The sequence below is a fragment of the Heteronotia binoei genome, chromosome 5 (assembly GCF_032191835.1).
Source record: "Heteronotia binoei isolate CCM8104 ecotype False Entrance Well chromosome 5, APGP_CSIRO_Hbin_v1, whole genome shotgun sequence".
NCBI classification, from domain to species: domain Eukaryota; kingdom Metazoa; phylum Chordata; class Lepidosauria; order Squamata; family Gekkonidae; genus Heteronotia; species Heteronotia binoei.
In genome coordinates, this window is record NC_083227.1 from 139,317,719 (window position 1) to 139,439,614 (window position 121,896).

The window sequence follows — 121,896 nt, forward strand, 5'->3', positions numbered from 1 at the left end:
ATCAGCTACATTTCATGGATGTGTATTCTCATCCATCCATGGAGACATTATTTTGCACCCCACAACATGGCTGGAAAGAGAGAGAGAGAACCACATGCGGTGGAGTGGGCAGCAGCAGGCCCAGCTACATTACATCATATGGCTGTTGCCAAAAACTAACCTTGTAGTAATATGTTGTAAAACTTATGTATGTTTTGATAACATGAAATAGACCCAGAGTTGGTGCAGTCTGTTAAATGCTGGGTTCAGCGGAAAGAATGAGGAGTTTCAGAGTAGTGATCAGCATCTTTTACTCATGGTGATTTCAGAACTATTTACAGCATGCAAACCCCAGGCTTTGGCCTGGTTATATACAGGGAGACTCCACCCCGCTCCCGATCCATAGCTCACAATGCCCAGCCATTTTGTGTTTTCCTCTGGGTCTTAGTATCAAAGCACTGATCATGAGATTTCTCTGATGAATGTCAATAAATCAAAAGTTTGTAACTTAAAGACAAACCTGAACACCTGAACACCTGAACACCATACTCAAGATTGCTACAGCACAAACATTATCTCCAGATTTTGATGCAATAATTTAGAGCAAGTGGTGTCAGTTATCAGAAACTGTTAAATAAACAAAATATTGCAAGAGTGCTAATCTTTTAAGCATATTTTATTTTTAATTTTTTTTAAAAAAAATTGTGCTTATCGGTGTAGTTTATAAAGTATATATTTCTGTTACCTGGCATTACATTTTATGACACACCTGGCTTGGCCCGGCCCAACAACGTCTCATTTATGTCAGATCCGGCCCTCATAACAAATGAGTTTGACACCCCTGATTAAATGGAATAAAATGGCATGTGCATGGAAATGGTATGCAAACAGAGCATTGAAATAGTGTAAAAATGCTAAAGAGGTTTCAAAAAGGACAACAGAATCATCATTGAAATAACAAAAATGATGTGAAGCAAAACAAATGATGGTGACTTGTTCAAGGCAGGGGTTACCAACCTTTTTCAGCCTGTAGGCACCTTTGGAATTCTATCATTGCATGAAGAGTGCTGCTACAAAATGGCTATCACAATATGACTTCCCCAATAGGTAGAGCCAGCCACAAAATTGTTGCTGCAGATTACCTTCAGTCACACAGTGAAGATTCATGTACTGTGGTAGCAGTTGGTGGGGGGCCAGCAGAGGTTCTGGGGACTCATCCTGGACTTGTCAATACTGAATAGCTTGGGAAGCATCTCAGCTCCAAAACTGAGCTCAGCACCTTTCATTTACTTCCAGAAAGGTGAGCCTTGAATATACATACTTCCAGGGCTTTTTTTGGTAGGTAGGAAAAACCCAGCAGAAGCTCATTTGCATATTAGGCCACATCCCTTGATGCCACCATTGTTTCACATAATGCTTTTCTTGTAGAAAAAGCCCAGCAGTAATTATTTACATATTAGGCCACACCCCTGACACCAAGCCAGCTGGAACTGCATTCCTGTGTGTTCTTGCTTAAAAAAATGCCCTGCATACTTTCCAGTACTTTGGCTGGCAATTCCAGGGAGAATGGGTGGGACAGGATTTACCCAAATATCTGTTGATGCCATAATATCAGTTCCAGCTGCACAACTGGAAGTGACCTCACTATTTCACTGTATTCTCTAAGATTCACTCAGAACTCTGTGGTAAAAACTGTAGAATTTCAGGTGAATCCTAGTATCCTGTGACATGCTGATGTAACTTGTGGTTATGCATCCAGAATTGACATTGCAGCATCGACCAACACCATTTCACACACCCCATATCTCTCACCGCCCTATGGAGCTGTACTAGGGCAGCACAGCAATCAGTATGAGGTTGCCCACCAAAGAGAGCACCTAACTAGGCTGTAACACTCTCAGTTATCCTCTGACTTTCACTGGAACAGCTTTTGCTTGTTTATATCCAGCCTATGGGCTCTTTGCCACAGACTTGGCAGTCCGTGGAGGCTTTTTCTTTCTTTCCAATGCACCTTAGTGTACAGCAGGGAAAAATATATATAAATCTTGAGTCTTTATGAGAAATGCAAACTAGAAATGAAGTAATGAATAAGTAAGTAAAATAAAAGTACGATGTTACGTTATACTGCCTTAAACCACTGGACTATCTTTCCTGGTGTCATTTACTTCTTCTTATGTTCTCATGCATATACTGTAGAAGCCACCTTGTGGTTTAGACCTGCCAGCCTAGTAGTTTTGTATTCATAGAAAATAATTAATACGAAAGCAGAGTGGCCATGGAATGGAGGGAATATGGAAATTTGTCAGGCATTAATCTTTTGCACTTTCTCTTCATAGAGGGAAAACAGTTAACTATGAAACAGATTTCTCACTAACCTTATGCTGCTTTCATGCTCCTCTTCTCTGCAAGGCTTCGGTTGGATTTCACACTATCTGCCCTGAGGCAGATAGTGTGAAATCCAACCGAAGCCCCGCAGAGAAGAGGAGAGTGAAAGCAGCATAAAGCTAGTGGGATGTTGGTGAAAGTCTTTCACCGTTCTAAGCTGAGACTGGCAGAAAGTAGACAGGAGTTAGTCCAATATCAAATGCAAATTTGAATTTGCTATTTTTCTAGCTGGAAGAGAATATTCCTGTTTCTCTCAGAATAACAGACAATTCATCATAACCAAAAATGTTTACTGATATGGGAAATTTGGACCTAGTTATACTTTCAGTGAGGTTCTTGTGTATGCAAAATACATTAAAATCTGCTAGAAACAAAACACTAATGTAAACCTGTGGAAAAGTGCATTCCATTATCTTCATTTTAAGAGGTTTCTCTATCAACACAAGGTCAAAGACAGCCCAGTACTTAAGGCTTGGATATGTTTCTAGGTAGCACAGAGCAATCAAGGGGCCATCTCATGCCCCGGCAGGAATGTGACGCTTTAGAGAGGACAGAGACTGGGATATGTCAAAAGCAAAATATTATTTTCCCTGGGAAAGACAGGGAGAGAAAAAATGGCCAAGGGGGTAGAGATTTTTAATACATCATCTGAACATGAGGGGCACAGTGTCCATTTTGTGTAGCCCATTTCACAAGATCCATTTCACTAGGACCTTTTCCCAGGATCCATTAAATCAGAGCCCCATCATGATGGCCACCATCACCACATAGAGCTAACAAAGGACTGCTAGCCTGGAAAACTCCAGGGTAATGGGAATAAAGGTAATGGAAGTAGAGTCTTTATTTCCTGGGAGCTAGCATGACTGGCAGACCAGGCATAGTTGAGGAGAAAAAAGGCACTCAAGGTCATGACTACCACCTGAGTACCAAGGTGAAATGAGGGACCCAATAGGGGGCTTCAGAAATTATGCTCCTCCTTTCTGCACAAGCAGCCCACCCACTCAAAATCTAATTGATCTTTTAACAGCAATTGTTGTCTTCTTTGTACTGAGCTTCTATTTGTTAGCTCTCATTCAGAAAGTGTCTTAGATGGGCCCATATTCAAGGCGTCTGCCATTCAAAGAGAAGACGAATAATTGGGTGTCATTTGCATATTTATAATGCTGGATTCCAAAACCATGAATGATATACACTAGCTATTTTATGTATTTCCATGGGTGGAACATTCCTCTTCTGTAAAGAGAGAAATGGAGCCATCACAAAGCGGTGCCGATAATGCTGACATGCAAACTATGACTGAAGGCACCCAATGCTGTGAAAAGTCCAGGAAACTGACACACACCTGCCTATTTCTTAGTCATGGTCATCAAGGCTGCTCAAGTCCAAAAATGAGGCCTGAAGCCAGTTGGAAATGTGTCTGAATAATCAGTTTTACCTAAGAATTCTTTAGAACGGATCCAGCCCAGAATACTGAACAGATTTTCTGCTTCTATCAATACAGTCACTTCACTGCAAAACTGATCTAACGGCAACTCCCAGCTGCTCTTCTGGAATAATGAAAGCTAACTATTGGGCAGTTCTAAATAAAAAGGTTATAGACTTGTGTGTGTGGTTCCTTTTCCATCTCTTGATGTTAGATACGTTAATCACTACTTTTAAATAGGTGCTATTTGACAACTTTCCCCCCTTGTAACTGGGTTGTTAGATAAAAATCCTTGTGTTGTCAGCATTTTTTGAAAAAAAATGTATCATTTAGCATAAGATATACTTGCATTTTGTACAGCAGAAATAACATTTTGGTTGCAGATTGATAGAATCTGTTTCCAGACATTGGTCTAACACTTAGGCTTAAGAAACAGTGTTTTGGAAATATTAACACACATTTCCACACATTGCACAAAATGAGCAAGTTTCCACTCCCCAGGAATTTGGAAGCTAGCAATGGCAAGGGTTTTTTTTGTTTTGTTTTAATGTTCACATGAAATGCATATGTTTTTCTGGCTACAAATAAGAGTACCTTTGCAAAATTCATGTGTCATACATTTGTGTATACCGCATTCTACTTTGCTTATTAAATACTAAAACTTTTTTAATTTCAGCAATCAATATGCATTGCCGTAAAGTAAAATCCAACCCCTCAGGCAACATTTTACCAGCCCAAATGTTGTATTAGCAAGCTGTAAAACAGAGTACAAATTTAGTGAGCATCTGTATTTTGTACACACAGTGAGCTATAGCTGGAAGGTCCCACAGAACCTTATTGCTCACTCAGATGAAGAAGAAGATATTGGATTTATGTCCCACCCTCCACTCTGAAGAGTCTCAGAGCAGCTCACAATCTCCTTTACCTTCCTCCCCCACAACAGACACCCTGTGAGGTGGGTGGGGCTGGAGAGGTCTCTCACAGCAGCTGCCCTTTCAAGGACAACCTCTGCCAGAGCTATGGCTGACCCAAGGCCATTCCAGCAGGTGCAAGTGGAGGAGTGGGGAATCAAACCCGGTTCTCCCAGATAAGAGTTCACACACTTAACCATTACACCAAACCGGCTCTCCATGTAGAGATACGGTGAATTAAATACAGCAGAAACTGGATAAAACCACCAACGTATCTCTACATATCAGCAGTGTAACGCAAATCTTTCCAGGTCTGTCACGTAGAGCAGGAGTAGCCAACGGTAGCTCTCCAGATGTTTTTTGCCTACAACTCTCATCAGCCCCAGCCAGCGAACAAACATTTGGAGAGCTTCCGTTGGCCACCCCTGACATAGAGAGTATCCCCTCCATGTGAAAACCTGGTAGGGAAGGCATTGGGAAGAGCCTGCTTGTTAGGAGCAGCTGAATGACATATTGCTGCATTTATTTTCCTCTCTGAACACATGTAGGTAGGTAGATAAGCACAGCAGCCAAAGGAAATAAGGGTCAGGAACTCAGGCTGCGATCAAACACACTAAATAATGCACTTTCAATCAACTTCCAGTGCATTTTTAATCTGGATTTTGCCAGTTCATACAGTAAAATCCAGTTGGAAAGTGCACTGAAAATGGATTGGAAGTGCATTATTTAGTGTGTGTAATCGCAGCCTCAGAGCTGTGCATAAGATCAATCAGTGAAGACCTGCTCCATCATTGGAATCATTCCCCTTCCATTTCTTTGTTGTTTTTTAAACTTATTTATTAATTTATAACCCACCCTCCCCACCAAAGCAGGTTCAGAGTGGCTTACATATCAATAAGGCAATTACATAAAACCAATGAAAATATATATAAGTAGTAACACGATAAAATGTTAAAAGAATGTCAGGTGCTATATCAACAGTCTAGAAATCGTAATACATTTAATGATGGTGGAAGCAGCATGTCTATTTCATATTTTCAACTGTTTCATCCAGATATATAGGATCAAGTCTGTGCATCAACGGGTCAGTTCACCTTCTTTAATGTGGCAGTCAAAGGCTTGGTGGAAGAGCACGGTCTTACAGGCCCTGCAGAATTGGGAGAGATCCCACAGGGCCCTTACATTCTCAGGGAGCTCATTCCACCAGCATGGAGCTGCATCAGAGAAGGTCCTGGCTCTTGTAATCTTTAGCCTGGTCTCCTTAGGGCTGGGGACCAAAAGATGGTTTTGCAACCTTGACTATAGTACTCTCTGGGGAACCTGCTGTGTATTAGTAACAGCTTTGGGTCCCTTCAGGGAGAAAAGCTGAATGAATGAGGAAGCCTCGAAAAACAAGTTTAGAAGCGAAGTATCTTAGATACTATTTCTATATCATCTTCAGAACTGTATTCTTTCTTTGTTGCTCTAGAGAGCCAGTTTGGTGTAGTGGTTAAGTGTGTGGACTCTTATCTGGGAGAACCGGGTTTGATTCCCCACTCCTCCACTTGCATCTGCTAGCATGGCCTTGGGTCAGCCATAGCTCTGGCAGAGGTTGTCCTTGAAAGGGCAGCTGCTGTGAGAGCCCTCTCCAGCTCCACCCACCTCACAGGGTGTCTGTTGTGGGAGAGGAAGGTAAAGGAGATTGTGAGCTGCTCTGAGACTCTTCGGAGTGGAGGGCGGGATATAAATCCCATATCTTCTTCTTCTTCTTCTACCTGTTGCCATTCGCTTAATTTCTTTAATTTTTTTCTCTGCTTAAATGCGCTATACAATTTTTCCATATAACCATGTGATCATAAACCATAACACCATACAGGTTAATATTTTATATAAATAAATTCTAACTTAATTTTCTATAAACAACTACTACCTTTGATATAAACTTTGTAATTAATATAAATTGATATTTACTGTTATTAGACCCTGTTACTACTGTTACTACTGTTATTAGTCCCTGTTATACTGACCTGGTTTTGTTCTGAATATCTTTGTTCCAGATATTATCGATCAGACTACCATACTGCAATTCAAATCACTCCTCAGTGAAACCGTCTTCTGCTATCCACACAACGGCACCATGCAGGTTTTTTTCTTCCACTATTATGCGCATAAGTTAAAACATTATGTGGTTATGCGCTTATCACGAAGTAGTAAAAAAAAAAATGACTACCGTAAACTGGATATCTGAGGCTCCTTTTGCTCTGGGACAGCCTTCAGACATCCGGAAGTTGGTTAATATCACAGCAGAACTATCCAGACGGAGAAAACTATGAGGTGAAACCGGAGAACTCAAAAAACACCGCAAAGGAGAAAGTAACAAAATAATCCGGTTCTGAGAAGGATTGGTGGGGGGGCTATCACGAGCTAATACCAGGAGGCAGATGTTGCTGCCTGATCAGCCACTTTAAATCCAGAAAGAAACAGCAGCGACATCTGATTATACTGTGCATCTGAACAGGGCCTTTTTGTGTCATTATCTAAGCCTCTCAACCTCTATAATACAAAACTTAAATATAGAGAATATAATCAATATAAAATGGAAAATATAATGTGATTGCTGGTGAAAGAGCAAAGTTTGGAATTGGGAGATGCTACTACCTTCTCCCATCTTGGGCGGTGAGGTAAGGAGGCAATATCCATGGGGCCAAATATACACCAGAACCATCAGTACTCAGTGCAACCCTCCCAGCATACAAATCGCAACTAATGCCAAAGCACATTAAGATCTGTGTGATTTTATTATTTGACTGTTGACTCCATGCCTCATCTGCGCATTAGACATTTATCATTTCCTTAATAGTTACTTTAAAAAATCAGTATATTTTTTGTACTTATTCATATATCTCTGTGCAATATTTTCTTGCGTTCTTAAATGTCCACATGTGATAGAATGAACATTTCCAACACTTCACAATATAGTCTTTGTTTTTTCTTTATCTTTAGGGGTAATATACCATCTAAAGAACGTTTTATGCCAGTTCGCCTTTAATGTTTGACATTCAGTAAACTTACAGAGCAATTCCAAGCAGGTTTACTCTGAATTCTACTAAGGTCTATTGCATGGGGCTCACTCCCAGGAAAGTGCTTTTAGGATTACACTGCTAATGTCTTTAGTCCATAGACTTTCCCACTGACTCATGTGTATGTTTTGCATCCATTTTGTCATAGTTTTTTACTTGCTCTGTTCCAGTATCATATTGTAATAATATTTTTTTTCAAAAACAAAAACAGCTTTCTAAGCTGCCCCATGCTGATTTCAGAAAGTTTGAACATTCCAAACATGCACTCCATTCTCTAAATACTAACAATAAACATACTGTGTTAGCAAAAAATGCAAAATATATTAAAACTGAAGTTTACAATGAATCTGAAAAATGTTATTTAATATCTTACCAAACAATATTGCAAAAACACACAGTAAATTATTTAAGTGTATGTTAGCAAAAGTGCTATTTGCAGCAAAATGGAAGGCACAGAAATGCCGAGACTCCAGATTGAAGGAATGGAAGAATAAACTATATGAATATGCAATGATGGGAAAATTAACATCCTTTATATAAAAAGGCTGCCATGAAAACATTATGAAAGCAACATCACCCCAGAGTCAAAAACAACTGGTGCTTGCACAGGGGACTACCTTTACCTTTTTATAAATAACAAACTGATTTCAGAATTTCAAGAAAAACAAAGTTTTTTTCAATAATACAGCTGAAAATCAAGAACAAAATTAAATTGGAGAATGGTAGAAGGTAACTTGTGCCCATAATAAAAAACATTAGATATGAAGATAGATGGAAAAAAACAGAATAAAGATGTTTAAATATAAGTGAAGTATTAAATGTAAAATTAAGTAAGTTCTGTATTAATATATGATCTTGAATACAATCATAGTTTGTTTTATGTTATATGTTAGTAAGTTGAAAGAAAATTAAAATACTGTTTTAAAAAAGAATGTAAGCAACCAACTCTCAGAATGTTCCCCTTAGAACAGATGACCAGTGTACAGGGAGATTTATAGTCACACTAGTTGTAGACAACATTGGCTCCCCACATCTGGCACACTCTCGGGCAGGCACAGTCTCTGTTAGGCTTCCCAATCCCCAGGTCCCAGTGGGGGATCCCCTAGTTTTACAGGCTTCCCCCCTCCCCCAGCCAGCTGGCCGGCGGGAGAAGCTCCACCCCCATAGCCATTATGCACCTTCAGGAACGATTCCCATAGGGAATGATGGGGAATTGATCCGCGGCTGTCAGGGGCTCTGGGGGGGCTGTTTTTTGAGGTAGAGGCGCCAAATTTTCAGTATAGCATCTAGCGCCTCTCCCCAAAATACCTCCCAAGTTTCAAAAAGATTGGACCAGGGGGTCCAATTCTATGAGCCCCAAAAGAAGGTGCCCCTATCCTTCATTATTTTCTATGGAAGGAAGGCATTCTAAAAGGTGTGCTGTCCCTTTAAATGTGATGGCCAGAACTCCCTTGGAGTTCAATTATGCTTGTCACACCCTTGCTCCTGGCTCCGCCCCCAAAGTCTCCTGGCTCCGCCCCCAAAGTCCCCAGATATTTCTTGAATTGGACTTGGCAACCCTAGTCTCTGTCACATGTGGCAGTGGGCATTTCAAGGCCAAGTGATGAAACATGAAAGCGTTGTCACCCTCCGAGTCTTCTGAAGAGGATGATGTGGCGGCTTGATGTGTGGCAGCCATGGGTCGCTCCTCCCGAGACTTCTCGTAAGCCATTGCTTCCTTGACTTCCTTCTGTAGATTGGTGTCATCTTTGCCCATGAGCTTCCACTGCAGCTTTTTGTCCCTCAACCCGAAGACAAAACGGTCCCGCAGAGCCTCTTCCAGCTGGGGAAAGTTGCATCAGAGGGCCAGCTTACACAGGGTGGCAATGTAGTCTTCCACGGGCTCAATGGGCTGCTGGTTATGCTCAAAGAAGTTGAAGCAGCAGGCAAGGATTGTGGCGTGAAGTGGGCAGTGAGCGCTGTGATGATCTGATCGAAGGTTGCATTCTTGAGCGTGGTGGGCGCTGGTGGGTGGGCCAACTCCAGGGTGGTGATCCTGCAGAAACTGACCAGAAGTACCTTCTTTTTGGCCCCATCAATTTTGTGGAACTCCATGTAGTACTGAAGACGTTCCAACCATGTCTCCAACAGCTCGGGGTGGGCTGCGTTGAATTCGGGCAGTGTTCCTGGCGCAGCGGCCATTTCGACAGCGATGGTGATGTGATGCACAGATCTGGATGCGGAGGCAGTGATGCACAGTACGGTGCCGGTTGCTTGGGCTCACTCACCAGGATCCCTCTTTTGTTGCCGCTATAATATAGTGGGTTCAATGAAAGGAAGAGACGCTGTTGCTGTGATCAGAGCTCTTTTATTAAGTACAGCATGGTGAAGGCTGAACTCTAAGACTGAAGAACGGGGCCAACAGGGCCAACTATATACACTTCAAGGTTCCCGTGCAAGGGTGCCATTGGTTCATTCAAATCAGCAGGTGGCCTGTGATTGCAGCAGGGATTTGGATCCTGCTGCCCATTGTTCCTGAGTTCCCAAGCTCAGTCCTGAAGGCTCCAATGAGCCAGGCAGGAACACCGTTAATTATACACAACCTTAGTCCACGTACACAACAGATACTGAAGGCTTAGAAGGTGTTTAAGATACTTAGAGTTCAAAAAGAGTATCAATGTGGATTTTAATTTCATGCTAAGACATTCCAAGAACTTTTAGTTTGAAGTTGTGGTTTTGGATTCTACTTCATCCCAAAGTTTACGTGTCCGCCATATGCTGCACAGATTGCTTTAAGTACAAACACTCCACATGTTGTTAGTGGGTGCCAGAGATGGTTGTGAATATAGATATAGCACTAAAAGTAGCAGGGTTAACCAGAAATTACACAAATACCTGGCATCGGCAACTGACGGATGAGAACATTTGGAAACACTGTACAAAACAAGGTAACCAGCTGTAGTCACCATCATATGGAAAGTGAAATGTGTCCTAATTTTGGATTTTAGGGTGGTTTTGCATGTTTACTCAAGACATGAAGAAGACATTGTTTTATACCATCATTCCACCATGCAGGGTATATTCCTGAAGCATATACTTCTGCTTAGTACATTTGCAGAATATATAAGCACTGCCGATGGCTTACAAAAGAAAAAAATGCTGTGCCTGTTTTAATGTTGTTAGTTACGCTATGTAACATACCAAGGTCTTAATCTGCATTGGTTCTCATACACTTTTAAATGAAAAAAAAATTGCATCTATCTTTCCCGATTCTGCTCTGGGTCTGCTGTTCTCACATATGTGTTGTGTGTTTGCCTGCATGTAACAGCATGTTCCCTCTTCTTTGCCCCACGGCAAGATATAAAACACTGCCTCTCAAGTAACCAGTATCTTGGGGTATCATGGTAAGGCTACTTTTGAACAAGAACAAAGGGCAGAGCTTCCAACTACTTTAGCTCCCCCTGGGCGTGCAGGTCCCTTGTGTATAAGGGCAATTTTCAATGTGTAGGTAGGATTTGGGTCTCAGTATGCAGTCTTAAACAGGAAAGAAACTTTATTACTAAATATTAAACTACAGCACATATATGGAAAATAGTACAGATCTAAGGGAAGTAAAATAAAACTGTAAGTCTAGCTAAGTTACAGTACAAGAAAGTTACCTCAGAGGCAAGAAACATATTGCAACCTCCCTACTGCCCCCTTGTCAGAGGAGGACAGATTCCAATTTGAATTTGTTACTGGTTAGTCACACAGACTTCCAGTTGACATAGCGACAGCTTCAGATGCACTCCAGAGGAACTCCATGGAGAGGCACTGAACAGGGCGGCTTTGTGTGGCTTGGTGAACCCGAGCCATGGTGGGACCCTGTGAGGAAGGAACCCCAGCAAGGAGAGCGACTCCAGAACCCTTCCTGAATAAAGGCTGGGGGATAAGGAGCTCTCTTTCACTCCTTGAATATATGAGGTTCTGACACTTCTTTGCCAGAATCACTGTCACCTCCCCAAGTCTGTCATTTGCAGAAGCTACTTCTCTGCTACAGACAGGGCTTAACAGACCCTTTTTCTTCAGAGTCTCACCAGGTATTATCTGTCCACTCTGCTCCCTAGCTCCAACTCCAACTGTTTTCACTCCAACTGGCTAACAGACTCCTTCCCACTTGAATTTTTTAAATAGCTCCCTGTTCCATTCCACAGTAAACTGCTTGCACCTAGTCAGAATGAGCTCTGTGAACTGTCAGTCATTTTCCAACTAGCTCACCCTTTCTCAAGTAGCATTCTATATAAGCTTGCAATTGCTTGCTGTCTGTATGAACATTCTTTAAGCAACAGCATACCTTAAAAGTACATAGTCAGTTCCTTAAAAATTTGCAGAAAGTTGGTCACAATCCAGTTCTAGAGTTCCTTGAACAGACTGATCAGTTTGTTCAATCAACTACCTATAATTTATACCCCACTCTTACTCCAGGCAGTACAAGGTGCAAGACATAGATCTTTTTCACACAGCCTAAGTATTCCGGTATGCCAGCTGGTCAGTTACTGAACAGTAACGGGTTTCTGCTGGCATTTCAGACAGACCCGATTCAGTAACTGGCTGCTACCGGAATACTCTCAGCTTTTCACACAGTCCCGCGGCTGTCCCGGTAGTGAGGCATGCCTGAGTCGTTACTAACAAAGAGCAGCTTCTTCCACTTTTCAACCCCTTCTTCCGGGTTGAAATCGCTATGGGGTGCTGTGTGAAATGTCCAGTATCTAACCCGGGAGCAGTTTTCGCGCCCTTTTTCGCCCACCGGCACGCGCGATCTCCGGCTTTTTTTTTTTGGAACGTCGGGCTAAGATCGCTATAGCGCTATAGCGACATATCACAACAGCATCACCATAGGGATGCCTGGACTCCATTAAGATGCCAGATATCGCCGTCGCTGAAACCTGGTAACTTATCTCAATAGAGCCTAGCCATCTCTATGGTGTTGCTGTTGTGATACGTCGCTATAGCGCTATAGCGATCTTTGCCCGACGTTCCAAAAAAAAAAATAAGCTGGAGATCGCGAGCCGGCAGGCAAAAACGGCTGCCGCTGGTGGAAGCGAGATAAGAGCGGAACAGTGTGAAATGGCTCGCTTCAATCATGGAACCCTATCGGGAAAAAAAACATGTGTCTGAAAACTCCCATCCCTGTCTCAGATTACTGCAAGGCGGCACAATACCGACTCCCTTCTGGCTTCCACTGGTAAGTGTGAAAAGGGCCATAGTTCTTCCTGCCTCTAATTTATCCTAATAATTCCAAGTTATAGATTTGTTTCAGAGGGCTCAACTAACCCAATATCACCCAGTAATTTGTTGGTGGGAATATGAGCACTGGTCTTTTTATTCCTAATTCACCCCCAGTGAAATGACTGTACCACATTGGGTAGGGAAAACTGAATCTTTAATTGCAAGTTAAATAAATAATTATGTTCTGATATAATGTCAAAATCTGTCAGGATCTGTTCTGGAATGGGAAACAGAGAGGAAAGGGAAGAGACTCCATAACTAGAGACTGAAACTACAAGTAACTAACTGAATGTTTGTTTAATCAAATCTAAAGTGTGGATACGAATGGTGTTTCTTGTAACATCTTGCCACAGCATGTCATGCTTTTTTGCAGCTGCCTGCAAAAGCAGACACAGGGTATATTCTGTGGGGGGAACGGGTCCTTCTGCTGTTAAAACTCCAAAGACGGAAGAAGTTCAAAGCTTTTTTCCTACAGGCTGCTTGAGCCACTAAAGTGGAAACAAATCTACACACACAGTAGATTTTGTGCTTTTTAAATAGCACCACATCACTGCACCTTCTTGTTAAAACTGCATTCTACAGAAATTATTCAGAAATAGGTTCTGCTTAACTTTCTCTTTTTGTCTGGAACCACCTTCTGAAACACTTCCTTGATCTCTTAAAAGAGAACTCTAGCTGTGTTTATTGCAAAGACTCAATTCTGTCCAGCATAATTATGCCTCAGGATTATGCAACAGAACATTGCTTAAAACAAAAAACGAGAAACCCCTAGAGAAGAGAAAGCTGGGACTATTAAGACATAGACAAATTTCTGTGGTACACTAGGGACAGATGAAACCAGAGCGGCATTCAAATGTGCTGATTTTATATACCCCAATGGGCCAGCTGCCCACAGGCAGCTGAGTGACTGAACTTGTTGCCTGACAGGAGAATAGGGACTTGCAGTAATCAGGAGGGAATAACAATTGCTCTCACAATTTAGCCAAATGAAGGAATTCCAGAATTTGGGCAGGAGTAACAGCAAAGCTAATTCACACAGCGTATGAGCCCTGACTGAACCACGGTTCCTTATATAATGCATTGGTAGTATAATTCTTTTAGAAAACCAACAGTGCACATGGCTTGCTATACAGGTAGTAAAAGGCAAGTACGTATGGCAAAGGACTCTGAATTAATGGGACCCTGCCCTTAGTATTTTTACAGTTCCTTAGAACGCAAAACCATAGACAAATACAGCTTCCGCTGCCACTGGTTTGTATCTCTGCACTGGCACGAGTGCACCTTATGTCAGTGCTGGAAATCTGCTCAAAGTAGCTAAAAGGGAAGATAACAGATGCATATGTAGTCTATCAGTTGTATTATACGGTCCCAAAAGTATCTCAAGCACCTTGACAGACTAACAGGTAAACCAGTTATGGCTACTCACTTTCAAGGAAGGTCTACTGAGTTAAATGGCAGTTATTCCCAACTAGGCATGCATAAGATTTCAGTTAGAATATCCCCTCATCCAGTAAAACCTTCCCATTTATGTGAATCAAACTTTGCAAATCATGATGCATTGCTTATTAAGGGGCCTACACAGGATCTGAAATCTAGGAATTCCTTCACATGATGCTCCCTTTTTACAAATTCCCTCAATATATAATGTAGATTCAACCTGATTTCTCTGGACCTTTTGCAGTGCAATAGTCTTCCTTCTTTCCTGGTCTACAAAAAAAAAAATGGAACAAAGTTTGAGTCCAGTGTCACCTTTAAGACCCGTCTAAAATCCACCAGGGATCGGGCCTACTCAATAACGGCACCTTATTGGTGGAACCAGCTGCCGGAAGAGGTGCGGGCCCTGCGGGATCTAGGGCAATTCCGCAGGGCCTGCAAGACAGTCCTCTTCCGGCAGGCCTATGACATTAGCTGACAATGTAAAACATCTTGGATGGAACAAAATGTATCTATAGGCCGCCGGTTTTATTCTATCTTGTTTTTTACTAATTTATGGTTTAATTGTATTTTTAAATGTTTTAAACTGAAGTTGTTTTAATTATTATGTTGTAAGCCGCCCTGAGACACTTAGGTGAGAAGGGCGGAGTATAAATCTTAATATAAAAATAAAAATATAAAAAGACCAACAAAGTTTTATTTACTGTATCAATTTCATGTGCAAGCACACTTCTTCAGATCCATTGAAACAGAACTCACCAGCCATTACATATAGGCTGAGATACAACAAATGGGACCATGCAGGGAATAAAGGGTAAGCAAGGCAAGAGACTAAGGGAAAATATGTATAACAAGTGAAAAGCAAGATTTTTTGATCCTTTCCCTTGATTTTGTACTTCCCTCTGGTCTTCTGTGGCTTCCATTATGGAAATAACCAACTGGGAATGGGAATTCCCAGGAAATATGAGAATAATAAAGGCAGGCTTTGCAATGAAAGAAATACGCACCAGACATGCTTTTTTTAAAGAACATTTATTGCACACCCTAAAATTCAATAAAACTGTAAATTTGAAAACTAGATCAATGACCAATTTGTAAAATGCCAAATATTAAGTGTGAGAAGAGCTCTTTTTCATTCACTGACAGACACTGTCTTTTCTTTAAATAAAAAGTGCCATCATTCTTTTATAGTAGTGTAGGAGTCATTTCTCAGAAATGAACTGGACTGTACGTGAAGAAGTGGGCAGAAAGAAAAAAAAAGCAGCAAGTAGGGCAGTTTCAGTCAACTTCTGTTCTCCCACATGGTCTTAAAAATTCATTTCCTCGTTCGTGAAACCACTTGTTTGATACTGTGACAAAACAACAACAACAGCAAAATGAACGTAGTATTGGGCTCCGTGTATCCCTTTCATCGTAGTTGTTCTAAAACACTGCTGTGGCAATGGCAAAAGATAACTGAGATGCATGCCAGCAGTCTCCCCCTCAGACAGCACCAACAAGAAGCCACTGTAAAGATTTAGTGAGTGGCGCATGCCTTCAAATTAGGTTTTAAATAGGAATCAGTCTGCCGCCTCAAAATTAAAATGATTCATTCTCTCCATGGATGCTGCTGTGTGCATAAAAAGGGAACAGTATAAAGACACAGCAGAGCTCCCTTTGCCCACCCCCTTCCCATCTGATCCTTAGTTACACAGTCATACACAGACTGTGGTCTGGGATCCTGAGGAAGAGAGGTAGAGTTCAATGTTCATATATACATTCTGCTGGCTAACTGGACAGGGTGAAAAATGGAAGTGGGTTTACAGGCCAGCATACTCCCCTGAGTACTAACTTTGGCGACAAAAGATGGCAAACCCCTCCCCCCTCCTATTTTAAAGATCTGTCAATTCCAACGTACTCTTGAGATTTCAAATGCACAAAAGCACTACTTTGTTACTTAAATGTGATGCTTACCCTGGCTATCTATGTCTAGCAGTTGCTCTGGAGATGACCACAGTTCATAGCTTAAAAACTACTTACTCTGCTGGACGTCAAAATCATGAAGGTAAATCAAATAGTAAGGGAATCTGAATGGAACATCACCCGAAGCTGTCACAGGATAAAATGACAGACAGCTTGTGATCTTACTTAGGTACTGATAAGAATATATCAGAATCCTAGATCATAAGCTACCCATCATGATCTCCTTTGACAGCTTAGAGAACCTGGTATTTCTACCATTAGAACCAAAGGGAGGATTACTTACCCCATTTACACCCTACTAGCACCGGGCATGCAGCGTGCCTTGTTCGGTAATCACCCTCTCCACTTCTGAAGAGATTGTACCAAAATACTGCTGTCCCCTGGAGAGGAAAACAAGTATTTACTAATTAAAAGTAAATTGTGTGTGAGAGCAAGAGAGACCCAACTTCAAATTATAGCTGGCACCTTTTCAAACATTTTGCCACTGCAAACCCACTTCCTGTCACAAGTCCCTGGAAGTTTCGCTTGAACTGGCTAAGCCAAAAATCCCATTTATTTTTAGGAATTTGCCAGTATCAGAAGCCCCACTTCTTTTGACAGCTCTCAGTAACTTCTTTGAACGTGTTCACTTGTTCATTTACATTGCTCCCTCTATGTCTGAACTAACTTAAAACCCCTCAGTGGAATTCTTAGGAATGCAGATCTTCCTGTAGGTTGTATGGTTTCTGCTTGGTTGGAATTGCCCATAATCAAAGAATTGGTTTTAGTTTTCTTCAAAAATACATAATGTGACACTCACTAATGGATTCCTGAGTGATTGATAAAAATATTGTGACTTATCCAGAGAGGAGAAAGAGGCAGCTACAGGGAGAGGAAAAATGGCACCGGAATTGCAGCAGCAGCAGCTGGGGAAAGCTATAACAAGCACAACTGAGAAAGGGGAACATACAACTGAGACAGTGGGAGGGGGGAATATTTACTCCCCTCCCAACTTCAGTTAAAAATCAAAATGTGAGGATATCTGCCACAATACAAGCTTCAGTGTTTATTACCTGATGAGCGCTTATCAAGCACTGAGTCGAACTAATAATTCCAAAACACTCTTAATCTGTTTGTGCTATTCATGAAGTAAAACAACAGTTATTTCAACACTGAAAGGTAAATTAAACAATCTGTCATTAGATTTATCAACATAAAGCATGTCTTCAGACACACAGTGGATGAGGCCAGACTGACAGAGACAGCTAATACATTCCTTCTCACCCTGCAGCCAGCTCACTATATATGGCCCAAATCTTCATTAATAATATGGTCAGAATCTGTCCACTACTTTTCAACTTCTAGCCTTTTTAGAAACCTTTTTAGAAACAAGCATAGCCACCTTCAAGAGGGGGTTAGATAAAAATATGGAACAGAGGTCCATCAGTGGCTATTAGCCACAGTGTGTATATATATATAATTTATTTATTTATTTGGCCACTGTGTGACACAGAGTGTTGGACTGGATGGGCCATTGGCCTGATCTAACATGGCTTCTCTTATGTTCTTATGTGCACCTATTTTCACACCCATTACGACACTACAGGCAGCTGATGCTACTCACTTGTTACTACTAGAGAAATCTGGACAAATTTAACGAGTACAACTATCCTCCCAAATGTATTCTTTTATATGTGTATAATGTTTGTATGTCAAATTGAATAAGAATTTATTAGGGCTGCAAGGGCTGGCTCTGATACCTCATTAACTCCCCCTCCCCTGAATGGTGCATTGATAATTTTGCAGGTTGTTTTTAATTTGAGAAAAGCATTTGAAATTAAGCTTTTGCTTCCAGTAGGAAGAAAAAGATTATTTGAACAAGTAGCTCACACTATTTAAAGAAAAGGGGGGAGAGGAGAGAGGAAAAGACAGAGAAAATTGACATTCTAGAATATTGGAGCGGGGAGAGAGGAAGGTAGAGAAAGTGTCCTGGAAATGCTCCTGTGGCACAGGTGGTAGCAGCCTTCCTAACATCTGCCAGTAGTTTTCCCTCCAAATTTGAAAGGCTACCATTGGCAGGGCACAAAAGAAGTATTAATCTTAAAATGAGTACATTTAAAATATGTATTTAAAAAAAAAAGATTGGTTTCAAAATGAAGAACCTGTGAAAAACCAAGCTACAGAGAGAACATGTCAGCACCAATGCAAGTCAAGTCAAGTTTATTTTTATATCCCGCCCTCCCCCGCCAAAGGCAGGCTCAGGGCGGCTCACAGACATGGAAACCATGATTTAAGTAAAATACAATGTAAACAAAATTTTAAAATACAATTCAATTACATAAATTAATTAAAATAGATAAAAACAGGTGATATAAGGTGCTATAGTCACAATCATACATAGGATGGCTAGATGGTTACAGATCGGTTCCAATTTCAGTTTAGCCAGGTTCTACCTCAAAAGCAAGCTGGAAGAGAAAAGTTTTGCAAGCCCTGCGGAATTGATTCAGGTCCCGCAGGGCTCGCATCGTCTCTGGAAGTTGGTTCCACCATCGAGGGGCCATTGCTGAGAAAGCTTGCTCCCTGGTTGTCTTCAGTCTAGCTTCTCTTGGCCCAGGGATTTTTAGAAGATTTTGAGAGCTAGATCTCAGTGCTCTCTGGGGGATATATGGGGAGAGGCGGTCCCTAAGGTAGGCAGGTCCTCGGCCATATAGGGCTTTAAAGGTAATAACCAGCACCTTATAGCGAACACGGTACATAAACGGCAGCCAGTGCAGGTCCCGCAGCCCAGGCCGCGCGTGTTCCCACCGAGGTAGTCCCACCAGCAGCCTGGCCGCCGCGTTCTGTACTACCTGGAGTTTCCGTGTTTGGTATAAGGGCAGCCCCATGTAGAGGGCATTGCAGTAGTCTAGTCTCGAGGTGACCGTTGCGTGGATCACAGTTGCTAGGTCTCCGCGTTCCAAGAAGGGAGCCAACTGCCTCACCCTCTTGAGGTGGAAGAAGGCGGCTCTAGCAGTAGCAGCTATCTAGGCCTCCATTGATAAAGAGGATTCCAGTAGCACTCCCAGGCTCTTGACCCTGCCCACTGGTACCAGTGGCGCACCGTCAAAAGCCGTAAGGTGATCTCCCCTCCCAGTCCGCCGCGGCCCACGCAAAGGACCTCAGTCTTCGCCGGATTCAACTTCAGCCCACTCAGCCCGAGCCAGTCAGCCACGGCCTGTAACGCTCGGTCCAAATTTATAGGGACATCACCAGTCCGGCCTCCATCAATAGATAGAGCTGGGTATCATCAGCGTACTGATGACAGCCAAGCCCATACCTCTGTGCAATCTGGGCAAGGGGGCGCATAAAGATGTTGAACAGCATCGGGAGAGAACTGCCCCCTGAGGCACCCCACAGTGAAGTGGGTGTCTCTGGGACAGCTCCCCCCCGATTGCCACCCTTTGTCCCCAACGTTTAAGGAAGGAGGAGAGTCACTGTAAGGCTAGCCCCCGAATTCCTGCGTCGGCGAGGCGGCGGGACAGCAGCCGATGATCGACCATATCGAACACAGCCGATAGGTCTAGCAGCAGCAATACTGCCGAGCCGCCTCGATCCAGTTACCGCCGGAGGTCATCCATGAGGGCGACCAAGACTGTTTCTGTCCCATGGCCCGGGCGAAAGCCGGACTGGCACAGGTCCAGGACGGAAGCGTCCTCCAAAAAATCCTGTAACTGTAACGCCACAGCCCTCTCGATAATTTTGCCCAAAAAGGGCAAATTTGAGACCGGTTGATAATGTGCCAATTCGGCCGGGTCTGATGTAGCTTTTTTCAGGAGAGGGCGGACCATTGCCTCCTTCAGGGGTGTTGGAAAAGTACCCTCTGAAAGGGATCGGTTTATGATGTCCCGTATAGGACACCTTAGTTCCTCCTGGCAGGCCTTAATTAGCCAGGAGGGACATGGGTCCAGATCGCAAGTTGTGGATCGTGCAGTGCCAAGAATTCTGTCGACTTCCTCCAAGCTGAGCAGGTCGAAGCAGTCCAGGGTTAAATCAGAAGACACGCATTGGGCCTCGAGTTCACTTACTGCATCTAAGTTGGCAGGGCAGTCGTGGCGGAGCAATTGGACCTTATCTGCAAAAAATTTCGCAAAAGCCTCACAGCCTATCTCCAATTCCTTAGCCTTTGAATTGCCCTGTGGCAATGTAGTAAGATTCCAAATTATTCTAAATAATTGAGCCAGGCGCGAATTTGCAGATGCAATCTTAGCCGCAAAGTATGTTTTCTTTGCGGCCTTGAATGCCATCTCATAGGACTTCATACACTTGTCAGTGATATTCATGCACATAGCAATTTCTTTATTTAATTTATATCTCTCCCTCCCCGCCAAAGGCAGGCTCAGGGCGGCTCACAAACCAAGGGTCAACACAAACACATTAGTGTGACCGGTACAATAACCAACAATAAAACATAAAAACAATTGATTAAAACATTTTGCAGGTGCTACTATAAGAGCTTCAGGCAGCAACTGAATTCAAGTGGTTAACTATACTCAGAGGTGTCAGGGCCGTCGTAGCATGTTAAGATAGGCCATTGATGGTGTTCTTATGGGCCTGTCCCATTGTTGCAGTTGTTACCATCATGTGAATGCCTGGCAGAAGAGTGCCGTTTTGCAGGCCCTGCGGAACTGTAAAAGCTTTTAACCTTGGCCGCAGTGACTCAGGTACAGAACCTCCTTCTTTGTCAGATTTAATTTCAGTCTACTCAGCCTGAGCCGCCCCGCCACAGCTTGCAATGCTGCGGATAGATCTTCCGGGGTGGAGTTGGACTAGCCGCCCATCAGCAGATAGAGCTGGGTGTCATTCGCATACTGGTGACAACCCAGCCCATACCTCTGGGCAACCTAGGCGAGGGGGCGCATGTAGATGTGAATAACATCGGAGAGAGAGAACCGCTCCCTGTGGCACACCACATATAAGCGGGTGTCGTTGGGATAGTTTGTCTCCTAGCGACACCCTCTGTCCCTGACCTTGGAGGAAGGAGGAAAGCCAGTTCAAGGTCAACCCCTGAATCCCAGCGTCGGCGAGGCAACAGGTCAGTAGCTGATGGCCGACCGTGTTGAACGCTGCCGACAGATCTAACAGCACCAGCACTGCCGAGTCACCTCTGTCCAGGTGCCTCTGGAGGTCATCTGTGAGGGCAATCAGAACCGTCTCCATCCCGTAACCCGGACGAAAGCCGGATTGATGAGGATTAAGCACAGAATGCATTCCAGAAGCCAATGGAAGAAGATATTGGATTTATACCCTGCCCTACACTCTGAATCTCAGAGCGACTTACAATCTCCTTTACCTCCCCCACAACAGACACCCTGTGAGGTAGGTGGGGCTGAGAGCTCTCCCAGAAGCTGCCCTTTCAAGGACAACTCAAGACCTATGGCTGATCCAAGGCCATTCCAGCAAGTGGAGGAGTGGGGAATCAAACCCGGTTCTCCCAGATAACAGTCCGTGCAATTAACCACTACACCAAACTGGAAGTGCTTGCTGGACCAGGAGAAAAAAACACTCCTATTTACTGTTGGGAAAATGTGACTTCCAAACTCATATGGAAGCAACATCAACATTCAAGTTAAGAGATTTAGATTATCCTTAATTATTAGAGTACCAACTGAACATTTATTTATTATGTAATAAACAAGCGCGTAACACCCCTGCCATTGTTCCTTTCTTTCAAGAAGAGATTGTTTTTGAATGCTACATTTATACAGAGAGAAAAACTTCCTGAATACAGTTCAAGAGGGCCTTATTGGAGAAGTATATTTGAATTTGAATAGATGAATTTATTTCAATATATTGCAAAAATAAAAAGTTTGGTTATAAAAAAAAAGAGGGCCTTATTGTATCTTAACAAAGGATGCTTGTCTTTAAAGCCATTTCATTGCATATATAAGCCAGAGATGGTTACCAAGATTTAGACAAAGGCACCTGACCTGCATAGCCCAGGCTAGCCTGATCTCATCAGATCTGAGTAGCTAAGCAGGGTCATTCCTAGCTAGTATCTGGATGGGAGATGTCCATGGAAGTCCAGGGTTGAAAGGTGAAGGCAGGCAATGGCAAACCACCTCTGAATGCCTCTTGCCTTGAAAGCCCTTCAGGGTTACCACAAGCCAGCTGTGACTTGACAGCACTTTCCCACCATGTCAAAGAGCTAATTGGGTAAAAATGGCATAGCACAGAAAGAATGCTTGGGAAGAGTAAAAATGCTGTTTAGCATGATTTAAATGGGAAAACACTAATTACAGAGAAGGTCAGCATTTACCTTTTTGGGCCAAATTGCAGCCCCAAAATCTGGGAAAACTGTTGCCCCTCCGGCTTCTACATCACTCATCTGGGGGAAAAACAAACATTAAAAGAAAACAGTTGATGACAGTCAAGAAGACTCTACACAGACAACAAATAACACATTTCTGAGCTGTTTTAGCTTATACAGATTGAACACTGTTGATTTTGGAGGATTAAAATACAGGAGGAAGTGTACGCTTTTAGAAAAGAGTCTCACACTATCCTGCATTTTTAATTCACTTATATGTATGTAGTTCTAAATCACTGTTTTAGTATAAAAATTAATACAGTACCATTTCTCAAATGAAATGAAATAGTTTTACAGTATATGCCAGACCGGAGGCCGGGGGGAATTACGTAGCCATTTAGCTACATATTTTTCCTTAGCAAACTGAAAGCATATCTTGGCACTGCCTTAATAAATTTTAACCAGGTGCATCTCTGAGTGAAGCATCTGTGCAACTGACATGTGGCGATAAAATTCATATTATTTCCATGCCGAACAATGGGTATTAGAGCAACGAACCACAAATCCCAGTAACCACCTAAATCCTAAACACTTAAGTTGAATATGTTAGACTGTAATCACCAGCACTTACTTCCTGGCAATGCATTTACAGAGATGCCTCAAAGGAGATGCAATTGCTTTAGTGGGCTTTTAGATTTGGTCTTCTGTTTTTTAGAGTTAAAGCTACAATTGTGGCCCACTGCAATAAAAACATTGCCCTTCAAAAAGAGTAAGTCCTTCACTGGCTACTGTATAAACATTTGAGAGCATCATAAAGATTTAATTCTATGCAAAATTATTTATTATTACGTACTTTCCGTTCACCTCAGTGATTATCGCACCATGTAGACGGCAGATAATTTGCCAACCTATATGCATATCTCACTTGCAATATGAAATTGGTAGCCAGCTAACGCTGAGCTGCTGCATTAACTGATTTCACTGAGATGAAAAAACAGGTTTGGTGATTCAGATTTGACTACCCTGCCCCAGATATTGTCAGGTTTTCATATAGTGACCATTCTGATAACTGTACATGTGGACAGAGAGAATACAAAATGGGAATAAAAACACGGCAGCAGTACAGATGTCAGGAGCAGCCAGTACGACGAGAGAATTCAAAAACACCTGTTTCCAATACCAAAGTTTTAGAAACCCATGCCTAATCAATTTTAATGGATGCTACACAAATGTAATGGATGCTACATTCATCCTTAAAATACTCTCTAAGCATCCTGTGTTGATAAAGAATTAAATTGTCAGTTAATATGCAGAGGGATTAATCAAATTATCAATTTTATGGAAAAAAAAGTTTCTACTGGTAATAAATTCACTGCAATTCACACTTGGGTGGGTGTGTGTGGGGCGGTGGGGGGGAGTAAAAGCAAAATATTGAGAGTTTTCCTGAAAGATTCACAACTTCAAATGCTATTGGGTGCTGCCTGATAAAGGTGAGAATATCCACAATATACACTACACAAATAACAATGTTGGAATAAATTTCTCCATTGCTCCCACCAAAAGAATTCTACTTTGCGTCACGCCCCACCTCCACCGGTGGCCCATCCAATGGCCATTGCTCTGCACCATAGGAAACCCTCCTTGTTGAGCAGCCGGAGCTGGAGGCCAGATCTGGCTGCTTCCCCTTATATACCCCCTGGTCTCTCAACTCCCCTCCCAAGGGCAGCTCCCCCTTAGCCCTGTCCCCCTTCATACTCAGGCAGGGCCCGTGGCACAGCCAAGCCTATTGCCTTGTCTACCTCCCCCCCTCCACCTGTGCATTTGTCTCCTTCACTGCAGTCCTGCAGCCTGGGGATGCTGACATGCTTTGCGCTTGGTTGCCACTTGCTTCCAGGGGCTGGTGAAGCTCTCCTGGTGCTGTGCCACTCCGTTATCCTCTGGCAGTGGTGTGCCAAAGGAATGTCAGGATGCCTGGATTCAAGGCCTCACATGGTGACTCTGGGGGGTGGCTCCCAGGCCTCTCAGGGTGGATTTGGGATGGGACTGCGGTAGGTCAGTTGGGCTGGTAAGTGCCGAAGCTGCCCAAGCTTTAGGGATGTTGACTGGTGCTGGAAGGGGAGGCAGTGGGTTAATCCCGGCCAGGACCAGTTGGGATACTTTGAAAATATTTATCTCACCAGTGCTTAACTTTCAGCTCATCCTGAAGCTAGCACAATTTTAACAGTTAACACTGTAGTGGAGGTTGCATTCTTTCCCCTCCATGGATGCTAAAATTGCATCAGATGCTGAGAGTAACAGGAAATCCCCACATTCAGGATCTCTCATCAGTAGTAAATCCCTAAAATCTGTGCAATGGGTTATATTTATGCTGCTGATGTTGAGAACAAATTTCACTCAGCACAGATATACTTACGTAGTTCAAAAAAGTGGCCACTCGATTCCCAGACCCTAAACGCTTGAAAACATCAGGTTCATGTTTCTATAAAAAGAAAGTAAACTGCAAACTTCAAGCACACAGCCAAGGACACAGAGGTACTTACATAGTTAAGAAATGTTGCTAGCCTATTTCCTTCCGTTTTGAGTGTGCTGTCAAAGGGCCGCTGAAACAAACAACAACTTTAACCCAACTTCTGAAGTGGAACACATATCTAGCACTGGAAAGAGAATGTGCAGCCCAATCCCTATGCATCTATACTTGGAATCAAGTCCGAGTGAGTTCAATGGGCCATGCTGCCAAGTACATGGGCATAGGACTGAAGTCTTAAAGTCTTAAGCTAAACAGCTTGATACAAGATGTATTAATGTAGCATTACAATGCCAAAACTTTCTCTAATCAAGCCAGGGTTATTCAAATACATATCACGTACATCCTGGGGAGGTGTTCTTTAGCCACTGAAAGAATATATGTGATCAATTCATGGCAGATATTATATCATATAAATATTATAATTCATTATAGGGAAATTAACTGAGCTGCATTTCTTGCCTACATCACAAGTGACTGAACAGCTGTCCTTGGCTTCATTGTAATTGAAGAAGAAACCAGTTTTAGGATCAACCAGAAACTCAAATGGTTTCCCAACCTTAAAAAAGATATCTTATTCTTCTCCTCCTTCATTATTGTGTCAGGCCACACAAGAGCTCAGATAGAGACAACCATTTTTCCTCACAAAATACCAGAACTGCCGAGTGTGAAGTGGGGGAGAAATAAGACAGCCACCCTGGGCCCCCTTCAGAGGGAAACCGTGGTATAAAAATAATTTAAAAAATGAATCTTAATATATAAAAATCTCAGAAGATGCTAAGAATAAGATGTGTTGTTACTAAACAGCAATCAACAAAGTATTTCATGGTTAGATTGGGCAAAGAGGGGATGAAAACAAAAAAATTAGAATGGAATTTTCAGGCCTTGACTGTAGCTTTCTGGCAAGCTGGATTATAGGTTTTTGGGAGATAAGGTGGGAAGAAGAGAGTGACAGGGATATGGAAACTAAAAGGGAAACAAGTGATGAGGTACAGGGAAAACTGTGAGGGCACTAAGGAGTGCAGACAGAAAAAGGGGAGCAATGAGACTTAAGGAATGGATAGCTGAGGTGCAGAGGGACCTTTGGGATGGGGGAAAGTGAAAATGATAGGTGAAAAAGTCAAACAAAGAAAAACTGAGATAACAGAAATGAGAAACAGAGATTGCTGTAATGGTGCAAGAGCTATAAAAGGTAAAGGTAAAGGCAATCCCCTGTGCAAGCACCAAGTCGTTACCAACCCATGGGGTGACATCGCATCATGACATTTTCTTGGTAGACTTTTAATGGGGTGGTTTGCCATTGCCTTCCCCAGTCATCTGCACTTTACCCCCAGCAAGCTGGGTACTCATTTTACCAACGTCAGAATGATGGACAGCTGAGTCAACTTTGAGCTGGCTACCTGAACCCAGCTTTCGCCAGGATCCAACTCAGGTCACGAGTAGAGCTTGGACTGCAGTACTGCAGCATACTATTTTGTGCTACAGGGCTCATGAAGAAGAGCTATGGGGTGCTCTTAAAGAAAACGAGGGGTTCATTGCAAAATGGGACTGCAGAGAAATAAGAGGTCAAGAAAATAAATAGTAAGCTTGTGGGATATGGGGGGGGGGGGCAGAAAACACCACAGAGTGTAGGAACAAATTACGGCAAGGTTAGTAACACCCCCAGAGAAATCTGCAGCAGCACAGACAGGGAAGAGTGAGTTCCTTGTAGAATACAGAGTGAAAAGGGGCTTAACAGAGGACAAGTTAAAAATGTTAAGTTTAAATTGAAACCAAATTCCTTTCTGTAGTTAACGCAGTGATGTGGCCCTCTTGTGTTTGTAAAAATGTATAATGGCCTAAAGAAGGATTCATACCCCAGCTTTAGAAGAATGTGCATTATGACCAGATATCGAAACAATTCAACTGCCCCCCCCCCAAAAAAAAACAATTCAAGCAGACAGCTGATGAACTGCTGTGGAACTTTTAATTACTGTAAAGGAACAGCTTACAGTAATTCCAGTTTTAATATGTGCTGCATACAGAGCCTGGAGGACCCATCCAAATCTATAATAAATTCAACTTGTTGACTTCCCTTAACCTTGGCAGTTAACCATCAGCTAGATTCCAAGTGCAGCTTTCCCCCAGACTAAGAGGGTGGATCTTGCTGCTTGTTTTTGAATCCTGACTTTGTTATGTTAATCTTCTTGAATACAAAGGCTTTAACTGAAGGCTGATTTGTTTCAAAATACAATTGCTCTGTTTGGATGGTACTCTCCTCTACTTTCCGTTTGTAAAGGAAGGTATGAATGAGCTCCATGAAGGATTACAGAGAAAGAGGAATGGAAAGTGTTGTCTGAACAAGGCCAGCACAGTTGCAGCAACAACAAAAAATAAGAATAACTGGTGCCAATTTTAGAGGGTTAGCTCAAAAATGCTGGATAACAAAATAAGATTTCCTTCAACTGATTTTTTTTTTTAAAATCCCAGTACTAGCTAAAATACTTGCTCATTTTGAGTGAGCTACCATGATCATAAAACCAAACAGTACCTGAGGAGAACAGCAATAACTGCAAAAACTTGGACTGATAGGACTGTTTTTGAAATGAAGAATGTTGCAAGATTACCTTAGGAAATTAAAATATAAGAGATTGGCACCTTCCTAAAACCATGAAGTGCATGGTTTTAGAAGGATGTAACTGTTTATGATTGCACTGCTAGCTGCATGTCCGTGTTCAAGAAATCTCTGTACGTTGGAACGTGTGTTATACTATCTTCATCTTTAACATACTAATGGCTGTGTCCTTCAGCCATGATTCCCTGATATATGGATACAGGACAGTTAAGATTCTCATCTCAAGCACTGTTTCTTGTGCTCTTGCCTATAAAAGGCGAGTGCCAACAATGGATGGGGCATTCTAGGTGGTGGAACCACACCTGTGGAATGTCTCCAACCCCGGAAGTCAAGCTGGTACCTGCAATTGCTGGCTATTAGGTGCCAGGCTAAAATGTTTTTGTTCACTTAAGTTTCAAAATGAATTCTATCCATTTTTATATTGCTGGTTTTATTAGATAATAAAGATTGGCTTTATTGCTGATATTTTAATTTGTTGTAATTGTTCTTTTTGATGTTATATGTATTATTTATTTTATGTAGGTAGCCACTTTGGATAGATTTGGGGGAACTGGATATAACCCTGCATTTTACTGGCCAACTGCATAAAAAGCTGGTGTGCAACAACAGTGACCGCAGTGACCATATCTTTTATGTAAAACCACCTGGATCATTGTTGTAACCTGTCCTGAGCCAGCTTTGGCAGGAAGGGCAGGATAGAAATCACATGAATAAATAAATACATTTAATTGTGGAGCTGCAAAGTGGCCCCACTTGAGTCAAAACGTTTTTGTGCAGTAAGGCCCTTGAATGGCATCTAACCCTTTCCAGGCTCAAATCACACATTACAAAGGACACAAGACTGTTACCAACCCACCTCTGCCTAGGTGATATCATCACACTCTGAAATCACACTTTGTGTTCACTCCACTTCATCAGCTACCACTTGTAAGGGATAGAAAACCTTTGGTAAATGATAAAGTAAGGTAATTACTTTAGAAAGAACTTCTGAGGAGCATTGCAATATGACAGCTAGTGCTTATGTCTGGTCTTTGAAAGGACATGCATTCAGTGCCACCAACAAACAACGGCATTGTGTTTCAGTGGTATAACTTGGCATAATGCTGATATTTGACCATAACTCATAGTATTATCACAATTCACCCAGAGAAATGCAAAAGAGGTTTGATACTGAGGAAACTTACCCTTGAAAAGTCAAAATGTGGCTCATATTGTCCTCCCATGCCATAATTAGCAACCTAATGTGTTGAGAAAATAAGAATGTTTTCAATAAAATAAAACAGATGTAAGTAGAATATTTGTTCTGTAGGTTTAAAAAACTCCAACTAAATCAAGTGAAACAAACTTCAGCACTTTTTGTGGGTGTCTTGGATGGATTTCAACAGCAGCAGTGCAAGAAGACATGACCTCCACCTGTCAGCATACCAGAAGTTCTCAATTATGCACTGTGCCCCAGATTTTCACCACTTCATATCTTGGACCTCTTCTACACTGCCAGATGCTAACAACTTATTTAATAACCAGTACTCACTGAAACGAACTCATCAGATTATGAAGCAAATATGGAAGCTGCTTGTGTTCAAAATCTCTTTGGATTTAGACAGCAGCCTTAATTTAAAAGGACTGTGAGAGAGGCAGCATGACATTAAACTCTACACAGGATTCTGAGGAACTATTTTTAAGGTCAGCTCAAACATTCATGAATATGAAAATCACTCCTGGCAACAGTTTAAATGGTGCATATCTAACTACTCCATTAAGCAAAGCTGGAAGCATTCTAACAACAGAAGAACTCTTTAAATTGTAGAAAGGCTTCCTAGGTTGGAGGAAGTTTCTCCAGTCAAAAGCAGGACACATATTTGAAAAATATTTGACAAATTCTTTCCATGTGGTCTGACAATTATGAGGAGATTCCCTTTGCAGCAGATGCCAGAATTGTGCCAGTTTGAAGATGTGAACAATGGGAAATTATTAGGCCAAACAATACAGAAAGTGGCTTTCAATCACTGCAGCCACTGCATGAAGTACTCTCATATGGAAACTGCTTGCCCATACTCTTAGGCAGCATTAAAACATCACTATCAAACTCTATTTGTCCATGACCAGTAAGTCTGCTGTGATCATATCCTCCTTTTTTCCTTTAATTCCAAATCAGAATCTCAGTTTGAGAGGAGGAAATGAACTCTCATTTGCCCAGGTAAACTGCTTTCAGCTGCAATCGGTCCAACTGAAGTCTTGTTAAATCATGAAGCTTTCAATTTGTTCTCCGAGTGTAAAGCAAGGAAATGTGTGAGCACAGCAAAGAAGTTGCATTTGTGTCTATCGCAGAGATATGCAATATCTGAATATGCACTTAGGCTGTGTATCGATAGATTTCCTTCTCTTTGACATCTTTATATTTTATTCTCAACAAGTTTCCCAAAATTCTGCTTCGCAGACAGAAACATGTAACAAGGCAGCACTTATAGTTTTCCATATCAAGATTTCCACTCGCTTATATTAGAAGAAAACTGAAACCAGGAACAGACTCAACAGGACAGGATACCGATATGGAATTACCCAGATTGTACTACCGGTAATGTGCTTCTGCACTAACCTGCAATAATTCAGCTGTTTTCGTCGTTAACCCTGTGATATATTCCATTCGGTTATTCACCTTGGCAACAACAGGATCATCTTCTTCCTCCAGCCACGAACTTGCAGAAAAGAAAGTTTTCACCCAGGAATTAGAAAATCATATTCGATAATTCTAAAATACAAACTGAGACACTTTGCTGTCAAAAGTTTCCTTATACTATTCCAGAGTCCTTTTACTCGCCAGGAGGATGTTATATATATATAGTACACTGTTCCTCTAAATTTAATTTTTTTAAAAAATAATTGCTCCTTTTTGAACATTGCTTATTTCAAGCAATTTTCATTGCAAAATATAAAAAACACAGAATTTGCAATTAAAGTTTTCAGTCTGAGATCTAAAAAGGCTTCTGGAAATTATGCATTTAAAAGTTTTTATTCTTAGCCACTTTACCTTTTAGATACCCTGTAGCTGGCCACAGTTAGTACACCAGTTTTGGGATCACGTACTGTAGCTCTTGCCAGCTGTAGAAGAAGAAATATCAAGATTTAATAACTGAAGTATTACTGAAAATATGTTACAAAACATGATGTCACATCCTGACCTCCATTTTCAAACATATACTACACAACAACGTCATGGAACAGCAAGAAATTTATTCTGTACACAGTGAAGAGTATTCCACAGGAGTGGCAAACATAGGCTATTTCATATGAACTGAGGTTCCATCAAATGATCTGCATAAATCATATCACCTAAGAACCAGATTTTGAGCAGACTTCGGAGGATGGTGGCATGACTTTGTCCATGGGGTTGCAAAGAGTCGGACTCTACTGTGTGACTAAACAACAACAACAAGAAGAATCAGATTCTAAAACAAAAACAAGTTTCTTGAACTTTCAGCTGTCTAGGAATCTTCTGAACTAATCTTTCTCTGGTGCAATGTAATATGAGTGGTAAATTAGCACATACAATACCTGGCAACACATATTATGCCTGTGCCAGTTCCCCATGCCAACTATCTCTGGTTTGAATGAGATCTTAAACAAGGTAAGCATGGTAGTACAGTGACATCATATCAAACCAACGTGTCTCTTCTAGGCACTTGCATGTTCTGTACCGGTATTCCAGACGTTGTAGGACAGGGGTGCTGAACTCGTTATGAGGGTCAGATCTGACATAAATGTCACTTTGTTGGGCCAGGCCAAGCAAGTCATTAAATGTAACATGAGGTACCAGAGATATAAACTTTATAAAGGTGGATTTCAGATGCCAAACGACAATAGCAGGTGAATAACAATAGCAGGCTTGATTGGATTAGGTGTGATATGCAGAGAGGGAAGTGGAGATATCAGCATTGGTAATGAGAAGAAAACCTAAGTCTCAGTTTGGTGCAGGAGGATTCAATCCAGGAGAATGCAAAGAATAAATGGGCATAAGTCTGCCATTAGAAAACAAAACATTCAAAAACCAGTGGAGGAACATTTAACCCAGGACATTCAGTTGCTGGCCTAAGAGTAGCTGTTCTCTTACAAAAGAATTTCAAAGGGAGATCAGAAATAGAGAGACTGCTGAATTGCAACTGATAGTGAAGCTCAATGTATCCTCCAGGATTAAACTGAGACCTAGGTTTCCTATCTCATTACCAATGCCTGCTATTGTCATTTGGCATCTGAAATCACTCCACTCTCCAAGATATAAGTGTCAGACGAGGAACTTCAAACAGATGCGGATCATAGTATTTCAATATTAATCCATTTATTTGAGAACAATCAGTCTAGCAAAGAGGCAAGTTGAGTTTGATAACTTTCAAGGCCGTGCTGTGCCTTTTTGTACATTTCAAAGGAGAGAAACAATACAGCATTTTCACACTCTCAGAGACAGTCGGCGCATCCCCAGCCTCCCTTATCTTTGCTCCCAGGAAGCTGCCCACTGGTCGCCTTGGGCATAGGGACTTCAAAGGCCCAGATGGCTCCAGGCTGGGTGTGAAATTCCTCCCCCTGCGGTTTGGGATTGCTCTGGGGAAAGCTACAGGTTACTGTTCTCACGGTTAGTAAAAGCAGGGTCACAGCAGAGTACAATATGGCATTAGTCATGTCAAGCAGTACATTACATATATCATGATACTACAGCTAAGTTACACGTCTGACAATAAGGGCAGATGGACTCACATTCTAGCTTTGTCTATAGAAGTGAACAGTGACTCACAAAAGCTCATGCCCTTCCACAAATTTTGTTAGATGCTACTGGACTCTTGCTCCTTTCACTAATAAAGACTGCACGATGTACCGTTAGGTTTCTCCCGCACCCCTTCCATCTGTTTAAACTGGAGAGGGTTATCTCTCCAAGTGAAATAATGTGTTGATTTCAGACTGGGCGAAATCAGTGCTAGTGCATCAGTGCTAGAAAGACAGCCAAGGAGAGAGATCAGTTGAACTGGAAGATACAGAATCATAAACATATTTTTAGATACTTAGCCATCTAGTTCCAGTCATCATTGTCGTCATCACTACTACTACTACTAAGATTTGTGAATTGCCTTATCCTGGCTGATGCTGGGTTCTAGGCAATGCACGTCAACATAAAATACATCTAAAATCAGTAGATCCAATTAATTAAAAACAGTTTACAACCCAACGACATCCTTTGTAGTGTGCAACAATTCAGCTTTCAAGGCATCGGGAGCAGAGAATCCAGCAGGACTGAAAATGTCCTGGCCCTCACTGAGGAAACGACCCACAGCCACCCCTGCGTGTAGGACTTGCTCTGTGGGTTCATCCTCAAGAGCTAGTATATCTCAAATTCCAAAGAGAAATATTCAAATATCGTTCCAAAAATACTTTAATAAATGTTTATACATAAAATATTATATATTTGTTATAATATTGTGCTGTAATATAGGTCCCAGGGGGGGGTCATCTGTTTTATTGGAACAAATTCTATCAAATGAGAATGCATTTCAGTTTTGTACCATGTTTCAGGCCAAACTCAAACGTTTGCACTTGCTCAGGTTCCCGAGCAACATGCAGTAAGTCCAATCAACATGCATGAGGAATATAAACCAAGCAACTAATACACACATCCCCGTCATTTCTTGTTTAAACATAAGATTTGGTATAAGACTAAGCAAAGACAGGCACAATGGTCACAGGAGCAAAATATATCTGCCCAGGGAAAAAAATGTTGCAGTCTGGTAGAAGAACCATAAAAATTGTAGTCAGGTGCTTCTAAAACACATTATGTTAACATAATGAAATACAGCTGCCTTTTGAAGCTCCATTTTGTCTGTTTCTTGTCCAGTATGTAACATACCTTCCCTGCAAAGCTGCTGTTAAGCATGAATTAATCATATCAACTCCTATATCTACACTGCTACATCCATTCAGTCATCCTATCAGTTTCTGATTTGTAAAGGGCTCTTTAAAAACCTCTCTTGGGGCTGTAAAACAGCACATGAGTAGAAATGCTTACTGCAAGATTTGTATAGCTTGATTTGGGTCAGAACATTATCCTAGGAAACTAGGGCGGGGGAGGGGGGTGGGCAGGGAGGACACTTCCATATAATGTAGTTTACTAGTAAAACAGGTTAGAATTTACTGAGAATTTCTGACTAAGTCTCTGGGTCCATTTGTGCCAGTAGCTAACCCAGAAGAAAGAGGAATGCATGGAGGGAACGGTCATCAGTATGACACTTAGAAGCATGTCAAGGGGCTCAGACAGACTGTCGCTGCACTTTCTGTTGCCTTGCTGTGGGTTCTGCTGCCTCTCTTCATCATCTTGGGGAGGCTACCAAAAGACCACAGGCCTGCTACTGGCCCCCAACGAGGCTGCTGCTTGTGACTACAATAGCTGAATTGCTATTTGTGACTATCTGCACGCCCAACAACTTGTAATCTGGACCCTTGCCCCTCCTGGCTTATTAAATCTTGCCAGAGGGAGCTTAGATATCCTATACGGGATATCATAAATAGATCCCTGATGGAAGGGCATTTTCCAACGCCGCTCAAAGAGGCAGTGGTCCGCCCCCTCTTAAAAAAACCAACTTTAGACCCGGCCCAATTGGCGCATTATTGGCCGGTCTCAAACTTGCCCTTTTTGGGCAAGCTTATTGAGAGGGCAGTGGCAGTGCAGTTACAGACTTTCCTGGAGGATGCTTCCGTCCTTGACCCACTCCAGTCCGGCTTCCGCCCGGGTCACGGGACGGAGACGGTGTTGGTTGCCCTGGTGGATGACCTTCAACGGCATCTGGATCGGGGCGGCTCGGCGGTGCTGATGTTGTTGGACCTGTCGGCTGCGTTCGACACGGTCGACCATCGGTTACTGACCTGCCGCCTCGCCAACGCGGGGATTCAGGGGCTGGCTTTACAGTGGCTTTCCTCTTTCCTCGAAGGTCGGGGACAAGGGGTCGCGATTGGGGGCAAACTATCCCAGAGGCGTACGCTTGACTGCGGAGTGCCTCAGGGGGCGGTTCTCTCCCCAATGTTATTCAACATCTATATGCGACCCCTTGCCCAGATTGCTCGAAGGTATGGGCTGGGTTGTCACCAGTATGCTGATGACACCCAGCTCTATCTACTTATGGACGGCCGACCAGTCTCCGCCCCAGAAAACCTAGACCGGGCATTACAGGAAGTGGCTGGGTGGCTCAGACTGAGCGGGCTGAGGCTAAATCCAGCGAAGACAGAGGTCCTTTGCTTGGGTCGTTGGGGCCCGGGGAGGGAAATCCCCCTACCAGCCTTTGAGGGTGCGCCGATGATAGCGGCGGACAAGGTCAAAAGCCTGGGGGTACTATTGGAGTCCTCCTTAACGATGGAGGCTCAGATAGCAGCCACTGCCAAGTCCGCATTTTTTCACCTTAGGCGGGCAAGGCAGCTGGCCCCCTTCCTGGAACGTGACGATCTAGCAACAGTGATCCATGCCACGGTCACCTCGAGGTTGGACTACTGCAATGCTCTCTACATGGGGCTGCCCTTGTGCCAAACCCGAAAGCTACAGCTAGTGCAGAATGCCGCGGCCCGGCTGTTGTTAGGGCTCCCAAGAAGGGAGCACATCCGGCCGGGGCTCCGGGACCTGCACTGGCTGCCGATAGTTTACCGAGTCCGGTACAAGGTGCTGGTTATTACCTTTAAAGCCCTATATGGCCTAGGACCTGCCTACCTGAAGGACCGTCTCTCCCCGCACGTTCCCCAGAGAGTGCTGAGATCAGGAACACAAAATCTCCTAGTCATCCCCGGGCCAAAGGAAGTCCGCTTAAAATCGACAAGGGACCGGGCCTTTTCTACTATGGCCCCCTCCTGGTGGAACCAGCTGCCGGAAGAGGTGAGGGCCCTGCGGGACCTTACCCAGTTCCGCAGGGCCTGTAAAACAACCCTCTTCCGGCTGGCCTATGACTAGCTGGTATAAGAAACTGCGCGCAGTTATATTGGATGTTCGCTGCCTCTAAATGTTTTAAATGTTTTAACTGTTTAAATGTTTTAAATGCTTTAATGTTTTAAATGGTCTAATGTTTGAATTTAAATGTTTTACACTTAATTCCTATTTATGTTAGACTCCTATGTTGTAACCCGCCCTGAGCCACTTGTTGGGAAGGGCGGGATAGAAATCACAAAATAAATAAATAAATAAATAAATAAAATATAGCTGGCATCAGTGAATGGTAGGGTTGCCAATCCCCAGGTGGGGGCAGGGGATCCCCCGGTTTGGAGGCCCTCCCCCCGCTTCAGGGTCGTCAGAAAGCGGGGGGAGGGGAGGGAAATGTCTGCTGGGAACTCTGTTATTCCCTATGGAGATTTATTCCCATAGAAAAAAATGGAGAATTGATCCGTGGGTATCTGGGGTTCTGGAGGGGCTGTTTTTTGGGGTAGAGGCACCAAATTTTCAGTACAGCATCTAGTGTCTCTCCCCAAAATATCCCCCAAGTTTCAAAACGATTGGACCAGGGGGTCCAATTCTATGAGCTCCAAAAAAGATGCCCCTATCCGTCATTATTTCCTATGGAAGAAAGGCATTGAAAAGGTGTGCAGTCCCCTTTAAATGTGATGGCCAGAACTCCCTTTGGAGTTAAGTTATGCTTGTCACAGCCTTGATCTTGGCTCCACCCCTAATGTCTCCTGGCTCCACCCCCAAAGTCCCCAGATATCTCTTAAATTGAACTTGGGAACCCTAGTGAATGGACAGGCAGTGTGTGGGCTATTACACATGGTAGAAAGCATTTGCTACCTAGGGAACTGGTCTGACAGTCCTAATTCCAACTGCCATAGGAAACTTGTAGCAACTTGCCCCCTAACCTACATTTGTAATTGATTGACTGCTCTGATTAGTTTGTAAATTGATTTTTTGGTTGTATTTTATATTGCTAGTAATCAATTTACTGGGATATTTATTAGTAGAGTGGGTTGTAGGGTCAGAGGAAGGGAGGTAGTGGATAATGAATTTCAGTTCCCTAGCCTGCTTAAATGTTTTCTTCCCTGTTGTGTTTAGTTTCAATTACACAATTAATTAATCTGGTCTTTTAATTAATTTAAGTGGGATATTATTTATTTATTCAACTGGTTGAACTGTGGGGCGTGAATGAGTTAGTGGATGAAGGGAGGGTAGGACTGGTAAGGGCTAGTTTTTAGAAGTGGTTAGTTCGGTTCAGGTAAGCTCTGCACTTCGATTTTCCTGCTGGATGCTAGCTGGGTCACTTGGGAACTGATAACATTTAGCAGGAAGATCATGCAGGGTTTGGGGGTATCAGTGGTAGAAGAGCAGGTTATAATGCCATAGAGTCTACCCTTCAAAACACCCATTTTCTCCAGGGGAATGAATCTTGGTTGCCTGGAGATCAATTATAACAGCAGGAGATCTTCAAGCACCACCTGAAGGTTCGCAACTTTACAAGTTATGCAAGTGAGGCCTTTTTTTTTTAACCCAACTACTCAATCTCCCCTTATTTTTTCCTCTGATATTTTGATACTATTTTCCTCCATATTCTCCCTTCTGCCTCTTAATCCTCTTATTAATTTTCTTGTCTCATGCAGCTTTTGGCACGATGAGGGTCCAGAATCCTGTCTCATCTGCTATTCTGTTGCAGACACTTACTCTATAAATCACAGCTGGAAAATTACTCTGTGGAAAACTTTCATTATACAATGAAATATTGCTTACAGTGATATAATTTAGCATTCTGAAGTTCTCATTATGACTGCAATTGTCTTAACCTCACCATATGGTTCCATTTTCTGTGGCCTAAACAAATAAGAAATTGAAATGCACTGGCATATTAATTGGTATTATTTTTGATTGAATGTTACTGTGACAACAATCCCAGCCTACAGCGTAGTGAATGTTAGAGTTGGCAAAAAATAGAAGACCAAATCTGGTGACTTGGAAAATAAAATTCTTTCCCTGTCCAATAACTTATTTCTTTGACAGAGAGACATGTTCGTAGAGCTGATACAATTCACATCCAAGCAGCAAGATTTATTTCATTATGAATCTTCCCCTTAGCTTACTAATACCTAGTAAAACAATACCTTGTAAGCAAAAGTTTCCTTGAATTTAGTGTTTTTCCTGCCTGGGGCTGTATCACCATTGCTTCAAAGTATAGGGGGGTTTTTGTACAATCAAGAGAAGTTGGCATAGCACAATTCTTTTGCTTGTTTTATATCAAATTCTGATATTTTAGATCTGTTGCACACTCTTCAATGTTCCAATCTTAAAAAGCATCTCTTAGCAAACTCTAGAACTACATAACTTCATACCAGCTTGAAACACAACCCTTTGGGGATAGATGTGATAACCCCTACACACTCACAACTGCATAAAGCACTCCTTTCAAATAACATGAACTGAAAGGATGCCTGCTGCTGCTTTCCATATTTTGCTCAAAACAGTTTGAAAACCAAGCACAGCTTTTTTAAAAGTATGAGGTAATTTGTAAAGCATCAGAAAAATGTCTGAATGAATAAGGGTGAAAGCCATGAGGCAAACACAAAAACTTTCAGAAGGAACTGGCCAACAAACAAAGAATTATGACTTTAGAAATATCCCGAACAAACTTCATGTTCTTTTAAAAGTTCCTTTTTCATTCCCAACATTTTTTTTCCATCATTCATTCATTGCAAAATGCAGAAGAATCCTACTGAACCTGAATTACCATATTTCTTTGTATGCAAGCTCCATGAACACTGCAGTCCATGTTATCACATTTTTCAGTCAGAGAAAAAACTAAGGAACATCGCCCAGGCACAGTACAAGGCAGCTTACATGAGGACAAAGCGGCTCATAAGCAGTCTGAATTCAGCTTCTGCCTTTAAAAACTGTATGCAAGTGAACTCAGTAGGCAAAGTAAATAAGCACTGTAGTTGTAATAAAGTTATTTTATAAGAATGACTGGGGAGAAACGAAAAAGGTCAAAATGAAAAGGTTCATTATAATGTAGCCCCATAAAAATATTTTAGTTTCTCACTATGCTGTGCAAATAATAATGAATAAAACACTCAAGTATTCACCATTGGTCAAAGACTTGGCATTACTTTACATAGCCTTAAGAAGGAAATTTGAGATTGACATGTCTAGCAGAGATGCCGTCTGCTAATATCTATGTTTATTTGAGAGTCAGTCTTCCTTGAGAGCCAGTTTGGTGTAGTGGTTAAGTGTGCAGACTCTTATCTGGGAGAACCGGGTTTGATTCCCCACTCCTCCACTTGCACCTGCTAGCATGGCCTTGGGTCAGCCATAGCCCTGGCAGAGGTTGTCCTTGAAAGGGCAGCTGCTGTGAGAGCCCTCTCCAGCCCCACCCACCTCACAGGGTGTCTGTTGTGGGGGAGGAAGGGAAAGGAGATTGTGAGCCGCTCTGAGACTCTTCGGAGTGGAGGGTGGGATATAAATCCAATATCTTCTTCTTCTTCTTCTTCCTATAGTCACTGTGACATTCTAAGAAAGTGTATCTAGGATTGCAGCTGAGACCACAGTTCCTCATTACAGATGGCAGCACTGAGGCTGATACAGAACTTTGTGGTGTGGATCCAAAAAACCAGAGTTTCACAGAAACAAAGAGGAGGATAGAGTTAACAAAGAATGAGGAAGAGGAAATACATCCAGCATGAACACTTCACTCGCAAACAATTTTGCCAATGACTCTGGGAGAGCTAAGTACTCCTAGTATAGTCTGGAGCTCCTGTGCTGACTTTTGAAAGTGGGCTCATGAGCACATACGCCTCTTTTAAACACTATGACTCAGCCTCCCAACTTTTAAAATTTTTTGGATGGATTGTCTCCCCATATAGTTTAGTTGACCCTTGGATACCAAAGCACCAAATTCACTATTTTCATGAATTAACATGTCCTGTTAACCAAATAAAATGCTAACACAGCATCTTCTCTTTGGAGAACTGGAACACTTACTTTTGGTTTTGCCAGATCTTTAATCTTCTCTATTTCTTCATCTGATAAGACACCATAGTATCTGACAATGTGTGGACTGTCCCATTCATCTTCTTCTTTGAATGGTGCTATAATCAGGTTGGGGTTTCCGTTTCCATTGTGGTACCTACAGAACAGCCTCTTTTGTCTTCGAGGAGTCTGAGAACAAATTCAGATAAACAAGTGACAGTTTTAAAACACTGAATACAAAATTATGCTTAAATGCAGAACCATTAAAGCCTTTCTCTGGATGGTCCCCACTATGGCATTGCCCACTACATAGGCCTGCCAATCCCCAGGTCCCAGCGGGGGTTCTCCTGCTTTCCCAGGCTCCTTCCCACCCCCAGTCAGATGGCCGGAGGGGGGAAGCCCTGCCCCCACAGCCAACATGTGCATTTCCACCACCTTCAGTCTCTACCTGAACAGCCTTCCTCTTTGGATGGTGTGTCTGTGTCTTTAAGACTGAAGGGGAGCGGGGGGGGGGTGGAGGAGGCAGAACAACATGGCTGTGAAAGGAGCCCAGACCCTCATTTGTTGCACGAGCCTTGCAGAGGTTGTTTGCATAGTGTGAAGGTAAACTTGAACCTTTGGTTGCCCTGTGTTACTGTGAAAAACTTGCAAGTTCAGCAACTCATGAGTAGAGATGCCAATCCCCAGGTGGGGGAAGGGGATCCCCAGTTTGGAGGCTCTCTGGAGCTTCAGGGTCATTAGAAATGGCAGGGGGGGGGGGAAGGGAGGGAAATGTCTGCTGGGCCATAGGGTATAATGGAGAATTAATCCTGAGGTATCTGGGGCTCTGGAGGGGCGGTTTTTTGAGGTAGAGGTACCAAATTTTCAGTGTAGCATCTGATGAGTCTCCTCAAATTGCTCTCCAAGTTTCAAAAAGATTGGACTAGGGGGTCAAATTCTATGAGCCCTGAAAGAAGGTGCCCCTATCCTTCATTATTTCTAATGTAGGGAAGGCATTAAAAAGGTATGTGGTCCCCTTAGATGTGATGGCCAGAACTCCCTTTGAAGTTCATTTGTGCTTGTCACAACTTTGTTTATGGCTCCACACCCCAAAGTCCCCAGATATTTCTTGAATTGGACTTGGCAACCCTACCACTACAAGATGTGAAGGTGCCTTCCCTGGCTTTCATAAACTGTTCTGTTCCAAAAACCATTTGCTGGCTGAGTTTCAGTTTGCATTTTTTTTTGTTTTTAAGTTCCAGATAATGCTAGATTCAGGTGGGAAGCCATGTTGGTCTGAAACAGAAGAACAAAGTTTGAGTCTAGTATCACCTTTAAGACCAACAAAGTTTTTATTCTGGGCATAAGCTTTCGTGTGCATGCACACTTCTTCAGATGTTTCAGAAGAAGTTTGTGTGTGCTCTGAAAGCTTATACTCGGAATAGAACTTTATCAGTCTTAAAGGTGCTACTGGACTCAAACTTTATTCAGATAGTGCTATTTACTTTTGTGACAGTTAAGATATATGTTGAAAGCTGTTTCAAGGAGAAACAGGATGCCTGTTTTAGAAACAAATCATTTCTGGTAGGCAGTTCTGCTGAATACAGCTTTGCCGAAGCAAAGAGGCCTTGTATCAACTACTTCCTGTAATGCAGTAAAGCTTCTAGGAGCGTATTTCCAAAGTCAGTAGTTAAGATCTTCACCCATCTTTCTCTCTCCCTCACCATTTTCACACCTTCTCCTCTGCAGAGAGCCTCATAGATCTCACGTTCTGGCAAATAGTCCTGAGGCCTCTCGTAGATTCCGCCTTGTGTGCTGGCTTCTGTTGTGCCTGAGGTCTCATTTAACACCTGATGCTCTTTTTCTCTTTCCAGCAGCATCTCAAAATACCGCATGTTACTGCCAGCTCTTTCATGACTGGGATCTTGGTTGGAAAGAAGGACAAAAAGGAAGATGTCCAATTACAGTATCCGAGGAATCTCATCAGAGGGAGACTCCAGCTTTACAATATTACCCCCATTACTTCGCACAAGAAAGAATTCTCCCTTCTATGCTTCACAAAAAAGCTTGAAGTAAATCAAAATAACCATTTAAGAAGTGGCTACAGTTAAGAAATGGAAGAAAGATTCAAATCTACCTGAAAGGGTACATTAACAATACAATCCATGCTTCACTTATATATAGTGTCTTTCTGCCTTAAAAGGAATACCAGTTAAAGAGGAAAATAAATATTCTATTTGTGTTATATACTAGCCAAAAGAACACTCCAACCAAGCAATGAAATAAGAAGTCTTAATTTTGTCACCCCATACAGAAAACAGAGGAAAGTGAGAAGATGGTTAAGAACATTCTGAAAACCACTTCTACAAAAGGCCTCAGACCTGGATTTATTTTTTTAAGTCAGTTTCTCTGTCAGTTCTTTAATCAGAGCTTAGCAACTGCACTACAAAACCTACACTGACAACCATTTTCTGTCTTTAGGGTTGACGTAATTGATTCTTGACACAAATGGAAAGAATTATGATTCCACACTGGGATAAAATGAATTTTAATGTAAGAGATTAACTGTATTGACTGCTGCCAGAATTTAAATAGAAAAAGTACTCTGAATTACTTGGTATAATGGAAGGACTGCCAAGTAATTTAGCCAAGATCAGCCGGCATAGGAATGTTCAGCAGGATGTTTCTCCTATTCTACGAGAAAACTTCAGTTGCTTTTAAATCATAGGCCCAACTTTCTTTAAAAGATTTTCCTTTTCAATGCCCACCTGGACAGCATTTGTTTTCAGAAATACGTTTATACAAATGGTGGAAGAAAGATGAATTGAGAATTATTAATGTGTCTTCCAGAAGCAACAAGTCTTTGAAATTAAGTTAGGAGTGACACATGTGAAAGTACGTATGGACAAGGCTGATATGTACTTTCCCCTCACCCAATGAGCCACTCTCCCTGTCTAGTGAAAGTTACTCATGCTCAGAATGTATGGGGAAAGGAAGGGTGGTTGGAGGTATGAGAAACTCACACAGATACACATTTTCTTTATGTCAGGATGGTGCATAAATTTTTTGCTTTCTCCATTTGACTCCCAGAACAACCCTGTGAGGTAGCTGAAAGAGCCAATGTTTGCCCCCCCCCTCCAAAAAACCTCATTATGCTTCACGTATATGTCATCAAGCATGTGCAGGCATGGCATGAGAGAAGATCTACCCAAAGGGTCACATTACTCACAAATGCTCATCTGATGCTGAGATCCTATTGCATAGAAGCTGTTTCCATGCTGCTTTGTGCACATATAAATTAGGTGTTATTTGTTTTTACAGGTTGATATTCTTGTGTGAAGTTCATAAAGTCTTGGCTCAGATGTCCAAGCTCTCCTCATAACTATACAAGCTATAAATACTGCATCGAGACTTTGCATCACACAGTAAGTCATCTTTGTTTTATATATGAGCAAGCATGCAAGCCATTGACCAAAGGTCACAGTCACCCATATAGTGGATAGGTCTAAAAACAGGGATTCTAATAAGGGCCAAGTACAGGGAGACAAGGATGTTGAGGGGATGAGAGGTCTATGTATCCCTCTCCTATAACCTTTCAGTCTCCTGCTTTTCCTTAAGTCTTACAAGTCACTTTTGCTCTGAACACAAGTAACTTCCACTGAGCAGCAAAGGAGGACTAGATAGAGATAAGCAACAATGGGTCCCTCTGGTCGCTGACAAAGGGTGTGTGGGGGGGGGGGGGTAGGATTGCCAGTTCCAGTTTGGGGAACTCCAGGGGATTTAGGGGGGACAGGAACTTCAGGGGAGTACAGTGCCATGGAGTCGACCCTCCAAAACAGCCATTTTCTCCAAGGGAACTGATCTCTGTAGTCTGGAGATAAGCTGTAATTCTGGGGAATCTCCAGTTCCCACCTGGAGGCTGGCATCCCTATGCAAGGCATTCAGGCCTCACATACTTTCTAGCATGTGACTGAATTCCCAGCATCTGGGCACAGGTAAGGGCAAGACATAGAAAAGGAATGTACTGAGTTTTATCAGGATCTTCCGCACTGCACTGGTGCTCCAAATGGATCGTGCTTTAAATATTTACTGTACTATACAAGATTGAATGTTGTGCTTGTTCAGCTTCTCTGTGAAAACAGCTTTGTCTGAGATGAGGCAAACTTTCCTAAGTACAAGCTTCTTACCAAGAAAAACCAGACGCCTGGTGAGTTCCATAGCCCGGAGTATATCACCAAGCTGAAATACTGCATAACTGAGGTAGTCTAGAATCTCCACTTTAGAGATGGTGGCCTCTTCACCGCTGTCATGCTGTTTCAATGCTTGCTGCATCCACAGCACTGTGTGGTAATAATCTCCATCATTATAAGCTGTTTTCCCCATGCCAAAACAATCATTCACTGTGAGGAAGGATCTGTATTTTGTTCCTAAATTTAGAAATGTAAATAAAATATAAGTATGCATTAAAATCAAGTACTTCCACTATGAAACATTCTGTAAGCTTCCCAAGCACCAAAGTCATTTATAGAGGATGAGAGAAGGAAAGGATGTGTGTCTGAATACAAGGGGAGCATCGAAATAGGCAGGGAAATTGTAGAGGTTTAAAAGGTATTCCCTGCCGCTCCTCCCCACACTCTTAAACACGGCTGGAAGTACCTGCTTTACATGCTTTATTGCCCTCACGTTGCCTCAGAGCATTAGCAACAGCCTACATGGTGCAGGCCCAAGTTTTCAGCTGACAGAGCTGGGAATTCTGCTGAAGGACAGCATGAAGCTGAGAGTGAGACTGAGCGTGAGGTCCCAGATGCATTTCATCTGGCATGCATTCTCCAAGCCCCGCTCCCAGATCCTTATGACTGCCAGGCATAATGTCTTCTGCAACTGAAAGGAAGGAGCAAGAGTAAAAAAGACAGAGAACAGGGAAATCTTTCAAGCCTCTTCAAACGCAAACTATAGTTTGCTGTAAATCAGAACAAACAAATGATTGTTTGCGCTTGCCTTCTCAACTAGGAGTGCAAGTGAGCTTCAAGCTGTGGTTGTAATCTTGGTCTGGAGGACTAAAACAGGAAATAACTAAATATGAGAGTGTGCAGAAAAGAGGAGTGAGGGAGCAATTAATGGGCTGGAGTGTACATACCCATGACTTAGCTACAACATACCAATATATCAATGGCTTGGTGTAAGATAATCATTCCACTGACAGTTTTCTCCTGAGTTCCATGACAGAACAGGAATTAAAACTAAAGTCCCTCCTTGAAAGCAAGTTTTTGAACCGCAGATCAGTGAGAGACAATAAACATAGTATCTAGTAGTTTTAAGCAGTATGCTCTAGTCCAGCGGTACTCACTATACAGCATGTGGAGAGCCACATTCACAGTTACCCTCAATCATCCCTGGCTTGAGGCCCACACCTCAGGGAGGCTCCCAGCTTACTTTTTATTTCTCAGGTGGTGACTGATACAAGGCCGGAACTAACTACCAAGCACAAGCCCCACAGCAAGGGCCTAGACCACTTTACTGAAAATGGGACAGGTCAGCGCCACAATGCTGAATGGGGCTCAGAAGAACCACCTATGTTCCCAAGCCACAGAGTATCACTGCTCTAGTCTGGGCATGGGAAGGAAGCAGAGGGCACACAAATGGGGGGAGACTGGGGCTGTTTCTGCCGCTCCCTGCTAGGTGGCCAGGTGGCAGAAGACCAATCTGCCTCCCCCTCCCATTTAAAGACCCCCACCAATCAGCTGATCAGTGGGGGCCTATAAAGGAGGGGTAGGCTAAGGTCACAGGAGTGCTGCCTCTTCTGCCAGCCCAGGACCTGGGTGGATGAAAGAGGTGGTGTGGCCTTGCTCCGCGGCCCAGTTGCTAGCAGGCCACGGACCAGGACCATGATTGGGAACCCCTGCTTTAAAACATTGGCCCCAGATATTTTCAAATATTTAGGATCATGATACTGGCATTGCTGAGATTCCCAAATATTAATCTGGATCCCAAATACATTAAAAATAAGGTATATATGTGGACCAAACATATCTGAATATACATCCATAGTTATGACTCTTAAATCCTGTTTAATGGATTTATTAGAATTTGGTAAGTATGTCAAGGCCCAGTTTCTTTTGCTTCAAAAAATTAATAGGTCGCAGTCACAATTCCTAGATATTGAAGGTACATTTTATAGATGTTAGTCTCCTGACCATTGTTCTTAGCCTGTACAGACTCAGAGACAGAATTAAAATTTAAATGAGTTAAAGTAAAACACATTTATACTCAGCACAAAATCTGAGTCTGAGTTACTTACCTTATTTTAAAAGCTTCTGATAAACGCAGCTATCACTCAAGTGCTAACAGCTTGCCAAATTCTTGTTCTTTCTGAATTGCTATGAAGTGACCGTAAATTGCTCTCTAGATTAGCAACACTGAGCTAGCATGCCAGTTTCAAGTAAAATAACTTTTACCAATGCCTTGCCTTAGCCTGTAGAATTCGTTTTAAGGATTCAGATGTTTCAAACAAAGACACACAGATTCATCGAAACAAACTTTACAGCAAGAGCATTATATGTTTCCAGGCTTACTTCTGGAGCTGCATAGCGATGGTATAACAGTGACTGAATGAACTTTACCAAATCTGGTGAAGATTAAAAAGTTTTCATTGCTAACCACAGCCCTTGAGAATGAAAAAAGAAACTGAAAACATGCCTAGATTGAAAGAAAAGAGACTGCAGAATACAGCATTAAAGTTTTGTGGCTCATATAACTGTTGTTGGTTATTAATGCGGGAACCAAAACAAAAGGGAATCAAAATACTTAGGTAGGCCAGTCAAGTCATCATCACCTGGAAATTCTCCTTTGGAAATTGTTTCAGGGTCCAGCTTGTATGTGTCCTGCAAGCGCATTAATGCCTTGGCAGCTCCGATCTCATCTTCTTCATTGGGGAAGAACTGACGCTGAATTGTGAGATTTGTAATAAAACCTTTATATGAACAAGATCGGAAACAGTTAACACCGTGTCTCAGATGTATATAATCCATACCACACCAATTTACAATTGGGAACATGTGCTTTGCTTCACAGTATATCCAACATTAGGTCCAAAGAGCTGAAATCTAAACTTGAGCAATGATCTCATCAGGCACTCTAAATGATAAAAAATGGTATTTAGATGGATAATTAACAACAAACAACTAAACATGCTGCAGCCATCAAGGGCAAAAATAAATGACGTACCAGGAAACAAGTAAAAGTAAATTTAGGTAATGGACATAAATATTTGCCAGTGCCATAGGGTGGGTTCATAAACAAGAAATGAATCATCTAAAGGGACTTCAAGCAATGGATTCCATAAACATCATGTTTTCTGACTACACCCCCCAACCGCTCATACCATGCCCATTCCCCACAGAGGAGGGCAGGGAGACTTGAACTGAGTCTACAAAACAAAGATAAAAGGAAAAAAAACCAAGCCAAAATAAATCCTGATAAAGCAGAACAAAGGTAAAGAACCAGAGCTAGTATAAACAAAACTAAAATAAGTAAAAACCAAGATAATTTGTGATTTAAAAAATTAAAAAGGAAAGCCCTAAAGAAAGAGCATCCTGCAATACTGCTTCATAATGCCATTCCCATTATACATAACTGAGAGCATGGGGGCCACAGAATCTATCATACATCGACTCTATTAGTCAATCCTGTTCCTTAGTGAATATGGGGGTAGGGAATGTGCATTCTGAATTCAGCAGAAAGGTAGCAGAACAGCAGGTAGGCATTCTTATTTGATATCTTCTTTACACAATCATTTTGTTCCCCTGAAGATTCAAGGAAAAGCAGACACAAAATCCACCTTGTGTGATTCAAAAGACTCACACAAAGATTTATTTATTTATTTATTTATTTATTTGGGATTTATATCCCGCCCTTCCCACGAATGGCTCAGGGCGGCAGCAATGGGCTGCCTGGCAACAGGTGCTAGCCTAAATGTAATGCCACATTTATTATTATTATTTTAGTTCTACAGCACCACTCATGTACATGGGATTCTAAGAGCCATACATAGTTCCTTTACTTTCAGGAAAAGGAAGAAAGGAAAGGAAAGGTCCCCTGTGCAAGCACCAGTCATTTCTGACTCTGGGGTGACATTGCTTTCATGCTTTCACGTTTTCATGGCAGACTTTTTATGAGTGGTTTGCCATTGCCTTTCCCCCCAACAAGCTGAGTACTCATTTTACCGACCTCGGAAGGATGGAAGGCTGAGTCAACCTGAGCCGGCTACCTGAAACCAGCTTCCACTGGGATGAAAATTAGGATTATTATTTTTTAAAACAAGCAACCCCCCCCCCACCCAAGCATGTTTCCAACAATGAAAAAGAGACATATGGGCTGGGTATAGACGGCCAGTTTGGGGTGGCACCGTCCCATCCCGGAAGTGGAAAGGAGAAGTCCCCTGTGCGAGCACCAGTCGTTTCCGACTCTGGGGTGACATTGCTTTCACGTTTTCACGGCAGACTTTTTACCGTGGTTTGCCATTGCCTTCCCCAGTCATCTACACTTTCCCCTTAGCAAGCTGGGTACTCATTTTACTGACCTCGGAAGGATGGAAGGCTGAGTCAGCCTCGAGCCAGCTATCTGAAAACCAAGCTTCCACCGGGGATCGAACTCAGGTCATGAGCAGAGCTTAGGACTGCAGTACTGCAGCTTTAACACTCTGCGCTACGGGGCTCCTGGAAGTGAGCCTGCATAAAAAGAAGCACCCCAGGGCAGACAGACAGCTCACAGCCAGAACAGGGATGGAACAGGGATGGAGGAGTGTTCACAGCTCTCATGCACCTTACTGCTGCTTCCCAGGTACTTTCCAGCTGTTCAGACAGCCAAGAAAGGCTCCTCAGAAATGCCTCACCAGTTTGCTACCACTTAGCATGTGGTAGCTTTTAGAGGTAGCAAAAGACAGGTAAGGATGGGGTGATGGCGGGAGCAGGACAGGAACCAGAAGTGCATGTTTGGATGCACTTTTTTAGGCTGGTCATGGGGCATCTCTGAGGTGGCCGTCTGGACCCAGCCATGCCAGACACCAAACCAAGTACTCCACAAATACAGGAAATTGTCAGAGTACACACTTTGGGACACAGTATAAACCTAGTTGTAGGACAGGCAACATCAGCGGGATAGGACGAGCTTAGAAAAAGGAGAGGTGACAGGAGAGTATGCCACCTGATTGACTGCGTGAAAGATGAGGAAGGGAGAGTCAGGGGTGTGGGGATATTTAAATAAAGGTAAGAAAGGGAAGGATTTAGGCAGAGAGGTGGTACGTTTGGGGACAAGTCCTTAATATGACCAGAGAATTGCAATTCTGGAGGCAACTCCAACAACACTGATTGTCAGTGAGACAACCTACCCAACATGTGGGGAATGCAAATAATGGTATAATTCTTTGCAGACTGCAAATACAGTAGGATGTTTTTTGTGGATCCTACTACTTTTGCAGACTCTCTAGCATCGTCATTATAAGAACATAAGAACATAAGAGAAGCCCTGTTGGATCAGGCCAATGGCCCATCTAGTCCAACACTCTGTGTCACACAGTGGCCAAAAATTATATATATATACACACCCACACATACTGTAGCTAATAGCCACTGATGGACCTCTGCTCTATATTTTTATCCAATCCTCTCTTGAAGCTGGCTATGCTTGTAGCCGCCACCACCTCCTGGGGCAGTGAATTCCACATGTTAATCACCCTTTGGGTGAAGAAGTACTTCCTTTTATCCTTTTTAACCTGACTGTTCAGCAATTTCATTGAATGCCCACGAGTTCTTGTATTGTGAGAAAGGGAGAAAAGTACTTCTTTCTCTACCTTCTCCATCCCATGCATAATCTTGTAAACCTCTATAATGTCACCCCACAGTCCACATTTCTCCAAGCTAAAGAGCCCCGAGCGTGGACAAAACTTGGACAAAACTTGCTTATTAAGCATATGCGAAGACAGGGAGAGCAGAAGCTGTCCCTACATCAAGATGAAGATAGCCAAACCAGAAGCTTGATGGCAACAGAGCTTACAGTCTAAGTTAGATACAAAGGGAAACAACAGAAAGAAGAACGGAGACAAAAGGTTTTGGTTATGGCTGGGAAATGGAGATTGATCGGACAAAGCCAAAGGCCGCATATGGAAAGTGGGTTATGTGGAAGGAAAGTAGTGGTACCACATACACCTTAGAATGATGTTACATGAATCAGGCAGCATATCCTCCAATGACTGAAAATAACAAGAAACAAAGAATCTATTTGAAAGCCTTTTTTAGACCTAGAGGAACAGAGTGCCAAACTCCCCCCTCCTAAGGAGCTCTTATCCAACTAAGATTGTATATAGCCAAATTTTACTGACATCTATGGAAGGCAAAAACCTTCAAGCACAAGATGTTCCACAGCAAACAATTGGGACAAGACCTGGCTACACTCCCAGGATTCACTCACATATGGCCAATATCTTTAAAGTGGTGGAAGAATGTAGTACTAATTGTAAAAAGAACTCTTCCACCATCACTCCTGCAGTTCCAACACAATCCCTCGATAAAGACAGCCATGCTCCTGAAACTTTCAAAGATTGGAAAACCATTTCAACATATGCTATAATTCATGGATGAAAAGAAAACACACTTCAAAGTCTCTAAACTTTTAACCTAAGAGAAAAGAAATGTGGTCTAGTTCTGAGAAAAAGCACTTCCTCTCAAAGCGTTAAGAAAGCAAGCTGCTTCAAAAGAGAGATTTGTCATATGAAACATTTACTGAAGAAAACGTGAATGATAGATTATATATACAGCTTTTCTCATACAGCAACTCTTGGTTCTACAGATCAAAATCTTCTCCAGATGACATTTGGATAGCTGAGTTTGATTGTCGTGTACGACAATAATTCACTAAGGTCAAAGATTAAAAGAACCAAAGGCATTTTGTACACAATCAGAACCCAGAATTCTGAAAGTGTATTAATCACAATGGCATGTTGTACAACCATAATACTGGACACTGTGGGAGAAGACCGAAAAAGACCCTGCTCAAAAGCCCATGCCTGGAATTCTAAAGTACATTTCTCACACAGATTAGGAAAATGAGAGTCAGCCCATCCTCACTTTCACTTGCTTATGACACTTCTGACATGTTTAATTCATGTTTATTCTTTGTGACAAAAACTACTTTTTAGAGTAGGAAACCTTATTGAACTTATGGGCACTTTTGAATCTTGAGGAAAGAGTAGAGGGTGCCCACAAAATAATTGCAATGGGAGGTGACCAGGGCTTTTTTTGGTAGAAAAAGTCCATCAGGAACTCATTTGCATATCAGGCCACACCCTTGTCACCAAGCTAGCCAGAACTGTGTTCCTGTGCATTCCTGCTAAAAAAAACAAACGCCCTGGAGGTGACACAGATCACAAAATGGCTGCCAAGCAGGATCTGGGAGCTCTCATACAGGTTCCAGACTACCCATCCTGCTTTAATAGGGACAGATATTTCTGAAAGGTGCTTCCTGCAAACCCAGTGGTAATGCCCTGAAGCACTTCCTGCTCCAGTGAGGTACAGGAAAATCAAGGCTTGCTCTTTGCTCTGTGGAAGAGATACTTTGGAGGCACAGCAAATGCCACCAGGAAGCAACTGCATGTATCATAAATGTTCAAACAATCTCTTCAGGAAACATTCTGGAAATTCTTTGTTTAAGATACATCTGGGGTCCCCTGAACTTTGTTACTTTTGAAGTACGCTATAGAAGCCGTAGCACTAGGAGTCCTATCCCAGCATTCAACAAACCAAGGGACTTATGTTTCAAGGAAAGTACTTTAATCCAGAGCAGAAATTAGTTCTTCTTTCTTGAGATAGAAGTTCCAGTCCCCATTCTGTCCAAGTTTACACCTTAAAGTGCCAGGTAAGTTTATAGCAATACGTTTTGGGGTTTTTTTACGGAATACATAACATGTGAAATGATACAAAGATTTTCAAGCACACTGCTGGTATGCACAGAAACCAGAACATGGTGCTGAATCAGAAGTCCTGAAATGTTTGGAGACAAGTAACTTTCACTCACACTTTACATGTTTTCTGTCTAAACATAGAAATCATTGCTTGCCTATGAAGCACTGAGTAACCTACAGCAAATCCAAATTAGAACCTACCTTAGGAGCTTCAGTTGAGACCACAATGCAACTCTGAGAGGACCAACCACATACTACAAAAGGTGTTTACTGCCTAAGCACACCTTGCAAAAGTAGTTTCAAGAGAAGGCCATCTTTACTCATTCCCTGCCCACATACTATATGACAGCTTTATCCACCTAAAGGGTTCCAATGCATGTTTAAACATTTGAAATGCTCCAAGAGGGAAAGTATCTTAAAAGTTGTGATCAGGAGAGGAGTAAAGATTAAGCACACACACACACATCATGCTTCTTTACTCTCAATCACACCTTCCCAAACTGTCTAAGAAATGTGGGAAAGTAAAGGCTCTAAAATGTGTATTTTCCCATAACAGGAAGTTTGTCTTGAATTCATTGACATCTAGTCCAGCCTTTCTTTAGCAAGGTCATTTCAGGAGGGTAGCAGTGAAGTCTGCAGTAGTAAAACAAAATTCAAGTCCTAGCAGCACCCTAAAGACCAATAAAACAGCATTTCCCACCACTATTAATACCTCTTAGCTCAAATCAAGCCAATGACATTTTGCATTGTGCTTCCGCATCCTGACTCAAACTGACCCTTCTTTGTAACACCTGTACCACCTTATGACCTAGATAGAAGGGCTGGTGGATCCTCATTTTCATTTGTATCTGACAAAGTGTGTTTTGACTCACAAAAGCTTATACCCTGGGACATTTTGTTGGTTTTTAAGGTGCTAGGGGACTCAAATTTTATCAGAGTTCTTACCCTTTGTTGAATCCTGGAGAACAAGATTCTCTAACTCCAGCCATTCTCTGTTCAGACGTTTAACCAGTTTATAAGCATTGACTGGGTGTGCGAGGTAACCCTCTGGATCTGAAGTGGATTTGATAGTTAGGGATTCCATCTTCTCAGCCCAACTGGAAACATACAAGAAGTGCAAAAAAAGAGTCAGATTTGACTTTTAGCTGCCTCACACTAAGTGCAGAGTTGGTAAGTGATATATTTATCCAGATGCCCTCAACTATCTTCAACACATTAGGAATGCATTCATCATCTTCGTTTCTGTCCTGTCTATAGCTACTGCTATTTTAGCATTTTCCATATATCACTAGTTGTACCTTTTAATCTGCAGAGTAAATCATAAGTTTTATTTCTCACAACCTTTACACAAGTCATTACGCAGATACCAATAGGTTTGAGCACACTGTTTTCTGAGGTCGCACATGCTTCCTTTACATGGGTGCTGAAACTCCACTGAGTTCATATGCATGACTGCTCATACCAGTGACAAGCCCCCTAAACAGACAATTGCATGCTACTGAAAGAAAGTTATATCATGCTCCTTCTGGGAAAGGCATTTTGGTCCTTTTCTCTGATCTGAAATCTTAAGCAGTCTGTGAGCTGCAAGAAATAGACTAGGACAGGATGACTCTAACCTCTGTGGGCTGCAAGAATGAAGTAAATGAAGCTGCAACAATGGAGAAATATAACGGAAAGCCAATATATGTGGGTGCAGAGCTAAGCCAACAGAGACAATATCTGATGCAGAGAGATGAACTATCCAGAAAGACCCTTCAACATCTAGCCTACTCTTCATGGATATCTGAGGTAATTTCTAGCAACCTAGTGCTCAATAATAAGAGTGCAAGGTGGCAAATGAGGTTGTAACCACAGCTCAAACGGACACACTGAGATAAAGAGTTGGAAAGCTGGGAAGAGTAGTGATAATATCACACAAAGTGACACATTAAAACAATTATTTTAGCAAATTTTTAAGCTGGACTATGGATTGAACTGTGGCCTGCCTCTTGCTCTTCTAGCCTATTTAAACTACCGTATTTTTCACACCATAAGATGCACTTCCCCCCCAAAAAAGCGGGGTAAAAAGTGTGTGCGTCTTATGGAGCGAAAGTACCGTACGTACCTTCCTCCGGGGGGGGGGAGATCCGCTGCCTCCATCCTGGCACCTCCGCCCTCCGATCCCAGCGCTTGCTTTAAGCATCAGCGCTGAAGCCAGGCAGGCAGGCAGGGAGAAAGCACGCCGCCCCCTCCACAGCCCAGCGCTTTGCGAAGCGCTGGGTTTGCGGAGGGGGCGGGTGCTTCCTCTGCCTGGCTTCAGCTGCTCTTACAGCAAGCACTGGGATCTCAGGGTGGAGGGAGCGATCCCGGCGCTTGCTGTAAGAGCAGCTGAAGCCAGGCAGGCAGGCAGGGGGAAAGTATGCTGCCCCCTCCACAGCCCAGCGCTTTGCGAAGCGCTGGGTTTGCGGAGGGGGCGGGTGCTTCCTCTGCCTGGCTTCAGCTGCTCTTACAGCAAGCGCTGGGATCGCAGGGTGGAGGGAACAATCCCGGCGCTTGCTGTAAGAGCAGCTGAAGCCAGGCAGGCAGGCAGGGGGAAAGTATGCTGCCCCCTCCACAGCCCAGCGCTTTGCGAAGCGCTGGGTTTATGGAGGGGGCGGGTGCTTCCTCTGCCTGGCTTCAGCTGCTCTTACAGCAAGCGCTGGGATCGCAGGGTGGAGGGAACGATCCCGGCGCTTGCTGTAAGAGCAGCTGAAGCCAGGCAGGCAGGCAGGGGGAAAGCATCCTGCCCCCTCCACAGCCCAGCGCTTTGCGAAGCGCTGGGTTTGCGGAGGGGGCGGGTGCTTCCTCTGCCTGGCTTCAGCTGCTCTTACAGCAAGCGCTGGGATCGCAGGGTGGAGGGAACGATCCCGGCGCTTGCTGTAAGAGCAGCTGAAGCCAGGCAGGCAGGCAGGGGGAAAGTATGCTGCCCCCTCCACAGCCCAGCGCTTTGCGAAGCGCTGGGTTTATGGAGGGGGCGGGTGCTTCCTCTGCCTGGCTTCAGCTGCTCTTACAGCAAGCACTGGGATCTCAGGGTAGAGGGAGCGATCCCGGCGCTTGCTGTAAGAGCAGCTGAAGCCAGGCAGGCAGGCAGGGGGAAAGCATGCTGCCCCCTCCACAGCCCAGCGCTTTGCGAAGCGCTGGGTTTGCGGAGGGGGCGGGTGCTTCCTCTGCCTGGCTTCAGCTGCTCTTACAGCAAGCGCTGGGATCGCAGGGTGGAGGGAACGATCCCGGCGCTTGCTGTAAGAGCAGCTGAAGCCAGGCAGGCAGGCAGGGGGAAAGTATGCTGCCCCCTCCACAGCCCAGCGCTTTGCGAAGCGCTGGGTTTGCGGAGGGGGCGGGTGCTTCCTCTGCCTGGCTTCAGCTGCTCTTACAGCAAGCGCTGGGATCGCAGGGTGGAGGGAACGATCCCGGCGCTTGCTGTAAGAGCAGCTGAAGCCAGGCAGGAAGGCAGGGGGAAAGTATGCTGCCCCCTCCACAGCCCAGCGCTTTGCGAAGCGCTGGGTTTATGGAGGGGGCGGGTGCTTCCTCTGCCTGGCTTCAGCTGCTCTTACAGCAAGCGCTGGGATCGCAGGGTGGAGGGAACGATCCCGGCGCTTGCTGTAAGAGCAGCTGAAGCCAGGCAGGCAGGCAGGGGGAAAGCATGCTGCCCCCTCCACAGCCCAGCGCTTTGCGAAGCGCTGGGTTTGCGGAGGGGGCGGGTGCTTCCTCTGCCTGGCTTCAGCTGCTCTTACAGCAAGCGCTGGGATCGCAGGGTGGAGGGAACGATCCCGGCGCTTGCTGTAAGAGCAGCTGAAGCCAGGCAGGCAGGCAGGGGGAAAGTATGCTGCCCCCTCCACAGCCCAGCGCTTTGCGAAGCGCTGGGTTTATGGAGGGGGCGGGTGCTTCCTCTGCCTGGCTTCAGCTGCTCTTACAGCAAGCACTGGGATCTCAGGGTAGAGGGAGCGATCCCGGCGCTTGCTGTAAGAGCAGCTGAAGCCAGGCAGGCAGGCAGGGGGAAAGCATGCTGCCCCCTCCACAGCCCAGCGCTTTGCGAAGCGCTGGGTTTGCGGAGGGGGCGGGTGCTTCCTCTGCCTGGCTTCAGCTGCTCTTACAGCAAGCGCTGGGATCGCAGGGTGGAGGGAACGATCCCGGCGCTTGCTGTAAGAGCAGCTGAAGCCAGGCAGGCAGGCAGGGGGAAAGTATGCTGCCCCCTCCACAGCCCAGCGCTTTGCGAAGCGCTGGGTTTATGGAGGGGGCGGGTGCTTCCTCTGCCTGGCTTCAGCTGCTCTTACAGCAAGCACTGGGATCTCAGGGTGGAGGGAGCGATCCCGGCGCTTGCTGTAAGAGCAGCTGAAGCCAGGCAGGCAGGCAGGGGGAAAGCATGCTGCCCCCTCCACAGCCCAGCGCTTTGCGAAGCGCTGGGTTTGCGGAGGGGGCGGGTGCTTCCTCTGCCTGGCTTCAGCTGCTCTTACAGCAAGCGCTGGGATCGCAGGGTGGAGGGAACGATCCCGGCGCTTGCTGTAAGAGCAGCTGAAGCCAGGCAGGCAGGCAGGGGGAAAGTATGCTGCCCCCTCCACAGCCCAGCGCTTTGCGAAGCGCTGGGTTTATGGAGGGGGCGGGTGCTTCCTCTGCCTGGCTTCAGCTGCTCTTACAGCAAGCACTGGGATCTCAGGGTGGAGGGAGCGATCCCGGCGCTTGCTGTAAGAGCAGCTGAAGCCAGGCAGGCAGGCAGGGGGAAAGCATGCTGCCCCCTCCACAGCCCAGCGCTTTGCGAAGCGCTGGGTTTACGGAGGGGGCGGGTGCTTCCTCTGCCTGGCTTCAGCTGCTCTTACAGCAAGCACCGGGATCTCAGGGTGGAGGGAGCGATCCCGGCGCTTGCTGTAAGAGCAGCTGAAGCCAGGCAGGCAGGCGGGGGAAAGCACGCCGCCCCCTCCACAGCCCAGCGCTTTGCGAAGCGCTGGGTTTGCGGAGGGGGCGGGTGCTTCCTCTGCCTGGCTTCAGCTGCTCTTACAGCAAGCGCTGGGATCGCAGGGTGGAGGGAACGATCCCGGCGCTTGCTGTAAGAGCAGCTGAAGCCAGGCAGGCAGGCAGGGGGAAAGTATGCTGCCCCCTCCACAGCCCAGCGCTTTGCGAAGCGCTGGGTTTGCGGAGGGGGCGGGTGCTTCCTCTGCCTGGCTTCAGCTGCTCTTACAGCAAGCGCTGGGATCGCAGGGTGGAGGGAACGATCCCGGCGCTTGCTGTAAGAGCAGCTGAAGCCAGGCAGGAAGGCAGGGGGAAAGTATGCTGCCCCCTCCACAGCCCAGCGCTTTGCGAAGCGCTGGGTTTATGGAGGGGGCGGGTGCTTCCTCTGCCTGGCTTCAGCTGCTCTTACAGCAAGCGCTGGGATCGCAGGGTGGAGGGAACGATCCCGGCGCTTGCTGTAAGAGCAGCTGAAGCCAGGCAGGCAGGCAGGGGGAAAGCATGCTGCCCCCTCCACAGCCCAGCGCTTTGCGAAGCGCTGGGTTTGCGGAGGGGGCGGGTGCTTCCTCTGCCTGGCTTCAGCTGCTCTTACAGCAAGCGCTGGGATCGCAGGGTGGAGGGAACGATCCCGGTGCTTGCTGTAAGAGCAGCTGAAGCCAGGCAGGCAGGCAGGGGGAAAGTATGCTGCCCCCTCCACAGCCCAGCGCTTTGCGAAGCGCTGGGTTTATGGAGGGGGCGGGTGCTTCCTCTGCCTGGCTTCAGCTGCTCTTACAGCAAGCACTGGGATCTCAGGGTAGAGGGAGCGATCCCGGCGCTTGCTGTAAGAGCAGCTGAAGCCAGGCAGGCAGGCAGGGGGAAAGCATGCTGCCCCCTCCACAGCCCAGCGCTTTGCGAAGCGCTGGGTTTGCGGAGGGGGCGGGTGCTTCCTCTGCCTGGCTTCAGCTGCTCTTACAGCAAGCGCTGGAATCGCAGGGTGGAGGGAACGATCCCGGCGCTTGCTGTAAGAGCAGCTGAAGCCAGGCAGGCAGGCAGGGGGAAAGTATGCTGCCCCCTCCACAGCCCAGCGCTTTGCGAAGCGCTGGGTTTATGGAGGGGGCGGGTGCTTCCTCTGCCTGGCTTCAGCTGCTCTTACAGCAAGCACTGGGATCTCAGGGTGGAGGGAGCGATCCCGGCGCTTGCTGTAAGAGCAGCTGAAGCCAGGCAGGCAGGCAGGGGGAAAGCATGCTGCCCCCTCCACAGCCCAGCGCTTTGCGAAGCGCTGGGTTTGCGGAGGGGGCGGGTGCTTCCTCTGCCTGGCTTCAGCTGCTCTTACAGCAAGCGCTGGGATCGCAGGGTGGAGGGAACGATCCCGGCGCTTGCTGTAAGAGCAGCTGAAGCCAGGCAGGCAGGCAGGGGGAAAGTATGCTGCCCCCTCCACAGCCCAGCGCTTTGCGAAGCGCTGGGTTTATGGAGGGGGCGGGTGCTTCCTCTGCCTGGCTTCAGCTGCTCTTACAGCAAGCACTGGGATCTCAGGGTGGAGGGAGCGATCCCGGCGCTTGCTGTAAGAGCAGCTGAAGCCAGGCAGGCAGGCAGGGGGAAAGCATGCTGCCCCCTCCACAGCCCAGCGCTTTGCGAAGCGCTGGGTTTGCGGAGGGGGCGGGTGCTTCCTCTGCCTGGCTTCAGCTGCTCTTACAGCAAGCGCTGGGATCGCAGGGTGGAGGGAACGATCCCGGCGCTTGCTGTAAGAGCAGCTGAAGCCAGGCAGGCAGGCAGGGGGAAAGTATGCTGCCCCCTCCACAGCCCAGCGCTTTGCGAAGCGCTGGGTTTGCGGAGGGGGCGGGTGCTTCCTCTGCCTGGCTTCAGCTGCTCTTACAGCAAGCACTGGGATCTCAGGGTGGAGGGAGCGATCCCGGCGCTTGCTGTAAGAGCAGCTGAAGCCAGGCAGGCAGGCAGGGGGAAAGCATGCTGCCCCCTCCACAGCCCAGCGCTTTGCGAAGCGCTGGGTTTGCGGAGGGGGCGGGTGCTTCCTCTGCCTGGCTTCAGCTGCTCTTACAGCAAGCGCTGGGATCGCAGGGTGGAGGGAACGATCCCGGCGCTTGCTGTAAGAGCAGCTGAAGCCAGGCAGGCAGGCAGGGGGAAAGTATGCTGCCCCCTCCACAGCCCAGCGCTTTGCGAAGCGCTGGGTTTATGGAGGGGGCGGGTGCTTCCTCTGCCTGGCTTCAGCTGCTCTTACAGCAAGCACTGGGATCTCAGGGTGGAGGGAGCGATCCCGGCGCTTGCTGTAAGAGCAGCTGAAGCCAGGCAGGCAGGCAGGGGGAAAGCATGCTGCCCCCTCCACAGCCCAGCGCTTTGCGAAGCGCTGGGTTTGCGGAGGGGGCGGGTGCTTCCTCTGCCTGGCTTCAGCTGCTCTTACAGCAAGCGCTGGGATCGCAGGGTGGAGGGAACGATCCCGGCGCTTGCTGTAAGAGCAGCTGAAGCCAGGCAGGCAGGCAGGGGGAAAGTATGCTGCCCCCTCCACAGCCCAGCGCTTTGCGAAGCGCTGGGTTTGCGGAGGGGGCGGGTGCTTCCTCTGCCTGGCTTCAGCTGCTCTTACAGCAAGCGCTGGGATCTCAGGGTGGAGGGAGCGATCCCGGCGCTTGCTGTAAGAGCAGCTGAAGCCAGGCAGGCAGGCAGGGGGAAAGCATGCTGCCCCCTCCACAGCCCAGCGCTTTGCGAAGCGCTGGGTTTGCGGAGGGGGCGGGTGCTTCCTCTGCCTGGCTTCAGCTGCTCTTACAGCAAGCGCTGGGATCGCAGGGTGGAGGGAACGATCCTGGCGCTTGCTGTAAGAGCAGCTGAAGCCAGGCAGGCAGGCAGGGGGAAAGTATGCTGCCCCCTCCACAGCCCAGCGCTTTGCGAAGCGCTGGGTTTATGGAGGGGGCGGGTGCTTCCTCTGCCTGGCTTCAGCTGCTCTTACAGCAAGCACTGGGATCTCAGGGTGGAGGGAGCGATCCCGGCGCTTGCTGTAAGAGCAGCTGAAGCCAGGCAGGCAGGCAGGGGGAAAGCATGCTGCCCCCTCCACAGCCCAGCGCTTTGCGAAGCGCTGGGTTTACGGAGGGGGCGGGTGCTTCCTCTGCCTGGCTTCAGCTGCTCTTACAGCAAGCACCGGGATCTCAGGGTGGAGGGAGCGATCCCGGCGCTTGCTGTAAGAGCAGCTGAAGCCAGGCAGGCAGGCGGGGGAAAGCACGCCGCCCCCTCCACAGCCCAGCGCTTTGCGAAGCGCTGGGTTTGCGGAGGGTGCGGGTGCTTCCTCTGCCTGGCTTCAGCTGCTCTTACAGCAAGCGCTGGGATCTCAGGGTGGAGGGAGCGATCCCGGCGCTTGCTGTAAGAGCAGCTGAAGCCAGGCAGGCAGGCAGGCAGGGGGAAAGCACGCCGCCCCCTCCACAGCCCACACTTCGCGAAGCGCTGGGTTTGCAGAGGGGGCGGGTGCTTCCTCTGTGCCTGCGTGCCTGGCTGGGAGACAAGTGGTGAGATCGCTCCCTCCGACCCCATCGCAAACCCAGCACTTCGCAGGGAGTGATCTCGCCGCTTGTCTCCCAGCCAGGCACGCAAGCGCGGGGGAAGCACGCTGGCGCCTGCGTGCCTGGCTGGGAGACAAGCAGCGAGATCGCTCCCTGCGAAGTGCTGGGTTTGCGGTGGGGGCGGAGGGAGCGATCTCGCCGCTTGTCTCCCAGCCAGGCACCTGCGTCTAATGATCCGGAGCGTCCAATGGACCGAAAAATACGGTATATATAGATACCACAGCTAAAGTGATCTACATACAGGTTACTCATCATGTTAAACTGTATGAAATGAGACCAAACAAAATGTAAAGTACTCCCAGGAAAAAACCTTGATTGTAAGTTCTGATGTCATTTGCTTGGAAGTTAAATTTAGAGACAATACATGATGACCCCGCCCCCCAAAGTGAAAGGTGTGAGTACTGTCACTTTAATTGACAGCCCATTTGGAGCTTCTTCTTACCCAGTCTATACTTAATCATCAGATTGAGGATAAGAACTAGAAAATATTAAGCCACTTCTGTTGGGCTGGAGTACCACTGTAATAAAATGAAGCGTGTATGAATTACTGTAATTAATTGTAGATTGCCTTGAGAGTCTGGTAGGCCAGAAAGGCAGTTTTAGATATATTCTAAATAAATAAACAACAAAATCAGTTGCAGGGGCATTACCACAGGGTAACCAAACAGAGGAAGGGCAAATGGAGGTTTGCATCCAATCCAAAGACAATGCTGAGATGTAAAGACACAGGAGAATGTAATAAGTAGACCTGAAGGCTGCTTCATACATTGTTTTCCTCCACCGGTGAGAATAATAGGTAACTGAATCTATGTTCTTGTCATGACACTTCAATATTCAAATGGGAAGATAAAGATTCGCCACATCCTTTTACCTTTTAATTTTTAACAGTTTAGATTCTTCTTCTTGAATATATGCCTTTAACGACTGTACCAGATCTTTTTCTGCATAAATCAAGTCAGTCATCTGGCCTTAAATAAAAGAAAGTCAAATGTTATTACTCATTGGCAATACAAGATACCTCTGCTCCTCCATATACCAAAGGTTAAGGGGGAAATAAAGCAAGAAAAGTTAATCAATTGGGTTTGAACAAGAGTAATGTATTTCAGGGGTGCTTCAGGAGAAGGGGAGATTATGCTCTGAACAAAGAGGTCCTTTTATCTGTGAAAACATTAGGCTGGTTCCAAGCAATTACATCATGTAGTTCCATTAAGATTAACAGAGCAGGGTTGCCAGCTGAGCTGGGAAATTCCTAGAGATCTGGGGGTAGAGCCAGGGAGGATGAGGTTTAAGGACTGGAGGGACCTCAGCAGCAATATAATGCCAGAGTCTACCCTCCAAATCAGCACTGTTCTCCAGGGAACTGATCAGTTGTAATTTTCAGAGATCTCTAGGCCCCACCTGGAAGTTGGCAGCCATACTTAACACTGGCAGAATAAATTTCCAAAGACTGAAAATCTCAGTGTCAAGAAATTTTCTTGAGTACCTTTTTTGCTGGTTATACTTAATAGAGTCCCCTCAAGATATACAGAGAAAATTATGGCACAACACCTTTTACCAGACCAGTTAAAGTTCACATTGCTGGGAACAAATTTTCAGAAGAAGTATTTTGAATAACATGTTCACTTGCTTACTTTGTTCAGTATAATGCCATCAAGACAGCACAGCGAATAGCTTTAGCAACTGTCGTGGCATGTCTCCTCCAAATTAAGTCTGTTTACAGATTTAACATACTGGGGGACAATTTCTTCCTTACTACTACAGTGGCTCTAACCTCATTCCTTTGAAAACTCCAAAAGAGATGTGATTAAGAATAGTCTAAGTTCAGGGGTCTTATAGTAGCACTAGCTCTGGAATGAGGAGGTCATGCTACTCAATTTTTAAAAAGACTGAGACAAAAACTATCTTGAAATAGCAGAGCATTGTTATGGGAAGTTGTGAGCATGCTTGTTTGCACATAAGCAAAATTATATTCCAATCTAGCCTGCTAACTGCTTCTTGAAGTAAATCTCTGATATGTGATTAAAAAAACAAACAGTTTAAAAAAAGAGTCACCCTATTAAGTGAAGAGTTTTATAAAGATTAAATATTTCTTCCGTACTATTTTACTGAAAGGGAAAAACAATGGTGAAAGTTTACAGAAGTTAACACCTTTAAAAGCTCTGTGACCAATATAGATAAAATAGTGGTATAAGCCTATTCACACCTCCCACTACTTGATTCCTTCCAATACAGCCTCAAATGAAGTTAAAAAGATAAAGGTAGTCCCCTGTGCAAGCACCAAGTCATTACTGACCCATTACTGACCCATCATGACGTTTTCTTGGCAGACTTTTTACAGGGTGGTTTGCCATTGCCTTCCCCAGACATCCACACTTTACCCCCAGCAAGCAGGGTACTCATTTTACCAGCCTCGGAAGGATGGAAGGCTGAGTAAACCTTGAACTGGCTACCTGAACCCAGCTTCCACTGGGATTGAACTCAAGTCATGAGCAGAGTTTGGACTGCAGTGCTGCAGCTTACCACTCTGCACCACAGGGCCCTCAAATGAAGTTACACAACTGTAGTGATTCTTAGAAGCAGAGAGGGGTTTGCGGGGATTTTTTTTTTAAAGCAGATCAGATTTGGAAAAACATTTTGGAAGTTTTTTTCCACTGCTTCTCCCACTTGAAACTATTTTTGTCAGCAGAACAAAGTTTGAGTCCCATGGCACCTTTAAAACCAATGAGGTTTTATTCTGGGTATAAGCTTTCACTTTGCAAGGGCATGAAGCTTATAACCAGAATAAAATGTTGTTGGTCTTAAAGGTGCCACTGGACTCAAACTTCTTTCTGCTGCTTTAGGCAAGCTCGGCTACCCACCTGAATCTATTTTTGTCAGCAACAGTAATAATAAACTGATTGGCTCCTGTGTGGATGACTAAACCCACACTCTGGAGCCACTCAAAATCAAGGTAGGAGTCTTTCCAGGTTCACTGGAAAATGTGAGTTTATTAACCAGAAGGAGGAAAAAACACTTTATAAAGGCCTGATGAAGACTAAATGTGTTTGTGGTGGAGGGATGGAATACTGAATACAGCTAAGTATCAGTTAAAGCAAGAAGGAAAGGAATCTACCTACTAAGTCCCCAGAGAACAGGGAGAGGTTTTGAGAAGGACTATGGTATTTTTAAAACTGTCCCTCCTTGCAGTTTCTCAGGGAGCAAGCTTGTTTTTGTCAACATCTTTGTTTCTGAAAATGAAGAATCCTTTTTTAAAAGAAAAATAATAAATAAAATCAGCTTACTTTGGGGGGACAGAAAACAGGGCATAAAGCCAATAGTGTAATAATATACCTATTAAAGATGCCAGCAGGTGAGACTAACATTCCACCTGCTCTCAACACAGAACAGAGAGTGTGATTTTATCAACAGCAACTATGTGTTCTGCGGTTCACCTCTGTCCCAAACCAGAGTTACCTTAAATGGCCTACTGACTTTAGTGGAGTGTGTCTTGAAGCAAAAAAAATATGCAAGAGAAAAGTGGCATTTTGATGTGGTCACACGGTGAGTGCCAGGTTAACTATACTACACTGACATTTACAAGCTCAACAGCAGGAAACGCCAAGAAATTTTACAATTGTTCTTCAGTATGGCCTGTTAAATTTAATGTGATATTTTTGTTTACTGGAGCTATCTGAATCTCCATTGCCCTTACAAAACTATTATAAGTTACATAAAACCTGCAAAATGATCTTTTAATGTAACGCCTTTTTTAAAACAAGTCTCTCAAAGACACTTTTAAAAACAAGTCTCTTTAAAGAGTGATTTAATACTGAATTATGAAAATGCCATGCCTGAGGCGTAACAGGTGCTCAATACTGGGTGTCTTTTTTTCTTTAAGCATTTTTACAACTGATTTCTACAGTGGTACAGGTGCATTATGGAGTTAATTAGTTGCCTAAAATTCAGGCAAATGATCAGAAAGACGTGTAAGCGGCCCACCAGTCTTGTTCCATCTACACAGGCTTCCAGTTTGCTTTCAGTCTCAGTTCAGGGTGTTGCTATTAACCTTTGAGGCCCAATATGGCCTGTGACTGACATACCTTAAAGGATGCCTCCTTCCATATGAGCCTACCGTACACTCCAGTAATCTTTGGATTCCCTGCTTCAGTTGTCCCTACCATCTGAACTAGAAAGACTGCAACCCAAGAAAGGACCTTCTCGGTTATGGCACCAAAACCTCAGAACTCCCTCTACTAGGAAATTAGCTTGTCTCCCTCTATCAAGCGTCTTCTGCCAGCAGGTGAGACTTTTTAGTTTTGTCTGGCATACTCTCAAAAGCGCTTACTGGTGATTCTTCTAGTGTTGGTTGTGCGTGTTTTTACTTGAATTATTTTATAATTATCACTGTATTTTTGCTAGGCTTGCTTGAACAGTTTTTCAACATGGCTATACTATACTCTGCTCTCTATTGAATGCTGGATGCACATGTGCACACAGGAAAAATCTTGGTTGAAATCTTTAGGTAGCTTGTGACAGATACATTTGGAAAACATGGCTACAATCAGATTAAAACAGATTTCTATCATTAAAAAACTGCTACATTTGCTGTTGTAAGGCAAAACTGATAGATTTGGGGCAGCAGAAAATGGTAATATGTAATGAAACACACATTTTTAAAATGCAGCAATCTTATGTTTCCCCTTTTTCTGAATTAATGCAACTTTCCACCCCACTTGTGAGAAGGAAATCTGAAACATTAATAGAAGTCATTGAATGGTGACTGGCAACCTTCGTATGAGCTGCAGCCATGAAATAATTCCTCAGAACTCAGTTTTAGATCTGAAGCAGAGCCTTGCTCAAGCATAAAACTACAGAAGGGAAAAAGAAATTCCCACCCCCCATGTCAGAATCCAAGGCTCACAATTCACTCCCCCGGGGTTTGACAAAGAAATGAAAATTGCTAGCCAAACTATGCAAGAGGAAACTCTCAACCTTCTGATCTATACAGCCAAAAGCTAGTACCCACCATTACCAAATTCTGCATGTTAGACCTTGCATGAAGGTATGAAAAGAATGACATGCCTATAGCTAGATTTTACAAAATCATGAAAGCATTATTCGTTGAAGAGTAATTAAGTACTGGTAGGAGAACTAGATATGAGGAAACAGCTCAGACTGTGACTGTGAAATCTTAGCAAAATGGAGACTTCGCCTATATTTTATATTTTAAATTATTTATATTTTAAAATATATCTTTAAAATGTTAATAACAATATGAAAGAACAATGAACTCTGGGATAAAAGACACTCATCATCACAAGGCTGTGAGAAACAGACACAAATACACTTTGATAAATTGAGCAGGGACAGAAGGAAAGTTGCCATGTTTTAGCCACACAAAAACATACTATCCCTTTAGTACACAATTGTGGGATTTCCTTCCAAAGACTAGAGTGATGATTCTTAATTACTCTGGGGGGGGGGGGGTAGGGGAAGGAACAGACACATTAATGGGCAGATGGCATCATTGATTTTTTTTTAAAAAAAATGTTTTTGAATTTAAGACCACATTTTAGCATAATATCATTTTACAATCTTTCCCATGCTCTTTCATACCTATTGAAGTGAAAAATTCCCCTTTTGCATGCCACATGCACATAGTACAGATTAGTAGTAAGGATGGTATCCATGGAGTCATCTTGAATCAACGGAAATTCTGCAAAAAGCCAAGAAAAAAAATTGTTATGCCTTAAGGTAGGGGATAGCCCAAATCTCCACAACCTAAAGATAATGTCTTCAACTTCAGTAATACCACACAGTCCAATGGCATCTGTAACGGAAACACTCACTTATTATGAATATTCAATTCTGGACTTTGAAAGATCCATCAAAATGCCATCTACTGAATGCTGCAACTCTAAATCTAAGCCTCAACAGTATATCCCTTTGACTTTGGTTAGTGTAAGGCAAAACATCTTAATTTAGGTTTTCAGTGGCTTTACTGGAAAAGCTGCAGTAGTGCAAGTTAAGCTAACAAGCATTGCTTAATGAAAATAAAGTACTGCAAGAACTTCCCGTTTGCCTCTATTCATAGTGCAACAGCTAACTAAAGGAGTCAGACCCCTCTGGGATCTGCCTCATACTGCTGCCAAATGTAGCAAGAGACAACTTGTAGCCACATGGAGACAAATTACTCAGTGGGGCTGACACAAAGGCGAGCCAGCGCATGAAACAACTCATTTCATGAAGCAGACACTGACATGGTGGTTATTTCAAGCAGCCTCCTCCAAGTGGCAGCCTTAGCGTGGGCAGCAGAAGGCTGTGAAGATCAAAACAAGGTCATTGGAATGGTTTCAGTCTAGCAGCACAAAAATATGTCTTGAAATGCTTGGTTACTGTGGTGCATATTTAAATACACAGCCAAGAATGGAAAAGCCTAATGTTCACAAGCCTAACACCGACAGGCATCTGCACATCTCAGTACAGTTTAACTGCACAGATGTGACACTACTGGAGTACTGGCACTATTGTACAGGATCCATTCAATGACACTGCATGTGTGTGAACGCAAAACAGAAGACTGAGCATCTGCCAGTCATCTGAGTGAATGTCTACTGTCTCATCTTGCAGACAGTGTAGTACTCATGGCACTGCTGCTACCTTAGGCTAATTGTAAGACCGAGTATTCACACCAGGTTCCATGCCACACCTGGGTAATACCGCAGTGCTTCTGAGAGCTTTAACCACCTACTTCCTCTTTAGAACACACAAAAACCCAATCATCTTGGCGAGCAGAATGCAGTTCTTCATGGGAAGCCACACCGAAATGCACTGTGCCAGTCGCCACTCATGCACTGTAAAGATTATGCCCAGCTCACCTCTCCCTATGGTGGCATTGGCAGGCCTGTTATAATGATGGGTGCTTGGTAGGGTTGCCAAGTCCCATTCAAGAAATATCTGGGGACTTTGGGGGTGGAGCCAGGAGACATTAGGGGTGGAGCCAAGATCAAGGCTGTGACAAGCATAATTGAACTCCAAAGGGAGTTCTGGCCATCACATTTAAAGGGACGGCACACCTTTTCAATTCCTTCCTTCCATAGGAAATAATGGATAGGGGCACCTTCTTTTGGGGATCACAGAATTGGACCCCCTGGTCCAATCTTTTTGAAACTTGGGGGGTATTTTGGGGAGAGGCACTAGATGTTATACTGAAAATTTGGTGCCTCTACCCGAAAACCCAGCCCCTCCCCCAGAGCCCCAGATACCCGCGGATCAATTCTCCATGATTTTCTATGGGAATAAATCTCCATAGGGAATAATAGAGTTCCCAGAAGACATTTCCCTCCCCTCCCTCCACTTTCTGACGACCCTGAAGCGGGGAGAGGGCCTCCAAACGGGGGGATCCCCTGCCCCACCTGGGGATTGGCAACCCTAGTGCTGGGCTAGCAGATTTAACAATTTTTCCCCAATAATGCCATATTGAAATATTTGAAAGTAATCTGAGCTGCTCTAATATGAAGAGACTGTTCTGCTTCTCAAGTAATACACAAGTAATCTGAACATTTTGTAAAGCTGAGCGACAAGTACCATGAAAGGTCTGCCAAGAGTAAAACCACAGTAAGTAATGTAACAGCACTAGGGAAGGAAGCCAAGAGAATTCTGTAGGTGCATATATTTGGATATATTAAACCACGACGGCCCATCTGCAGTGCTTGTTCTTGTTTCATAGAGACATGACACACAACTTGGCTAAGCCAGACCATGAAGGGATTTTCCAGCTAAAATAGCAACCCCCCTCCATATCACCCCCCACTTCCCTCCTCACACGTCTCCTCGTGGATCAGAGGGGTTACCAAGCCAAAGAATAACATTTACCTCATCCAGTGGTTTGAATCTTCAGCAGCGCTGCCATCATACAGAGTCATGTGAGTTAATAAGCAAAAAAAAAACCCCAATAAACACACGGCAGATTTGGGTTAGAAGAGGGAAGACACCTGGCTATGGGATGTTTTATTCCTTGAGTACATTATTTGCCCAGCTGTTTACATCCTGCACTTTCCAAGGGTTTCATTATACAGAAAAGGGAAAGAAGAGGAAGTAGGGCAAATTTTATACGGACATGGATGGCTATAAAGCTACCCTGTTCAGTCAGGCAAACAAACATCAAGTACCACAAGCCAAGAAATACTTTGAATTAACTGATAAGGGGAAATCAGTTCAGTGGAACTATTTACTCTTTGCGTGCTACATTTCACATGTCAGCCAGGTGTCGAAGAGAAAGATTAGGTTTTAACAAGCTGATTTACAAGACTCTTTCCTTTGCTAAATGTGTCATCTCTATCACAATAATTTAACAGATCATAACCACCCAATTTTCTGATCCTGAGACTCACTCATGAGGAATATTTGACCATTCCTTAGGGGCTGTTGGCAGTAGTGGAGAAAGGGCTCAACAAAGAAAGTGGGGACATCCCCCAGAGTATGAATGTGTCCTGCAGTATTTGTTATTTTAAACATGTCTGCCTGACTTATTAATGACTCAACTGCCTAGGGTGTATCCCAGAATTCTCCAGATTCTTAGTCCTCAGGCTCCACAAATGCATTGCCCTGCTAGATGTTCACAGTGTGGTGCAGCAATGCCCAACAAAAGGCATTTGTCTCATGCTCTCAACAAAAGCACTGATGCTACACATTCCCTTTGCCACTTTATTGAAGAATGTTTAACTCACAGGAGCAATTGCCATAAACTGCACAAGATTAAGTATCAGTTTACATCCTTCACCAAAACAGGAAGTTATTGCATAGTAGAGCAACTACAAACAAAGCTCTTCCTTTGTGCTCACTGTTTATCTGTATCAGCTGGTTATCCTTTATATAATAATAAAAGTGAAACGATATTGGCAAAATGGAGCTCTCCCATTGATTGAAACCTGCACTCCAAAAACCATTGGCCCATCGCCCATCACTCTGCACACCTATTAGCTCACTCCCCTGTCCCCCACCCACTTCAGCCCAGAAATGTTGAAAAGAACCATCAAAACCCTCAGAAGCACTTTTACCTCAAACAGACACATCTCCCACCCCTTGCTGTCTGCTCTCCCACAGAATGCTTCACAAACAGCTCATGCTGCCCTGCACCCGCTGTGCATCTACCAGCCCCTAACCGGACCACACAAGCAGCCTTCAGAGCCTTTGCACTGAGCCCTGCCCCTCTGCTGCCAACGCCAACATACTCTTAGGGCCTATGACACCAATGGCACTCTGACTTCTGTGCTCCCGGCTGTCGGATTCAGGGTCAGCCCTGCCACTAGGCAAACTAGGTGCTTGCCTAGGGCAAAGGCCCTTGGGGGTGACAAATTGGCACCCTTCCCCCAGTGACTTGGGTCATGGCCAGGCTGCGGGCAGAAGTCGGGAAGCGCTGCCGTCCTTAACTGAGCAATGCTCCTTGCTGCTTCTCTACAGCAGCATCTGGCAGCCTCCTTCCCTCTTTGTGTGTGTGTGTTTGGAGTCTAAAAGGCACAGTGTGACTGACAGGGAGGCAGCAGGGCCATGTGTGTGTGTGGGGGGGGGAATCTGAAGGGTTCCCATGTTAAGCTGGGCCCTCTTGTGCTCAATCACCCCCTTCCCAGGGCTGAGTGCAGAGCTTTTTCCCCACTGCGCATGAGGCCCCACGAAGGAGAGGGAAACCTAGGAGAAGGGAGGAGGCGATGCAGGCTCAAAGTCTCTTGCCTTGTGTGGCCTCTGACGTTCGCCGAGGCAGCTCGCTCGCTTATCCCCTCAGCAGGCACTTCTGTTTTTTGTGTGTGTGGCGTGAGAGGTGTGCTTCTGTGTGTTTGTGTGTAAGTCTGGAGTCTGAGGCACAGTGTGATTGGCAGGGAGGCAGAGGGCTGTTTGTGACTGAGTGTGTGTGTGTGTGGGGTGGGGGGTTCGAAAGTCCCCATTAAACTGAGCTGGCCACCCTATCCCACCCAGAGCTGGCACCTCTCACAGGCCTGTGGCTGCAGTCTCCACCAAGTCTCACACAGGCACCTGCCACTCTTTTTTTTTTTTACAACCTCATTTCAAATGCCCTCCTTTCTTTTTCTCTTGCTCACTTCCATCCTCTCCTTCAGTATTGGCTTTTACTTCCTTCAACTTCCCACCGCCTCTTTCTCCTTTTCTCATTTGCTCCCCCTTCTAAAAATCTGCTTCATTTTTTCTTCTCTCCTCCTCTAAAATTCCTACTCTTTCCCCAGCAGACTTCTCTCCCCCCTTCCATCTCTTTTTGTTCTACCACCACCCCATCTCAAGTGAGTGAAGGTGATATTCGCCAGCAGTTTCAGAACTTGTTTAAGGATGCTCTGAGCCAGCAGATGATGCTCTGATATCCATGAAAGCTGGAACAGAAGCATCTTTTTTTTTTTTAAGTGCCAGGATTTTAGTGTACTCTTAAACTTTTGTGAATTAGCCCACTTATTTAAATGCTCTGGCATCCACAAAAGTTTATGCTGGAATAAAATCCTTCTCTCTTTAAAAAGATACCACCAGGTTTAAAAAAAAAAAAAACCTGAAACTTACCTGTGTGCATAAAATTAAGAGTGACAAAGCAACCATTAAATCAGGCAGCTATCACTTTGCAAAATTAAATAATAATAAAAATTAAATAATAACAAGCTATCACTTTGGAGCAGAAGATCACTTTTAGGCAGAATTTGAAGTTGCTTTCTCCGTGAAAATGTGCTTGGTTCAAAACATATGAACATGAACATATGAAGCTGCCTTATACTGAATCAGACCCTTGGTCCATCAAAGTCAGTATTGTCTACTCAGACTGGTAGCAGCTCTCCAGGGTCTCAAGCTGAGGTTTTTCACACTTATTTGCCTGGACCCTTTTTTGGAGATGCCTGGGATTGAACCTGGGACCTTCTGCTTACCAAGCAGATGCTCTACCACTGGGCCACCGTCCCTCCCCTAAAAGCCCCACCATGACAAATGAACTTACTTATGGATTTAATAGTTCCTTGAGGCTTGATAGCACCAGTTCTTTCTGTGCTATCTTCTTTCTTTCTTTGTAGCAATGGCCATAAAATGGTAGCTGTTAACAGTTTTGTTATGATTCCGTATTCTGTTATTACCTGTAGCCTTGAAACAATGGAGTGCTTCATAATTATTAATTGTTGGAGGATATTCAGAGAGGTGGCTGAATAGCGCTTGGATTCCCAACTTTGTTATTTCAAGGAGGTCTCCCATCCAAATACTTGCCAGAGTTGGCTCTGCTTAGCTTCTGAGATCTGGCAAGATCAGGCTTGCCTGGGCTATCCAGGTTAGTGAGCAATTTCAAGTTTTGTCCTTTTCATTTCCCCCACAATTCATCTGTTTTTGAAAATTGATTATAAGTGCAGGGGTGGGGGTGGTGCCAGAAATTAGCCTTGCCTAGGGCACCAAATAGTCTAGGGCTGACCCTGGTCGGACCGCCTTCGACCTCCTCCAGCCTTGATCTCCTCTGCCCTTTCAAGGCTGCGATCAGGGCCTCGTAGCTTTACCTCACCCTCCAGCACACCCTCAGAGTGCTCCCCTGATGACTCCCATTACCCCCCAAAGGGCCACTGAGCCACTGCTCTCCCACACCCTCCCAAGGACACCAAAAGGGCCCAGGAACTGCTGCAGCCACTCTCCCATGGCCTCCAAAGGCCCCCGAGAAAAACAGGGAACTGCCGCTACCACTCTCTTCTACTCTCAGAAATGGCCCGGCAGACACTGCCTATGCTGCCCATCTCCCACAGCCTCCTGAAGCCCACAACTCCCCTGCCATCCCTCGGACCCTCCAGAGGCTTCCACAAGGCCCAGGAGCCATCATCTGCAGCCCTCTCGCACCCTCCCAGGGCACTGTGGAGGACTCTGGAGGCCACAGGATAGCAGCTGCACTAGTGGCTAATGGCCCCTTACAGAAGCCTAGGCAGGCTGGGGCAAGGACCCAGTGGCGGTGGCCCCATGGTGTGTGTAAGGGGGAGTGGGAAGGGCTAGGTTGGGGAAAAGTGATGGAGGAAGAGATCCTGTGAGGTGATGATAGTGGATGGGAGGAATGCAAGCTGGGGGGAGCATGCATGCCAAGGTATGCATGGGAAGACAGCAACATGGGGGGGTAGTGGATGCCAAAAGTAACCAGGTGGGAAGACAGCAAGGGTAGGGGGACAGACTGATTGCCAAGCCTCACAGGGGGATAGGAATACAGCTAGGGGAGGGGGACCACTGCCAACCATTGGGAGGGCAGGTAGACAGCAAGAGGCGAATGAATGCTAAGGCTTGGGGAGAGAACAAGCACTGGGGGTTAATGCCAAGCCTTTTTTGTCATAACAGGCCTTCCTGGAGAGCCAGTTTGGTGTAGTGGTTAAGTGTGCAAACTCTTATCTGGGAGATTCCCCACTCCTCCACTTGCACCTGCTGGAATGGCCTTGGGTCAGCCCTAGCTCTGGCAGAGGTTGTCCTTGAAAGGGCAGCTTCTGAGAAAGCCTCTCAGCCCCACACACCTCACAGGGTGTTTGTTGTGGGGGAGGAAGAGCCGCTCTGAGACTCTGAGTGGAGGGCAGAATATAAATCCAATGTCTTCTTCTTCCTCCTCCTAGACACACGTGTGTATTTCTTGGTGGGGCACACATCACTCCAGGGCCAGAGCCATCTACACTCCTAGGGCTTATGCAACTGAAGGTCCACGTGGACTCTGTGCGGGATCTAAGGAGAAATTCATGACTAGGAATGTGCACTTTTAAAAAAAAAGATTTTTTTCAGATCCAGACATCAGGGAGCTGGAAAATATTGGTGGTACTCATCATCTGGGTTCCAGATACTGGTTTGGTATTCAGATGCACTGGGGAAGAGGGGATCCCAATATTCTTTGGCTCCATTATTCCCTATGGGGAATCTATCTGGAGGCTGTTTTTTGAGCAAATGACACCAAAATTGCAATGGAGCTGCTAGTGCCTGCCCACTAAATAACCTCCATTTTTAAGAAACATGGAGCAAGCAAAGCAATCTCTGGCCAAAAGCCTCCTAAAGCAGCAGAAACAAAGAGCCCAAAGAACCAATGCAGAAACAGGGCATCCCAGCAGAAGCATAAGACAATGCAGCAACGCCTAAAACAACAAATGTACAACCTGAGAATTATAGCGTTTAATGGGACTGCATCTGCTAGGAATTGCTTAAATTGCTTTTTTATTGTGTTCCCTGATTAGTAAATCTATCTGTACTGCTGCTTTGTCTATTTATGTTTTCATCTATAAAAATCAAGCTGGATCAAGGTAAAGCACCCTCCTGCCAAATATTGCCACAAGAACATGCCTGTGTACAAGAAGGGGTAGGATCCCATACCAGGGTCTAGATTCTGGAGGGGAACAGGCTTCCGGTTTTGGTCATGGAGGATTGAGTTGTTCTTCAGCAGACGGGCAGATCAGAACCTCTGTTCTGGGCAGAGAAGGTGACCCTAACACCTGCTGCCTACCCCTTCCAGGTAGGGAGGGGGCCAAGAAATACATGTGAAGTTCTGAGGGGATTTACTTTGGCTGATGAGGAACTCCAGTGGGGTTTCTTTTTGGCTTTGAAGAGTCCCCCGAGAAGGACTGCATTCCATCGTCTACAGAGGATCTCTGAGGCCATTAAATTGGCTTAAATCCACCAAGATACAAAGCTTCTATGAGACTGATTAACATCTGATAACTTATGGAGCAGTGCGAAGAAGGATATCAGAACTGAAGGTAAAATATTTATATCTATAATAATAATAATAATAATAATAATAACTTTATTTTTATATCCCGCCCTCCCCCGCCAAAGGCGGGCTCAGGGCGGCTCACAGACATGGAATTCCATGATTCAATAAAACAATATAAACAACAATTTTAAATACAATCAATTACATAAATAAATTAGTTAGAAATATCACTCCGGGACAAATAAAAGACTAAATAAAACCAAAAGCAAAGGTCTGGAGCCAGAAAGCAATAGTATATCTAGGAGTGTAAAGGAGGGGCTGAAATTGGGACTTTAAAATTGTGAGAAATAAGCTTAAAAGAGGAAAAATAGACATTGTTTGGAATACCAGCAGTTTGAATAGAAAACTCCTCCTAGAAGATCGGCTGAGCTGGTGATTATAATACAGGAAGTGTTGCCATTGAAATAACGTGAGACTTCACAACCACAGAAAATGAGACTTCGTATCAAGAAAGGAAGGAAGGTAAAGGACGGCACCATTATGAGAAGGGAAAAATAACAAGTCCTCCAGCCCTCTCTAGGACTCAAAACCATAGAGAAGTTATCAGTTGCCATTAAAAGAAGGTCAAAATTTTAAAAGTTAATAAAAAGTAATCTGGACATTGAAAAATAGCAGAGCCGGCAGATATCATCATTAAAAGGTAAAATCTATTGAACTATATACTTAGAACTAATCTTGGTGTTGTTTTGGAGAAAAAAGTAAAATAGTTTTTAAACCGACAGAAAAACTGCAGCAGCCATTTTATGCAAAAAAAATTTTTTTAATTAATATCTTGACTTAGGAGCATCAGAGAATGGTGGTTTGGGGCTCATTTAACAGGGCATGATCTAATCTATAAGCCTGTGTGCTCAAAACCTAAATTTGAGAGGTTAAGTTTTGAACCTATTTAAAGCAACAGCTAAGCAGACATGACGGAGCTAAGATCAGCAGCAAAGCAGCAACGCACGAGGGCTGGATCACTTGAAGAAGAGAGAATGGTTAAATTTAAACCAGACAAGACTGATAAAGTAGGATGGCAAGAAACAATGGATGCTATGGAAGCAAGATTGGCAAATATAATTAGAGAAACAAAAACAGCTAAAAAGAGACATTGAGACAAGCGCAGAAGATGTGAAAAAAGATATTGAAGATCTCAGAAAAGATTCACAAGCAGCTCTGCAGAAAGTGCAAAAAGTAGAAGAAAAGGTGAAAGTCCTAAATATGAGAATGGACCATGTAGATTCAACAATGCAAAAATTGCAGGAGAAAGCATTACTAGCTGACTGTAAATTAATGGAGAACCAGTTATTGCTAAGAGGGGTGCCTGAGTCTACTACTACTGATCTAAGGACATATATAATTAAAATTATTGCTGAATTTTTAGAAGACCCAGAAGAAACTGATCATTACTATGATCATATTTACAGGGTAAATTCGGAATATGCAAAAAATTAAATAAATTACCAAGAGATGTGGTGGTAAGATTTGTGACAAGAGACATGGTGGGAAGGATTCTTAGTAAACAATTTAAGAGCCCACTGGAGGTGGATGGCAGTAAAATAAGAATTATGAAAGAACTGCCAAGGAAAGTCATCAGTGACAGGAGATTCTACAAAAGGTTGACAGAAAAGCTGAGAGAAAAAGAAATAAGATACAGATGGGAACTTCCAGAGGGTTTGAGTTTTGAATTCAAAGGATGGAGATTTACCATCACAACCATTCAGCAAATGACAAGCTTTCTGAGTGAGCATAAAGACTTTGGGGAACTAGATCAAGAATAAAAACCATTATGGATTACAAATTAATATCTTGGAATATAAATGGACTTAACTCACCACAAAAAAGAAGGACAACTTTTCACTGGATTGGGAAACAAAAATGTAACATAATTTGTCTACAAGAAGTGCACATCAAACAAACGGATTACAAATTTTTATGGAATAAACAACTTGGTATGGAATTTTTTTCATTGGCTAAGGAGAAAAAAAGGGGGGTAGTTTTTTATATCAAACAAGAACTTGACCCAAAATTAATTTTTAAAGATGATGATGGCAGATATATTGAGGTAGAAGTGACACTGAATTATAGAAGAACTTTGTTGCTGAGAGTATATGCTCCAAATGGAGCAAAAGACTCTTTTCAAAGATATAATGCAACAACTGGACCAAGTTGTGCACGATCAAATTATGATAATGGGAGACTTTAATGGAACAGTGAAAAATACTCTGGAGAGAACTAAGGGAAAAATAATGAAAGGAAACTACCAAAATCATTCTTTGAATTGGTAAAACAAGAGAGTTTAGAGGATATATGGAGGGAATGAAACCCCAAAGAATGTGATTATACTTACTTCTCAGCAAGGCACAATTCTTTTTCGAGAATTGATATGATTTGGACCACAAAAGAACTTGGACTTTTAACGAAGAAAATAGAGATACTTCCTAAAATAAGAGCAGACCACAATCCAATATTGTGGTCTGCAAAATCTGGGGAAAAGACTTTAAGGTGGCGGATAAATGAGGATTTGCTACAGAAACAGGAAATAGTGGTTTCTCTGGAAAAGGAAACTAAATGCTTCTTCCAAATAAATGAAAATGAAGATACCTAGTTTCAAATTGTGTGGGATGCATATAAAGCAGTAATGAGGGTGTCGCGCTCTGGGTACCTCCCCCGGTCTCCCGGCGCCGCCGTCGCCCCTCCCGGGCACTCTGGGGCGTTCCCCGGAGGTCTCAGGAACAGGGGTGGGAGCCAGGTTACTTTACCTCAGGCCCTCCGTTCCCCTCTGGCTGTGCACGGACTCCTTTATCTCTCTCAGGAGGCAGCCCCACTGTGCACTTGCCAGCTTCCTCCCCGACCTCCTCCTTCCTTCCCTTTATCCCCCCGTCTGAGTCCTCCCCCCTCCTGGGTTCTGCCCCTCTCTGGCTCCTCCCCCCCTTCAAAGCCCCAGACGCCTGGGAGAGGCGCGCCGGGGCTGGGCTGCCTGGGCGTGCCTCGGGTGTCTTGGACTTCTGCAGCGTGCTGGGGTGTGGCGTCTCTCGCCACCACGGGTCAGGCGGCTCTCCTCCTCTTCGCCCAGCGCTGGGCTCAGCTTCTCCCTTCTGCTTCCCGACGTCTCCCTCTGGCCGGGCTCCTCAGACCCGGAGACGGGCGCGGTGGCTGAGAGGCGCCATTCGGGTGACTGTTGGCACTCTGTCAGCCCAGGTGAGGGGGGGGCGCCGCGGCGGCCTGGGAAGGCATGGGAGGCTCTCGGGGCGGCGGCGGGGGCCGGGAGTGGCTGGCAGGCGCTGGGGGGTCCCCCTTGCGTAGTCCTCGCCTGGGCTGGGCGGGACACACACACACACACCCCGTGTCCCTTGCTTCTCCGCCTCCTCCTCGAAGATCCGGGAGAGGTAGTCGGCCACGTGGTGGTCCGCCCCAGCTTGATGGTGCACTGTGAAGGAAAAGGGGAGAAGAGACATGTACCAACGAAGGACCCAGTCGTTGGAGTCCTTCATTCTTGACATCCACAGCAGGGGGGCGTGGTCCACCACCAACTGGAAGGGGTTGTTGGTGAGGTAGAACTTCAACGCCCCAATGGCCCACTTGACCGCCAGGGCCTCCTTCTCTACGGTGGAGTACGCCCGCTCAGCGGGCATGAGCTTGCGGCTGATGAATAGCACCGGGCGTTCGTCCCCGGGGCTCCCCTGGAGCAGGGCCGCCCCGATACTGGTCCCTGAAGCGTCGGTGTGCAACGCAAAGGGCTGGGAGAAGTCCGGGTTGCGCAGCACGGGGTCACGGGAGAGGCTAGTGCGCAGCGTCTCGAACGCTGCCTCCTGGGCTGGCCCCCACTGGAGGACGTTCGGACACGTCTTCCGCAGGCTGTCCGTCAACGGGGTGGCCACAGCCACAAAGTTGGGGATAAACTTGCTATAGTAGCCCGCAAATCCCAAGAAGCGCCGTAACTGCTTCTTGGTGCGCGGGCGGGGCTGTTGTTCCAGGGTGACGACCTTCTCTGGCAGGGGTCGGAGCTGGCCCTTCCCCACTAGGAATCCTAGGTATTTCAGCTCCTGGAACCCAAGGCGGCTTTTCCGCGGGTTGGCATGGAGCCCAGCGGCTCGCAGGGCTTGGAGCACCTGGCGGAGGTGGAGCAGGTGGGCCTCCCAGGTGGGGCTACATACCACGATGTCGTCAATATAGGCCCGAGCGAAACCCTCGCACTGGGCCAGGGCCTTGTCCACCAACCGCTGAAACGTGGCCGCAGCCCCATTCAAGCCAAAGGGCATGCGCTTGAATTGGAATAGACCTTGTGGGGTGGCGAAGGCAGTCTTTTCCCTGTCAGCCGGGTGCATGGGCACCTGCCAATAGCCCTTGGTGAGATCCAAGGCGGAGAGGTACCAGGCCTCCCCCAGCTGGTCGATCAGGATATCCGCCCGTGGCATCGGGTAGGCATCAAATTTGGCCAGTTTGTTCACCTCCCGATAGTCCACACAGAAGCGCACGCTGCCATCGGGCTTTGGCACCAGGACCACTGGACTGCGCCACTCGCTCTGCGATGGCTCGATGACGTCGAGGCGCAACATCTCCTCCACCTCCCGGGCAATGACGTCCCACCACTTCTGTGGCACGGGCCTCCAACGGGCGCGAGCCACCTGGCCGGCGGGGGTTACTACTCGGTGCTTGACCAGGGTGGTCAAGCCCGGCTGGTCGGAGAACACCGCCGGGCACTCGGCCAGGACCTTCCGCAGATCCCGCTGCTGGCTGGGGGTGAGGGTGGCATCCAACACCGGGCCTCCCCCGGCGCCCTCCACAGTCGTCCAGGGCAGGGTTCCATCCTGGAGCTCGCCTGGATCTTCGGCCAAGAGGCCCTGCTCAGTCCCCGCCTCCCGTTGCACCCAGGCCTTTAGGCTGTTCACGTGGAGGGTCTTCTTTTGGCGGGCTCGGGGCCCACATTGGACCTCGTGAGGGGGCCTAGGACTCGGGTGACTTGAAAGGGTCCCCGCCACGGGTCCCCTTGGGTCTGACCCATCACTCCCCTGTGGACCAGGACGTTGTCTCCCACCTGGATCCCCCGGGCCCTAGTGCCCCTGTCGTACCGCCTCTTCTGGGCTTCCTGGGCCTGTGTGAGGTTCTCCTGGGCCTCCCGCCGCACATCTTCCAGGCGCTCCTGCAGCTGCCTGACGTATTCCTCTGGGGCCTCCCCTGGCCCTCTCCTGCCTTGTACCCACTGTTCTCCGAGCAGGCCTAGGATCCCCCGAGGCTGCCTCCCATACAGCAGCTCGAACGGGGAATACCCCAGGGATGCCTGGGGTGTCTCTCGGATGGCAAAGACCAGCGGATCCACATAGAGATCCCAGGCGGCGGGGTGGTCGTAGGCTGTCTTCCTCAGCATGGCCTTCAAGGTCTGGTTCATCCGCTCCACCAGCCCGTCAGTTTGGGGGTGGTGGACGGAGGTGAAGAGCTGCTTGATGTGCAGTGCCTGGCACACCTGTCGCATGAGGCTCGCCGTGAAGGGTGTGCCCCGGTCTGTGAGTATCTCCCGAGGCAGCCCTACATGTGCAAAGTAATGCATCAAGGCCCTGGCCACGCCAGCACTCTTCATGGTGGGCAGGGGAATAGCCTCGGGATAACGGGTGGCGTAGTCCATGAGGACCAGGATGTAGCGGGCCCCCCGAGGGGTGCGGGGTAGGGGCCCCACAAAGTCCATAGCCACCCGCTCGAACGGAACCCCCACTACCGGCAAGGGGGCTAGGGGGGCTTGCGGCTCTGCCCTAGATGTAAGGCGCTGGCAGATGTCGCAGGAGCGACAGTAGGCCTGGACCTCCCGTGCTACAGAAGGCCAGAAGAAGTTGGCTAACACCCGAGTCAGAGTACTCTTCACCCCCTGGTGGCCTGCCCATTGGTGGTCGTGGGCGCCCTTCAGGACTTCGGGCCTGTACCGGTGGGGGACCAACAGCTGTTTCCCGGGGCCCAGCCGCCCTTTTACCTCTCTGAACCAAACGCCTTCTTCCCGGATGATCCGAGGCAGGCGCCGGCTCCGGCGCTCATCCACGACCACCCCGTCCCGGACGGCTTCGTGCCGTCGCAACGCCTCCAACTCCTCGTCCTCGGCCTGAGCCTCCACGAACTGCGGGTCCGCCGGCCACGTCTCTCGGCCGCCCGTCGTGGGACGCTCTGCAGTGGACGGGCCCTCCCCGGGGTCGGCATCCTCTGTCTCCCCCGCAGGGGCGGTGGCGTCATAGCCGGCCCCGGCAGGCTGGCCCTGCTGGCCAGGATTCGCTGCCTCCACCACGTCTCCAAAACACGGAGCATCCCGCCCAAGCAGTACTGGGTAGGGCAGGCTGGTTACTTTGGCGACCGGCACGCTCCAGTAGTGGCCCAAGTACTTCAGCGGGATGGACACCACTGGGCTCCTTTCAATATGTCCATGAACACACTTGATGGCGGCGGTGCGGGTGACAGGCAGCGGGGCGGTCACCAGGTGGGCCCGTATCATGGACAGTGAGCTGCCGCTGTCGACCATGGCCTGCAGTTGCCGCCCTCCCAAGGATACCAGGATCGTCCAGGGGGGGGGCAAGTCCCCATCTCGGCCGCCTGCCAGGACTCTTCCCAGCTCACGTCGCACTCCATCAGGGGGCACTCCCGCTTGAGATGGCCCCACTGGCCACAGGTGAAGCAGGGCCCTATGTCTCCCCCCGTGCGGCGGGCCTCCGGCGGCGGGCGCCCCTCCTTCTCCCCCTCGCGGCCCCCGGGGCGTAGACTCGGTCCGAGTAATGTCGGGCATCCTCCGGGCCCCCACCATCCAGGCACGGTGCGGGCCGGCAGCAGCCACGCCCGGCCTCCGCGGTCTCCGGTCCCGGGTGCCTTTCCTGGTGTTGCTCCTGGGGCGGCCCGGCCGCCGGGCTGGGGAGAGCCCTTCCCTGGCTTGCCGCCCTCTGCGCGGGGGGGCAGGCTGCGGTGGTCGGCGGCCTGAAAGTTCTCCCACAGCTCCTGGACTTCACTGAGGCGGGTTGGCTTCCAGCAGGCCACCCAATGGCGGGTACGCGGTGGCAACACCTGCAGCAGCTGCTCCACTACCACCAGCTCCACGATGCGCCGCCCGTCGCTGGTGGTGGGATTGAGCCAACGGGTGGCAGCATCCTTGAGGGTCGCTATCGCCGAGCGTGGTCGAGTCTCCCCCGTCGGAAGCCAGGAGCGCAGCTTCTGGCGGTGGGCCTCGGGCGTGATCTCCAGGCGGTCTAGGATGGCTGCCTTGAGTGCTGTATAGTCCGCCGCCTGGGCCCGCTCCAGGGCTTTCATGGCAGCCTGGGCCTTCCCTGTCATTTAGGGTCCCAGGATAAAGGCCCACTGCTCTCTGGGCCAACGGGCGGCTTCAGCCACTCGCTCAAACGCCTCCAGGTAGGCCTCAACATCGTCCTCCGCCCCCAGCTTCGTCAGAGGGGGCCAAGGGCTCCTTCCAGCGCCAAATGGTGGTGGCCCTGCCGGCTCCGGGCGGGCCAGGAGCGCCTGGTGAAGGTCCCGCACCAGGGTGGCCTGAGCCGCCGTCTGCTGCTGGGTGACCTCCCGTAGGAGCTGCGCCTGGTGGTCTGCCAGCCACTGCCCAAATTGGGCCAAATCCAGGGGGGCGGGGTTAGTGTCCATGGCGGACGTCAGTTCTAAGTTTATCACGGAGTCCTCACTCGTTTCGTCCGTTGATGAGTCGCTGGACTCTGGCTCGATGTGTGGGGTCGCCACTCGACTTGAGTGCCACCCGGGCGGGGCTGGAATCTGGGGGCGTGGCCGTCTTAGGCTCGGGAGAGTGCCCGCCTCCTCCACCACGTTGTCGCGCTCTGGGTACCTCCCCCGGTCTCCCGGCGCCGCCGGCGCCCCTCCCGGGCACTCTGGGGCGTTCCCCGGAGGTCTCAGGAACAGGGGTGGGAGCCAGGTTACTTCACCTCAGGCCCCCCGTTCCCCTCTGGCTGTGCACGGACTCCTTTCTCTCTCTCAGGAGGCAGCCCCACTGTGCACTTGCCAGCTTCCTCCCCGACCTCCTCCTTCCCTCCCTTTATCCCCCCGTCTGAGTCCTCCCCCCTCCTGGGTTCTGCCCCTCTCTGGCTCCTTCCCCCCTTCAAAGCCCCAGACGCCCGGGAGAGGCGCGCCGGGGCTGGGCTGCCTGGGCGTGCCTCGGGCGTCTCGGACTTCTGCAGCGTGCTGGGGTGTGGCGTCTCTCGCCACCACGGGTCAGGCGGCTCTTCTCCTCTTCGCCCAGCGCTGGGCTCAGCTTCTCCCTCCTGCTTCCCGACGTCTCCCTCTGGCCGGGCTCCTCGGACCCGGAGACGGGCGCGGTGGCTGAGAGGCGCCGTTCGGGCGGCTGTTGGCACTCCGTCAGCCCAGGTGAGGGGGGGCCGCCGCGGGGGCCTGGGAAGGCATGGGAGGCTCTCGGGGCGGCGGCGGGGGCCGGGAGTGGCTGGCAGGCGCTGGGGGGTCCCCCTTGCGTAGTCCTCGCCCGGGCTGGGCGGGACAGAGGGGTATTTTGATACATTGAACAACAAGGATAAAAGAGCCAAAAATAAACAAATGATGGACGTTCAGAAAGAAATTGGCAAAAAAGAGAAAGAGCTTAAAAAACGACCTGGGAAAAAGAAAATTATAAGAGAAATTACAACATTACAAAGCCAACTGAGCCATTTGCTGAATAAAGAATTGGAATGGAATTTAAAAAGACTACCACAGAAATCTTTTGAAGGTGCAAATAAACCTGGAAAATATCTTGCATGGCAAATGAAAAAAAAGGGAGAATAAAGTAATTAACAACATTGTATCTGGAGAAAAAGACATTGTTGACCATGAAGGCAGTAAAAGGGAATTTTATAAATATTATGCCAAGCTGTTCAAAAGCCAAAGTGTAGATAGAAAAAGAATAGATGAGTATCCACAGAAAATTAAGGTTAACTCATTAACAAAAAACATGGAGAATTTGTTGAATAAACCAATTGGGAGAGGAGAAATAGAAGAGGCGATCAACTTAATGAAATTAGGAAAAGCATCTGGTCCGGATGGCTTTACGGCAAAATTTTATAAAGTTCTTGCGGAGACGCTATTACCAGAACTTCAGATATTGATGAACACTATAAGATTAGATGGGAAAGTTCCTAGTACATGGAAAGAAGCAGTAATTTCTTTGATACCAAAAGAGGACAGAGACACCACAAATGTGAAAAATTATAGACCAATTTCATTACTAAACAATGACTATAAAATATATGCAAGGATTTTAGCAGATCGCCTTAAACAGCATTTGAACAGTTTTATTAAAGAAGAACAAGCAGGATTTCTTCCCAAGAGACAAATCAGAGACAACATAAGAACAGTTATAGATATTATTGAATATTATGAGAAACATCCTGAAAAAGAAGTAGCATTATTTTTTACAGACACAGAGAAAGCATTTGACAATGTGCATTGGGACTTTATGTTTGCAGTGATGGAGAAATTGAGATTGGGAGAAGACTTCATTAGAATGGTAAAGGCGATATATTCTGAACAATCAGCAAGGCTCTGCATTAATGCAGACTTAACAGAAAAAATGATAATAAATAAAGGAACGAGTCAAGGTTGCCCTCTATCTCCACTGATATTTATAATGACTTTAGAGGTTTTGTTAATTCAAATCCAAGACGATAAAGAGATAGAGGGGCTAAAAATGAAAGGTTTTTCCTATAAATACAGAGCATTTGCAGATGATGTGATGTTTATAAATGAAAATCCCACTCGTATAACACTATTGCTGCTTCATAAGATACAAGAATATGGAGAGTTGGCAGGCTTTTATATAAACAAAGAAAAATCAAAAATTTTGTGTAAAAATATGTTAAAGAGTAAGCAGGAAGAACTACAGAGATTAACAGAGTGTGAAATTACCTCAAAAGTAAAATACTTAGGTGTAGAAATAACAATGAAAAATATTGATTGTATAAAAATAATTATGAAAAACTCTGGCGCAAGATCGATGGAGATATGATTAAATGGAACAAATTGAACCTATCTATGCTGGGCAGAATCTCTGTAATTAAGATGAATGTTTTACCGAGAATTATGTTTCGGTTTCAAACAATTCCAATAGTGAAAGACAATAAACAATTTAATAGATGGCAAAGGAAACTTTCAGAATTTTTATGGGCTGGGGAAAAACCAAGAATTAAAATGAAAATTCTGACTGATGCGAAAGAAAGAGGTGGATTCCAACTGCCTAACTTAAAGCTGTATCATGATGCAGTTTGCCTGGTGTGGATTAAGGAACGGATGACATTATCAAATGGAAAGTTATTAACATTAGAAGGACATGGAAATGTCTTTGGATAGCATGCTTACATGTACTATGGGAAGAATAAGATGGATGGTTTCTTCTCACATCACTATATCGGAAACAATCTGTTAAATACCTGGTCAAAATACAAAAGATATGGTGATGAGAGGAAACCACTTTGGATCGTACCAACAGAAGTAATAAAATTGTATTCAGATATTAAAGAGAAGTGGTTAACATACAAACAACTTTTAAAGATCCAAGGAAAAAAGGTGGAATTAAAAACAGCTGAAGAAATACAATATAAATATAATTGGTTTCAACTGCAACAAATAAAGAGCTTGCTTGAACAGGACATTAAGAACTATGGAATAAGACAAGAACAAACAGAACTGGAGAGAATGTTGTTTGGAGAAAATGAAAAGCTGATCTCAAGGACATATAAACTATTACTGAAATGGTCTACAGAAGATGAAGTAGTTAAATCACAAATGATAAAATGGGCGATAAATATAAATATGGAAATACAGATGGAGTAATGGGAATACCTATGGAAGAACTCTATGAAAATTTCTACATGTTATAACATTAAAGAAAATTGCTTTAAAATGCTATATAGATGGTACATGATACCTAAGAAATTGGCAAAAATGAACTATCAGGTGTTGGATAGATGTTGGAAATGTAAATGTCATGAAGGATCTTTTTTACCATATGTGGTGGACTTGTGAAAAGGCGAAACAATTCTGGCAAATGATCCAGCAGGAGATCTCGAAAGTTTTGGGATATAATATTAAGAAGGCACCAGATATTTTTCTGTTAGGATTACAAATGGAAAAATTTCAATAGCAAGATAGAACGATAATTTGGTATATGCTTTCAGCTGCATGGACAATAATTTGGTATATGCTTTCAGCTGCACGGGCTGGGCACTGGAGTACCCAAGGCTATTGGTCTTGGGTGACTTCAATGTTCACGCCGACGACGTGGCCTCCAGTCAGGCAATGGACCTAGTGTCATCCATGGCGGCACTAGGACTCTCCCAGGTTGTTACAACGCTCACTCATCAGGAGGGTCACATGTGCCATGGTCGGATCACTATGCCCTCAAGGCTCGTATGGATGTGTCACCCCAAACCTGTTTAGGCGGACAGCGTATTTTAGCTCGCCCGCGGAGCTTGATGGACCCGGAACGGTTCCTAACAACTCTGCGGGATACCTGGCCCACTGGCGATTTCCTGGATAATCTGGTAGAGTCCTGGAACGATGGACTCACTAGAGCCATCGAGGTGATCGCACCTAGGCGTCCTCTGCGTCCCCGCTTGAAGCCGTCACCCTGGTTTAACCGGGGGCTGCGGCAATTAAAGCGGGGACTCAGACGACTGGAGAGGCAATGGCGGCATACTCGAGACGAAGTGACCCGAACATCTTATAAAGAGAGTTTGAGGGCCTATGAGATGGCAATCAAAACCGCAAAGAAAGCATACTTTGCGGCTAAGATTGCGTCCACAACTTCGCGCCCGGCACAATTGTTTGATATAATTCGAGGTCTTACAACGCTGCCACAAGGCAGACCAAATTCTATTGAATTGGAAATAGGCTGTGAGGCTTTTGCGAAATTTTTTGCGGACAAGATCGCGTCACTCCACCTTGACCTCCCTGCCAGATTTGAGACAGTTAGCAAAACCGAGGCCCCGAGCCTGTCTTCGCATTGTATCCTGGATGGTTTCAGTCCCCTCAGCCTGGAGGAAGTTGACAGGATCCTCTTATCTGCTCGCCCAACAACTTGTAAATTGGACCCATGCCCCTCCTGGCTTATTAAATCTTGCCAGAGGGACCTCAGATATCCTGTAGGGGATATCATAAATAGATCCCTGATGGAAGGGCATTTTCCAACGCCGCTTAAAGAGGCGGTGGTCCGTCCCCTCCTAAAAAAACCATCTTTAGACCTGGCCCAATTGGCACACTACCGGCCGGTCTCAAATCTGCCCTTTTGGGGCAAACTTATCGAGAGGGCAGTGGCGATGCAGTTACAGACTTTCCTGGAGGACGCTTCCGTCCTTGACCCACTTCAGTCCGGCTTTCGCCCGGGCCATGGGACGGAGACGGTGTTGGTTGCCCTGGTAGATGACCTTCAACGGCATCTGGATCAGGGTGGCTCAGCAGTGCTGATGTTGTTGGACCTATCGGCTGCGTTCGATACAGTCGACCATCGGTTACTGACTTGCAGCCTTGCCGACGCGGGGATTCAGGGGTTGGCCTTACAGTGGCTTTCCTCTTTCCTTGAAGGTCGGGGACAAAGGGTCGCGATTGGGGGGGAGCTATCCCGGAGGCGCACACTTGATTGTGGGGTGCCTCAAGGGGCGGTTTTCTCCCCGATGTTATTCAACATCTATATGCATCCCCTTGCCCAGATTGCCTGAAGGTATGGGCTGGGGTGTCATCAGTATGCTGATGACACCCAGCTCTATCTGCTTATGGATTGCCGACCGGTCTGCGCCCCTGAAAATCTGGATTGGGCATTACAGGCCATGGCTGAGTGGCTCAGACTGAGTGGACTGAGGCTAAATCCGGCGAAGACAGAGGTCCTTTGCTTGGGTCGTCGGGGACCGGGTGGGGGGAAATCCCCCTGCCAGTTTTTGGTGGTGCGCAGTTGATAGCGGCGGACAGGGTCAAGAGCCTGGGGGTACTATTGGAGCCCTCCTTAAAGATGGAGGCTCAAATAGCTGCCACTGCCAAGTCCGCATTTTTTCATATTAGGCGGGCAAGGCAGTTGGCTCCCTTCTCGAATCGCGACGATCTAGCAACAGTGATCTATGCTACGGTCACCTCGAGGTTGGGACTACTGCAATGCCCTCTACATGGGGCTGCCCCTGTGCCAAACTCGGAAATTGCAGTTGGTGCAGAACACCGCGGCCTGGCTGTTATTGGGGCTCCCAAGATGGGAGCACATTCGGCCAGGTCTTCGGGTTCTGCACTGGCTGCCAATAATATACCATGTCCGGTACAAGGTGCTGGTCATTACTTTTAAAGCCCTATATGGCCTAGGACCTGCCTACCTAAAGGACCGTCTCTCCCCACGTGTTCTCCAGAGAGTACTGAGATCAGGAACCCAAAATCTTCTCGTTATCCCTGGGCCAAAAGAAGCCCGCTTAAAATCTACTAGGGACAGGGCCTTCTCTGTTATGGCCCCTACATGGTGGAACCAGCTGCCGGAGGAGGTGAGGGCCCTGCGGGACCTTACTCAGTTCCGCAGGGCCTGTAAGACAACCCTCTTCCGGCTAGCTTACACCTAACTGACAGAGTAAATTAATTGTAGCTCTATCAGATTCTTGCTATGCATACTGTCGCAATGCTTAATGTTTTAATGTTTTAAATGTTCAAATATCTTAAATACCTAACTTAAAATTTTATGTTTGATTTACTTGTTGTAAGCCGCCCTGAGCCACCTTGGTGGGAAGGGCAGGATATAAATCATAAATAAATAAATAAAAATAAATAAAAATTATAACAAATTATATTAAATAGTAATACGGGGATGTTTGCTAAGGGGGCATGCACTGCTGGGGGTCACAAAAGGGGAGGGGTGGGGTGGAGAAAATGTTATATATGTGTACTAACATTTAATGACAAATGATGACACGTTATTACAATATATTACAATAAATTGTTTTAAACTAGATTCTGGAGGGGCACCTATTCCCCCAAGCATTCCCCCAAGACCAGACTAGCTGGCCTTAATGTGCAATTAACTGTTCACCTTAGACAAATGACATTGTTTCTGATGGCTTAATTCTTCCCTTCAATGATTCCCTTGGACACATGATTTTTACTCCTTTTACTTCACTGGCTCTCTCTCTTACCAGATTTATGTCTTCAACTACCTGGGAACCCCAGGATTTTTACAGCACTAGGATCTCTCCCCCACACCCCCAGAGACAGCTAAACTTGAGATTCTCCAAAACAACAGAAATTGCAGGTACCCATGAATGTCCATTAGAAGTTTCAAGCACAGCAGAAGATTAATAACCTTGTCACAAAGAGTATCATAAATTAGTGAACTGGGACAGAACAGAGGCAGCTAGAGAGTGTTGGACTAAGACTGGGCCAGTCAGTCTCTTTGTTTAATGTCATTACAGGGTTACTATGAGAATTAAAAGGAAGGGGAAACACATACACCACCTTAAAATCCCTGAAATAGTGTTGTTATTGTTGTTTTGTGTGTGATCTTTTTAAAATGAACAGAGTTACAGAGTTCCACAGAATTCTTCTTTATACTGGATATTAAGCAAAGCAGAAACATAAGTGAAGCCTGAAATCTGCAAAACAGAAACACAAGTGAAGTCTGAAATCTGTTCTGTATGAATTATGATTAAGCAAAATTAAATCTGCATAATGCCACTTGGATTTGTCTGAAGGCTTACAAACTGCAGAATGTATGTCTTTTCCATCATGGACAAGAACAACATTTTCTCCTCCACCCCATTTTTTCCCTTTTTGCAGTAAGAAGACATAATTGACTTAAACAAATTAAAGATTCAAGCTGTGGTAAATATATTCCCTCTTCTAAAATAGTAGCATTCCACTGTTTAGCTGCCAGGCACAGAACTGAAAAATAGTTTATTTTAAAAAGGGGTCAAGCTTGCCTAGAGAAAAATTAGGAACACATCCAACTTTCTTCCTGCCACAGGAAAGTAAAATGGTGGCCTCTTAAATTTTTATACTCAGTCTAATTGTGCAGAGTCTAGAAGTTCATTTTTGCAACTCTTTCGCACTATTACCTGTAAAATACACAGTACAGACTTCTTACTGACAGGTTTGTAAAAAAGTAGACACATAAAAAGGCTGTAAATTTCCTCATCTCTCAGCTGCAGAAATCTATAAACACAGTCCAAGTCAATGTGTTCTCCATATGCTGCCCCTACATCTATCTGTTCAAGTTCACTGGTAGTTTAGTGTATGAACCTACCAAACTTAACACCTCTATAATTCATCACTGCAAGCCTGCAAGGAGACCAAGACTAACTAACTGGTAATCCGCAAGCCACATGAAGTCTGAGGTATCAAACCAAAAGTGAACTTTTAAAAATCTTCCCCACTACAGCCCAAAATGTTGCAAGTGGGTAGGGAAGTTAAAAAAAAAATCCAGAAATGTTGAAGCGGAGATGTTTTCACAGAAAAATTGGATCCAAAAGTGTAAATGTTCTCATTTCTATAAGAAAAATTCTGAATATATGCCAGTATTTGTGAGTGAATACTGTGTGCTACCTTGTCAAAGAAAGGTGGAAAACAACTTCTGTCATAAACAAAGTATTATTTCAACAGAAACAGTATTGAATGGTCATAACAGATAAGGCTACCAGCATTTCTTCATATCAAGTTAAACTTGATAGCACTGAAATCATTGAACTTTTAAACAATGTATTATTATTAAACACATTATAGTATATTAATTTTTGACAAAATTATTCAGATTTAAATGATAAACATGCTCTTGAAATATACTATAAAAAGAATTATTGATATATTGAATTCTTAATATGGCCCACTCTGTGAATACTCAAATATAGAGATTGGAGCCATGAACCATTACCTTTCTACAAACCTGAAAAAGTCCCAGGTGTGCAAAGAAAAAAATCAGAGAGTTAACTCTTCCCCACATAATAGAAGCAGAAGCTGTAGCTTTAAGAAACAAATGCCCTCAGTGGCCATTTCCAAGCAACTGTAATAGTTCTGCCAGGCTTGGTTTCTATCAGTAATAGGTAGGAGGAGGGGCAGGACCCTTTACAGGACTATTTTGGCCTTTGAAGTATGACTTATCAGGGTCAGGCCTGACAACAACCACTGATACCACACAATGTGCATGACTCACCTAGGACTGGCTGCTCACTACTCCACAAAAGCCAGCACGGTATAGTAGAGTTTCAGATTAAAATCTGGAGGACCAAAATTTAAATTACCAGTTTGCTGTCAAAGCTCACTGAGTGACCTTAGTCCAGTTACACTATCTTACTGGGAGTGAAACTGACCAGAAGTGACAGCACAGCTTTCCCTAGCCCCCTGCTGCTTCTGGTCAGTTTCTTGGTCAAGGAAAGCTGCCCTGCCACTTCAAGTCAGTTTTATTACCCTCTGATCAGCTAGTCAAAAATCTAACAGCTGATCAGCTGGAAGTGAAACTGACCAGAAGTTGCAGAGTGGCTTCCCTTTCTTTCCCCAGCTTGACATACTCCTAAGAGAGCAATTTACTGGGGGCACATGCTTTGGGGGGCTGTGGCTCAGCCCCCCAAAATCCAATTTGCACCAAACTTGGAGAGCAAGTAGAGGAGAGTCTGCTGAAGAGTTTGCCACAAGTTTGGCATCTCTAGCTCACTGGGGGGCATTCTATTCTCTAGCTCACTGGGGGGCAAATCCAAATGAACTAATGAACCATGAAAAAGTTTGGAAAATTTAAAAAATGAATCAACATGAACCAACAAATCAGGCAACCCAACAAACTACAATATGAAATGAACCATCATTTTCCCACTTCATGCCCATCCCTAGTGAGGAATCAAACCCGGTTCTCCCAGATTAAGTCCATGCACTTAACCGCTACATCATACTGGCTTTATAAAATAATGAAGTCCCACTGGTTTCGACAAGAAGCCTTAAAGAAACTGTCCCTGCAGACGCTTCATAAACTTCCAGCTTGCTCAAGGTGAAAGAAAACCTGGAAGTGGAACTCCTGTACAGAAATGAAATTTTCAGTGAGCATGAAGGAAGGAAATTCTTAGATGCAGTAGAAGTCATAAAGCGAATTCCTCAGCCTAAAGCTATTAGATCTGCCTCAGCCCCCATCACGGGAATATTCAGCAGAGGGGTTATCCCTTTGGATTAACCTGAACAAAATTTACTTTGGTACTTTTAATCCACTTTTCTCTACCAAATAGAGATTTCTATGAGATAACATTAGCAACAAAATATAAAATGCAACAAACCTAGGTATCATCAACAAACATCTGGAGGGGAAGGAAACTGAGCAGGGGGTGAAAAGCTTTGCCCCAGTGATTTTAATAGCAAAGCAAAGTTCATTAAAAACAGTCATAAGACCAGCATACAAAATAATATAAGATAGTACAGTATAATAACATGGCAATAGACAGTTACAGCCATAATAAAAGGGCCTATAAAAATCTTTTGAGAAGTAAGAAGAACACTGCCACACAGCTTAAAATGGAAGATATTAATAGAGGAAGCTAAGAACAAGGATCATAGGCGATTCTGGAAAATAGTTGCAGGTGCTGAGAAAGTAGGTAATGCCAACAGGGAGTATATAATCCCCGCAAGAATATGGGAAAATCATTTTGAAGCCCCAGTGATTAGTTTCTTCCTGGGCACTTCCTTCCACAGCACAGCACCCCTTTAAGCTTCCGACGAGCGGCAGAGCAGTTGGTAAAAACTCTACTTTGATATAGTCTCTTTCCAGAGATACTGCTCTGGCAATGCTGATAGCTAGCTGAAACCCAAATTGAATAAAACCTTGCTTCCCCAAGTATCTAAATTTAAACTTTGTTGTGATACAGTTTAATTATCCTAATTTTGATGAATGTCGCCTTCTGTTATACATGACTGCCGGTATTTGCTTCAGAGGTGTGGTTCTTTACTGAACCCATGGTCTCATAAAAAGCAGTTTGAGGTTAGTGTAGGCCTTCCATTGGATACTTTCAGTTTCTGCTATTGTCATGCACTGGAGCAGGGAAGAGAAACAGCAGCATTTCAATCCTCAGCATGGTTCATTAAATACATTATTTTTCTTATTTAAACAAAAAGGATTTGATTTTTAGGAGTCCAAAGTATATTAAATGCAAAACATGTGCCTTGCTGTCAGACCGAGTGGTTTCAGTTATGTGACTAAAAGCATTATCCTATGTATGATTACTCAAAAATAAATCCCAGAGTGTTCAGTAAGACTCGCCCCAATTAAGCATGCACAGTACTGAAGCCTAATAACTTTTTAAATGGATAGTGCAAGTGACAAAAATATAGAACAAGCACACTGGGCAGAAGCCAGATCTTAAAAGCACACAGAACAGTAATTGGAAGAGCATAAGAAAGTTGTATTTTGTAAATTTAAGAACAACAGGGATTATAAAAATATTTTCCCTAAACTGGATCGGATCATGGAGCCATGAAACTTGTCCTGAAATCCTGCATTTTAAAACTGTAGACCCCTTTTTACTGATATATTATTCTGCACCCAGAAAACTTTCTTCAGTTCACAGAAGATCTCTTCCTAAAAATTGGTATCCTAAGGTATCTTCAGATACCATGGTTTATGGAACTCAGAGAAAATCCATTTTGCTGTTGCTATTTTACTCAGGAAAACAATTTAGAGTCATTCACAACTCTTTAGCTTTGTACTTACCATCTCTTATATACAAGCATCTATCAGATTTAGTCTTTCTGGCTTACTGAAGTATGCCAGTTAAAGCACACCTATCTAATTATATGAAATATTTCTATGCTGCCTCTGCTCTCCACCACGAGGACACAGGATAAACAGAGGCAGTTCTCTCCACCAAGCAGCCCAAATAACTAATATGCTGTTGGGGCTCGGCTTTCTCCAAGTTGGTGGCAGAACTGGAGAAGATCGTACCTTAGACACCTGCCATCACCATCTGGGTACAAGATGAACCCCTGAGACATGGAAGTAACAGTGGGGCTTTAATTCTTCATAATAATCATATCTAATTCTAATTAACTCCTAATCATAATCTCCTTATCATTTGAGAATGCTTAAATATGGAGACAGAACCAAGAAACAGGTCTTTCTGCAAACCTGAGAAAAGCCTGTTTTGGTGGAAAATCTGAAATCTTTTTTAAAATAATGAGGTTTAAAAGTTACCAGAAGCAGTTCCTGCACCTTTAAGAAACAAATGCCCTCTGCAGTAGCCACTGTGGAAGCAGCTAGGAAAGCATCATGGTTTTGCCAATCTTCAACCCTTGGTTTCTGTCAGTAAAAGGCAGCGGTTTTTTCCAGGGATGTTTTGGTCTTTGAAGGAGGACTTATCAGGGCCAGCCCTGGCAGCAAGCAATGCCAGGATTGGCTGCTTACTACTACTCAACAGCAGAGACACCACACAAAAGCTAGCGTGGTATAGTAGTTAAAGTTTCAGACTAGGATCTGGGAGACCCATGTCTGAACCCCGAGAATGCCACAGAATGCCACTGAACCCCAAGAATGTCACAGAAGCTTGGGACAGTCACATAGTCCCACCCTAACCTACCTTTCAGAATTATTGCGAGGATAAAACTGAGGAGAGCAGTTTAATATACACTGCTTTGGGTCCACATTGGGGAGAAAAGTGAGGTATAAATGTAAATAAATAATAGACATAACTGAAGATCAGGACAGAGACAAGGCTGCTTAGTGGGTTGGTGGGAAGGAGAGAAGGAAGTAGGAAAAAGTAAAGAAATGAGGCTGCCAGGAGGAGGGAACTAGAGCCCCGTGGCGCAGAGTGGTAAAGCTGCAGTACTGCAGTCAGAGCCCTCTGGTCACAACCTGAGTTCGATCCCAGCGGAAGCTGGTTCAGGTAGCCGTCTCCAGGTTGATTCAGCCTTCCATCCCTCCGAGGTCAGTAAAATGAGTACCCAGCTTGCTGAGGGGAAAGTGTAGATGACTGGGGAAGGCAATGGCAAACCACCCTGTAAAAAGTCTGCCATGAAAACGTTGCGAAAGCAACGTCACCCCAGAGTCAGAAACGACTGGTGCTTGCACAGGGGACTACTTTTACGTTTTTTAGGAGGGAAAGAGAAAATAGTGTGGGGAAGGGGGCAAAAGGGAACAAAAATTACAGACCTGTAATACTTAAACATAGATACTTGGAAATACTCAAATAATAATTATTCAGAGTGGATATATAGTACTAGGTTTTGCTTAAATGATATCCTCCCCCTTATACACTAATTCTTGCAATAGTACCAAGAATCCAGATTTCATTTAAATGTGGAGTTTCCCATTTCTATCCCTCATTCATCCTCGTGAAGAGAGGGAAAGGAGAATGTATGAAAGGAGAAAAAGGAGTAGGAAAGAGGTGTATAAGTCTCCTTGTGTACAACAGGCTCAGTGCAATATCAGCTATATCTTTTTTTTATCAAATTGTATTTCTGCATATTTATTCCCAATTAATACAAACTTTGGGACCCAGGAGCATTTTAGCTGCACACTAGCAATTCCGGCTAACAGTGAAAAGTTACGTTTACTTGCTGAAGCCAAAATGCCTTCATCCCAATAGTCCCTCCTTTCCCAAAGATAAAACTGTCTTCCAGCTGGCTCCACCCTTCGGAATTACAACCTCAAAACATTGCACACAACTTCTCTAAATGCCTGCATCACCACCTCTCCTGCCAAGTGCTTAATGTGCATCTGCAAATAATTGAGCATCTAAATGCTGCACAAACATTAGAGCAACATGAAGGCCTCTCAGCATTCCACCCCAATAAACAGCATATGAGGACTTCTTGCCAAAATGCTGTTTGTACAGAAATCAGCTGTGGGGGTTATTCCAATAGCATTTGTTATCTTGAGACAAGTCTAGTTATGCAACAGTCCTTTAAGTTACAAGAGAGAGTAAACTGTGTTAAGGAGTATTTTTGTAATTCCACAAAAAAAAAGGCCTAGGCTATCGTACTTTGAAATCCATCAGTTCGAGAATCTTGCCCTGAGAAAAGCAGTATGAAGTGATCAAATCTAACAGCAAGCATGGAGGGAAATTTCTGCTGGACAAATTGTAAGCTTTATCTTCCCCATCTGGAGTTAGCCAAGACTTTGGAGTACTAAACTTATAAATGGCATTTGGCTGTTCACAGCCCAGAATGATGTTATGCAACATGAAGAGTCATATAAATCTGAAAACAGGCTTGAAATAGATAAGATTTTTCAAGAAAACATCTGTAAAAACCAATTTTAAAACTTTTGGAAATAAGTATCAAGGAAAGGATCACAGATAAAGCATTCAGAAACATTTAAAACTTGTCTGAGACTGGAACATTTTCCATATCCTTTAAGACAGGGGTGTCGAACTCATTTGTTATGAGGGCCAGATTTGACATAAATGAGACCTTGTTGGGCTGGGCCATGTGTGTCATAAAATGTAATGCCAGGTAGCAGAGATATAAACTTTATAAAGGGCACAGACAAATACAAGTAAAAAAAATTTTAAACAAAACTTGAATAAAACATACTTAAAAATTAGTACTCTTGCAATATTTTATTTAACAGTCTGATTTATTGCCATTCAATTCAGAAATCTCATGGTCAATGCTCTGTGCCCTAGGGCCCAGGAGAAACATGAAATGGCTGGGCATTGTGAACTTTTGCACATAAGTTGCTGCGTGTGCTGGTCAAAAACATGTGAAAGCACCATGACACAGACTGAGGACTATGTGTTTATCTACAAAGCTATAGTCTTCCCCAGAAAAATAACTACAACTCCTATGAGGCAGTGCAAGAATAGAGAGACAGTCATGTATAGTGGTCAGTAGCCTAAATTCAAAATTCCCAGTCTCCACCTCATTGGCTTCCTGTTATTCCTCATCTAAACAGTTCACATTGCTTTCCTACTGGGAAAGATTGGCTCATGAAGGCATGAATACAGTGAAAAGGAGGAGGGAACTCAGTTGCTCCCAGGAAAGCCCTGGCAAAACCAGCTTAACAACATTGGGAGGGGGGAAGCAAAAAGCTCTTACTTGCCTTGAATAAAACTGTGTTGGTCTTAAAGGGGCTTTTTGTATTTCTCCAGTGGGAATGAGGCAGCTAAGCAAAGCAGAATCTCTCTCTTCCCCAAGAGAGGGGGAGGGAGGAGGAGTGTCAGCCAATGGAGGAGCTTGGCTCTGTAGCTCTGCTGTGTGATTGAGAAAGCCTGGCACAGCTCTAGCTTTGATTGAGAGAGCTCTAGCAGAGCTATAGAGCCAGGTTCCTCCATTGACTGAGACTCCTCCTCCCTCCCCTGTCCTTAGGGAAGAGGAAAAGAGCAAGGAGAGGCTGCTTTGCTTGGCTACCTCAATCTCATGGAGAAAAATAAAAATGGCAACAACAGAAGCAAGAGACAGGGAGAAGGATGCAGGCCATAGAGAGATGCACAGAAGCCCTCTGGGAGCCAGATCAGGTCAGTGGGCCGGACATTTGACACGCCTGCTTTAAGTAATCTTCAACAAACAATAGCAACCAATAAACCTATTCAGAATCTTAAGGCACATTTTAATTTTATTTTTATGCATTAATTTAGTCCACTTTAATTTGCCCTTCCTCTAAGGATTTCAGATGCACAAATCCATCGTTGGCTACATACCAACAGTTTATAAATCCTATCTATGTGCACAAATGGTGAAATTCACCAGCTGCACAAATAGTGAAATTCACCAATATTGAGAAGCAGTAGTAGAACAACCCAATTTCCTACAAACAGGGTAGAGAGCTCATCACATGATCACAGAATAACTGAAATAACTGAAATCGTAAGTAATAAATCTGCAAGTGGTGAAGGTCTATTTATTTATAAAACCTAGAGAGGGTATATGAAATGCCAGATAAATATGAATGATTTTGAACATGTTCAATCACTGCACTAGCAATACCTCTTTTGTTGAATCACTGATATTGCATATCCATGTACACACTTCTCTTCCTATTTACACAAGTTACCATCCACAGCTTCTTTGCTTTTTGGACACAAATTACCTAAACATAAAGAACTGTTAACAGTAACAAAACAAAACAAAAAGAGATTTTATGATATGAACTATAAACTACGAGTCTTCAGTGCAAATCTCAATTCAACTTTAAATCCAGTAAACAATTTCATCTGATAGCACAGTTGGTTTTGGACAGGGAAAGTTTGCATTTACATGCAGTTATGGGCACAATCCTGGCACTGTGAAGCTGTTCTCAGTTCTATGGGTTTCAGTGGTGAAATAAAAGTATGCTGTATTTCTACTTAAATCAGTTGGACTGGAAAGTGCTTAACTATTGCTGGATTTCATCCAATCTAATTTGGCTTCTTGGATAATGCAAATCATAGCATTCATGGAACATGAACGTGATTGAATGTGAACACGCAATGCAGAGCCCTCCATTTGTGATTCAGAAATTCTAGCTGATAGAAGACATCCTGTGAGATGTACTCTTTGGTGAATTACTATAACAAGTTTTGCATTTAGAGTCTACTTTATTATATGGACTTTTCCCTGTTGGGTTTAAGGATTTTTCCAGTGTTCATAACTGGGTTTGCATAACCATAAACTATGGTAAAAATGTTTTTTACATGCAACACTCTGAAAAATCTACAGACAACAGCCCGAAAGACTTGATGGAATTATCATAAAGCTAAAGCTACTGTTATATCTGTTAGCCGAATTTCTTATTGCTGCCACACAGGCTTTCACACTCCTCAACTGGAGACTATTGCAGGATAAGAAAAAAGCGAAGATATGTACAAAAAATATTTTTCAGAGTAAAGCATTTCTGATGTTGCTTTGACAAGGCTTGTACAAAAATTTTCTCATCATTTTTACACTGTGCAGCAGCCTACATACACCAAGCTGCACGTTGGATGTACTTTTGTTATATGGCAAAGCTATGGAATGATCCATACAACTCCACTTCTACAGATAAGGAAACTTCATTTGTCTGACTAGTGAGGAGTGGTCACTGTCAAAAGAAATCTTTAAAACTGTACTGCAATAGCCTGTGTTTCATGCTGTCCTTTGGGAGCTGACTAGGGTAAGAAGCAAGTTGAATTGCCTCTCTGGAGAACTTCAGAGTCAATGAGAGGAAGAGGGAGGAGCAAAAGGCTTTCCATACAAAAAGACAGGAAAGCAACACAGATGGTTCATAACCAAAGATTCAAGAAAGTCACCCCTACCCATCCCCCCACCTTTTCCCAAGAAGCAAACAATACATTTATAATGTTCTGTATAAGTGCTCCTATCAGAGAAGAGCTACAAGTGCGAGATTTATTGAGATCCTGTTCCACTGCAGATTCCTTCTCCAGTTCAGAAATCAAACACTTTTGAGACGTACTATTCAATATACTTGTTCTCCCAGAACATTCACAATAGTTCCACACCCCCCCCCCATCTGAACATGGACAAAGCCTGCAAATATCTCCACATGCATCTCTTCCTCAAATACTGTCACACCATTATTATTTCTCTGAGATGATCACTTCTTTCTGGCAGGTTCTGAAACACTCTCCAAAACATCTCCAGGGGCCTCTGGGCTCACAGCATCTCGAGCAAGTCAAGCCTTCCAGCTTGTGCACACATCTGTGCTACATTCCTCCCCTGAAGCATCTCTCATCGGCTCCCTCCTGAAAGCTGTGATGCCCAACAGAACCGCTTCTGGCCACTTCAGAGAAGCAGGCGCCAGCTGAACAAATGTCACGGCTCCCTCTCGGTTTGAACCCGTTAAGCCTGGTGAGAAGCAAGCCTCCTGCACCAAGTCACATGCATTTCCTAGGTAAGGAGTCCCCCCGCCCCATAATTCTACAAGACTGCTCCCTCGAGGCGTGTACTGCACCGCGCCAGCATCCAACCCCGTGCGGAAAGGATTTACCTGTAACCCCTGCCGGCGAGGAGCAGATGATCGTCCTGCCCAGTCCAGCCCCTGAAAATAAGTTAGACAGGAGTTTACCTAGCGGGAGCCTGCCACGCTACAGAGATGAAGTCACCTCACTACTTTTTCCATGTTGCCAGCGGCTTCGGATTTCAGCCGTGTAAACAAGGCACGCGGGGCTCGGGGACATGCCTCGGGGAAGGAGGGTTGTCGGAGCGAAGAGAAAGGCACGTTTCCTTTCCCAGGAGGTCAGAGAGAGTTGGGGAGCGATGGAAGACGGGGTGGGCTAGAGGAGGTCGGCAGAGCTCAAAGCTACCTGGCGAGCGACGGCTCCGTGTAGCGGCGGCAAAGAAGCGGCAGGAGCCGATTCTGGCCCCCGGCAACCGGTGTCAAAGCAGCGTCTGAAGCGGACCCAGGGAGTGCGCCCAACCCGCCCTGCTTGCGAGAAGCGGCTCCTCCGGCTCCGCCAAGAACACGCAGCCCCGGGGTCCACACTTTCTAGAACAGCCCTGGCATTTCCAGCCGGAGCTGCGGAGCCTCCTCCCCCTTTGCTGATGCGCTTGGCGTCCTCCGCTCCGATTGAACCGCTGCCACGTCGGAAGCTCCTCCTACCCCAGCAAAGCCCTCCGAGGCGCCCAGACACTACCGTAATGCTTAGAATAGCTGGGGAGAACAACACGCGGAAAGCGCCGGGGTGGCGAGGAGGACAATACAGCTCCGCTTTGAAGAGGCAACAGAGGGCTATGCCCTCCTGAACGAACGTGCACACGAACTTTCCTGCCAGTCGTTCAGTCGTCGAGGGAGATTATTGAGCCTGTTGGAGAACAGATTTGCTGGGGAAGATCGTCCTTATGAAACAAACAACAAAAAAACCCTGTCTTGAATGCTTGTACCAACTTGATGCCTCGGTCTTCATGGGAGATATTTTGTGTGTTTATTTTCAGGCAGCCTTTCCAGCCAATCTTTGGTCCCCAAGGTGGCAAACAATAGAACATTCACATAAGACACGTCTACAAAAGCAGGGCTGGTGCCAGGGCAAGAAGTGTCTCCTTTCCATCCCACTTACCTATGTGCCTCCTACCTACCTATGCATCCTTCTCCAGCTTCCTTAAGAGCCCCCACACACACACACACTGCCTATGTGCAGAGGTGCCTACACACCCTTTCCCCAGCAGTGCTGGGCTGGACAAGCTCACGAATGTGCAGAGGATGTGTGCAGACGGGTTTGCTGGCAATGGGCCCTACCAGAAGCCCTGGGTCCTGGCAGCTGCCCCGTCTCAGGTATGCTGACTCCAGCCCTGAACAAAAGAAGTGTGTGTGCTATGTGCCCTTGTTATGTGTGAGGGTTAATGTGAAGACTATTATGGGTGTTCCTGCCTGGCTCCTTGGAGCCATAAGAACTGAGCTTGGGGACTCAGGAACAATGGGTAGCAGGATCAAAATACCTGCTGCCCTGCTCCAATCACTGGCTTCTTACTGGTTTGAATGATCCAATGGCGTGCTAGCGTGGGAACCTTGAAGTGTATATAAATTGGCCGTATTGGCCCAGTTCTCCAGTCTTTTAGTGCAGCCCTATACTATGTTGTACTTAATAAAGAGCTATGATCACTATCACCTTGCTTTTCCTTGCATTGAACCCACTATATTATAACCCTCGAGTCACTTCCGACTTAAGAACTACTAACCTCCAAAAGGTCCTGTCATTATCAGGCTTGCTCAGGACTTGCAATCTGAGAGCTGTGGCTTCCTTTATTGAGTCAATCCATCTTGGGTCTTCCTCTTTTCCTGCTGCCTTCAACTTTTCTTAGCATTATTCTCTTTTCCATAAAGATAGATCGAGTTGGGTAGGCATGTTAGTCTGTCTGTAACAGCAGAAAAGAGCAAGAGTCCAGTAGTACCTTAAAGACTAACAAAATTTGTGGCAAGGTATGAGCTTTCATAAATCACTGCTCACTTCGTCAGGCTCAGCTAGAATGAGTCCATCTGTCCTATATCTTGGAGAGTGGAGTGATTTCAGATGCTGAATGACATTAGCAGGCAAATAATAGCAGGCATGACTGCTTTAGGTGTGATATGCAGAGGGCTAGCAAGTGTAGAGAAATCAGCATTGGTAATGAGACAGGCAGCCTACGTCTCAGTTCAGCCCGGGAAGTTGCATTGTCTTAAACTTCATTATCAGTTGCAGTTCAGCAGTTTCTTTCTAACCTCCCTTTGAAATCCCTATGTAAGGAAATTGCTTTAAGGTACTACTGGACTCTTGCTCTTGCTCTTTTCCAGTGACTCTTGTCTTCTCATAATGTGACCAAAGTACAATAGCTTCCTTTTAGTCATTTTAGTTTCTAAGGAGAATTCAGACTTGATTTGATCTAGTATATTCTTGTTTGTCTTTTTGATAGTCCATGGAATCTGTAAAATTTTCCTCCAACAATATATCAACTCTCTTTCTGTCACCTTTCTTCATTGTAATGGGGAATACTGTGGCATGAATTATCTTGGTCTCCAGCAACATTTCCTTATACTTAATAATCTTTTCTAGTTCCTTCATGGCTGCCCTTCCAAGTATTCTTCCACGTATCGTGGCAATCATCTCTTGAATTCATGGTAGGTTTGCCAACCTTCAGATGTGGCAAGAGATCTCCAGTTATTACAACTGATCTCCAAATGAAAGAGATCAGCTCTCCTGGAGAAAATGACTGCTTTGGAAGGTGGATTCTATGGCATTATACCCCACTGAAGTCCCTTCCCTCCAAAACCCCCATCCTATCAAGATCCATCCCCCAAATCTCCAGGTGTTTTCAAATCTGGAGCTGGCAACCCTATTTCTTGGCTGGTGCCTCTCTTTTAGTTGATAATTAAGCCAAGGAATAAAAAACCTTTAATAATTTCAGTTTCTTCACTGTCAGCCTTAAAGCAGTGTAATTTCTCAACAGTCATTAGTTTTGTCATCTTGATTTTCAGCTGTAATCCTGCAAGAAGACTAATTTCAAAATATGCACCAAAAAAGAGGCGAGAAAGAATAAAACAAACATTATGATGGCAGCTTGTGCCAAAACGATTTTATTTTAATCTGCACAGCCAATCAGATCCCCCATAGTTATCAGAAGCCCTGGTGGGCAGTAGTCCCACTTGGCCACACCCTGTTTCTAAAAACCCTTGGAGAGCACCAGAAAAGGTGTCAGTGGGTGCCATGGGGTCCATGGGCACCACATCAGGGACCCCTAGTATAGATTTCTTGCAACCTTATACTATGTAATCATGGTAATTTGTGACACGCAGATGATCATAAACCATACTAAATGCTTACTAGATCAAAAATAATTTACTTGCTGACAACAGCTAGAGCACTGGGCGCAGGGGGGGGTACTCCCACCACAGTTGCCAACCTCCAGGTGGGACCTGGAGATTTCCCACAGTCACAAACGATCTCCAGACTATAGAGGTCAGTTTTACTTGAGGAAATGGCTGCTTTTGAGGGTGGACTCTATGGCATTATACTTCAGTGAGGTCCCTCTCCTTCCCATGCCCTATCCTCTTCAGACTCTATACCGAAATCTCCAGGAATTTCCCAGCCTGGAGACGGCAGACTTAACACCCATGTAGCTTTATAATCAATGTGTAATATCTAATGCAACACCTTGTACTTCAAGGGAATGCAGCATACAGAACTGCATGTATTTGTTCCTTTATGGATTAGGTGTGGGGGGAGGCAATGAGAGAATTATGGCAAATTGAGTCTTTATCCAGTTTGGAGGAGGGGTTTCTTTTTCAATCTTTATACACTTTGCGCCATTTTGTCAGCCTCACATCTATTTGAATTTCCTTACTGAGCTAAATCACAATAAAGCAAATATAAAATCCAATACCGTTTCATTGAAGAAATTTAGTCCAACCTTAAGCTGCAGGGGACTACATTCAGGATGCCGCAATTTCTGGTTTCAGTTTTTGATTGTTTTCACAGATGTGTATACTTTCCATTCATAAGAAGCAAGGACAGAAAAACACAAATCAGCTGTAATAGAAATACTTTTTTTTCTGAATGCATCTTTTCAAAGTAAATGTTAAAAATCTGTTTTTGTAACCATGTAACAGAGGGTTTTTTGTTAAACATTCAACAAGGCAATTATATGATAGTACAATCATTCCCCTGCTTTCTAGTGATACATTTGACACTGATGTGTTCTGCAATTCATGATCCAACTAAGTTCTTGGGAATTGCAGATGTATCTTCACAGGATTCTTGCTCATCCAAGCAACACTGCCTTCTGGTTCTGAGCTGGTGCTATTTGTTGCATGCCCACAATATCCAGGCATTTCTTGAGACTTCTAGGTACTGCTCCAAAGGCTCCAACGACAACTGGTCTGGCATGATAGTAACCTTCTCCCAGAGGCACTCTCTCTATTTGTAGGTCTTGGTATTTAATGGCCTTCTCCTGTTCTTCCTTTTCTATTCTGCTGTCTCCTGGGATTGCTTTGAGTGTCAGATGGGCAAAAGTTGTTTTTTTTTTTTTAATTCTTAAATTTTAAAATGAAGTAATGGTATTCTTACCAAGAATACTACTCTTATAATAGTATTCACGTTAAATTGCAAAATAACAAGTGTCACTAGCTTAGCAACCCCCCTGCAAGATACTCTAAATTATATTTTGAATTCCCAATCAATAGGTGGCATCATACAGAGAACAATTAAAAAAAACAGTTTGTGCCCAACAATGTGTCAAATTTAACATAGTTGATTGCAATCTGTATCAGAATCATGATGTAATCGTAATAATTCAATGCTATCTTTTCCATAACTTGATTTACCGTAACTTTGCACCTTTTTTTGCTTCCTCAGTTAAGCTCATCTACTGTTGGTCCCATTTGGCTTCTCCCAAATCTTCATGCCTTCTACCATATTCTTTGTAAATCAACAGGATGGGACATCCAATATTCAAATTAATAGAATTAGGATTGAGGAAATTAGGATCAAGTAAATATCTGGAACAATAATGAAACAAAGCATAAATATTAATATATTAAGTTATGCTGAAATTACATAACAGGATAATACATACAGCAACTGATAGTATATACTATACACAGTAGTACAGTCCATAGTCCCTTTTCCTTTATTAAAGTGTCTTCCTGAACTATTCCATTGTAATAAAGCCGTATTACTTTTGTGAAAGTGCCCTCCTTAATAATTCAGTTTCACATAGTTTGTGGAATGCCAGGAAAGTGGAAGCCTTCCTGACCACATCAGACAGTCCATTCCACAAGATGGGGGGGGGGCTCAACAGTTGTCCAGTTTTCTCACTTTCAGGTTGGCACCTGAAGAAGGTTCTGTTCAGATGAGTGAAGCTGTTATGACAAAACATGGGAAGAAGTTGTCCCACAGATATGAGGATTGGAGGCTATGAAGTGCTTTGTATGTGATAGTCAAAACTTTAAATTGAGCCTGCTAACTGATGAGTGGTCAATGGAATGACTGCAGAGTAGGAGTAACATGCTCTCTATTGTAACTGGGCTGTGGCATTCTGCACCAACTGGAGTCTCTGAGTGTACTTTGAGGGAGGCCTATGAACAGTGCATTACAGTCGTTTAGTCTTGATGTTACTGTGGTGTTGGATCCAGGTGGCCACATTGGCCATATTCAGGGGAGCAATCTTCATGGCTTGATAGAGTTGGAAGAAAGCAATTTTCACAGCTGAATGAACTTGATTCTCCATCAGTACTTTTAGCTCTACTATAACCCCAAGGCTCTTAACTGAGTCAGCAAGGGTCAGTTGTGCCACTTTAAGTAGTGAACGAATAATTCATGTTTTGAGTGGCTGAAGGAAGGTGCCCTGAGTTAGTGATAGATTTATGAGGAACACCAAGAGCTCCTTGATGTGGACCTTACATGGTTTTAAGAACTAGGATGGACAAGAATCCAGGACACAGGTAGTGGGCTTCACAGATCCCAGGTTCCTGTCAATATCTATCACAGTAACTGGATCAAAATGGTCCATAAATAAGTTTAGTTTATTTAGTTTATTTATGATTTATATCCCGCCCTTCCCACCAAGGTGGCTCAGGGTGGCTGATAGACCAGCCAATGTATTAGACATTTATTCTGACTGACGTATGTTAAAACTGGCATCCAGATCTGTGTTTATTTGTAATGTTTTATCAGCAAAAAAGAAAAAACCTTTCCAAAGTGTCACAACTAATTTTTTGGTCCTGAGTCAAAAATGGCTCAGAATCAGACATCAGCAGATGCCAAGATATTTTAAACAACTGGGCTGGTTGTGAGTTAGCTGATGCAGTGGTGGCAGAGAAATAACTGTTCTTTGCCTCCATCACACTGCTTCATAGGTCTTCCAGTAGGATCTATAGCATGTTTTGTCAGACTGAGTGTGAATTTTCCATTAGGGACACTCCATCTGGGTCATATAGTAACTCAGGGAACTGGGTTCCACCCCAAGAATGGATAAGGCTGATGAGGGGCAACCTTATTTATTTATATATTTGATTTATATTCCGCCCTCCCTGCCAAGGCAAGCTCATCAATGGCTTCAAGGAAGTTCATATTCCAGACTCTGACCACAAATCACTGTTGGAATTATGTATCTGTTATGTATGTCCTTTGCAATGTTCTAAAGTTCCAGTCATTATAGGATTAACACTGTGCCTGATTCCCTATTGTCTGCATGACCTAGGAAGAAGATACTGACTGTTGTCAATCAAGATGTAGAAGTGGGAAAATCTGTTTGTTTGATCAGTTAGTCAGGTGACTTCCTTTGTTCAGGCAGAGAGGTCAAGAAGGAGGAAGTATTCTCCATTAAGCATGTGTTCTTCAATGTGTTAGCATGTAGTTCTAAGAGTTTGTTATTTTCATCTCCCAGTACCCTTTCCCTGTAGTAATAAATATGTTTTCTTGATTTCAAGTTAAATGCCTTTCAATGATTATTTGATCCAGCGATCCATCAAACTGTTTGAGATAAAGAAACAGAATTTCAAACAGAATTCCCTACAACCACAACATAGCATGTGTTTAAAATCCTAAAAAAAACCCCCAAAGGATTCTGGAATCCAGTAGGATCCATGAGTCTCTGTGAGTTGACCATTTTAAATGGGGGCAGTTCTCTGTGGGGTCTTGGGGCCACCTTGACCCTTGCTTTGAGTAGGTAGTGATCCGTCCATGGTTCACGCTGAATCTCCAATGCTGAAACCAGACCTTCTTCCAAAGACTAAGTGCAAAATATTGCATCCAAAGTATGGCCTTTTTCACATGTTGGGCCTGTCATGGTTTAGGAGATGTCCAAGACAATCAAAGAAGCTATAAAATTCAGAAGTCAGCCCTGGTGAAGTATGCCAAGAACAATCAGTCTAGGTATCTCCAGGACCATGTTCAAGAGCACCTCAGCCAACTCAGACAAGCTATCTAGTGGATAACTAGGCAGCCAACTCAGACAAGGTGTCTAGTGGTAAACAAACATTAAGCCTAACCTATCCTTACTCCCCAACATCAGGAGTATACAGTCAATGCCAATGATAGTTTGCACTGGGAATCTGTGGAGACAAATAAATAAATAAAAGATTGCTCATACTTGGAATAATCTTCCCTTTTCTACAGATCCATCAAGATCTTTTCCTTTCCTTATTCAAATCTCTTTTAAGACCACTTCATTAATAAAGCCTTCCCTGAACCCTGTACTTCACCTTTCTTTGTTCTCCCATTTCCACTAAACACATCATAACATGTCATACTCCTCATTAAACACTGATTCTCCATAAACATTATCAATTTCACTATTTGTATCCTTAACTTGTCCTGATCCTGGGCAGGGATAATATAAATTGTACATTCTCAGTGACATGTTAATAATGTTGTATGAATAGTAGCAGTAGGTAAATCTTTCAGTATTAATCTTCTTTTGTAATATGCACTATTTCATGTAGGCTTCCCAATCCCATGGTCCCAGCGGGGAATCCCCAGTATTCCAGGCTCCACCCCGCCCCCAGCCAGCCGGCCAGCAGGGGAAGCCTTGCCACCACAGCCACCATGTGCCTTTAGATCTCTGCAGGTTTAGAAGCCTGTAAACACATTGCATTTTAAAATGTGTGCGTGTGTGCCTTTAAATTTGAGCAGAAAGTGAAAGCTGCACTGGGAGGTGTGGCCAGGAGACACTGCCTGCCTCTAGGGGTACCCCACCCGAATAAGGGGACCCCAAGTTCAGGAAACAAAATGGAAAACAGGCTAAAAGGGCTACTCTCTGCAAAATAGCAGAGAAATATGCTTCGGCCTGGCCTTGATTACAATAAAGGTTTTCTCATGGTCTGGCTACTCTCCCCCTCCCAACTGAATGATAAGATTATGGGTTCAACAAGTACCGCAGGTATTCTTCTATCTCAGTCCTTGGTCATCTGATTAAGTGGTCTACAAATCAACCCTCTTTTTTGTCTAATCCTCTGGTAATGTCTGACTCCTGGACATCTCCTTTGTCTTCTATGCTAACCTTTCCTCAGGGTATCACCCTAATCCAGTGATCCCCACCCAGCATACCATGGTACCCTAGGGTACCCCGAACACTCCCTAGGGGTACTGCGAGATGTAGATGCCATTCAACACCCCCCCCCCCGGCCACCTCCCTCCGACCAGGCTGGCCAGGTGCAGGGCAACTCAAAAAAATGCATGCACACAAGGCTGGCAGTGCTGCTGTATGCCCGCGCAAGGAACTCTGCCTGGCCCCGCCTCCTTAGCGTCCTCCTTTTTGCACACTGTGCTGATCAGCAGCGAGCAGAGCAGCACATGTCGCCTGCTGCTACTGCTGCCGATGACCAACACCTCTGCCCCTTTTTCGCCAACCACCAGGCAGATCACCCAGCTGCTTTCCTCCTCCTCCGTTCCTCAGACTGACGGCTGGGTGCCACAGCCAGCCCTAGTACTGAGTTGATGGCTGCAAGTTCAGCAACATGTTGTGCCACGAGGAGGGCATGCAGGGGAAAGTTGGCTGGGCAGGCCTTGGGGGCCGGGGCTCTTGAGGCTGCTGTGCACGATTCCACTTGCAGAGGGAGCGGGAGGCAGCGAGGCAAGGCAAGTGCACAGAGCCAGGACTACTGGGAGATAAGTGGGTCAAGGGGACAGGGAGGTGAGACAGAGAGTGGGTGCCAAGTGGGCAGCCTCATTGGTGATGGCAAGAGCTCTGCCCCTCTTCTAAGGCACCTAAAATGGTGGGTGCCGAACTGATGCAAAATGGACCCCCTCCCTCACAGGGGTGGGAAGAGATTTCCCCACAAGTCACACTAAGTTGCAGCACAACTCTCGCAGGCAGGTCACCTCCTCGGTTCCTGTTTGCTTTTAATTATCTAAAAGAATAGCACAGAGTATTTGGACATGTTTTCTAAATAGGCTTATTTTGGAGTAGCCACTCCTGGATGAATGGCTACAAAGTTGTAGTGCACCCAGTCAAGGGCTAACCATACTGTGTTAAGCAGTCACACCCTAAGTCCACTGACATCGATGAATTTAGAAGGATGAAACTCCATTTAGGATTGCACTGTTAACCTGTTTTTTCCTACATGCTACTCATATTGATTCTACGAACTACATTGGAACTTTGAATGTAAAGGCTACACTGGCAAGAAGAAGCATTCAGTTAAAAATGTGCTTTCTTCTGCTGCCAGTCATATTTGAATGAACCCATACCGTTGTCTGATGAAGTGTGCTTTTAGCATACAAAAGCTTACATTCACAAGTTGCGCATTCCAGGCTAGCATCAGTTCTGACAGTGTAAAATTTTGTATTGCAGTTTGGTGGATGTTTGGACATTTATAAATCGCATTCAAAACAGTTTCTTAACATTACTGTCGGGACTTGCATGCATCTGTTGTGTGCTTTGAAGACTTTTAAAATATCACACTATTCTGTCTTAATTGAATTAGTTTAAATTACATTCATTTTCACATCATTAATTAATGAATAAACAGAAACTTAACTGTAATAAAATATTATGTCTCTCGTGTAACTAGAAAGTAAATCAGTTTTTTAAAAATAGGTGTTTTCCTCAAGGGTACGATGAGATATGAAGAGCAAGATCAAGGGTACAACTACTTCAAAAAGGTTGGGAAACACTGCCCTAAACTGATTTACCATTAAAAACCTATCCTGACCAATTCTAACCCATACTGACAAAGATTACTGAGTCAGTCACACCTATTGTTTTAACCAGGAAAGTCCATCAAGCAACCATTAAGGTCACCATAGTTACGGGAGGGCCTTCTTCCCTCAAGCATCATCATAGCTCTGGGAAGATCTTCAGTCCTCCAAACCTTATAAAACATGACAGCAAGCCACACATCCTTGTTCAGTCTGAGCACAGGTAGACAGATTATTCCCCCCCCACCCCCATTACTCTAAGTAAGGGGACCCTCAGACATGGCACGATGGCAGTGCATGTCTCCATCTTCAAGTTGTAACTGGACCTTTGCACATCTGGACAGGCAGTACTACCTACTTCAACAACCACTACAAATCCCTATTGATCACCTCTATCTTTCCTAGCTCTTGTCTGCATGTGTTTTATCGCTTGTGTGTGTGTTTGTGTGTTATATACATATTTTCCAGTAAACATAAAATATATTTGGTCTGGAGTTTTTTCTTTCTGGGACTGGATCTTCATCACATAGGTGAAAAGATCCACACTCGCATGATACGCTATTTTTAGATCTCTTCTTGCTTGCATTCTTTATCGAACCACAGTTTGGAGATGTTTTTGAATCTACAATGTTGAACAGAAGCATCTTAGACCAATAATGGTTTTATGAGCTGGAGGAGATGATCGAAGGGGATCAGAGGGTTCAAGCCATGGGGAGTATCCAAAATTAGTTTTCTTTTGGAGCAAGCATCCTCCTTCTCCAAGACTCGCCTCACTGTTTGCGGCAACTGGTCAGACCACTTGGCATGACATCTCATTTGTTGAGCTGGAACCAGATATGGGCCCATCATAATACTGTGAAAAGTTGCAGGAGCTAAAGGAGCTAGAGTAAGTAGCACTCCTAATTCGCTCTACCTAGTCTCCCTTTGCTTATCCCCCCATCTAAAAGAGGAGACTCAAGCATTTCTAGTAATAGAGGGGCCAGCAGCAGAGCCATGTGTGTGTGAGAGAATGAGAATGCAGTCCCTCTGCTTGCTTTGCTTTTGTTTCAGACATCTTTGTATAGGAACCAAAGCCAGTAAGTGTTTGTGTGTGTGTGTGTGTGTGTGAGAGAGAGAGAGAGAGAGAGAACACGATTTTTGTGCTTGTTTTGGATTCATTTCAGACATCTTTGTATAGTAACCTGTTTATGGGATGGAGGAAAACTTCATCTCTCTCTCTCTCTTCATTTGCCTGTGTTAGTCTGAAGAAGTTGGTTGGAAATACAGCAGTTCCTGTGCATAGAGCCCCAGTGAGATCACAAGAGTGTGCTTGCAAACTCTGTTTATTTTGGCTGCTTTGTTAGTGTGTGTTCATTTTCATTTACTGGAATTGTGGCTGCTGGGGTACAAGGAACTGAAGACTATTCAGGGGAATTGCACTACTGTATTTTTATTTATTTTAGGGAACTGGAAAGTCTCCTGGCTCCACCTCCAAAGTCCCCAGGTGTTTTCTGAGTTGGATTTGGCAATCCTAATTCCATGGTACAAAAAAGTTCTGTAAAATAGACCTAAAATATCCTGCATATGAATCTGGATATGCATGTATACAATGGCTTTTAATTCTGCTAGCAACATTTCAGTGGCTATTTCACTGAACGAAACAATAAATGTCAAGAAAAATTAGTGTTACAAAAATGAAACCTTCAAACTAATTTATATGGCATGTATCACATAAAACATATCAGTTCATCATAGATGTCCATTAAATTGGATCAATACTTTCTAGGCTTACAGAAAGTTACCAGTCTTATAGATTTGTCAGATATTATGTATCTGCTATCTTTGTTCTGGATCAAATTAAAGGATTTGTTGACAACTTATTGACAGAATTAAGTACCCAGGGTTATATACAGATAAAAATTATATATCTGTTGCAGTACCGATAAATTTGTAAAGCCTAAGAAGTAAACTTTTTAAAAGTTCAGCAATGATATTCAAAGTTAGAATATAAATCAGGAGAAATGAAACTCACAGTGCTTGGAGTTACTTATAAATAAGCAGATATCTAGAAGTTATAATTATTGAAGGGTAGTGGCCCTTCCCACCCTGACCAAAAGTAAACACAGATGTCAGAAGTGATGTGGTAGTGACATCAGCCAAGTAAAAACTACCCCCACATGGTCTCAGACCATAAAGGATTAGCAGAAACATCAGACAGGCAGAGAAGCCAACATATGGCTGAGGAAAGTATGAGCCACGTCCTCGTGTTGAAAAGGAACCTCTGCTCTGTCAAGAAGCCATATGGAACCAACTAGGCTTCTAGCACCCCAAAGATTTACTTTGTGGGAAGTATCCCCTTTATCTGACCATCCACTGTGTCAACTGGGCCTGATAAATGGAAAATACCATGTTTGGTCCTGGGATCTTATAGATGCTGAGTTCAGCACTCATTTGTCCCCCTGTTCTCATATCTCTAACCAAACATATTAAGAAAGGTATGCATTAATCTTGAACCTCTCCCCCACCCACCCGAACTAGCCTGAGAATGCAGGGTTCCTCACCTAAAAAAATTGGAGGGGGGCCTTGTTTTCACATTTTCTTTGGTGATACCAGGGCTTTTTTCCCCCTGGAAAAAGAGATGCTGAAACTCTCAAGAGCGACATGGAAGTGAAACACACAGATGCCCCTCATGAACTTTTAAACATTTTTTGAGAATTCTGTTTCCATGAAGAGGTTCTGGAATTCTATCCCACTGTGTTCTCTCAAGGAAAAAGCCCTGGGTGACACAGAAGTAAGAATGAGGAATGAAATCAAAAGAAAATCACAGCATGAGAATCACAGTCTTCTTATAACAATTGGAAATGACAGGTAGTCTTTATCCTTTTGTCATTGCTAAAATTTAAGAAGCCAAGTAGTGACTGGAAGCAAAACAGTTTAAGCATTCCAAATCTAGCAAGGGAGTGATTTTGGTGACTCATGTTTCTGTTTAATGTAATTATGGTAAAAGAAAATACAGTCTGGCAGCCTTGTGAACCGTGCCCTTCTGCACGTCCACAAGGACACCGAAGGCTTTGAAATGCATCAACTTGCAGCAATTGCCCAGTGGCTTGTATTATTTTTCAAATGTCTAACTATTGCCGTGTGCCTGGACACACTGTGTGAGAGTTTAGAATGTAGTGTCAACTAAAGGGAAAGATGGGTTGATTTTAACATGTTTTATGTATTCTTAAGTAAAGTTTAAATGTCTTCATAAATGTTAGTATTTATATTTAATCCATATTGGCAAATCTGTAACATTTGTCACATAACTCATCTAGGCACAGACCTACATTTTTAATAGAGACATGATCTAACATTCCTTTTCCAGATTTACCTACTTTATGAATGTCCACTTTTTTGTCCAGTGGGGGCCCAATATGGCAAAAGGTTTCTAAAGGTGCAAATGAGTGCCATCCATGGCAATTTAATCAAAGAGAGTTGATGGGACAGCAGAGGTCTATTGCCAGCAATGCTTTTCATGAGGCTGGTTGACAGAGAGGACACAGAGAAGAGTTGGAGATGTGTCTGTTTCTGAGGTAAGACTTGTTTTGATGGGCTGTTCAGCACTTCCAGGCTTGCAGTAGGAGGGGGCAGGGGAGTCAGCCAATGGGAGGTCAGAGATGCTGACTGAGCTGTAATGAGCCAATTATTTGTTGAGTGCATGGAATGCATCCATTAGTGAACAGGAGACCTCCATTTGGCCACCACCATAGGGGAAGTATATTTAACGATACCCCACATTATCCCACGGGTGGGCTCAGGGTGGCTTACAGCAAGACCCATCAAAGGATAAAAACAGTAAACCAATGGATGGAACAATAAAACCATAACAAACAGTAACAGTCTGTGTAGCATGTACTCTGTATGTTGAAAAGGTACATTAGTAATGTAGAAAGTAACACAGAAAGCTGCAACCAGTCCACCACCTAAGCAGACTTCTTAGCATACACACACACATCTGTGAGGTAGTGGGTTCTTTTGAAAAATGATTAACTGAAGGCATTCCAAGAGCTATTTCTGGTATGTAATTTGATTTTAGTAAAGCTTCCAGGAGTTATACTGTAGTGTCTTATTCCTTGCTGGGCAATGAAAACTCATCAATCCTGTTTGCAGAACATAAGTAAACAGAATGACTGACCCTGCAAACTCTGCAGATGGCTGATTTATTAAATAAATCAACCAGCACAGTTCATGTAAGCTCTTGCAATGAGAATATTTTTATGCATAAATATAATTGCTGGGATTATTTTAAAAAGAACATCTTATTGGCCATCATAAGATACAAGTACACATTTATTTTAAGGTAAACTTTGGAAGTCTGAGTCTTTTCCTTTCACGTTTATGTAATTAAATGGTGCATTCTAGTAATGAAACTCAGTGTCCTCCTTTGCAATCATACTGTAAAACATCCAGAGGGCTGTAGCCAGAAAAAATTTGGTGGGGGGGGGCCCCAGGGGAAAAAATGTTAGGTGGCGGCCCCCACTCTCTCCACTGCTGCTTTGGTGTCCCCCAATCTCCCCTCCGCTTCGTCAGACCCCCCCCTCCTCCACGGCCCTCCCCCTCTCACCCTCCCAGTAAAGCGCTGGCTCTTTCAAGGAGGCCCCCGCCCTCCTCCGCAGCGCCTCCCCCTCCCTCCCACCCATCCACCTGGTAAAGTGCTGCCTCTCGGCTCCGGGCTCTTTCAAAGAGGCCCCCCCTCGGCCGCCAACCAGTGGGAAAAGCTGCGCTAAGGCCAGCGGCTTCTCTGTCGGCTTTCCGGTGCTCTCAGCATGCTCAGTTCTGGGGCACTGGCAGTGAGTCCTTCCCACTGCCGGCGCTCCAGTGCTGAATGTGCCGGAAAGTCGACAGAGAAGCCGTCGGCCTCAGCACCGCTTTTCCCGCTGGTCGGCAGCCGGGGGGTCTCTGAAAGAGCCCGGAGCCGAGAGCTGGCACTTTACCAGGGGGGTGGGTGGGAGGGAGGGGGAGGCACTGCAGAGGAGGGCAGGGTCAACAGCAGTGGGGTAAGGGGGAGAGCAATGCAGGGGCCATATAGCTGGAAGGGGGGGTTGGGTGGAGGGGCCTAGCCCCCCCATGGCTACGGGCCTGCGGAATATATGAATTTCTTCCTCTGAATTTGGATTTATTGCTTCTGTTCTGAAATATACCTACCCCTATCCCTGTTGGAGATCTCAACCTGTCAAATTAAGGACCTGGTGTCCCCCATGGTAGCACTAGGGATCTCCCAAGTTGTTTCAGCTCCCACACATCAAGCAGGTCACACGCTAGATCTTATCTTTGTCTCGAGGATTGGAGTGGACTGTATTGCCATGAATGTGGTGCTATGGTCAGACCACTTTGTCCTGAAGGCCCAGTTATGCACACCTAACCCTCCCTGCTTAGGCAGCGAGCGGATTTATTTATTCAATTTATGTTAACAGCAGAGCCAAATGGACCAAGAGGCATCAAGATCATAATGTGGATGTACATGGCTTGTTCATTGGAGTGCTGCCTCACAATGTTGCAACTCAGGCAGCCAGGATGGTACACCACTATACTTTAAGAGGGTGTGCAGTGAGATTTAAGTTGGACACAGGAGCTGAAGTTAATGTGTTGCCATTGAAGATGTTTAATGCCTTGTCTGGTCAGAAAACTATGGCTAAGAGTGATATAGTACTTGTGGCCTTTGGTGGGACAAAAATAAAGCCTCTTGGGACAATTGTCGAAGGCAGTTTTGGAAAAGAAACAGTTAAGTTATTGTTTTATATAACTGTCTCCCAATTTTGGGTAGGATAGCTTGTGAAAATTTGGGTTTGGTTCATCGGGTCGATGCTATTTACCCAGCTAAAAATCCCTATTGGTGATTCTTTTAATCTGCAAAAAACATTCCCATGATTCCACACTGCCCACTTACCGTATATTAAGTATTGCTGCTTGCTATTCCCATTTTGTCTGATGAAGTCTGCTTAAGAGCATACGAAAGCTTACATTCTGAATAAAACTTAGTTGGTCTTTAAGGTGCACTTGTCTACTGCTTTGTTCTAGTGTCTATTTTTGTTCTGAGAGGGAAGATGTGATGTAATGTTTCTTTAAGCATTGCTTCTGCTATAATTAACACACCTGCAGCCTGTTAACCTTAGTATTTTATTAGTATGCTTTGTGCGTGTGTCATTTATCTGTCTGTTTTCTTGGCTGTTAGATTCTATAATAAACTACATGTTTTGCCTATCTTCAGTTCCCATCTAATTACTCTGCTGGACTCTTGCAGACACTACAGTGACCTTCCAGCCACAACTGATACAATAATGGAACTGAAAGCCCCCTGCCCATCTTCAGGTCCAGTTTTGGACCATTTCAGCCTGCTCTCCCAGGATGAAGTTGATAAGATCCTGGCTGCTGTGAAACCCACCACTTGTCCCCTTTATCCTTGTCTATCATGGCTGGTTAAAGCCCGTGTTGACATCATACGAACTCCCCTGAGGGAGATCATCAACTTGTCCCTTTCAACAGGGGCATTCCCAAAGGCCTTGAAGAAGGCAGTCATCCGTCCTCTCCTGAAGAAACCATTTTTGGACCCTTTAGTCCTAGAAAATACAGCCCTATCTTGACCTTGCTGTTCCTGGGCAAGGTAGTGGAGAGAGCAGTGGCAACACAGCTTCATGCTTTCTTGGAGGACACTGACATCCTGGATCCATTCCAGTCCGGCTTCTGCCCTGCCCATGGGATGGAGATGGGGTTGGTCATCTTGGCGGATGATCTCCAAAGGCATCTGGATCAAGGCAGTTCAGCACTGCTGATTCTTCTTGATCTGTCAGCAACATTCAATATGGTCGACCATGAAATGTTGGCCCACTGCCTCTTCCAACACGAGGATCAGGGGGCTGGCCTTATAATGGCTGGTCTCTTTTATCAAAGGTCGGGGCCAGAGAGTGGTGCTCAGGGGCAAACTATCCCAGCGGCACCCATTACAATGTGGTGTGTCTCAGGAAGCAATTCTTTCCCTGATGTTATTTAACATCTACATGTGCCCCCTTGCCCAGATTATCCAGAGATCAACATGCAGATGACACCCAGCTTTATCTGCTGATGGATGGTCACCTGGATTCCACCATGGAGGAACTGGATAGGGCATTGCAAGCTATGGCTGGTTGGTTGCAACAGAGCCAGATGAAATTGGATCTATCAAAGACTGAGGTCCTGTGCCCAGGTTACAGGGGGCTGGGATCAAAGATTAGGCCCCCATCCTTTGATAGGGTTCCATTGATGCCCACATCAGGGGTGAATAGCTTAGGAGTATTCCTGGATGCCTTTCTGACTATAGAGGCCCAGGTTACCACCACTGCCAGATTAGCCTTTTTCCATCTGAGGTGGGCCAGACAGTTGGTCCGGTATCTCACCCCCCACGATCCAGCCACAGTGACCCATGCAATGGTCACTTTCAGGCTAGATAATTGTAACACTCTCTATGTGGGGCTGCCCTTGACCCTGGTCCAGAAACTCCAGCTGGTGCAGAGTGGTGCTGCACAGATGCTGATGTCATCTCCTGTATGGGCATGGATCCATCCTGTGCTGTGTGAACTGCACTGGCTACCTATTGAGTCCTGGATCCAGTTCAAGATGCTGGTACTGACCTTTAAAGCCCTATAAGGCCAGGGGCCAGCATACTTTCGGGACCGCCTCTCCCTGTATGAGCCCCATAGGTCTCTATGATCAGCGAATCAACACCTTTTGGTGATACCTGGCCCCAGAGACATCCATCTGGCCTTGATGAGGGCCAGGGTCTTTTCCACCCTGGCCCCCGTCTGGTAGAATGAGCTCCCCCTGGAGATCCGGGCCCTGCTGGGACTACCTCAATTCAACAGGGCCTGTAAAACACAGTTATTTTGCCAGGCTTTCAGCTGAGGCAGTAAACGTCACTTGTCATTGGCCTCCCCCCTTTCATGCCATCCCAGTGCTGTAGGATCTGCTGGACCTGGACATCAGGCCATGTTTGTGAGGCAGAACTTGCCATTTTAGTCTCTACTCTGTAATTTTAGATTTTATATATTTTAACTGGTTTCTAACCGTTGTCTTTTATGATGTAACCCATCCTGAGTCTGTTCTCCGAGAAGGATGGCCTAAAAATCAAATCAAATCAATACATTTCTGTCAAAGTACTTTCAATACAGTTACACCCACAAAAACACACAATATTATTCCCTTTAAATTACCTTTACAGTTCAAAGCTTCCATAAAACCCTAACAATACCACCCTGCATTGCATTAATCCACTGCCATTTGTCTGATGGCATATTTTAAGTCAGATTTTAAATTTGATTCCATTATCTCATCTTGACTGTCCATAGAGAAGAATCTTCTACTAAAGAAGTCACCCCCGCACCCCTCCCAGCATCCATGCAACAAGATCTGAGGGAAACATTCTGTGCTGCCACAGGACAGGGGAGCCAAGAAAGTTGCACTTTGTGGGTGGAGAGCTTTGTGCCCTCAGAAACAATAAACTGGATTCAACTATTATCTGGATTTCTGATTAGCTCATCTCCATCTCTCACTCTAACCATGGCCTGGTTGTAAGTAAACTTGCTGGCACAGAGACAAGGCATAAATATATGTTTCAACAATATTGCGTCACAAAAATTATAGTTGTTACCTCCTACTATGACAATTGTTGCCCACAAGGGGGCACCAAAGCATATACCAAAGGATTAACGAAACTGCAAAAACAGAAAGCTGTATTTCTCTCCGGATTACGGGTCAAAGTAGATAGTATTTAGGGTTGTGTTGTTGTTTTTTAAAGAAACCTGATACAAATTATTACTGTAATTTGTATCAGGTTTCTTTAAAAAACAACAACACGACCCTAAATATTATCTACTTTGACCTGTAATCCGGAGAGAAATACAACATTCTGTTTTTGCAGTTTAGTTAATCCTTTTCTATACTTTTTCTCTGAACTGCCATCTTCTGCGCCTTTAACTAATTTGAGCAATGTGCTGTAGGATATTCATATCAGGATCAAGAATATCAAAAAGTGAATGGAATGTGATCTTAGTTCAGGAACACATTTGGGTTCCAATGGAACAGGCCACACAACCAAGCATGTTCTGAGGAGTCTCTGTTTCTGCACCTCAGACCTAGGAGATGCTGAGGTGAGCTTCCAAACATCCCCCTCCCAGGCCCGGCGCTGATGTTTCCAGCGCCCCAGGCCGAAATTTGCCCCCCCCCCTTGCCCCCTTCCTTAAAAAAAAACTTTTTCACGCGCGTAGCGCGCGGCCCGACGACGTCATGGTGACGCCATCAGGCTGCGCACAGGGGGAGCCGGGCACCCTCTCACCCCCCCCCCTTCCACCACCACCTTGCCGAGGTTTGCAAAACCTTGTCAAGAGCGGGCGCCCTCCCGCTTTCCCTTTGAGGTGCTGCTTTGCCGTGGAGGGTGCCGTGCTCCATCACCCACCCACCCCAGGCTGATCTGTGTCGCTCCGTCGCCCTCCCTCCATTGTGGCTGCACTCCGCCCCGCTGCTCCTTACCAGCCTCAACGGCTGCGCGCGCCTTCTACGCGCTTGAAGGGCCCGCGGGAGAGTTCGCTGCACCTCCTTCCTGGAACCGGAAGTGAGGGGGCGGGAACTCTCCTCTCACGGGATCTTCAAACGCTTAGAAGCCGCGCGCAGCCGTTGAGGCTGGTAAGGACCATGCGAGGCGGGCGGGGAAGGGCCGAGCGGAGCGTGGCGAGGGAAAGGCCGGTGGTGGGCGGGGCGAGCAGAGTGGAGTCAGCGCCGCGGAGGGAGGGAGGGAGGAGGGCAGCGGCGGAAGGCCCCCGTGGGAGCGGGCGTCCTAGGCCGCCGCCTAGTTCACCGACTCCCACGCGTCAGCCTTACCCCCTCCCCCGAAAAAGAGGGAGTGTGGTAGCTGATAGTAGATGTTCCCAGTCACAGCACTGTAAATGCTTCAGAGTGTTCAGCAAACAGGAAGAATGGATTATGATGATCCCAACCTGGGATCATAGAGTTGGAAGGGACCTCCAGGGTCATCTAGTCTTAACGCCTTGCACAATGCAGGGAAATCACAAGTAATTTCAACTCATTGGTTTTGGTCTGAGGCAACAGAAAATAACTCTGCATCATCCTCTACATGATAGCCCTTCAAGTACTTGAAGATGGTGATCGAATCATCTCTCAGCTGACTCCTTAGGGGAGGGGCGGTGGCTCAGTGGTAGAGCATCTGCTTGGGAAGCAGAAGGTCCCAGGTTCAATCCCTGGCATCTCCAAAAAAGGGTCCAGGCAAATAGGTGTGAAAAACCTCAGCTTGAGACCCTGGAGAGCCGCTGCCATTCTGAGAAGACAATACTGACTTTGATGGACCAAAGGTCTGATTCAGTATAAGGCAGCTTCATATGTTCCTCTCCAGGCTAGATAGAATCCGTTTGTTCAACCTTGCCTCAAAGGACTTGATCTCTGGAGGCCAGACCCCTCACCAGCTTCATTGCCCTCTTCTAGCTTGTCAATATCCTTAAATTGTGGTGCCCAAAGTGAACACAATATTCTAGGTGAAGTCTAACCAGAGCAAAGTGTTACCATCACTTCATGTGATCTGGATGCTATACTTGTTGATACAGCCCAAAATCACATTTGCCTTTTTAGCTATGGCATTACACTGCTGATTCATGTTCACTGTACGGTCCACTAAGGCCCCTAGATCATTTTCATACAAACTACTGCCAAGACAAGTCTCCCCAATCCTATAATTATGCATTTGATTTTGCCTACCTAAATGTAGAACCTTACTCCATTACAGTTCATTTTATTGTTTTAGCCCAATTTTCCAACCTGTCAAGATCATCCTATCCTGACTCTGCATTCTACTGTATTTGTTGTCCCTCCCAATTTAGTATAATCTGCAAATTTAGTAAGATTCCTTTTATTCCTTCATCCAAATCATTTATAAAGATATTAAACAAAGCAGGTCCCAGGATAGATCCTTGAGGTACTCCCCTTGCCACTCCTCTCCAAGAGGTTGAGGAACCATTAACAAACATAAGAAGGTAAGGAACCGTTAACAAATTATAGATCCACTTAATAGTAATAGGATCCAAACACATTTTCCCAACTTGTCAACAAGAATATTATGTGGAAACTTACAAACGGTTTACTGAAATCAAGATAAACTGTCTACAGCATTCCCCTGATCCAGGAAGGTAATAACTTTCATTTCTCAAAAAGAAGAAGAAGATACGGTTAGTCTGACATGATTTGTTCTTGAGAAACCCATGCTGGCTCTTAGTAATCACAATCATCTTTTCTAAATGATCAAGGACTGACTGATGATTTGTTCTAAAACTTTTCCAGGTATAGATGTCAAGCTGGCAGTAGTAGTTACCTGGATCCTCCTTTTTCTCCTTGTCGATGGGGACATTTGCCCACCTCCAGTCTTCCAGCACCTCATCTGTTGTCCAAGAATGCTCAAAAATAATGGCCAGAGACTCAGAAATTATGTTCACAAGTTTTTTTAGTACTCTTGGATGCAGTTCATCTGGCCCCAAGGACTTAGTTTCATTTAAACAAACTAGATTTTTATGTACTACCCCTGTGCTGATCCTAGGCTGCAACTCTCTTCCCTCACCGTATGCTCTGTTTTTGCCATGTTGAGCCCCTTTTTCCAAGAGCAGAGTGCGGAAAAGTAGGAATTGAGCAGTTCTGCACTCTCTTCATCACCTGTTAGAATTTCACTTTCCTGTCCTTGCTCTTTTTCTTACTTTGTACATAAGAGAAGACCCCCTTTTTGTTGTTTTTAGCATCTCTTGCTAGCCTAGACTCATACTCAGCTTTAGCTTTCCTAACCTTCTCTCTACAAGCACTGGTTATTTGTTTATATTCATCCTTGGTTATAAGGCTCTACTTCCATTTCCTAAATGAGTCTTTTATTTCTCAAGTCCTTTGACAGCTGTTTATGGAATCTCCTTGACTTCTTTAGGCTCCTCCCATTTTTCCTTCTCATAAGAATCATTTGTAATTGTGCATCCAATATTTCTCTTTTAAGAAACTCCTACCCCTCTTGAATTCCCTTCTCCTTAAGTACTTCTGGTCATGGGATTCTATCCAGCATAACTTTAAGTTTGCCAAAATTTGCTTTTCTAAAGTCCAACCTATATGTCTATGTACAGCTTTTCCTTCCCTGGGACTGTACATGGTCACTAACTACCCAGGGCGCCCACTACTTTCATTTCATCGACCACTTCTTCCCTGTTGGTGAGAATCAAGTCCAAGATAGCAGATTCCCTTGTTTCCTTCTCCACTTTTTGGAAAATGAAGTTGTCCACAAGACAAGTCAGGAATTTATTGATCTTACATTTTTAGCAGAATTGGACTTCCAACAGATATCCAGGTTATTGAAATCTCCTATGACCACCATGTTCTATCTCTTTGAGAACTTTGTAATCTGTTCTAGGAGTGTCTCATCCAAGTCCTCTGCCTGGCTTGGTGGTTTATAGCAGACACCCACCATAATATCATGATTATGTCTTACTCCTTTTATTTTTACCCAGAGACTCTCAAATGGTTCATGTATTTTCCTATTTTTCAAACTGGTAAATCTGTTTTAATGTGCTATAAATGATATGGTTTGTATAGAAATTAGAATATAATTAGAGTAAGTTCTGTATCTGACTAACCTGTTCCTTCAAATGAACGCATCAGTTTGAGAAATGTGACTGTTTGATTCAGGGCTACATGAAGGACATAATAAAAACGACATGAGTTCTGTAAGAAGCAAAAAAACTAGAGAAGTCCAGTGGGTAGAAAGTTCAATCTCAGTGTCATACACCCAAATTAAAATCCAGTTTTTTAAATTATATACTCAATGGAAAACTTTAAGAAATTTTTCTTTCTCGGTTTCATTTCTTCACCTGTAAACAAGTGTGTATAGTTAAGCTTCATTCGAGTCCAAGTGTATGCTAGGTGAACAAGCTATAGACTGTAAAATACTTTAGCACATTTATAGTGCAACGTTACACAGAATTAAAAGTGTTTAGACTGGGGTAATTCTGCATACAATTG

The 121,896-nt window shown here is 44.8% G+C and overlaps 1 protein-coding gene across 4 annotated transcripts; it reads right to left on the reverse strand.

Annotated features, from left to right (window-relative positions):
- Positions 1–15,453: 15,453 nt before the first annotated feature.
- On the reverse strand, positions 15,454–99,283 carry P4HA2 (prolyl 4-hydroxylase subunit alpha 2). 4 transcript variants are annotated; one of them, XM_060240495.1, is made up of 15 exons: positions 99,052–99,283; positions 65,776–65,875; positions 61,052–61,148; positions 52,634–52,785; positions 46,568–46,705; positions 43,923–44,162; positions 41,460–41,659; positions 39,769–39,945; positions 30,832–30,902; positions 30,400–30,499; positions 28,988–29,041; positions 25,206–25,265; positions 22,675–22,743; positions 16,684–16,780; positions 15,454–15,787 (listed from the first exon to the last, which is right to left on the reverse strand). In XM_060240495.1, the coding sequence occupies exons 2-15, from the start codon at positions 65,855–65,857 to the stop codon at positions 15,717–15,719; spliced, it is 1,608 nt and encodes a 535-aa protein (XP_060096478.1). In that variant the 5' UTR covers positions 65,858–65,875; positions 99,052–99,283; the 3' UTR covers positions 15,454–15,716. The 4 variants fall into 4 exon arrangements, with proteins under 4 accessions (XP_060096478.1, XP_060096477.1, XP_060096479.1 ...); XM_060240494.1 differs by lacking the exon at positions 25,206–25,265 and adding an exon at positions 25,079–25,144 and having other exon boundaries at positions 99,052–99,281; XM_060240496.1 differs by lacking the exon at positions 25,206–25,265 and having other exon boundaries at positions 99,052–99,279.
- Positions 99,284–121,896: the final 22,613 nt, after the last annotated feature.

Excerpts from the sequence above, each read along its gene's own strand:
- P4HA2 (XM_060240494.1), bottom strand. The coding sequence starts at position 65,857 with ATGACTCCATGGATACCATCCTTACTACTAATCTGTACTATGTGCATG. Across the intron at positions 30,500-30,831 it reads AGCTACAGGGTATCTAAAAG|TTCGTGGCTGGAGGAAGAAG; the intron begins GTAAAGTGGCTA and ends CTTTTCTGCAAG. Across the intron at positions 16,781-22,674 it reads CTGCAATTTGGCCCAAAAAG|GGGACAGCAGTATTTTGGTA; the intron begins GTAAATGCTGAC and ends TTTCCTCTCCAG.